The sequence below is a fragment of the Aotus nancymaae genome, unplaced genomic scaffold (genome assembly GCF_030222135.1).
Source record: "Aotus nancymaae isolate 86718 unplaced genomic scaffold, 86718_ANA_hifiasm-v0.15.2.pri h1tg000108l, whole genome shotgun sequence".
NCBI classification, from domain to species: domain Eukaryota; kingdom Metazoa; phylum Chordata; class Mammalia; order Primates; family Aotidae; genus Aotus; species Aotus nancymaae.
The window spans coordinates 32,385,163-32,525,889 of NW_026988523.1; the positions used below are offsets into that span (position 1 = coordinate 32,385,163).

The following is a 140,727-nucleotide window of genomic DNA, read 5'->3' on the forward strand; positions in this document are numbered from 1 at the left end:
TCGTCTCACTTTCCTGCAGGGACTTCCAAGATCTCAGAATGGTTTTAATACGGACTTTTTGCTTGGCTTGAAAAGTGGGAAAAACAAACTCTCCTTACTCACAAGGGGAGAAAAGGTGAAAATGCCACAGCTTTTATCCCAAAGATATAAATTCCTTACTCCAAGAAACAATCTACTTCAAAGAATGCTTGTGGAACGTCTAGGCCAGTCTATACACAGGCTGATCAGGTCCGTGGTGATCTTGGGACTGGTTCTGCTCTTTTTATATTTTTTGAGACTGAGTCTCACTCTGTCACCCAGGCTGGAGTGCAGTGGTGTGATTCTCCTGCCTCAGCCTCCCTAGTAGTGGGATTATAGGCATGCATCACCACACCAAGCTAATTTTTGTGTTTTTAGTAGACACAGGGTTTCACCATGTTGGCCAGGCTGGTCTAAAACTCCTGACCTCAAATGATCCACCCACCTTGGCCTCCCAAAATGCTGAGATTACAGGCATGAATCATTCCGCCTGGCCACTTCTGCTCTTTTACAGTATGCTGGAGACATGCCAGGGAACTCCTTGGTGAGGAATGTTGGGGTACTTTGGAGAGGGAATGTGACAGGGTTAACTTCCTGGAGCTCAGGATGCAGAAGCTCCAAAGCCCATCCTCTGAAAGCTGCCCAGGCCTCACTTCCCTCATTGAGAACTTGGTGTAATCTCTATCCATCCTCTGAAGTCAGATGAACCCTCAATGAGGTGGGCATGGGTGAGGGATCTTATTTTATTTCCACCCATCTCCATCTTTGTCCCCCTCTTCATGGGTGTCTGTGATAGTACAGGGCTCATGTTTGGTTCCTGAGGGGGGCTACTCCTCTTACCTGTTATCATTACGGGCTGAATTGTGTCCTCCCAAAATTCACATGTTAAAGTCCCCAGCCCAGCATTTCAGAAAGTGACTATATTTGGAGACAGGGTATTTAAGGAGGCACTGAAGTTAAAATGAAGTCATCAGGGTGGGCCCTAATCCGATATGGCTGTTGCCCATATACGAAGAGAAAATTGGAACACAGATATGCACAGAGGGAAGACCATGTGAGGACATAAGCAGACGGCTCTCTGTAAGCCAAGGAGAGAGAAACAAAGCCTGCCAACTCTCGATGTAAGACTTCTGGGCTCCAGAATTGTGAGAAAACGAATTTCAGTTGTTTAAGCCACTTTGTGGCCCTTGGTTACGGCAGCCCTGGCAAACTAACACACCTGTCTTCCAGAAGTTTCTAGGTCCAATCTTTCCTCCAACTCTGCCCCTTTCTGTTGTTTCTTCTTAGCGTGAAGAATAGAAACCAGGTTCTAAAGCTATGTCACACACTCATCCAAGTCTCTTGAATAAGGCTGTAAGCTCTTGGATTAGGGTTTTAATTATTATTATTATTTTTTTTTTGAGACGGAGTTTCGCTCCTGTTACCCAGGCTGGAGTGCAATGGCGCGATCTCAGCTCACTGCAACATCCCCCTCCTGGGTTCAGGCAATTCTCCTGCCTCAGCCTCCTGAGTAGCTGGGATTACAGGCACACGCCACCATGCCCAGCTAATTTTTTGTATTTTTAGTAGAGACAGGGTTTCATCATGTTGACCAGGATGGTCTCGATCTCTTGACCTCGTGATCCACCCGCCTCGGCCTCCCAAAGTGCTGGGATTACAGGCGTGAGCCACCACGCTCGGACTGGATTAGGGTTTTAACACTTCTCTGCTCTGATGAAGAGATGGAGCATCCAATTTGCCTTACACCCATGGGACGGTAGGGGGCGACAGAATCAGAGGCAGAAGTTCAGAACTGGCAGTGTATCCTGGAAATTTTACTGGGCTCTAGTGATGAGGATAGGTGAAGAGCAGGAAGCGGAGGTCACCGCAAATCTCCTTCTCTTTCAAGATCTGATGGGAGTCTATCAATACCAAGTAATCAGAGTCAACTGCGTTTTCTTCTACAAAGCATGCAACTGTGTTCTGCCTTCTATGCCGTGCATCGAGTTAACAGAGCAAAACTTATATGTGATTACTGTGTGCCAGGTACTATTTAAAGTGCTTTAATAAATTTAGGTATAGTAAATAATATTTTAATTTCATACTTTATTTTTATTATCTTAAAATTAACACACACATACATACAGTCTAAGCCAAGCTTGTCCCTATAAAATATTTTTTATATTTTATCACACGCACACCCCCCAACAACCCAGTTACTTGACCTTCTTATTTTCCTTACTTTATAGAAACCAAGTTCCAGAGAAGGTAAGTATCTTACCCAAAGTTGAGTTGGAGGCAGGGCACAGTGGCTCATGCCTGTAATCCCAGCACTTTGGGAGGCCAAGGTGGGCAGATCTTTTGAGCCCAGGAGTTGGAGACCAGCCTGGATAACATGGTGAAACCCTACCTCTACAAAAAATACAAAAAAATCATCCAGGTGTGTTTGCATTCAACTATAGTCCCTTCTACTCAGGAGGATGAGGTTGGAGGATCACCTGAGCCTGGGAAGTCGAGGCTGCAGTGAGTCTGGCTGCATCGCTGCACTTCAGCCTGGGTGACAGAGTGAGACATTGTCTCAAAAGAAAGAAAGAAAAAAGTCTAGTTAGGGCTCAAACCCACACGCTGGCTCCCAAGTCTGTGCTCTTCACTGCTGGCTGGGTAGCGTGCCCTGGCTTCCACGTCCAACTTGTATGTTCCCATGTGGCAGGGAGTCTTTCTTGCCCATTTCCATGCCCATCCCTTTAGTCTCTTTTTCCTCTTTCCTTACTTAGCCTTGTTCTTGGTGTTTGGGAGACATTTGAGCTTGATAAATATTTGGTGAATTATTGACCTCTCTTCTCATTTCACAATCGAAAACTAAGGTTCAGGAGCAAGACCTCCAAACATCTTGACTCCTGTAGTTATTGCAAGGACTGACGGGGTCGGGTTCCGCGATGTCTCGGTCTCAAGGAGGCAGGAGATTCCCTGAGTTTTAAGATTCCATCTTCAATATGTCTTGTCTACTTCACATCTCTGACTTTATTCAAGTAACTCTGTGAAGTATGAAGCGTCATTATTATAAGAGGAAGAGGTTAAGGAGGGGGAAGGAAACACACGTTGAATAATCATTTTAGGTATAGAAACTGAGGCTGAGAGAGATTAAATAACTTCCCTAAGACCACAGGCCAGGTATTTAAAAGGAGTCTGACTTCAGATTGGGTTTTCCTACCACACGATCAGGGGGTGTCTCAACAAAAGGCTGAAACTCAGAGAGCCTCGGTCTGGGCTCTAGAAGATTTAGGATTTGTATTTGTACTTAGGCTGTTCAGAAAGTGACCTGGGTGACTTCACTGGACAGCCCTGAATGAAGACCAAAATTTCTCTCAACTCCAAGAGTCCTGGGAGAGCAGGTTTACATCCCTCATCCCTAGTTTCCCCCTTGTCATATGGGACAGGATTGCTGTCCCCTGAGGGAACTGTTCAGCTGGCAAAGGGTCTTCTCTAGATCCACTGAGAGCTACAGCATCTACGGTTTTCTTGAAGGTGCTGAAATTCAGCAAACACGGATTCTGGGCCTGTTACTTTCCAGCTGTGTGACCCAAGGCCAGCTGCATCTCATTCTGGCTCTGGGCCTCAGTTCTCTCATCTGGGGAGAAATCAACCCTGGTCACTGCGTATACAACTGCCCAGCACTCCTTCTAGGGCTTAGGCCTGAAACCTGATGATTATAAGTTCATTTCTTTATCTTAAGAGTCAGTATCTATTAAAACACTGGTATTCCGCAAGCAAAGGCCATGCTTAATTATGAGTAAGTTTCAGATGGTTTACAGAGACTGGATTTTGAATGGACAAGAGAAAAGGTAGAGAGCCTGAGGGAATTGGCCAAAGGTGAGAACCCAGACCTGAGAACACCACCAGGGGACGCTCTGCCTCCTAAAACCACTTCATAGTGTGGCTGATACCAGAAGACCCAGAAACACGGCATTGGCACCCACAGTTTTTTGCTGCAACCATCCAATTCTCCTCTCTGAACCTCAGTTTCCATATCTGTCCATCATTGTCTACCATAGCTGGATTCAACTGGATTCAGCTCACAGCTTGACTAGCTTTGTCTTCCTACCAGAGTTAGTATTAGCATGGACACAGTCCCATCAGAGGAGGCAGAGTTAGTATTAGCAAGGATACATTCCCGTCAGAGGAGGCAGAGTTAGTATTAGCAAGGATACATTCCCGTCAGAGGAGGCAGAGTTAGTATTAGCGTGGATACAGTCCTGTCAGAGGAGGCAGAGTTAATATTAGCACGGATACATTCCCATCAGAGGAGGCAGAGTTAGTATTAGCAAGGATACAGTCCCGTCAGAGGAGGCAGAGTTAGTATTAGCAAGGATACAGTCCCGTCAGAGGAGGCAGAGTTAGTATTAGCAAGGATACATTCCCGTCAGAGGAGGCAGAGTTAGTATTAGCACGGATACAGTCCCGTCAGAGGAGGCAGAGTTAGTATTAGCACGGATACATTCCCATCAGAGGAGGCAGAGTTAGTATTAGCAAGGATACATCCCCGTCAGAGGAGGCAGAGTTAGTATTAGCAAGGATACAGTCCCGTCAGAGGAGGCAGAGTTAGTATTAGCAAGGATACAGTCCCGTCAGAGGAAGCAGACTGAGCTCTGCCTCGCAAGCATTGCCTGCCTCGCTATCCATTCTCCTGGGTGGACCTCTGCCCTCCCTGAGCATCTTGGCAGGGAGTTGGTCTGTCCCTTAGCTCCTAACCTGAAGTTGAGGAGCAGGGCTGAAGGTGGAAACACCAAGGAGGAGAATTGTTTTCCTGTTTACTACGGAGCAGTGAAGAGGGACCTGGTTAATCTTCACGTCTGACCCTGAGCTGTGCCACCCTGGGCATGCTAGTGAAATAACAGACATTTCGCTATCTGTTATTGAGAGGCATCGCGATCCTGATCTGCAAACAAGTGGAATAATATCTATTATTTATTTAGGCAATTACCTCCATTGATATTTGCTTTCCTTTTTATCTTTCTCATATTCTGACTTCCCAAGCTTTGAGTGAGACAGGCAAAAACGCCCAGGAGAGGATAACACATGTTCACACAGCCCTTTACAGCCTAAGGAGCACTTTTATATTCACTGTTTAATTGATGCCCATGGCATCTCTGGGAGAATGTTCATGGCTGGGTAAGTTTCTCTTCCTGTAGTTCCATAGGAACCTGTTTCTCCTTTTATAGCTGGCACTAATGTTAAGTTTTAATGACTGTCTTTCCTAATTAACTCTATATTTCATGAGATCAAGGGTCATGTCTTTGCTCACTGGTGCATTCTCAAAGCCTAGCATATAGCTGCTGCTAAAAAAAAATATTTTGTTTTGATTCCTGAATAGACGAAAAGCCATCATTGTTCCCACTTTATAGATGAGGCAACTGAGGCCTCAAGAAGCGAAGTGACTTTCCCAAGGTCATCTAGCTAATTGATGGGAAAACTGGAATCCTTTCTGGTTCCTAGCTGAGAAGGTTGAAAGGGTGGGCAACGGTGTCTGTGGGAAGTCATCTGCCTCCTGCCAGGTCTTTGGAGTGGGAGGCAACTCCGAAGAGAGAAAAGTATTATGTCATCTGTCAGCACTCGTCACACTGCCTTACAAGTCAACGCCTATGTGTCTGCCTGCCTCACCCCAGCCCTGACCCAGAGTGGGGATGTCCTAAGCTCAGGGCTATGTTTAATTTCCATCTATGTCATCAGGGTCGAGCACGATGCCTGGTATGCTATTGGTACTTACTATGTTTTTGAGGACTGAATAATGGATGGATGGATGAACATCTCCAAATGTCTTCTGTATGTGATGCTGTAGGTGCAAGGTCAGGGTGAAGCTGCTTGAAGCCAGGCTTGTCCTGAGTGGAGGCACTGTGAGGTGTTGTCGATAATGCTGGGTGTTGGCCAAGTTCTCTGGACTGTGAACCCCGGAACATAGGGCCTGTGGGAGGCCTGTGAGACACTTCCACCAGATCCATCTGAGCAAGTGGGCCTGCAGAAGCCATCATGTCTAGCCTCCCCATCTTCCACATGAGGACATGCTGCTCCAGAGAGACAGGGTGATTGCCCAAACCCAGGCACCACCCCACCCAACATTCTGGTTCCTGAGGGCCTGCAGAACCAGCTGGTGAGAAGAGGATGCTCATTCTCCAGTCATCAGAGGAGTCCTACAGGGTCAAGGCAGGGTCACAAATATTAGCCATCAGGTTTATTCTTGCTTTTCTCATGCTCTTTGGGGTAGGACAGTGTTTTCCCTCGGTGCTGTCTTACAGTTGGCACCAGTAATGCCCAGAAGTGTCACTGACACTCAGTTCTCACCTGGGAGGTCTTTCCTGATGCGGGCCTTGCTTTCCTGTGCCCCCCAGAATCACTGACATCACATAAAGCTTCGGGGTTGTGTGAGAGACAGCACCACTCACAGGTTGGCCTTAATTGTTATCGTCATCATTATTTGATTATATTTACATTATCATGAGAGTTATTATTGCACTTTCTGGATCACCACATACTTTGCTATATATGATCTCATTTGTTTGGGTAGCATATTGTTGGCTTCTGTTTTACAGATGAGAACACTGGGGCTCAGAGAAGCAATGTGGTGTGTTCAAGGTTGCAGAGTTAGTGCAGCAGAACTGAGACTCAAGGGCAAATTTCCTTGTCTCTTATTCAGTTTTATTTCACTCTGCTCACTCTGTTCAATGGATTCTTCTTCCACTTTAAACATACAAATGGCTTGCCACTGGTCCTTGAGTCTTACACTCCTAATAGAATGCGTTCACAGCACCCTTATCTCCTAGATCCCAATGAGGAATGTGGAATCTCGGTGACTGAAGCCCAGGACCCTCCTGAGCCTAGTGTTTCTAAGACAGGATCCCTCTATGGTGCTGGGATGGCCTGTGGGAGAAATGCACATGGAAAGCCCCACGAAAAGACAGGGCTGAAATGAGAAAATAGCAAAGGCTTCCAGGACACCTGCTATGTACCACAAAGGATGCCCACAGACCGTGAAGTTTTCTAACTCAAGAGGCTTTCTGCTTAGGTAAATAGCATTTGTGTCCAAGAGTCTCGGGATTGTGAAGAGGTCGCCTCTGTTTTGGGAAGCTGGCTTTAACCTCATGTGTGAGTTGTCCAGATGCTCACAGAGGCTCACCCTGCTCTCTCAGCCAGCTCAGGGGCAGCTGGTTAAAACAGCGGCATGTGGATCAGCTTCCTCCCTCTCTCCCTCCTTCCCATCTTTCACCTCCTCCTTCCCTCCCTTCCTCCCTCTTCCCAAAAATACTTAATGAGAATCTACTATGTTCCAAATATCTTCCGGGTTCCAAGGATTTAATAATAAACCAGAAACCTAAAGAGAGAAACTCCCTCTGGTACATAAAGAGTTTGGTCCAGGGACCAAGCTCTATACCAGAGAAACCCTAAGCACTTGGAATGTCGCAAGTGGGAACTGACAGCGGTTCAGAAGGCTGGCCGCATCCAAAGGGCCTCCACAGAGTGACCCCCTTGGGAGGGCAGTAACTGAACCCTCATGCAGCTGCCTAGGGCAGACGGGGACAGCAGCAGAGGTCAGGGGTCATTTTTTCCCATGAGACCTTCCTGAAGCCTGCTGGGCTTCCCGTCACTCAACCAGGCAATTAGCAGTTGAGAGGACACTCTGTAGGCACTGCAGGCCTCTGTCCTCATGTTACTCCTCCCCAGGCTCCCCTCTGCTCAACTGTGGCCACTGAGGAGGCAGTTCAGACAATGGTGATGGGAAAGGCATGGGGAGAACATGGGACTCAGTGCCTGGAGTTCTGAGCTTCTGGAGCCAGTTTTATCCCCTGGGTGAGGAGGGCGGCCAAATCTCTGACAGACTCCTGGTAACCTGTGAAGTCTAAGAATAACTCAAGCATCACCTGGTGTCACTCAATTTATCTAATAAGGTATCCAGAATTTCTAGTGCTAAAAAGCTCCTGTTAACACACTGATGAGAAGTGACTTCATCACAGTTTCCACCTGCATCAGGCTGAGTCAAGCTCAGAACTTGCTGCACAATGACCAGGCTGGCCTTGTGGGCCTCCTCCCTCCACGACAATGACAACAAGCTCTCAGGCCTTCATTCCTTCATTCTTCACTCAACAAATACTTGCTGAATGCCATGAACTCTGTGCTGAGCCTTGAGGATACACAGGGATGAATAACCCCAGCATCTGTCCACAAGCATCTCTGAGTATTCATGAAATGCAGCCTCTGTGAGATCCCCCAGCATCACGGGGGCGTGCCCGGACACCACTGTGGAGAGGTTCAGAATCCAACAAAGAGGCGACCCTGCTGGGGAGAACAGAGAGTGGCAGACGCCTTGCCAGGGAGACATCCTGTTACGGGAGACAGTGCTGGGGCTGTCTCGGCAGGTTTCCTGGAGGACAGGATCCTGAGAACATGTAGGAGAGGAGGACAAAAGGTGCTCTAAGCAGAGGGTTCATCTGGGCACATCCAGGGATGGTAATCATTCTTTGATGTGGCTGTAGTGTCCGTGTATGCAGGACCACAAGGCTCGGCAGGTCGAAGGTGCCAAATTGTGAAGAATCTAGGTACCATGTGGAGGAACTTGACTTCTTTTTCCTCTGTGGGTAATAGGGAGCCCTTGAAAGTTTAAAACAGGCTCAGACCTACCTTTTAGAAAAAGAAATGGTGAGGGTCTGAGGAGAGGAAACAGTAGGGCTGGGAGGAGGAGCCTGGTGCGTGATTAGATGTGGAGGTCAGGAAGAGGGAGAAGGTGGGATAACTCTCAGCCTTGGGCCTTGGGGACATTTATTGAGGGAATTAAGGAGGCTTCAGAGGAGGCAATGATGATGGGTCCCATTTGCATCAATGACCGTAAACTGTGGAACGTGGCTTATGTCATCAGAGGGGAGGGGTAAAGGAGAGGGAGCTGGGAGGAGGGAGAGAGGTCCTTATGATGGTGGGCATCGAAGGAATGAGAGGACCTGCGGATACTCTGGCAGAGGTGGAGGGCAGAGGATGAGTAGAGGGGAGTATGAAGAGGGGCGAGACTGAATTCCCCGGAGGAGTAACTGCAACCCTATAACAGACATAGCCATATTCCCAGATTGCTCTTTTGGGTTTTGATGAAGAGCCTGGCACAAAGGCAGCAGGAAATTCTTGGCTATTTCATCATTAACCTAGAGACTTCAGGCATGTGTGAAATTGCTCTGACTCCTGTAATGTGACTCAGTCATACTCTGCCCATCAGACACGGGAGTGTGACTGAGCAGGCTCAGAGAAGTCCCGGTGCCTCAGGGAAGGGAGAGCCCAGAGCTGGGCGGGCATGGGTGGGTGGGATTGGGAGAGGGTTGGAAAGAGAAGCTCCAACCTATAACTATAAATTCTGGTTGCTAGGATACGTGGGTGTCTTTCCTCTTCGTTACAAGTGAGATTCACTTTCTGCCCTATTTTTTTAAGTTATCAACAAAATCACCACTACCTGAAGTAGAATGTCTTGTAGGTGGGAAGAGAGAGCTGCATTTGTTGTTCATTTCTCACCTCTGTTCATTTCTTCCTTTCCTTCTTCTCTTTCCCCTTTTCCCTTCTTTCTGTCTATCCTTCCTTCACTCTTTCCTTCTTCACTCGCTTTCTCTCTCTTGCCTATTTATCGAGTCTGGAGCTAACGAAGCCCTAGGTTTATAGAGTTAAATTTCTTTAGGCCTTGGAGCATGGACATAGTCAACTCAGCTTTGAAATCTTGACTGGGAAGATGGCATCTTTGGGTGGAGGGAAACTTTTTTCCCAATTGTGGGTGCATGGCCTGCCTCTGAAGTGCTAATTTTAGTTCAGTAAACGCTGCGTCTTTTCCACACAGGAACCGTGTTTGAGACAACAGAAGGTGAGTGGCTTAGAGCAGAGTAGGACTCACATCCTCAGTCCCTGCTGGGGTCAAGACCTGGGAACCATGAGGCAGCCAAGCAGTAAGGCTGACTCTTGTGTGGGCCTCCATGTCTCCTTCCCTGTGCTTGGCTCCATTCAGCTCATGTTCCCAAGGCATCCAGTATTTTCCTAGCTCCATGCTTTGGGAATTTAATAGAAGGATAACACATAGTTCCGGCTTCTGAGGAGTTCAGGATCTTGAGGGTAAATGATGTCCACATATGGAACAGACAGTACTGTGCAGGATTAAATATCTGAGTGAGCGAGTCGGCCAGTGAGGCTACTGGAGACCAGGTAGGCGGTGGTGGCATGTGAACTGTAGATGAATGGAGAAGAGAGCAAAGGCCATTCTGAGCCACAGGAATAATGGGACTGTGTATAACTCACTTCCTCCTTATGCCTCCAGAGCCAAGCACGGTGCCTGGTGCTTAGCAGAAACCAGACACCTGCAAAATTAAATGAAAGCAACAAATGTCACTTCTGATTCTGTCTATTTAGTACCTCTGTGTTAATTTCAACAGTTTATCATCCAAGTAATGCATATTCATTGCAGAAAATCAGAAAATGTAGGTAAGAAAAGAAAAAGAAATGTGCATGATCCCCTACCCACAAGAATTGCAGTTAACATCTTAATATGGTCAATCCAAGCTTTTTTCCCTATTTACATATATGTAATATATATATGTTATATGTATATATAATATATGTAATATGCACATTATATATGTATATATAATGTATGTAATATCCATGTTATATATGTATATATGTAATATATGTATATATGTATATGTATGTAATATATATGTTGTATATGTATATATAATATATGTAATATACACATCATATATGTATATATGTAATATATGTAATTTGTATGTTACATAGTATATGTAATATATGTTACATTATTTACATATATATGTAATATATAATTATTTATATATTACATATATATGTAAACAATTAGGAAACAAGCTTGGATTGACCATATTATTTACATATATATGTCAATAATTAGGGAAACAAGCTTGGATTGACTATATATAAATACATATAAATGTTTAGAGAGACTTACATAAATTAGTTTTTCATGTTGCTTACACTACTGTAACTTGATGTACACGTTTTTCTTTCTAATTCACTTTGCTTAAGCTTTGGTCCACACCCATCAGCGTCTGCTCATATTGCAGTTCTTGGGGAACGTCTATCTCTGCCACTGGACTGACAGCTCTTAGCAGGCAGTGCTGATAGCTTCCCTGTCTTTGCATCCCCACGGCCTCATCCACGACTAGCTCCTCGCAGGTCATCAGTGTAAGCTGGGAGAACTGAAAACAAGCCCTGCTGAAGACACTCCACTGATGAGAGCAAATGGGCCGATTAAGAAGCTGTGAGGGACAGTCCAGTTCCCTAGTGGAGGGAGGCACGTGGTATACCTGCCACTGGATGGAGGTATCCTTACCCTGGTGTGATGGATGCCTGCTGCCTGCTTCATGTCACCTGTATGCTCAGTCTCCATCCTCTCCAGCTGGGAAAACAAGGTACCTCAGTGTGTGTGTTTCCAGGAGCCTCCTTGGCTATTTTTACTCCCTTTGAGTCCCACGCCCCGGATATTTACCTACTCTCTGAGAAGAGGAATCCTCCTTTCTCTGTTTACTCACTCTGGAGGCTTCCATGGCATCCTCTCCTCCAGGATCCAGCTATGAAGATGCTCTCCATAGAGGAGATAACACTGCAGCTGGCAAGGGCCCCAGGAAACCTGAGCATCCCACGTGCCAGAGATCCACAGCCAGGTTGAGCAGGGCTGGCTCGGGGCCTGGAGACGAGGCTTTCCCAGGAAGTGCACACTCACACCTGGGGCCCCAGGCAGCTCATGAGTCAGTCTCTGATATCCTTGCTTGCACCCATGTCTCTGACATTCATTACTTGAAGGTGGTGTTGCTCAGGAAGGCAGGAAGAAAGGTCTGCAGCTTGAGACCAGACTGTTAGAGGCCCTTCCACTCAGCACTTTGTTCACTTGGGACAGGAAGAAAGCTCCATTTTAAGGCCATATTGCAGTATCTTCTCCAAAGATTTACAGACTGCTTTTGTGTGTTATATTCTAGCCCTTGGGGATTTTGGTCTGTGCACCCCTTTTCTGACAGGATGCACAGACCCTGGGCTAGAAGTCACTGTGATTCAAGAAGCGAGCATGAGATATATAAGGTCCAGAGAACTGTGTTTGAACCCTGATAACTTCTCTTAACATCGTGTGACCTTAGACAAATGTATTGGCCTCTTTAAGCATTGACTTTATCTTTGAATGACAGGGGTAGTAAACCGCTGCTCTACCAAATTGGCTTGTTGTAAAGATTCCAATAAAGGAAGGAATGCAAAACACCTCATAAGTGGTCAAATGTTCGCCAGAGGAGAAGGAATAAGAAGCCCTCATCTTCCTAAGAAGAGGTGCAAGTAGTATCTTAAAAATTCAAACAAGCCCAAAGTGACGGCAAGTTGTCCAGCCTACTCTGGAATTTTTCAAGCTCCAATTCAGGAAATAAGTAGCTGGGAGCTTTAAGTCCGGCGGAAGGCCCCAGGAATGCCCTGGCAACCATCATGATATCTCTGTTTTCACTGATGGTGGAGAGGACGAGACTAATAATGACCAGAATAAGAAAGGCTAAAAATTACTCAGCGCTTCTCACACGCCAGGTTTAGGGCAAAGGGCTTTGCCGGCATTATTCCATGGAGTCTTCATGCAACAGGCATGGCCATGAGCACTGTTATTATCCTCATTTGGTGGCTGAGGAAACAGCTCCGAGGGGTCACATAGCTAGCAAGGGGTAGAGCTGGAACAAGCCAGACAGCACTTTGCGTGTGAAAGTTTTCTCTGTCACCTCCTCACTGAGCTTCCCTTGGCCCGATGTTGTCCTATCAGCTTCAGAGGCATCGAGGATCCTCTTGGTTGGCTTCTATTACTGCTGTAACAAATTACTGCAAATTTCGTAGCTTAAACAACACACAGGTATTACCTTGTAGTTCTGCAGGTCAGATTGGCATAGATCTCACTTGGCTAATATCAGGCTGTTGACAGGGCTGTACTTCTTCTGGAGGCTCTAGGGTAAAATTCATTTCCTTGCCTTTCCCACCTGCTAGAGGCTGCTCACATTCCTTGGCTTCTGGCCCCTTCATTCATTTTCAAAATGCCTCACTCCAGCCTCTGCTTCTGCTGACAAATCTCCCCTCTCTGACACTGACTCTCTTGCCTCCCTCTTACAAGGACCTTCATGGTTAACAGCAAGCCCACCTGCAGAATCCAGGAAAACCTCCCTGCTTCAAGGTCCTTGACTTAATCCCATCTTCAGAGTTCCTTTTGCTGTGTACGGCGATCTATTCACAGGTTCCGGGGATTGGAATGTGGACATCTATGCGCGGGAGGGTGGGCTTTATTCTGTACACTATTCAGACTTTACATCAGGGCAACAGTGAGCAGGGGAAATAAGACAACTAGAAAAATTCCCTTTCCAGTGTTAAACTCCAGAATCAGCCTGTAGTGAGTGAGAGCATCACTGTGCAAAGCCCCTCATGGAGGCAGTTCCCAGGCCACAGTACAGCACAGAGAAACAAAGGGCAGTCAGGGACAAATGTGTTCGGGGCTGGAGGTGTTCAGATGACCTGATAGGCATGTCTAGTTTTGTTCACCGTCAAAACCTGAGGTTGTTATGCAATCTCCTGCTCACCAAGCGCCAGCAGATTATGACGTCATCTTCCAGGAGTTTTCCTACAGGAAGACAGTGTACCTGCCAACATTGATACTCAGATTTCTCTTTGTAAACTGATGTCATCATAGTCTCTTGTGAGTTAGGTGCAGTGAATCAGTGTCCACAGGATTGATCAGCTCAGGAGCATGGGCTAAGGAACTTGGGCATGGACTAAGAAGCTTAGCCATGCTGAGGCTAAGTGTTGGATTTCTGGGCTAAGGAACAGTCATCCAGATAGTGCCACCCTGGGGAGGGTTCTTGGGGGTCTGCCAGCTGGCCTATCCCTGGCTGTGACAGACACTGCCTTCCCAACTCAGGTACTCAATCCCTGGTTATTTATGATCACTTTGCTTTTTGTCAGATGTGCGGATCAGGCTGTGATTCACCATACTTATTACTATTTTGACTTCAACTTCAATAGCCATGTTTTACAAGCAAATTATATAAAATAAATCTTGCTAGAAAAAAATCACAATAAGAAATAAAATACGATTCAAGAGGCAGAGTGCTATGATAGAGAGAGGGCAGAAAGCAGGGTTTGAATTCCAGCTCTGTTCCCAACTCTCCATGTGATCCAGGGAAAACCTCTTTCCATCTCTGAGTCTCAGGTTCCTTTTCTGTAAAACAAGAGGCATGATCTAAATCATCAACTCTCCATCCCAGTGATGCAGCAGAACCACTTGATGGACTTCTGGAGAATGTCAAAGCCTAGATTTTACTGGGGTTGAGAACCCCTGGCTCTGAATGATGGCCAAGGTCCTTTCCACATCTATTCTATCATCCCGTGAAATGTCTAGAATTTGTTTATGAAAATCTGTGTTTGAATTTGTTTTAGGCATCCATCTTGCTTGCTGAATAGTAAATTCAACTGAACAGGGAAATGAAAACTGAGCACGTACTGCCTCCAATGCACTCAATTAGACCCCTTAGGGATTCCTGCACTGAAGACCTTACCATGTGGTCAGACAGGTGGTCATGTGACCAAACAATTATAAGTAAAGGGGGATGGACGTTGCTCCTTTTAGAATTCCCCAAACTGATGTTTTAAATGGGTAATTCCTTTAACTTCTACTGGGCTTCCCTTTCCAGAAATTCAGAGCCTGTGTTCTACCATCTTGCTTACACTTCTCCACCAGGAGGGCAGAGACAGATCTGATGTATAGAGATTCAGTAGCCACAGGCGCCCACCTGCCTCCCAACCCCGTGGTCTTTATCTAGGCCTGCCCTGAGTGCTGGAATTTAGAAGTGACACAGCATCAGTTTTCATTTTTAACATTTATTGGATGCTTACTATATGCCAGAGACTATTACAAGAGTTTAATGTATGTTAACTCATTTAATCTGCAAATGGACCCATGAGATAAACACCACTTCCTTCACCATGTCACAGGAGAGGAAGTGAGGTGGAGAGCCTATGTCACTTGTTCAAGGTCACACCACTGGTAAGTGGGGAGCTGGGATTGAAACTCAGAGACTAGCTCTAGAATGCACACTCCAACCACTTACAGATTCTGTGCCCTTCATGAAATGTTCTTATGGCTACCAAAAATAATGCTTCCAAACAATGAATAGCAGGGGAAATGTTGATGTTAAAATGTTAGGTGAAAAGTTAGCAAAATAAACTCGTCTAAGTACTATGAGAAAGACTATGAAAAATACAAACAAAACTAAACTAACCCCCCCAGAAAAACTATACATATAAAAAAAAATGACTGGAAGGAAAATAGCAAAATATTAAACGTATTTTAGAGAGAGAATTATAGGCGATTTTAAAATTCTTCATTTTTTTGTGGCATTTTAAAATAATGGGCATGCTTTCTTTATATCTCATTCCCTAGTGTCAAGTAAATAGTCTTAACATTTTGCTGTAAGAAAACATCAAGTCTAAGCTCTGGTATCATAAAAAATAGTTTTGGTTTCAAAATGGCAGGTCAGCAATTTGAAATGTAGAATATATTTTCTCATGGAAGTAAGGATATCCATAGTGATTGGTTTTTTCTTTTTTAAATGTACAGTTCTAGGAACTGTGCTAAGAACTTTGTCTGTATTTCTTCATTCAGTGGGTTAAGAATGTTTCCAGCCCCCTTTTCTGGTGATGGTTAACTTGCCCAAGGTTGCACAGGTGAAGAGAGCAAGGGTGGGAACCGACCCTGCACGTCTCTCTCCAGGGTCTGTGTTACAATTGGGCTGACATTTCTCACTGCAGCCCATTTCAACAAGCACGGAGCTAAGGTACTGCCTTTTTCTCCCAGTCTTATTTTCTCTCACTGCAGTTTTCATTGTGAATATGCCATATTTGGGCCACATTTTCCAGCTGAATCAATTTGGGTAACTATCCTGGGGACCCAACATTCCCTCAGAATATTGTTTGCTGAGAAAATAAGCTTTGGATTCCACCATGGGCTTTTAAAACCTATATGCTCCTCCTCTTCACCTCTCCCATCCAAAGATGAGTCTTCTCCTGAGGTCCTTCCCAGGTTAGATGCTTTTCTCATAGGGATGACCAGAACTGGTGCCCCACTCCTGGAAACCTCCAGATGAGTCGAGAGCTTTTGCTCCACCCTCAGTATACACCTGTCTCTGCCACCTCGCCTCGAGCTGGCCAAGGGCACCTTCTTTAACCGAGTAAATAAGCCATTCCTAGACTTCTGCCCTTTTAAAGGCAGTGTTAGTGCTGAATTAGTACTGTTTGTGAGCTCTTCTGGTGCATCAAATTCAGGCAAGGAGAGAAGCCCAACCGCCCACACTATCTGCATCAGATCTGCTTAAATAACATCACATTCTTAGTTCTGGTTACAGCATCATCTAGGAATGAAAAAAAAAAATCTTGTTAGATCATTTGCTTGGGCCTACAATTTTATTTTGGATCTCTATTCTTATTCTAAAAAGGGCCATTAAATTTCCATCTTGGGAATTTGCTTCTTCAGTTTCTATATCAAAGAGAAAACAGACCTTATGTTCATCCCAGAGGTATAGAGTCATACTGGCCCAGCTCAGAAAATAGAAAGCATAGCAGAGCTGCCTGTGAGATAGACAGGTGCCATGTACAATCCACAGAGCTCCCTCACCATCATAGAGGCTTGCAATTCTCAAGGGATCTTCCTGTGGGTTAATACTTGAGATGCTTATGGAGGGAGGAACTGGGTCCCTGGGATGTGAGTGGAGGGAGTCACCCATGCCTTTATGAAAGATGCTTCTAGCATCCCGCACATGGTCGGCACGTCCTGATGCTACGTCAGAAATTGAGTATAAAAGGCAGATGCTTCCAAAAGCACCTCAGTCCCCCTGTCTCCTGAGTGATCTGCTGCAGTGCCTGAACCAGGTAGAGTACTTCTCAGAACCAGGATGAGCTCTTGGTGCTGGTGTTTTGGGCAGAAAGAGCCCCTGGGTGGAGGCTGAGGCCATTCTGGAAGAAAGACAAGGGGAAAAGAGGATTTTGGAAGGGAGGGTTCTTCTGGAAAGGGACGGTGGAAGGTAGGTGAAGGGAATGAGGGCCTGGTGTCTCTCTGAAGTTCCAAGGAATTCATTTGAAAAGGAGTTACTAGGTGGAAATCATTTGTATAGTTCTTATTACTGGCCTTGGGAGACTGGGTTTTAAAAATCCGGTCATCTTTGGCCGGGTGCGGTGGCTCATGCCTGTACCTGTAATCCCAGCACTTTGGGAGGCCGAGGCAGGCAGATTACAGTGTCAGGAGTTCGAGACCAGCCTGGCCAACATGGTGAAACCCTGTCTAAACTAAAGTACAAAAATTAACTGGGCATGGTGGTGTGTAGCTGGGAATAGTCCCAGCTACTCAGGAGGCTGAGGCAGGAGAATCGCTTGAATCTGGAAGGCAGAGGTTGCAGTGAGCTGAGATCGCACCACTGCACTCCAGCCTGGTGACAGAGCGAGTCTCAAAAAAGGAAAAATAAATAAAAATAAAAATCTGGTCATCTTAGAGATAAAGTCTTGTGAAATTATAGCTCAATTTTAAAGTCAAGGAAGTGACCTTGGGCTTGTATTGTTTTTCAGCTTTATTCAGCTCAGCTCCTACAGAGATGTCCTGCCAGCAGAGCCAGCAGCAGTGCCAGCCTCCTCCCAAATGTACCCCTAAATGCCCGCCCAAGTGTACTTCTAAGTGTCCTTCCAAGTGTCCCCCAAAATGCCCTCCCCAGTGCCCAGCCCCATGCCCACCTCCAGTCTCTTCTTGTTGTGGCTCCAGCTCTGGGGGCTGCTGCAGCTCTGGGGGGGGTGGCTGCTGCCTGAGCCACCACAGACCCCACCGGTCCCTCCGACGAAGACCTCAGAGCTCCAGCTGCTGTGGCAGTAGCAGTGGCCAGCGGTCTGGGGGTTCCAGCTGCTGCCACAGCTCCGGGGGCTCCGGCTGCTGCCACAGCTCTGGGGGCTGCTGTTGACCTGGGGCCATGAGGAGCACGGAGGGACAGCACTGACAGAGCCCAGGTGCCAAAGATCTGAGTCAGCCCGAGGCTTCTTTTCTCTCATTTCCCACGGAAGGTCTTCTGAAATGCTTTGAGTTCCCTCCTTTATCCTGCGCATGTTCACGCCACTGTGGGGTTGAGGTCTAGCCTGTGCTATTGTCTGGCCTGGTTTTCCCTCTCAAATATAGTTCTTTGGCAAACTAGGTGTTGAAATTCAGTTACAAAGCTATTTTCTCTGTAACAATAAAGCTTTTTATTCCGGATATCACTGCCTCCTGATTACATTGTTTTGTCTTTCCCACCCCCACCTGCTGCACCAAGCCGTCTTCCCTTCCCTTCTCTTGGGTGCAAGTGAACATTCTACAGACTTGTTTAAAGAAGCACATTTTGGTAGTGAAGTTACTTAGGCCTCTGGAAAAAAATACTTTAAGCTTGAAGGAAAGAGTCAAGTCTGAGACCATCACGCCAGACACAAGATTGGATGAGGATAGCCAGGAATGAGTCTGAAGAGAAGAGAACGGTTGTACTCAGAAGGGTCACATTCTGAGAGGGTTTCCTTCAAGCATGGGTCACGGTTTGAAAAATTGCTTACTCCCTATTCATGGGGAATAAGATTGCCTGAAGTGCTCATCCTGGGCTCCAATACATGGACACTTCTTACTTTTCTGATTATTTTAAGTCCAGGTGTTTCTGTCCGCTGGCTAGAGGGAGAGCTGGGTGGGCAAGACAGTTTCTGGGGGAGTGAGTTTAGGAGGCAGGTATGAAATGTCTGAGCACGTTTTCCCTGCATACTGAAACCCTGGATTCGAGTCTGAGTAAAGAACTGAGAAAAACACCCTCCTCTGCAAAGACTGTCTCTATGTGGTTGGCGTGTGTGTGTTTGTGTTTGTGTGTGTGTTTGTGTGCTTGCGTGTGTGGTTGGTGTGTGTGCCTTTGTGCGTGTGTCTTTGTGTGTGTGGTCGGTGTGTGTGTGTTTATGTGTGTGGTTGGTGTGTGTGTTTGTGTGTGCGGTTGCTGTGTGTGTGTATCTGTGTGTGTGGTTGGTGTGCGTGTGTTTGTGTGTGTGGTTGGTGTGTGTGTCTTTGTGTGTGTGGTTTGTGTGTGTGTATTTGTGTGTGTGTGTTTATGTGTATGTGTTTGTGTGTTTGTATGTGTGTCTTTGTGTGTGTGTGGCTGGTGTGCGTGTCTTTGTGTGTGTGTGTAGTGAGAGGTGGTAAGAGTATGGGGGTTTTGTCACTGTGTTGGGTTTTCCAAGTAACATTTCTTTAGGAATAGGCTGGTTCCTTCAGGATATACTCATAAGGTACCTAGAAAAGATAACTAGGAAAGTTAATTCCAAATTAGCCTTTTATATACAAGATAAACAATTGATGCCTCCTTTGATAAGAGTTAACAATGATACATAAAGTAAGTTAGTTTATGAGATCATAGCATGTCCACAGAATGAGCAGGCACTTGCCCAGATCATCTCCTTATACTGATTCCTACCAAACATTCTTCACTCTTTTTTTTTTTTTTTTTTGAGGCGGCGTTTCGCTGTTGTTACCCAGACTGGAGTGCAATGGATGGTGCGATCTTGGCTCACCGCAACCTCCGCCTCCTGGGTTCAAGCAATTCTCCTGCCTCAGCCTCCCGAGTAGCTGAGATTACAGGCGCGCACCACCATGCCCAGATAATTTTTGTATTTTTAGTAGAGACGGGGTCTCACCTTGTTGACCAGGATGGTCTCGATCCCCTGACCTCGTGATCCACCCGCCTCGGCCTCCCAAAGTGCTGGGATCACTCTTTTTTTTTTTTTTAAAGAACTTTACCCATTTCCACAGAGGAGATCCTGCCTCTGTCTTGTTATTTCATTAGGTCCTTCTCTGCTCTAATATTGACTTCGCTTTTTGGAATGTCTCACCTATACTCACCAACAGGTGCCCTAGGTACTGGGAACCTGTTAATCAGGCTCTAAATCCATGTTAGATGAAACTGGTATCTTTTGTGACTTACCTTTCCTTCCTAATTCCCTCGTGCCGCTCCCTGTTCACTCACCCCTAAACCTGTCTCTCACCCTTAATTCTTGAATTCTTAGTCTTGGACTTTTGAGTATAGCTCACATTCATAGTTGTGGGCAATTGCATTGATTAAGAAGCAGTTCTGAAGTTGACTGCCAAAGTATCCTTCAATTTTTAAAAATTAGTTATTCTAAAACCACTGTTTATCATGCACACTTTGGACCTTTGGAAATAACTTTCTCTTATCTTCCTTCTTTCCCTCCCTCTTTTCTTCTTCCTTTCCCATCTTCTTTCTTTTCTTTTGCAATGGGCAGCGTCCCTAGGGAGAACCTATCTTCAAAGGGAGATCGGTGGTTGGGGGTAGGATAAGAAGCAGACGTCCCACAGGCTGACTTGCCTTTTTGCAATTGGGCCACTGTCCTGCACACATTTTTGTCTTAGTGCTAACCACACTGCATTATGGGGATATGGTAACCTGACTACACTCACAGCTTTTCTAGCTTTATGGTTCCTTAACTTTGCCTATGATTTTCTTCCTGTCTCCAGTGACAGAGAGAAATCACCCCTGGGATTCCTACATATTATCTCTGTTATCATCTTCACTCACTGCATCTTGAAGCATGTGGATGAAACCCAGCAGGCTTATCACATAGCTTGTGGTCTGCCCTGGGGAGCCAAGGACCAAAAGCCAGAGAGATGAGAATCAAGATAACAAACAGGAACGGACGTGTGGGCAAGTGGAGCCGTGTGTGTGTGTGTGTGTGTGTGTGTGTGTATTGTAGACAAGAGCAGAAGGGGTTCCAGACTTCCCTTCCTTTGAGCCCCTACACCTTCTGTTAGCATACACACAGCCTCCCAGCTATGAACAGTGCCCTGTTTGGAAAGTAAACATGCCATAGCAATCCTGGCACCTCTGCGAAGTGACTTAGATGCACACGTGCACCACCTACAGTGCTACCTGAGTGATGAATGTCTCTGGGATGTGACTGTCAGCTGAGCATGTCTGTTGGGAAATGGGCCCCTCCCAAGGGCCCCAACCTGACCCTCTTTTATATAAAAGGTTCTGGCTGGACACTGCTCAATCCATTGCCTAGCAGGAGGCTCATTCCAGTTGGAGAACGTAGTGAGTCTTCCAGTGGAGCCAAGGTCTGGTGAGTCTCCTAGCAGGGTCTTGGGGAGAGGATGGGATGAGTTGAGGGCACAGGGGAGGAGAAAACAGAACAAAGGCAGCAGATAGATGTGGAATGGGTGCGCTGCAAGGCACCTAAGCTTCAAGTGATCCAACCTCTCAAGGCACTAATAAGGACAGAAAGGCAATACAGGAGGTGGCTTTCGCAAGGGTACACAGCAAGTCCGTAGAAGAGCTGTGACTAGAACCCAGGTCTTCTGGCTCCCTGATGGGTTTATTTCTATTAGCACAACTCTTCTTTTCCCATGTGTTTGTGGGGCATGAGACGCATAGGCAAGAGAGGATGATCAGGACATGCTTCTTTAGAACCAGCCGGTGGGGATGCGTGTTGAACTTGGGTGTTTTCTAACTGGTGGGGTGTTTACACAATGCTAGCAACTAGGAAGATATCATCGAAGGTCGGTAGCAAAGTAAAATGAGAGAGACGAGAAAAGCCAAGCGGAGATTTTGGACTGGATCACACAGATAAGTTGCGGCAGTACGCTGTCTATTTTCCACCGTGGAGAACTTGAGCAATCGTCTTCCAGTCAGAGAAAATGGGAAAGTATCGATTATTTGCATAGACTGTGTCCTGCTCTGAGCATGTTTAACTCCCTGGAAGCACCTGCTTGGATTTGTATTTTTTGCATACGCTCTTTCTGGTTGCTTCCCCCACCTCCTTGCCCCAGGCCAGGCTGACTTTTACACTAAACCCAATCTCAAAAGACCAGACAGAGATCCACTGGTGGAAAGAAAAGCCGGCTCGCCTTTAAAAGGCTGTCTTTCTTCCAGGTTCGTCGTGAGGAGCTCCGCGATGTCTTCTCAGCAGAGCGCCGCTTCCGCCAAAGGCTTTTCCAAGGGGTCGTCCCAGGGCCCCGCTCCGTGCCCCGCCCCGGCGCCCACCCCGGCTTCCACCTCCTCCTCCTCCTGCTGCGGCGGCGGCTGCTGCGGCTCCGGCGGCGACTGTTGCGGCTCCAGCTCCACCAGCTGCTGCTGCTTCCCAAGGAGGCGCCGCCGGCAGCGGAGTCGCGGCTGCTGCTGCTGCGGGGGCGGTAGCCAGAGGTCCCAGCGCTCCAACAACCAGGGCTCTGGCTGCTGCTCCGGTTGCTGAGAGGCCCGCAGCGCCGAGCGCTGCGCTAGAGAAACCCGCCCAGCCCTGAGCGGGCCCGCCCGCCGTGGCTCCCACGCGGGGCTGGGCCTCGGAGTTTGCCCCGTAAAGCGAATTGCACTTTGATGTTCAGAAACCCACTCTGTTCTCAGCCACGCAAGACTCCCTGACCCTGATGTGATTTTTCTCCCTGGTGATTTGAGAGCCGTGGGTGGGACACTGGACCCTACTGTCTGCACGGGTTTGCATATAGCAGGTGCTCGGTAAATGTCTACTGGTTCGATTGTCCTTTGAAGATGTCATAATAAAGCTTCTACCTCCTGAGAACACTTTTTCTTATTTGTTCTTCATTCGTTTTTCCCCGCAGTTTGAAAGGCTTGAAATGTTTGTGAAAGGCAGAAAACTGTAATTCATGCCTGAACCAAAAGGTGGCTTTCTGATAGTTAATTATAGTAGCAGCGATCACATATCGACTGTTTCGAGTATTTTAAGGACTTTATGTGACAAAGTCCTTGAGTATTCTAAGGATTTTATGTGCCACCATATGATTCTCATAATGACTTGCTAGTAAAATGCTGTTATACCCATTTTACAGAAGAGAAACTGAGGTTAAGCAACTTACTCAAAGTCACCCTGCCAGTACAGGATGAAGACAGGACATCTGATTCCAGGGCTTCATTGCTCTGCTTGGTCCTTACCAGGGCTTCCCAAGCCTTACCACTGAGGCGCTTGTCCTCCTGACCATCAGGTCCAGGCAGCGGTGTGGCAAAAGTTTGTTTTGGCAACTCTTGGGGGCTTTGGAATCAAGCCAGCTGTCCTATTTTATTTTTTTATTTTTGCCATGAAAGATCATTGACCCACTGCTTTGCTTACTGGGGAGAAAATTTTTCCTAAGATGAGCCTTCCAGGAAACTGGAAGCTGCCCTCTCCAGTTCTCATTTGTGCTCCTGAAGCAGGACAAAGAGTCATGGGTTTTTGGGAGTCTCTGTGGTGCAACGTGTGCTCGGAAACGTGGGGCTCTCATTCTCTAGAAATGGTGGCTGTGACAGTGGCAGTGGAGGGGTCATCTTGCATAGGTCAGAAACCTATCCCTGTGGACACAGATGTTATCCACTCATTTCAGGCACGAGGAAACAGGAGACCAATATCCTCTGCATGATGTCTGCTGGGTTTAGAAGGAAGAGATAATAATGGTGATAATAACAGTAATACTAGTTACCATTTATTTGGCGCTAACTTTATTTCAGGCACAAGGCAAGACATTTTACATATATTATCTCACTTAATCTTCTCAGTAATCTAAAAATATAGACATTCACTTTGCCACGTTTTATACGTGAGGAAATGGGTTTAGACAGTTCCAATGATTTGGCTGGAATCACAGAGGTAGTGAATGTCCATAGCCCCCAGATGGTGAGTGAGGGAGAAGAAACTCAAACCGGAATGTGTGTGACTCCAAAACCATGCCCTCATACTCAAAGAGTCATGCTCTACTGTCTTAGAAATCACCACCACCCAGGGAAGGGACACTCGGGCTGCTGGACACACCCAGGTTCTCAGAAAATTGCAGCTCAGCTTCTTGGTGAGCTGCTGCTCCCTTGGTGACCCAATGAGTGGAGAGCTCTGTCATGGCCTCCACCTGGCAGCTGGCAGCTGAGGGTGTCTGCTCAAAGGTGAGGTCGAAAATGCTCTACTGATTCATCCAGGATGTTTGAAGTTGAGGCCAAATGACTCCCTTCCAGGGAGGCTCTGGAGGGCAGTCCTGCTCTGCCTGGAAGTGGCCCTTCCTTCCGTGTCTGAGATTCTGTGATTTCCAGTGGGAGGTGATTTGTGGAGGCTGTTTACAAACAGATGATATCACCCATGGACCTGCCTCTCCACACCAGTGATGTGTGCTGAAATAGCAAGCCCCCGGGATTGGTGGGCAGCGGGCAGGAAGGAAGAACTGCCTGAATCAGAACAGACACACTGCAAAGCTAATCTGAGGGTGAGGGCTCAACTTGAAGCAGGAAGCCGAAGCCTGAGCTCTGGGAAAGAGAGGTGGTGACTCACAGACAGACACGTGAGTCCAAATGGGAGCACAGGCCCTACACACCAGGCATTTGAGTCTCATGTCAAATGGCTGGCCCTGAGGATGGCAGTACCTCCAGGCCCACCTGCTGCTAAAACCCAGTGGGCCAGCACACATAGACTTTGAGGAGAGACACTGGAGTATTTTAAGATTAGTTTTATTTTAGAACCCGAGAGAGTGACTTTGAATGGTCTAGAGCTCTTTGCTCATGGTCCTGCAAGCTTTTCTGATTTCCAGCAGTAGGTAAAGCTGTATGTGTGGCCCAGGCACTCTCTGTGAGGTGACGGTGGTGGGTGCTGAGCCTGTGCGAAATTTGGCCACGTGAAGACCTACTCAAAGGTCATCACCGGGCACATGTGACAGGCAGAATCGGGTTTCTTATTATCTCTGGAATAAATGGACATTATTGTTAAATATGTTTTATTCATGATGGCTGCAAGAGGTCAGGCCTTGTCCCACGTCACCTCAATGTCAGGTTCAAATGCAGGTCGGGCTGCCTGTGGGCCTATCTGCCTGACTTTATCCACCTGCTGGCCTCTTCCTGTTCATGCCCATTTACAATGGCACAGTCACTTCTTCTGGCAAGAATATTTAACAGCAATGCTGGACAAATCTGTTTTTGAAAGAAAAATCAAGAACTTACTTCTTACAGTCCACGAGGATACCCCCTGCACAAACTATCCTCATTCTGGAAGCTGCTTATTTGGTGTTCCTGACACTCTTATAAGGGAGGCATTTTTTTTTTTTGAGGCAGAATATTGCTCTGTTGCCCATGCTGGAGTGCAGTGGCATGATCTTGGCTCACTGCAACCTCTGCCTCTCTGCCTCAGTCTCCAAGTAGCTGGGATTACAGGTGCATGTCACCATGTTCAGCTAATTTTTGTATTTTTAGTAGAGATGGGGTTTCACTGTGTTGGCCAGGCTAGTCTTGAACTCCTGACCTCATGATCAGACCTCACTTCAGTGTTGAGTTCCTGGGCTCCTGTGATCCTCCTGATTCAGCTATCTGAGTAGCCAGAACTTCAGGTGTGCACCATCTTGTCTGGCTAATTTTCTATCTTTGTTTATTTATTTATTTATTTATTTTGCAGAGACAGGGTCTCACATTGTTTTCCAGGCTGGTCTTGACCTCCTGGCTTCAAGCAACATCCTGCCTCAGCCTCCCAAAATGCCCAATTACAGTCATGAGCCACATGCTTTGGCCATAACGTAACACAAGTCTAAAGAAGCAAACCAGCTGGGCGTGGTGGCTCACGCCTGTAATCCCAGCACTTTGGGAGGCTGAGGCAGGAGGATCAACAGGTCAGGAGTTCAAGACCAGCCTGACCAAAAATGGTGAAACCCTGTTTCTACTAAAAATACAAAAATTAGCTGGGTGTAGTGGCACGTGCCTGTAATCCCAACTACTCAGGAGGCTGAGGCAGAATAATTGCTTGAAACTGAGAGGCAGAGGTGCAGTGAGCCAAGATTACATCACTGCACTTTAGCATGGGTGACAGAGTGAGACCCTGTCTAAAAAAAAAAAAAAAAAAAAAAAACCTTCCATTTCACAATGGAAAGCAAAAAACCCAGGAAATTAAATATAGGAAAACAAATTAGGCAATAAAAAATTAGAGCAATCCAAATATCCAAATGATTTCTGGCCAAATTCACCCCAAATTACCCAGAGGTAAAATTTCAGGGATTTAAGTGCTTTCATTTTTAAAGAAAATAAACTCCTTCCATTAGAGAGTTTTACAAAAACTATCCCTCTTTTAAAGAAACAAAAAGGAAACATCTTAACGTACCCTCTACGTTCATAAGCAAAATCAACAGGTCAAGAGTGTGGATTTTAGAGTTAGTTGTCTTGGGCTCAAGTCCTGGTTTTGTGACCTACTAACTCTGTACTGCTGGGCAAATGACTCAGTTTTCTCATCTGTAAATACGAATAAATATATCTAACTCATAGGGATGAAGTAATTACTTAGGTAAGGTATTTGGCATAGTGGAGAGCACAAAGGAAGAATAAGGAAAAAACAAACCACCCCATCAAATAGTGGGTGAAGGATATGAACAGACAATTCTCAAAAGAAGACATTTATGTGGCCAACAAACATATGAAAAAAAGCTCATCATCACTGATCATTAGAGAAATGTAAATTAAAACCACATTGAGATACCATCTCACGCCAGTTAGAATGGCGATCATTAAAAAGTCAGGAGACAACAGGTGCTGGAGAGGATGTGGAGAAATAGGAATGCTTTTACACTGTTGGTGGGAGTGTAAATTAGTTCAACCATTGTGGAAGACAGTGTGGCGATTCCTCAAGGATCTAGAACTAGAAATACCATTTGACCAAGCAATCCCATCACTGGGCATATACTCAAAGGATTATAAATTATTCTATTATAAAGACACATGCACACATATGTTTATTGCGGCACTGTTCACAATAGCAAAGACTTGGAACTAACGCAAATGTCCATCAAAGATAGACTGGATAAAGAAAATGTGGCACATATAGAACATGGAATACTCTGCAGCCATTATAAAGGATGAGTTCACGTCTTTTGCAGGGACATGGATGTAGCTGGAAACGATGATTCTCAGCAAACTAGCACAGGAACAGAAAATCAAACGCCACCTGTTCTCACTCATAAGTGGGAGTTGATCAGTGAGAACACACGGACACAGGGAGGGGAACATTAAATACCAGGGCCTGTCAGGGGTTGAGGTGCTAGGGAAGTGACAGCACTAGGAGAAATACCTAACGTAAATGACGGGCTGTTGAGGTCAGAAGGGGGTGGGCCTGGGTCCAGTCTGCAGGGCCCCTCCGGGCACTGACCCAAGATGGAGTTGAGGTGGGGGCAGCGCTGGACCCCAGGGCCCCTGCCTGTCTCCTGGGGAGCTGGGTGACCCAGGCAGCCCTGGTGAGGCCGCAGGTGTCTGGGCCCTAGGAAGGCCCCCGGGCTCCCACAGGACGGATGCGGACAGTGAGGCCGAGGAGGCCCTGCTGCACTCAGGACTGTGTCTCCAGCCTGCAGTTTTCCGTGGTTCTCTGGGTCCCCTCTGCAGAGGGGCAAGAGAGCCCACTCTGGATCCTGAGGCGCCGAGCTTCAGGGAGCCCAGAGCTCCCTCCAGGCCGCTTCCTTGGCAGATCTTGAAGCTGAGGTCCAGAGGAAGCAGGGACAGATCCCCGGCGCTCCCTAGGCAAAGGGAGCTGATCTCGGGGCTGTGGTCACAAGGCTCCACTCCTGCCACCTCTAGGGCTCTAGAGCCAGGGAGGATGAGAGACAGGAGGCCTTTAGTTCACCCCTGGGGCTGGACAGAGTGTCAGCCTGTGCCGCAAACCGAGGCGGTTCTGGCCAGGCCGAGCCGTGGCCCCTTTAAGAGGGGGTGGTGCTTTAGCTTGAGGGGAGGGACGCTGCCGGCGTGCGTGCCCTACGGAAGCCGAGACTGCGCTTCCTGCGAGGATCCGGCAGGAGCAGCAGCGTGATCCGAGGGAGAAGAAGCGACGGCGCGGTCCGAGGGAGAAGAAGCGGCGTCACGGCCGGAGGGAGAAGAAGCGGCGGCGGCGCGGCCGGAGGGAGAAGAAGCGGCGGCGGCGCGGCCGGAGGGAGAAGAAGCGGCGGCGGCGCGGTCCGAGGGAGAAGAAGCGGCGGTGCGGCCGGAGAAGTTTCTTCGGAGAAGCCGTGGGGGCTTCCACGTGATAGTAGAGGAGGAGGCAGGTCTCTGCGGTAAGTGGCGGGGACTCGTACCCCACTGGGAACTCTCCAGGCCACCCTGCTCCTTCTCCGCGGCTCCCTGCTTTCCGGTCCTGACTTTTTGTTTTGTTTTGTTTTATTTTGAGACAGAGTTTTGCTCTTGTTACCCAGGCTGGAGTGCAATGGCGCAATCTCGGCTCACCGCAACCTCCCCCTCCTGGGTTCAGGCAATTCTCCTGCCTCAGCCTCCTGAGTAGCTGGGATTACAGGCACGCACCTCCATGCCCAGCTAATTTTTTTGTATTTTTAGTAGAGACGGGGTTTCACCATGTTGCCCAGGTTGGTCTCGATCTCTTGACCTCGTGATCCACCCACCTTGGCCTCCCAAAGTGCTGGGATTACAGGTGTGAGCCACTGTGCCTGGCCTCCCGTCCTGACTTCTTTGTGGGCATTTGGGCCCCAGTCATCCGCGTGGGGGCGGTTGTGGGGTACTGGCCGTGGCAGCGTCCGCAACCCTGCCGAGAAGGCTATGCCCGTGTCTGACCTGCATCCAGCATCTAGGAGTGCACAGGCCCTGAGCCATGGTGAAGCCCGGGATCTGGGTCCCTCCGAGCCCCATGACCCTCTGAACTGGGGTATCCTAATTTTCATTTCCACCTACAGTGTATGAGTCCCCCTTTTCTAAAACCACACCCGCATTTCTACTTTTTTTAAGAGACTGAGTCTGGTTCTGTCGCCTAGGCTGGAGTGCAGTGCCACAATCTCAGTTCACTGCAACCTTCACCTCCTGTGTTCAGGCAATTCTGTCTCAGCCTCCTGAGTAGCTGGGACTACAGACACCCACCATGATGATGCCAGGCTAATATTTGTGTTTTTTTTTTTTTTTTATTATTGCATTTTAGGTTTTGGGGTACATGTGAAAAACATGCAAAGTTGTTGCATAGGTGCATTCATGACAGTGTGATTTGCTGCCTCCCTCCCCCTCACCCATATCTGGCATTTCTCCCCATGCTATCCCTCCCCAACTCCCCACCCCCCGCTGTCCCCCCCACTCCCCCGCAACAGACCCCCGTGTATAGTGCTCCCCTCCCTGTGTCCATGTGTTCTCCTTGTTCAACACCCTCCTATGAGTGAGAACATGTGGTGTTTGGTTTTGTGTTCTTGTGTCAGTTTGCTGAGAATGATGGTTTCCAGGTTCATCCATGTCCCTACAAAGGACGCGAACTCCTCATTTTTTATGGCTGCATAATATTCCATGGTGTATATGTGCCACATTTTTCCTGTCCATTCTATCATCGATGGGCATTTGGGTTGGTTCCAGGTCTTTGCTATTGTAAACTGTGCTGCTATGAACATTCGTGTGCATGTGTCCTTATAGTAGAACGATTTATAATCCTCTGGATATATGCCCAGTAATGGGACTGCTGGGTCAAATGGAATTTCTATTTCTAGGTCCTTGAGGAATCGCCACACTGTTTTCCACAATGGTTGAACTAATTTACACTCCCACCAACAGTGTAAAAGTGTTCCTATTTCTCCACATCCTCTCCAGCATCTATTTTCTCCAGATTTTTTAATGATCGCCATTCTAACTGGTGTGAGATGGTATCTCAATGTAGTTTTGATTTGCATTTCTCTAATGACCAGTGATGATGAGCATTTTTTCATATGCTTGTTGGCCTCTTGTATGTCTTCTTTTGTAAAGTATCTGTTCATATCCTTCGCCCACTTTTGAATGGGCTTGTTTGTTTTTTTCTTGTAAATCTTTTTTAGCTCGTTGTAAATTCTGGATATCAGCCCTTTGTCAGATGGGTAGGCTGCAAAAATTTTTTACCATTCTGTTGGTTGCCGATTCACTCTATTGACTGTTTCTTTTGCTGTGCAGAAGCTGTGGAGTTTGATTAGGTCCCATTTGTCTATTTTGGCTTTTGTTGCTAATGCTTTTGGTGTTTTGGTCATAAAGTCCTTGCCTACGCCTATGTCCTGAATGGTTTTGCCTAGGCTTCCTTCTAGTGATTTTATGGTGTTAGGTCTTATGTTTGGACTTTAATTTTTTTTTTTTCAAGGTAGGAATGTGTTATCTAGAGGTGCTCAACCTTTAGAATCCTTTAGAATCAGCTGGAGAACTTGTTAAAATAGAGGTCTGTGGGCCCCATCCCAAATGTTCTGACTCTGTGTGTTTGAGCTGAGGTTGGGGCCTGAGGATCTGCAACTTCCTGGAATGATGTAACTTCCTGGAATGATGTAACTTCCCAGAATGATGCCAGTGCTGGCATTCCGTTTCCATAGTCACTGTCTTGTTGACATCTATGATCTCAACTGACTCTTCAGAGCTCTTGTTCACTGTCTATTTCAAAACTTGTTAGTGGCTCTACTCTGCTGGAAATTGCTTCAGTGGATTGTGAATACCTTGGAGCAGACTGGTTGTTTTGTAAGATTAATGTAAGCTCCCCATCTGGGAAATCTTGCTTAGCCCATTTCTGCTTACCTCTGACATAGATGCAAACAAATCCCGTCTACTAGAGATCTCTAAGGATGGTGGGTTTACAGGATGTTTTTGTGATTTCAAAATTAAAGGCCAGAAGAGTCATACACTAGATAAATGTCAAAGCTTATAGTAAATGTCAAAATCAAATATACATAATGTTAATAATTCAGTTTTGGGTTAAGAGAGAGAAAAAATTTCCTCAAACTGATCCCAGGTTCTGAATTTTCCAGTGGGAAGGATCCTTGGGGAGGACAGTCAAGCGCAGGGACCAAGATTAGGAGTGAGCCCCTACTGTGTCAGGCACTGGGGATGCCCAGCAAGACCCTCTCTGCTTTCACAGACCATCCAGCTTTGCCTGTACAGCATTTTCAGTTGGGTATTTGAGCTGCGGGAAGGATAGATATCGGCAGCTGTGGAAAACATCAAACGGTGCTTCCACGGGCATCAGGCATTATCCTTCCTGTTAGATGCTGTGGCAAATGGCCTAGCTGAAGACAGATGACTGTTCCCCAACTTCAGTGGGGAGGTTCTAAAAGGTTTTAAGTGGCAAAATGACGTGGGTAAATTTGCCTGTTAGTAAGGTCATGACTGTGTTGTGGCCAGGTGCCTCCCCTGGGTCACTCTTGGCTCTGTTGTGGTTTTTCTTTAGAACCAACCATCTCTAGTGTGTCTTGTCTGGTTTATGTCGTGTTTTGTTTTTCTTTCTCTTTCTTCCTCCTGTCCTGCATCGCTCTCTCCTGGGCCCCGCGCTCTCTTCCTCCTTGATGTCCTTCTCTCTCTGATCCAAAGGTCAGCCAGTAAAAAGCAGTCTCACCTGTCCAGGTAAGAGGGGTGCCACTGTCGGGGGGGACAAAGACCCCCTCCTTTATAAGATACTTGTACCCTCTCATGGTTCCAAACTTAAAAAGTACCAAAGAATATCACGAAAGCCTGCAGTTCCATTCCTGTGCCCTAGCCACCCACTTTCTCTCCTTAGAGACTGTCACGTTATATGTTTCCTTTGTATTTTTCCAGAGAGATTTTAGACATTTTTGCATATGTAAATAAATATTTAAACATATATAAACACATAATTTTATTCTCCCTTTTACTCACTTTTTTAAACTGTCAAAAAAAATTCTACATTTTGTTTATTTCACTCAGTAACATATCATGGAGATCATTCTCTATCGTGTATAAAGAGCCTCTTCATTCTTTTCTGTGACTGAGTTCTGTGTCATTGTATTACTGTACTTTATTTAACCAGTCACTCATTGTGAACATTTAGATTATTTCCAGTATTTTGTCATCACTGGCAGTGCTTCCACGAGTAGCCTTCTGCTTAGTAATTTGCTCTAGGTAGGATAGGAATCGCCCCTTTCTGAGGGGCAGCAACTGTTGATTCAGGAACTTGCAACTTGTACACTCTTCCAAAAAGGAGTGCCACAGCAATTACTGAAATTTCTTCTATTCCTGGGAGGGTCCTAGTTAAAGGAGATCAAGCAGAGAAACCTTTGGTGATCTGTACCGTTTGGAGGTTTGGGGTCTGTCATAGTTTCTAAGCAAGGTGCTTCAGGCTGGCTGAGGGAACGGAGCTGAATATGGGGTTGGAATACTACCACCAAACAGACCAGATTCCTGTTCCCCCATGGTACCCAAAGGATAAATGGAATTTTCAGAGGCTTGGACCATTGCTCTACCCTCTTTTCTAGAAAGTGTGCAAGCTGCCAGTTACCCAGCGGGCTTGTACTCATGCCCACTTACCCTCCTGGAGATCACTGTTACGGAGAGGTGGAACTTTGAGGGACAAAGAGGTGAAGCTAAATGGGGAGCTTGTCCCTGCTGCGCTCATGCAGGCCTCTGTATGTGTTTGACCCACCTCATCCTTCTCTCCAGTCTCCTCCTCCTGTGCAAATCATCACCTAACACTAACTGGCTGTTTGGTTTTTCCTGTCTTTTCCTTGCATTCATTTTCTCTGCTGCTCCGTTCTGTTCCATCAGCCCCATTGCAGCCTGGTAAGACCCAACAAGCTTGTGTACGTGTGCACATCCCCTTCTTGCTATTCTCTCTTTGTCGCCTGACTCCAGGAAGGGTTATTTCCCTTCACAGCTTGCTGGGTATTAAAGAGATCATGCTTGCCCTGCCAGCCCAGGATGCCAGATAGGTGGTGTTGCCAGTGATGTACACATAGCTAATGTCCTGCCAGATTGGGTTACAGGGTGGGGGGGGGAGGGTCTCTCATTATCCAAGACCCAGGGCCCCTTTCGACAGAGCCTTCATCTACTACAAGGATGGTCCCTTCATCTACTACAAGGATGGTCCCTCCCTGCCCAGCTCACTGACGTGCTTTTCTTACTCCTTCTCCAGGTTAAGAAGCCCGTCTCCTCTGGGAGATTCTGCACCTGAGTGCAGGTCCCCTTCCCACCATCGCCAGCCCTCGGATGCCTCTGAAACAACAGGTAACCTCCTTGGGCATTAACACACAGACACAGCCAGGCATGGTGGCACATGCCTATCTTCCCAGCTACTTGGGAGGCCGATGGGAGGATCACTCGAGCCCAAGAGCTCTGGGCTGTAGTGTGCTATGCCAGTCAGATGTCTGTACTAAATTCAGCATCAGTATGATGACCTTCCAGGAGCAGGGGACTATGAGGTTGCCTAAGGAGACATGAACTGGCCCAGGTCAGAAATGGAGCAGGTCAAAACACCTACGCCAATCAGTAGTGGGATCACGCCTATGAATAGCCACTGTACTCCAGACTGGGCAACATAGTGATACTCCATCTGTTTTAAAAAAAATCACATGGCCAGTCATGGTGGCTCACACCTATGATCCCAGCACTTTGGGAGACCAAGGCAGGCAGATCACTTGAGATCAGGAGACCAGCCTGGCCAACATGGTGAAACCCTGTCTCTACTAAAAACACAAAACTTAGCCAGGCGTGGTAGCACTTGCCTGTAGTCCCAGCTACTCAGGAGGCTGAGGCAGGAGAACTGCTTGAACCCAGGAGCAGAGGTTGCAGTGAGCCGAGATCATGCCACTGCACTCCAGCCTGGTGACAGAGCAAGACTCTGTCTCAAAAAAAAAAAAAAAAAAAAAGCACACGAATGCAGAGGTATACACTCATACAAACAGACCTGTGTACTCCAAATGTAAAGCAACTTAGTTTTTATGTTAAGCACATGATGTGTACTAGGTAACTAGGTATTGTATTAATGGGTTATATAGAAATTGCCTCCATACACCAACTGTAGAAGCTAGGTTTTATTATCTTTATTTTGCAAATCAGGAAGCTGAGGCACAGAGGTTAAGAAGTATGTGCAAGTTTACAAGCTTATTGGGGACAGAATCAGGACCTGAAACCAGTTCTGTTTTAACTCTAGAACCCACACTTTAGTCAGTACACGATACAATCACACATACCATACATATGCAAGTGTCTACTATACACTCACAGGAATGGAGACATTTGATAGTCAGAGCCTCTGTTTCTTTTAACTCTGTATTTAAAAAAAAGGGGGGGGGTACAAGTCAAGGAGTAGAGGAAAGGCTTCCTAAAGAAAAAAGCCTGCTTTGAAGTACAAAATACAGAGCCCACTCAGTAGAGGGAGGGATCAGAAGAGAACAAAAACAAGTAGAGGCCAGTGCAGTGGCTCACGCCTGTAATCCCAGCACTTTGGGAGGCCAAGGTGGGAGGATCACTTGGGCTGAGGAGTTTGAGACCAGCCTGGGCAATACGGCAAAACCCTGTCTCTACCAAAAATACAAAAAATTAGCCAGGCATGGTAGCACGCACCTGTGATCTCAACATAGTTAGAACTGATCTCTACAAAAAAAAAAAATTTTTTTTAATTAGCCAGGTGAGATGGCACGCACCTGTAGTCCCATAGCTACTTGGGAGGTTGAGTTGGGAGGATTACTTGAGCCCAGAAGATGGAGTCTGCAATGAGCTGAGATCACGCCTCTGCACTCCAGCTTGGGCTACAAGGCAAGACTATGAGGCTTCCCCAGGCACCCATGGAGTGCCTATTAAAAAAAAAGGAAGGCAGAAGCTGTAAATGGCTTTTACGTTTTTTTTTTTTTTAAGAAATAAAACAGTTATTATCATCTTTAATGATGTGAACCCCCCAGAATATCTTTTTGAGCCCACATGACATGTATCCTTTTTTTTTGTCATGTATCCTTCCCTGGATTTGCCAGGAGACCATTCCTAAGTCACCTTGCATGAGTCATCCAGCTCTCTAAGAAGAGTCAAGCATTGCTGTACCACTTGCTGCATTCATTAGATGTCACTTGATATGTAACTTCTAGGCTCACTTGGGCTTCAATCCTGGGAGGCTCCTTACTGGTAACATTAGTCTGCAGGAGGATGGCTAGACTTGGCCCTGCCTCTTCTTTGCCCTTTCTTTGACCAGTCTCACCCAGACACACCAAAAGGCACAGACATGTACGTGAGGGACAAGCATTTTAGCACCTCAGAGAAAGGTAGTTTCTTATTTGGAATACAAAGTATACAAGTTTTGCCAACCACCGAAGGAGGCATGTCTACAGGTAGTTTCTATAGGTGGGCATGTCTACCTAGTTTCTACAGGTAGTTTCTTATTTGGAATACAAAGTATACAGGTTTTGCCAACCACCGAGGGAGGCATGCGGTAGTGTTCACACAGGAATAGTCTAGGGAATTTGGTTAGTGTGAAAAGGCTTCTTGAAGAAGACACGTAGTGGGGCTTCCCTGGGTTGGTCTTGGCATGTGTACACTAACCTTCCAAAGACACTGTATACTCAGCCTTTCTCTCCACCTTCTAGGTCTTGTTCAACGCTGTGTCATTATCCAAAAGGACCAGCATGGCTTCGGCTTCACAGTCAGTGGGGATCGAAGTTTTCTGGTGCAGTCTGTGCGGCCTGGTAAGTGCTACATCTGTCCAGCCCACAGTGGACAGTTCTTGCAAAGCCACCATGTATGTGACAGTGCCACTGTACTTGGAGAACTTGTGCGTTCCTGTGGGGCATGAAGGAATTGCTCTAGAACTGGCTCTCCATGGGTGCCTGGGGAAGCCTCTTCAATGCAAAGCCCCCAGGCAGAGTTTCTAGAGATTGCACCTCAAGCTTGCTTCCCTGGTTGGGAGGGGAAAAACCAGCAAAGTAGCTGTCAGGTCATCATCAGGCAGATGTCTGATTGCCGTCAAAGGGAGATCCTCATACTGGGTCACAAGATTCTGTGGCAGAATCCAAGGTCCCCTTTCTTCATATTTACCTCCACACTACCTGGCTAAGTACACAGATGGTCACTTTCTACAGAGGTTTATAACCTGAGACAGGCGCAATAGTCCAAATGATTACAGAGCACATTTGCTGATACAATTAACATTAAATAATAAATTACCAACAGATAAATGATATGTGCTGGACATGATATTGGGGGAAATGGTGTTTGGAAGTTTGAGTAGTTTGCGATTTGAGGTGTAGTCATTTTCCTTGTGATCGTTGGGGAAGCCCTCTTTTAAAAAAAAGGATTTCAGAAGTAGTTTGAAAGATGGAAATGAAAAGCAAATCGGCAGAATAGGAATTTGGTGGGAAGGGAGTAAAGAGTGAATGGGCATCATAGCCAAATCCATCAAGTTACCAATTGTGTATAGAAGGGGTGCGAACAGTCAAAACTCTAGCATGTGCCAGCTAGTGGAACCATTGTTAGTGGTCCAGGCTGAGGAGGATAGTCAGAAAGACGGTGGGTGTGGAAGATTCCCTAAAGGGTAGAGAAGTGTCCCTAAAAGGAGTGAACTTCAGTGCAGTAAGTAGCATTGGGCCGGTGCCAGGGAGCATCCTAGGCTTGGCTTAGACGAGAGCACAAGGAAAGGATTGGGAGCAGGTTTCCCGTTAGAGATGTTGCAGAGGAGGAGGGAAAATATACTTGCATTGATTCTGGAGGAAGATTTGGGCTATGTTCACAGGAAAGGTGAAAAAAGAATTCCAAATTTGTGACCAAAATGAGATCTGTGGATCATATAAGGATATAAATAAGCATGGCTTCTTATGTTTGGGAGATTTGTTTTGCATATCCTGAGGTGAAGCTCTAAAAAGATAGTTTTATTCTTTGCTTTTCTTATTTCTCAGGGTTCCTGGACTGGGGTGAGACAGAGTTAGTAGAACTGCCAATACCTTGTACTTCTCCTCTGCAGCCTATCTGGTGCAGAAAATATGGAATCCCCTCCAGGGAAGTGTAGGTTCAGCTCTCCTTTACCTTCTTCCTTCTCTTAGGCTGAGCAGAGTCAGACCCAGAGAAGAAAGAAGGAAAAGATGGCTTACAAGGAGAATATGAGTTTGAGAGACTATGTGTGTGTGAGTGTGTGTGCATGCGTGCATGTGTGCGTGTGTGTGTTGGGGAGGAAAGCAGAAGAGACTTCATTCATTTGGATTGGCCTTGAAGTCACAAGAATAACAAAGCAGTAGTTATCTTTTCCAGATATATATTAGGTTTCTTTAATTCACTGTTTCTGAAAGTATAGTCTGTGTTCTGCCTGAATCAGAATCACCTATGCCCAAGATGATTGAAATCCTTTTTCTTGGGGCTGACCTTGGAAGCACTGAATTGCTTTCTGGCAAGAGGTCCATGAAACACACTTTTAAAAAATTCCTGCAGTGATTCTCATGCTTGCTGAAGTCTGAGAACTTCTGCTCAAGTTCCTTTACTCTGAAGAGTTTAGTTGCTATTTTTTTAATCACTAAGTTATTAGAAGTCACCTCACATGTTTCATACATTCAGGCAAGACAGCTCTGTTCTCTTTAACATTAGTTTCTAAATGAATGTCTAAGCAGGAATTCCAAGCTATTTGCAAGTGTTCTTCCATAAATAGCACACTTTAGATAAGGGTAGTCTTGAGTCCCAGTATTGAAAAGCCAAATTGGAATGCAGTCATCACTGTATTTTTCTTTTCAGAGTAGAAACATTTAGATGGGCTTTGTGGGAGTTTTGTTTTGATCAGAGGAATGCAACTTACAGATTTAATGATCACACTGGGGCAAATGTACAATATGTAATTTTTATGCTTCTCATTAACTTGTTTTGGCTTTAATGTTTTTTGTTCTTCCTGGATGTAAATTAAACTAGGACTATAAGTCATTTAAAACTATCTTGTGAGGCTGGGCATGGTGACACATGCCTGTAATCCCAGGACTTTGGGAGGCTGAGACGGGATGATTGCTTGAGCTCAGAAATCCAAGACCAGCCTGGGCAATACGGTGAAAATATTTGTCTCTACAAAAAATACAAAAATTAGTCAGGTGTGGTGGCACATTCCTGTAGTCCCAGCTACTTCAGAGGCCAAGGTGGGAGGATCACTTGAACCCAAGAAGTCAGGGCTGTGTGAGCCAAACTCACACCACTGCACTCCAGCCTTGGTGACAGAGTGAGACAGTATCTCAAAAAAAAAAAAAAAAAAAAAAACACCAAACAAACGATATTGTGATCAAAACCACTGTAGCCTCCAGTCAGATGACAAGTTGAAAAGGTGAAGAGCATGATCTTTTGAGCACCTCAGTCAGTCACCATCAGAAGCTCTTAATTTGGTTTATTTTAAAGGGAGAAACTGGGCTGATTATGGAGGCTCATGCCTGCAATTCCAGCATTTTGAGAAGCTAAGGCAGGAGGATCACTTGAGCACAGGAGTTCAAGACCAACCTGGGCAACATAGTGAGACCTCATCTCTACAAGAAAAAAATTTTTTTTTTAAAATTAATTAACCAGGCATGGTGGCACACACCTGTAGTCCCATAGCTACTTGGGAGGTTGAGTTGGGAGGATCGCTTGAGAAGACCAAGTCTGCAGTGAGCTGAGATCATGCTTCCGCACTCCAGCTTGGGCTACGGGGCAAGACTCTGTCTGTTTAAAAAAAAAAAAAAAAGGAAGGGAAAAACTGTAAATGGCTTTAGAAAGGTTTTTTTAAAAGCAAAGTTATTATCATTTTTAATGATGTGAACCCCCAGAATATTTTACAAAACCTCTCAGGACTTAGGACAGTCTTGTTTTAAGCCTTTTCTCCATATTTCCCTTAATAATTATTTTAACAATTCTGTTTCATACAGGAAACTCATTTTTCCCCCTGGATAATAAAAAATAACTTGATTTGACCTTGTAACATATCCAGATACATTAGAATGAAGCACACATGCTCTTCCCAGAGCCTGGCCCTGCCTGCCTCCTGCCTTGGCCTGCTATCAGAAGTCTAGCACCTTATCTAGGTGGAAGGAAGAGCAGGAGATGGGACCTTACATAGTTCACTCTAGCTTAAAAGTAGTTGTGTCTCTAAAGTGGAATAGGAAGTGCACCCAGCATTGGAGGTACTTAACACAGAGAAATAGGAGGAAATTTCAGAGGAGAGGTGATCTGACAGGGACCTTGGTGTAGCTTCAGTGGCCTCTGGGAGAGGTTGTTGGGCTCTGCTGACCAGGCCTTCTCCTTACAGGAGGTGCAGCCATGAAGGCCGGTGTGAAGGAGGGCGACCGAATCATCAAAGTGAGTGACCCCAACATGCACTTCCACTCCCAGCTGTGGAGGCAGATGTGCAGGGCACCCTTGGCCTTGCCCCATCCTGCACACTTCCATCTTGATACCAACTGCCAGGCAGCCACTGAGTTAGGGGTGGTCCATGCGAGGGAGCATGGTGGTACAATGTGAGAGAGAGAGCAAGGAAGAAGATAGCTGTGGCCCTTCTTGACTCTGAAGCAACCAAGCTTTGAGAACAAGTTTTATTATTCTCATTTCATAACTGACCAAAATAAGATTAACTTATTTTGGTAGTAACTTGTGGAAGGACCCAAGACTTTGATTCTCAGGTTGATATTCTTTCCTTCATATAATGCCAACCTGGGGTCCTTGCCCATTCTGAACTACTATAACCTGCCCTGGTTGTTCAGGCCTTTCTTTGACAGAATGATGTTCAGAACCAGCCTGGGCAGCATAGTGGGGAAGCATTGAGGAAATCCAGATGCAGAGACTGCTTAGTCCTCTGTGAGGAGGAAGCACACTGGGGCAGTGGACATTCACATGTGTGTGAGACAAATGGTCGGAAAAGTGTATACCAAAACTAAGTGAATGAATGAACAAATTAAGGAATGAAGACGCAGGTCTTATCCCTGAAAATTACAGGCTAGCTGGAGAGACAGAACAAATAGCAGATATGAACAGAACAAATTCATAGTGTGACTTGAGTAAACAAGTGACCAGAGGAGGCTAAAGAGCACTGGAAAATGGCTTCCTGAAGAAGTGGTGCTTTGAACTTGCAGAAGGATGCCCTAGCTTTTCATCACCATTACTCAAATTTGTTTGTCCCTCCAACAGGTCAACGGCACCATGGTGACCAATAGCTCACACCTGGAAGTGGTAAAGCTGATCCAATGTGAGTTGGAGAGAGGTGACAGCTAAAGTAGGGGAGCAGATGGGCTGGGAGGGAGGAAAGGGCAGGCCTGCCATCCCAGGAGGTTTCCTTTGTAGATGTGTGAGGCAGCTGAAGTCGCGTCTTTAATCTTAACATGGAGTGATCCGCTTAAATGACCACAATTCCCTATTATTTCAAGTGGAGACACTATTAGGCTGTCATGAGACGTCTTATGTTTACCCACACCCGTCTTTGCCTCTCCTGTTTAGACCACATCCTACTGAGACCAGGTGTCCCTCAAATACTTTCCAATTCCCTCTCCCATTCATGGACATTCATACTCATTTGTTTTCTAGTTGGCAGGGAAAAGCAACCATAATCTGTTTGTAGCCAGGAAGGCTCAACAAGTTGAGTCTGCCCAAATATTCAAATATAAGCAACAAATGTTGAAGAAAGAATTTAAGAATGTGGGAAGTTTGGGGAGGGCAGAGGGCTGGAATCTGAGTGCCTGGTCTGTGCCATGTGGGCAATATGCCCAGAGTGTGACACTGGCTACTTTAGTGAGATAAAGGGGGAAACAAGGGGCTGCTGAGGCAGCCCGTGGGGTGTGTTCCCAGATATTTATGAGTGGAGTTCTAGCTGAGGTCTGTGCATGAAGGAAGGGCAGGAAGTGGTACTTGGGTCCATGCAGGGCATGAAGGCAGGGATTAAAGAATGGATGGGGCATTAAAAGTGAGGAGAACTTAATCTACAGAATTATAAGCTTAATGACAGGACAAGGGAGAACAGTCCCCCTGACCCCCCCACCACCGTACGTGGACTGTCTGTCCAGAACAGCACTCCTGGAGCAAGTCTCTGTCTCCCTCTAGCTGGTGCCTCTGTCAAACTCACCCTCCTGGACTCTTCACCTTCATCCGTGGGCATCCCTGGACTTCCGCAGGACCCATTCCCAGCAGGAGCTCCCCGAATCACCCCAGCGATCCCCCCACTACCACCTCCTCCACCTCTACCACCTCCTCCACCTCTACCACCTCCACAATGCATCACAGGACCCAGACCTCTGCAGGTAATGATCCTTCCGGTTCTGTTTCCTCTCCCTAATGTCCTGTTGAAGAGCTCCGCATTGGGGAGGAAAGCAGGTTAAATCCATTGGGGCTGTGATAAGCAGAGCAAGACAAAAGACATATGGAAGACGATTGAAAGAGTTCAACAAAAACCAGGGCTGCATAGTAACAGTTGTTCCCTGCCTCAGTGTCCTCCTTCCATGGAAATGCATATGTGGTTTTATCACACAGCAACATTGGGTGTTTCCTAAATGTGTAGAAGACTCTAAGGGCGCTCTCCAAAAGTACTCCTCATCGGAGAGAGGGTGCACACTTCCGGCAGGGACAGAATGCATCTTTTCAAGACTGTTGCCAGCCAGTGTTAACCAGGGTATGGTATAAAGTCAAGGTGTAGGGGAAAGGCTTCCTAGAGAAAAGCCTGCTTCAAGGTGCAAAATACAGAGCCCACTCAGTAGAGGGAGGGATCAGAAAAGGACAAAAACAAGTAGAGGCCAGTGCAGTGGTTCACGCCTGTAATCCCAGCACTTTGGGAGGCCGAGGTGGGAGGATCACTTGGGCTCAGGAGTCTGAGACCAGCCTGGGCAACATGGCAAAACCCTGTGTCTACCAAAAATACAAAAAATTAGCTAGGCATGGTGGCACGCACCTGTGGTCCCAGGTACTCAGGAGGCTGAGGTAGGAGGGTTGTTTGAGCCAGAAGGCAGAGGGTGCAGTGAGTCATGATTGTGCCACTGCACTCTAGCCTGGGTGACAGAGGGAGACCCCATCTCAAAGAAGAAACAAAACAAATAAGTAGAAAGGGAGCTCTAGAAGCAAGGAAGGAATGCCTATGTGAAGAGTTGAAAGAGGACAAGATGCAGACAGGTAGAGGGAACAGGATTTTTCAGTTGGAATGAAGACTAAACCCACAAGTCTTGGGAGACTTTAGGGAGCAACTTGATGCCAAAGGTGATTAGAGCCAAGGTTTCTAGAAGTTCAGGAATAAACTCAAAATAAGATGTGTGTTTACTGCATTCCAGCAAGGTACTGAATAAAACATACTTATGATTCAGGCTCTACTCTCGTAGCTTTCCTTGCCCAAGAATCAGCAGATAGAAGAGAGTTAAGCTATTGAGTTCATCCCTAACTCTTATACTGTCATATTTTCCATCTCTAGGGTCCCAAAGATAAAAAACATGCCACCCAGATCCTCAGAAATATGCTGAGGCGGAAAGGAAAAGGATTACAGGTAAGACCACTGCCAGCGGTAGGCTGGCCATTGCCTGAGTGAAATAATACTTTCTCAGAGCAGCCTGCCAACGTGCACAACTTCATTTACAGGCAATATCCCATCACAGTAAAACCGCAAAAAATGAAACTTCCGGACCACTAAAGAATGACCATTGGCCGGTAGAATTTATTAAAGCGGAACTTTACTAGTAGAATGAATAGGATTCTCCATGTGTAATAGGTTAGGATAGTGAATATGTAGACCAAAAAAAAAGTCAATGGAGTTTTATCTGGGACATTTCCAAGGAAAGGAAGGGAAAGAGAGAAGAAAGGAAGGGGCAGGTGAGTCCTGGGCCAGCCTGATAGAGGTGGGGAGCACTTGGATGAAGGATGAAGAGAGTTTTCAGGCCTAGAAGTGATGTGCACAGAGAACAGTAAGTAGATTAATTTGCTGGAGTAGAATAACCAGATTCCTATTACAGCCATACATGTAAGTGCCGCCGTATACAGAACATGGTTGGCCAGGCGTGATGGCTCACACCTGTAATCCAGCACTTTAGGAGGCTGAGGTGGGCAAATCAGAAGATCAAGAGATCAAGACCATCCTGGCCAACATGGTGAAATCCCGTATCTACTAAAAATACAAAAATTAGCCGGTCGTGGTGGTGCATGCCTGTAGGCCCAGCTACTTGGGAGGCTGAGGCAGGAGAATCACTTGAACCCAGGAGGTGAAGGTTTTAGGGAGCCGAGGTTGCACCACTGCACTCCACCCTGGCAACAGAGTGAGACTCTGTTTCAAAAAAAAAAAAAAATTGTTTTATTTTCTAGGCTATATAGAAATGGAAAAGATTCTGGTTCTTCCCCTCAACATGTTTAAAATCTAATGGAGGAAATTTAAATTACAGTAGGAGAGAGAGTGGGAGGAACAAAGAGCTTACAATAAGAGAACAAAGGAGAGCACAATTAAGTAATAATGGGAAATATGGGGAAGGGCTTCCCAGAGTGGATAATATTTCAGCTGGGCCTTGAAGAGCAGTACTTGAGTAGGCAAAAGAGATGGGGGAGGGAATGCTAGTGAAAAGACAGCATAGGTCAAAGACACAAAGATATAAAAATACATGTATTTATTTCACAAGCACTGAGTTCTTGCTGTATGCTAGGTACTGAGTGTGTGTTGGGGCAGTAGGTGGGAGTAATGTCAGGGGTGGGCGTTGGAATGGTTACAAAGATAAACAAGAAGTGAACCTCTCCTTTAATGAGTTAGTGATTCCATAGGATATGGATGGATGAATGAAGATATACTATATTATGATAAGTGTTGATATTTATTTATTTATTTATTTATTTATTTATTTATTTATTTTTATTGCATTTTAGGTTTTGGGGTACATGTGAAAAACATGCAAGGTTGTTGCATAGGTGCATACGTGGCAGTGTGATTTGCTGCCTTCCTCCCCTTCACCCATATCTGGCATTTCTCCCCATGCTATCCCTCCCCAACTCCCCACCCCCCCGCTGTCCCCCCCACTCCCCCACAACCGACCCCCGTGTATAGTGCTCCCCTCCCTGTGTCCATGTGATCTCCTTGTTCAACACCCTCCTATGAGTGAGAACATGTGGTGTTTGATTTTGTGTTCTTGTGTCAATTTGCTGAGAATGATGGTTTCCAGGTTCATCCATGTCCCTACAAAGGACACGAACTCGTTTTTAATGGCTGCATAATATTCCATGGTGTATATGTGCCACATTTTTCCTGTCCATTCTATCATCGATGGGCATTTGGGTTGGTTCCAGGTCTTTGCTATTGTAAACTGTGCTGCTATGAACATTCGTGTGCATGTGTCCTTATAGTAGAACGATTTATAATCCTTTGGATATATGCCCAGTAATGGGATTGCTGGGTCAAATGGAATTTCTATTTTTAGGTCCTTGAGGAATCGCCACACTGTTTTCCACAATGGTTGAACTAATTTACACTCCCACCAACAGTGTAAAAGTGTTCCTATTTCTCCACATCCTCTCCAGCATCTGTTGTCTCCAGATTTTTTAATGATCGCCATTCTAACTGGTGTGAGATGGTATCTCAATGTAGTTTTGATTTGCATTTCTCTAATGGCCAGTGATGATGAGCATTTTTTCATATGCTTGTTGGCCTCATGTATGTCTTCTTTTGTAAAGTATCTGTTCATATCCTTCGCCCACTTTTGAATGGGTTTGTTTGTTTTTTTCTTGTAAATCTTTTTTAGCTCGTTGTAAATTCTGGATATCAGCCCTTTGTCAGATAGGTAGGCTGCAAAAATTTTTTCCCATTCTGTTGGTTGCCGATTCACTCTATTGACTGTTTCTTTTGCTGTGCAGAAGCTGTGGAGTTTGATTAGGTCCCATTTGTCTATTTTGGCTTTTGTTGCCAATGCTTTTGGTGTTTTGGTCATGAAGTCCTTGCCTACGCCTATGTCCTGAATGGTTTTGCCTAGGTTTCCTTCTAGTGATTTTATGGTGTTAGGTCTTATGTTTAAGTCTTTAATCCATCTGGAATCAATTTTAGTGTAAGGTGTCAGGAAGGGGTCGAGTTTCTGCTTTCTGCATATGGCTAGCCAGTTTTCCCAACACCACTTATTGAACAGGGAATCCTTTCCCCATTGCTTGTTTTTATCAGGTTTGTCAAAGATCGGGTGGTTGTAGATATGTTGTGTCGCCTCCGACGCCTCTGTTCTGTTCCATTGGTCTATATCTCTGTTTTGGTACCAGTACCATGCTGTTTTGATTACTGTAGCCTTGTAGTAGTTTGATGTCTGGTAGTGTGATGCCTCCCGCTTTGTTCTTTTTGCTTAGAATTGACTTGGCTATGCGGGCTCTCTTTTGGTTCCATATGAAGTTTAAGGTGGTTTTTTCCAGTTCTGTGAAGAAGGTCATTGGTAGCTTGATGGGGATAGCATTGAATCTGTATATTACTTTGGGCAGTATGGCCATTTTCACGATATTAATTCTTCCTAACCATGAACATGGAATGTTTCTCCATCTGTTTGTGTCCTCTCTTATTTCGTTGAGTAGTGGTTTGTAGTTCTCCTTGAAGAGGTCCTTTACATTCCTTGTTAGTTGTATTCCTAGGTAATTTATTCTCTTTGTAGCAATTGTGAATGGCAGTTCGTTCTTGATTTGGCTCTCTTTAAGTCTGTTATTGGTGTATAGGAATGCTTGTGATTTTTGCACGTTGATTTTGTATCCTGAGACTTTGCTGAAGTTGCTTATCAGTTTCAGGAGATTTTGGGCTGAGATGATGGGGTCTTCTAGATATACAATCATGTCGTCTGCAAATAGAGACAATTTGACTTCCTCCTTTCCTAATTGAATACCCTTTATTTCTTTTTCTTGCCTGATTGCTCTGGCTAGAACTTCCAGTACTATATTGAATAAGAGTGGTGAGAGAGGGCATCCTTGTCTAGTGCCAGATTTCAAAGGGAATGCTTCCAGTTTTTGCCCGTTCAGTATGATATTGGCTGTCGGTTTGTTGTAAATAGCTTTTATTATTTTGAGATACGTTCCGTCGATACCTAGTTTATTGAGGGTTTTTAGCATAAAGGGCTGTTGAATTTTGTCGAAGGCCTTCTCTGCATCGATTGAGATAATCATGTGGTTTTTGTCTTTGGTTCTGTTTATGTGGTGAATTACATTTATAGACTTGCGTATATTGAACCAGCCTTGCATCCCCGGGATGAATCCTACTTGATCATGGTGGATAAGCTTTTTGATGTGCTGTTGTAATCGGCTTGCCAGTATTTTATTGAAGATTTTTGCATCTATGTTCATCATGGATATTGGCCTGTAGTTTTCTTTTCTTGTTGAGTCTCTGCCAGGTTTTGGTATTAGGATGATGTTGGTCTCATAAAATGATTTGGGAAGGATTCCTTCTTTTTGGATTATTTGGAATAGTTTCAGTAGGAATGGTATCAGTTCCTCTTTGTATGTCTGGTAGAATTCTGCTGTGAACCCATCTGGACCTGGGCTTTTTTTGTGTGGTAGGCTCTTAATTGCTGCCTCGACTTCAGACCTTGTTATTGGTCTATTCAGGGTTTCGACTTCTTCCTGGTTTAGGCTTGGGAGGCGGCAGCTGTCCAGGAATTTATCCATTTCCTCCAGGTTTTCTAGTTTATGTGCATAGAGTTGTTTGTAATAATCTCTGATGATGGTTTGAATTTCTGTGGCATCTGTGGTGATATCCCCTGTGTCATTTTTTATTGCATCTATTTGGTTATTCTCTCTTTTCTTTTTTATTAGTCTGGCTAGTGGTCTGTCTATTTTGTTGATCTTTTCAAAAAACCAGCTCCTGGATTTATTGATTTTTTGAAGGGTTTTTCGTGTCTCTATCTCCTTCAATTCTGCTTTGATCTTAGTTATTTCTTGTCTTCTGCTAGGTTTTGAGTTTTTTTGATCTTGCTCCTCTAGCTCTTTCAATTTTGACGATAGGGTGTCAATTTTAGATCTCTCCTTTCTTCTCATGTGGGCACTTATTGCTATATATTTTCCTCTAGAGACTGCTTTAAATGTGTCCCAGAGATTCTGGTATGTGGTGTCTTCATTCTCGTTGGTTTCGAAGAACGTCTTTATTTCTGCCTTCATTTCAGTGTTTATCCAGTCAACATTCAGGAGAAAGTTGTTCATTTTCCATGAGGCTGTGCGGTTCTGGGTTGGTTTCTGAATTCTGAGTTCTAACTTGATTGCACTGTGGTCTGAGAAACTGTTTGTCATGGTTTCCGTTCTTTTGCATTTGCTGAGGAGTGATTTACTTCCAATTATGTGGTCAATTTTAGAGTAGGTGTGATGTGGTGCTGAGAAGAATGTATATTCTGTGGATTTGGGGTAGAGAGTTCTGTAAATGTCTATTAGGTTTGCTTGTTCCAGGTCTGAGTTCAAGTCCTGGATATCCTTGTTAATTTTCTGTCTCGTTGATCTGTCTAATATTGACAATGGTGTGTTGAAGTCTCCCACTATTATTGTGTGGGAGTCTAAGTCTCTTTGTAAGTCTTTAAGAACTTGCCTTATGTATCTGAGTGCTCCTGTATTAGGTGCATATATATTTAGGATCGTTAGCTCTTCTTGTTGCATTGATCCTTTTACCATTATGTAATGTCCTTCTTTGTCTCTTTTGATCTTTGTTGCTTTAAAGTCTATTTTATCAGAGATGAGAATTGCAACTCCTGCTTTTTTTTGCTGTCCATTTGCTTGGTAAATCTTCCTCCATCCCTTTATTTTGAGCCTTTGTGTATCCTTGCATGCGAGATGGGTTTCCTGGATACAGCACACTGATGGGTTTTGGCTTTTTATCCAATTTGCCAGTCTGTGTCTTTTGATTGGGGAATTTAGTCCGTTTACATTTAGGATTAATATTGTTATGTGTGAATTCGATCCTGTCATTTTGGTGCTAGGTGGCTGTTTTGCCCTTTGGTTGATGCAGATTCTTCATTGTGTTGATGCTCTTTACCTTTTCGTGTGTTTTTGGAGTGGCTGGTACTGGTTGTTCTTTTCTATGTGTAGTGCTTCCTTCAGGAGCTCTTGTAGAGCTGGTCTAGTGGTGATGAACTCTCTGAGTTCTAGCTTGTTCACAAAGGATTTTATTTTTCCTTCACTTATGAAGCTTAGTTTGGCTGGATACGATATTCTGGGTTGAAAGTTCTTTTCCTTAAGGATGTTGAATATCGGCCCCCATTCTCTTCTGGCCTGTAGGGTTTCTGCTGAGAGATCTGCAGTGAGTCTGATGGGCTTCCCTTTGTGGGTAACCCGACCTTTCTCTCTGGCTGCCCTTAGTATTTTCTCCTTCATTTCAACCCTGGTGAATCTGATGATTATGTGTCTTGGGGTTGCTCTTCTAGAGGAATATCTTTGTGGTGTTCTCTGTATTTCCTGAACTTGAATCTTGGCCTGCCTTGTTAGGTTGGGGAAGTTTTCCTGGATAATATCCTGAAGAGTATTTTCCAGCTTGGATTCATTCTCTTCGTCACATTCAGGTACACCTATCAAACGTAGATTAGGTCTTTTCACATAGTCCCATATTTCTTGTTGACTTTGTTCATTCCTTTTTACCCTGTTTTCTCTAATCTTGCCTTCTCGTTTTATTTCATTGAGTTGATCTTCGACCTCTGAAATCCTTTCTTCTGCTTGGTCAATTCGGCTGTTGAAACTTGTGCATGCTTCACGAAGTTCTCGTGTTGTGTTTTTCAGCTCCATCAATTTGCTCATATTCCTCTCTAAGTTGTCCATTCTTGTTAGCATTTCGTCAAGTCTTTTTTCAGGGTTCTTAGTTTCTTTGCATTGGGTTAGAACATGTTCTTTTAGCTCACGGAAGTTTCTTATTATCCACTTTCTGAAAGCTGATTCTGTCATTTCATCACACTCATTCTCCATCCAGTCTTGTTCCCTTGCTGGTGAGGAGTTGTGATCCCTTGTAGGAGGAGAAGTGTTCTGGTTTTGGGTGTTTTCATCCTTTTTGCGCTGGTTTCTTCCCATCTTTGTGGATTTATCCGCCTGTTGACTTTGTAGTTGTTGTCTTTCTGATTTTGGTAATTTTAAGTCTGCTGTGGCAGAACTCATAAACCCCCTGCTCTTCTCCCCAGGTGTTCTGTCCCAGGGAGTTACGGTTTTATGATGTTCCCCTGTGCGGTTGCTGTTTTCCCTGCCCACAAGGTGGCAGCCTAGTCACACTCAGACTGCAGAGGCTTCGCTAAGCTGCTGTGGGCTCCACCCAGCTTCCGTGTGAACTTCTGGGTGTAGTTAGAACTGCTTCCGCTATGTTGGCCCGCCCCTGTAGTGATGGAGTCTCTGTAGTGGCGGGTTGCCTTGGTAGATTGCCCTGGGAACAGCAGGGTGCCTATGGAGAACGCCCCTCCTCCACAGAGCTGGACCGTCCCGGTTTCAGTTGTGTTTGCAGTGGCGCTTTTTTTTTTTTTTTTGCTCGGGAATCTCCTGTCTTCACTCCCTGTTTCAGGTCTTCTTGCTGGGTAAGAGGGGACACCGTCTCATCTGATCTGCCTCCGGAGCCGCTGCGTTGGCTAAAGCCGTGGCTCTGAGATTCGTGGCGCTGGCCTGGCTCCCCGTTTCAGCTCCCCTTGCTGGCTTATAGGGGATTCAGACTCTCTCACTCTGTACAGTGAGCCGTTGCCTCAGGGTGCCGGCCCAGCGGCTGCGCCATTCAAACCAGCGGTGCTGGCAACCCGTGTGGCTGCTCTGCGTGTGAATCTCCTGGTCTGTGGGCAGTAAAAATCAGTCTGGAAATACGGCGTCCACTCACCCTCTGTGCTTTCTCTCGGAGCTGCATTCCCGAGTTCCTCCTAAGCGGCCATCTTGGATCGATCAGTGCTGATATTTATATATTGGCAAATGTCAGGGTAATCAAGCCAGTATGGTACTGGTTCAAGGACAGACCTATAGATCAATGGAATAGAATTCAGATTCTGGAAATTAACCCATACATCTGTGGTCAACTGATTTTCAACACAGGTGCCAAGACAATTCAATGGAGAAAAAATAGTCTTTTGAACAAATGAGGCAGGGACAAATGGATATCCACATACAGTTAATGAACTTGGACCCTTACCTCACACGGTAAACAAAATTTAACTCAAAATGGACAAAGACTTAAATATAAAAGCCAAAAGTATTTTTAAAAACTATAAAACTCTTAGAAAAAATTTTCGATAGCAGTAAATCTTCATGACTTTGGATTGGGCAGTGGTTTCTTAGATGGACACCAAAAGCTAACCAAAAAAAAAAAAAAAAAAAAAAAAGATTAGTTGGATTTCATCAAAATTTAAAACTTTTGGGTGTCAAAGGATGCTATTAAGAAAGTAAAGGTGGGCCGGGCTCGGTGGCTCGAGCCTGTAATCCTAGCACTTTGGGAGGCCTAGGCGGGTAGATCATGAGGTCAAGAGATCGAGACCATCCTGGTCAACGTGGTGAAACCCCATCTCTACTCATACAAAAAATTAGCTGGGCATGGGGGCGCATGCCTGTAATCCCAGCTACTCAGGAGGCTGAGGCAGGAGAATTGCCTGAACCCAGGAGGCGGAGGTTGCAGTGAGCCGAGATCGCGCCATTGCACTCCAGCCTAGGTAACAAGAGCGAAACTCCGTCTAGAAAAGAAAAAAAAAAAAAAAACAACTCAGCTTTCCTTGGACCTTTACTGATCAGCAACCCCCTGCCCTCAAGGGCACTTCCATGGAGCCCTAAGGTTCTGCAAAACCTGATTTGAAAGGCCCTACTCTCAGGGGCAGAGCTAGATCCAGGAGAGACTTCAGGAAGATGGGTTTTGACTCAATGCACACAGCTTGCAAAGAAGCTGGGCTATCTGGCAATGGAGTGGACTGACTTGAGAGCCAGAGAATTGTCCTGTTGTTTTTCAGGCACTGTCAACGGTGTCTAACAACATTAGCATCTAACAACGTTCAGATGTCGTTAGACATCTAAATACTCAACATTCTACCTATATATATTATATTATAATATTATCATATTATATATATATAGTATATATATATACTATATATATTATATTATTTTCAACCTTATACCTAAGTATAAGGTTACTTAATATTTTTCTTTAAGCCAACTCAGTTCTTTAAACTTAAATTCATCTTAAGGAAATCTGTCATTACCTTAAATTAAAACCAACATCACACACTATAAATGCAGAGAAAATGTAACACTAAATGTAAGTTTAGAACCAAGTTTGTTAAATTCTACCTAGAAATATATAGAACAGTGTAGAAGAAAGCTGCCATTTATATTAAAAAGAGGAAAAGGAGCCTCTTTCTTTAGACCGCTCTGAATGAATGTTTAGAAACTGATGGTTATTGCCGCTGAGGAGAGGAATTAGCTGGCTTGAGGGTGAAGTGGTTGGAAGACTTTTTATTTTATATTTACTCCTTTGTGTCCTTTCAATTTAAAACTACATGATGTAAAAAATTACTAAAAAAAAAAAGAGACAAAATTTAAAACAAGCTGAAAAATAAACTCTAGCTCAATTCTATTGCTCGTCAAAGGCTTTAATTAAGCTTGAGGCCAATTCTGCCTTGGTTAAGGTATTATTGCTATGCAGGCACCAGGCCGAATTTTTTTCTGGGTTAATCAAAGGATGGAATGAGAACTGAAAAGAAACTAACTTTCTTACAATATAAGCCAATGTTATTTAATGCCATGTCCACATCACCTAAGATCATTTTGACCCTCAACAAAAATCATCTCACTTAAAATCATCTTGAGTTCTACTTCACACACTGGAAAACATTGGTGTCAGGAGTTATACAGGTGGTATTTTCAAACTGTGGGTTGTCAACAATGAGGTAACGGTTTCCTAGTTTTCTCCTTTTATCATTTTTTGTGTGTGTCATACAAGATGCTCTTGACTAGAAGCAGTTTAGCACCAGCTGTGAAGGGAACTTGGGGCAGGGAGCTGTTCTCTTATTAACCCAGGAAGGGGGATCACATGGGAGCTAAGCTGGAACCAGCTGTGCTGCTGTGCCCTGCCTCCCATCACACTCATCCTTCTGCCTTTCAGAGCGACATCATATTCCGGGATCTGGAGAAACTGAAGTCTCGGCCAGCTCACCTGGGGATTTTTCTACGTTACGTCTTCTCTGAGGCGGACCCCAGTCCACTGGTAAGTCAGAAGCATCTGTCTTGATTGAGTGCCTGCTGTGCTGAACAGAGAGAACCTCTAGCCTCTGTTTCTGCTCCCTAGCTGTTACAAGTCAGATCCATGGGCACAGCCGGGCTCTTGAAGGACAGAGACAAAATAGCCAAGAAGATGTAACCTATGCAGAAGGGACTTTTCACTGTATGACACAGCTAACTCACTACATCAGTTGCCTAGAGAGGAGTAAGAGGGCAAGGCCAGGAAAACTCATTCTTGATCAGTTCAGAACGTCTTCTTGGAGAAGTTGTTGTTCCTAGAGTTTTTTAAATGAAGGTAGACAGAGACTGACTAGGGAGTTGAGACAGTAGCCCTGCGAGAAAACTTGCAGATGGCAAGGCTGAAAGGGTCTTCCGTGCGAAGATGATCACAAGAGGGAAGGTGAGGGCATGGAGGCCAAAGTGCCTGGGGACAGTGCTCAGAGCCAGCAGCCTTCCCAGTTTCCTCCTTCTGCTCAGCTGCTTAGAAAGGAAAGGGAGATGGAGGAGAGGGGTTGGGGCTGTAGTCTTCAGAATAAACTTCTCACCTGGGGCATGGGCTGCTGTTTTGTCTTTCTGGGGATAGCATCAGAAGCCAGAATGAACAGCCATCCACAGGTATTCACTGAACACCTGTGTGCAAGTCCAGGTGCTGGTGACTCGGAAGCATTCCTGAATAAGACAGGGCACACCACAGAGAGAAGTAAAACATGACCCCTTAGGAAACAAGACGTAAACAAGCACAAGACGCAAGTGAAATACACGTGTGGAGAGGATGCGGAGTTGAGGCGTGATCAGTGTTGAAGATGTGCCCGTGGGAAGGGGGTGGGGATTATTTTACCACAGGTTTCGAAATGGTCTGACCCCAGCTTTCTCAACCTCGGCACTCTTTTGAGCTGGAGAATTCTTTTTTTTTTTTTTTTTTTTTTAATTGCATTTTAGGTTTTGGGGTACATGTGAAAAACATGCAAAGTTGTTGCATAGGTGCATTCATGGCAGTGTGATTTTCTGCCTCCCTCCCCCTCACCCATATCTGGCATTTCTCCCCATGCCCTCCCCAACTCCCCCCCCGCTGTCCCCCCCACTCCCCCGCAACAGACCCCCGTGTATAGTGCTCCCCTCCCTGTGTCCATGTGTTCTCCTTGTTCAACACCCTCCCATGAGTGAGAACATGTGGTGTTTGGTTTTGTGTTCTTGTGTCAGTTTGCTGAGAATGATGAACCAGTTTCCAGGTTCATCCATGTCCCTACAAAGGACGCGAACTCCTCATTTTTAATGGCTGCATAATATTCCATGGTGTATATGTGCCACATTTTTCCTGTCCAGTCTATCATCGATGGGCATTTGGGTTGGTTCCAGGTCTTTGCTATTGTAAACTGTGCTGCTATGAACATTCGTGTGCATGTGTCCTTATAGTAGAACGATTTATAATCCTTTGGATATATGCCCAGTAATGGGATTGCTGGGTCAGGAATTTACAACGAGCTAAAAAAGATTTACAAGAGAATTCTTTGTTGTGGTAGACTGTCCTGTGGCTTTAAGGAAATAGAGCTGCGTCGCCGGGCTGTACCCACTAGATGCTGGTAGCACCATACTCGCCCAGTAGTTGTGACAATTAAAAATGTCTCCAGAGGCGGCCAAATGTCCCCTAGAGGGCAAAATTCCTGCTGGGGGAAAACCACTGCTCTAACCCAGTTATCTCTCCTCCTAGCTTTTTTACCTGTGTGCAGAAGTTTATCAGCAGACAAGCCCCAAGGAGTCCCAAAGCTTGGGGAAAGACATCTGGAGTATTTTCCTGGAGACAAATGCGGTGAGGCAGTCATAGATTGGATTATAATTTTATTATATTCTTTGAACTACCCAGAGGCAGAGGGAAATTAAGCAAAACATTCAGACGAAACGGAGACATGTTCTTAAAGAGAAATCTAGGCCGAGAGATTAATATCCCTGGATTCTGTTCCAGCGCCACTCTCAAAAAATCTCGCTGTACCTCTTTTTCCACATAGAATACACATTGTGTCTCTCTGGAATGTTTGGAGGAAGAGATTGTACCAGATTCTCTTTACCCTTCCCTGATTCAGCACCCTGGTTCCCCCCAGCCGTCCCTGCCTTGCCCATCTCTGGGCTGAAGAAACAGAGGTCTAGAGACATCAGATGATCTAGATCAGTAAGGCAAGAGGAGAATCCTGGCTTCTGAAGCTCAGTCCGACTTGCTATTACTACCCGAAGGCAGGAGTCAGAGGTGGGAGGCCTCTGAGTGTCTGGCATAGGCAGCACCCTGTGCACTGGCGCAGAGTTCCCAGGGGTGTGTCAGGGATCCCACGGGCAAGAGCACGTCTGCCTGCAGAGGGCAACTGCCATCCCAGAGTTTCTAACCTGATCAACTAAACTAATTCCAAGGTGACTTTATTCTTCTGGCAGTAAGCTAGTAGGGTTAATGAGGTTGGGGAAAATTGGTTTTTCTTAAGAGTTTTGGCCCAGCGCGGTGGCTCACGCCTGTAATCCCAGCACTTTGGGAGGCCGAGGTGGGTGGATCACAAGATCAGAAGATCAAGACCATCCTGGCTAACATGGTAAAACCCCATCTCTACTAAAAATGCAAAAGAATTAGCTGGGCATGGTGGCACGTGCCTGTAGTCCCAGCTACTCAGGAGGCTGAGGCAGGAGAATCTCTTGAACCTGGGAAGTGGAGATTGCAGTGAGCTGAGATTGCACCACTGTACTCCAGCCTGGGCAAAAGAGTGAGACTCTGTCTCAGAAAAAAAAAAAAGAGTTTTATATTTGCCCCCTTAAATGGGTCTTGAGTAGGGAGGTTAGAGCTGCTGGTTGTTCTCTGTGGGGTGTTCGGAGCCGCTCCAGTACCCAGGTTTCAAGGTCTTGTGTAGCAAAAGCCAGACACCATACTAACTGCAAGGCTGGGTGACACAAGGCTAGCTTTCCCTTGGGAGTCGGAGGGAGGAAAAGTTCACCACATAGCCTAATGAAGGCTTTTCCCTTGCTGCTAAGTCAGCACAGGTCCACTTTTTGGACAACATGCCATTCCATGTACTCTAATGGCCTGGAAATAAGAGTGGAAAAAACTGCATGTGCCGCTCTCAGAATATAGTCCCAGCTCACTCTGTAGCCTCAGACTCCGTTTCCCAAAAACCCTAGCCTAGAATTCAGGTGTGCAGTTGGAGAGTAATGAGAAGGATGGTGGGTGGATGTAGGCAAAAAGGCATGTGGCCAAGCCCTTCTCACCCCGCACACTGTTCATCTCTCGAGTGTGCAGACCTGACCATTCTCCTCCACGCTTCTGTTTTTTAGCCTCTGAGAGTGAAGATCCCTGAGATGTTACAGGCTTTAATTGGTAAGTTGGCTCATTGGTCGGTTAGTCTTTGCTTGGTGCCTTTCTTCTCCTGAGCTCTCAGGAGGCTCCAGTGGACAGAAGGGACATAGTCGCTATCCTTGGGCAACCGTCCTCTAATAGGGGAAAGGACCCATAGGACAGTTGCTCCAGAACACTGCACAGTAGCTAACGGACAGGTGCAAATGGTCCAAATGGACAGACCCTGCCTAGGCGCTCACTCTGCTGTGGGGAGCTTGTCATGGGAAGACAGTGGACTTGGAGTTAGGAGACCTAGGTTCATGTCTGCCACCCTTCCACATGACCTCTCTGGGCCTCCGCTGGCTTATCTGTACAAAGAGGAAATCAGACTTGATCAGGGATTCCTAAGCCAGGTTGATTATCAAGAATCCCTTGGGAAACAAAAAATAGAGAAACTAGGGCCTCACTCCATCCTCCTGCAGAGCTGGAATCTCTGGCATGGTTTTTCTTCTTGTTTTTTTTTTTTTTGGGGGGGGGGGTGTTATTTTTGTTCCTTAACTTATAAAAGTTAAGGAACTGACAGCAGCTAGTCCAGAGTGAGGACCCAGCAGGCTAGATGGTGCCGGGCTCCCTTCTCCTTCTGATTATGAGAAGAAGAATTAAGCAGAGGCAGTCTAAGGTGATGTCAGCCTGAGAAGCTAATCACTAGCAGCTTTTTAGAGGACAGGAATTGGAAGCTGCATTTAGAAAGAGATGATTTGTGGGCACACGTGACAGGGAGGAGAGCTTATGGACCCAGGTAGAGGGTGAACAGAGCTTGCTCAAATGCAGAGTGAGAGTGAAGCGCAGCTCCCAGGAACTTAGCTTAGCCTGGGTGGGGATGGATGCAGGAACTAGAGGAGAGACATATTTCGGTTAATACTGGGGAGCTCAGGTTTCATGGAATGTGAAGTGCTCGCCTTTTTTCGCCTTGTGAGTTGCTTCTGGGGCAGTAGAGGGGAGCAAGCCTCTCAGAGGTCTGCACTTGGATGTCAGAATGGCACTTAGACACATCTGATGAGAGGGGCTCTAATACTTCTCTCAATGGAGCACAGAACATCCAGAAAATATTTTTGTCCTTGCCGTGGACTTTGTATATCAGGATTCCAGTCCTGAATTCAGGAATGATCTGAGAGGTCCAGGCCTCCTCTTCCTTTAGGCTAACAGGGCAGAAAGCCAGCTCTTCCTCCCAGTGTCACAGGGAGCTGAAATGCCTTGAGCTGCTCAGCAGAAGTGACCTTCCCCCACCCCCAGCACCCCAGCCACTGTGCCTTCTCTGGTCTCCCACTACAGACGTGCGCCTGCGGTTCAGCAAGGACGCCCGCGATGTTCTCTGTGAAGCTCAAGAGGCAGCCGTGCCTGAGATCCAGGAGCAGATCCATGACTACAGGTTGGCCCAGGAGCTGCCCTCCCACCACTCTCCTCTCACCTCCACCACTTGGCCCTTGCTCCTTCCCTCTGGGGCCTGCATGTGTCTCTTGTTATGTGTGTTTGCCTCACTCTTTCTGGGTGTCCATCTATTGAGCATCTGTGTATAGTTCTTTCTTTCCCTGTGTTTCTCTGGCTTAGAACGAAGCGCACGCTGGGCCTGGGCAGCCTCTATGGTGAAAACGACCTGTTGGACCTGGATGGCGACCCTCTCCGAGAGCGCCAAGTGGCCGAGAAGCAGCTGGCTGCCCTTGGAGATATTTTGTGAGTCTTTAGCTTCCTCCCTCCCCACTGAACCTGCCAAGCAGGTTGACATATTTTGTGGATCTGTTCTTTCAGTCTCTCGCCTTCTTCCACTTCTTGCCTGATTCTCCTGCCCCTGGAAGATGGGGAGTCATGCCCTCCTGCTGCATTGGTCAGGCTGAGGGCTGCAGGTGTCAAGGGTGTGGCAGAGCCCAGAGCTCCTGATAGTCATTTGGTGGTTATGACAGACCACGGGCCCCACGAATGTGATGAGCTTTCTGCTTCCCCTGCTGGCCCTCTTCCTGACCTCTCTCCCTTCCTGCCTCTAAGATCTTACCTGTCACAGTGAGTGAGGCCAGTGCTGTGCGTTCCCAGCGGATACAGTTCCTTCAGGAGGCAGCTAGAACTGGCTTAGGAGAAATTGAACCATCTTTTACTCATCCACGGCAGAAACCTGAACTAGGCACTTCTGGCACAGCTGCTTTTGTTATGCATTCCTGGCCCCATTTTCTAAAGCGTCATAGGCTCCTGTGATGCAAGCTCCAGTATCGCAGACTTTGTGGGGACACTTCAAGCTTAGAAGCAAGTTTTTGCCTAATACTGCTTCTCACTAAGTAGTTATGTGGCCTTGGTTAAGCCATTCCATACAAATCAGATCCATGGGCACAGTCGGGCACTTGAAGGACAGAGTCAAAATAGCAAAGAGGATGACATGTATGCTGTCTCTGCTAAGGCTGATATTTCAACTCGGCAAATATCATGGAGTTCCTCCTGTGTACCAAACACTTGCGCACTTTTCCCCCACTAACCCTCCTTTCATCTAGGAGCAATCTTACCCTCCTCCTAGTGTCTGACCAGGTGACCAGCCTGTGTCTTTGCAGCCTGAGTCATCTGTTCTTTCTTTCATTCCAGGTCCGAGTATGAGGAAGACAGGAGGTAAGCAAGTCTATGACATGCATCTGCAGCTTTCAAGGTGGAAGGAGTGGGGTTGAGCTACTGTGCTTTCCATTTCTGCCAATCACAGGGCAGTCCCTAGTGTTATAAAACCACTTGGGACCATGGTTCCTGCAAGTCTAGCTCTCAGGGGGAATCATGAGGCCCATGCCCCAGTGTTCAGGGATCGCTGCCTGGGCATGTGGGCCCGCTCCTCATTGGGAAGACACCAAACTGCCATCGCTCCTCACAGTCCCATACCTGGCTGCAGCTTCTCTACCCAGATGAGCCACTTTTTTCCCTTAAATCACCTAAAGTGGTAATGGTAATCATGAAGTCAGCCTGTTAGTGGCATCTGCAGAAGGGAGCTGGGGTGCAGCACAGTTCCTTTCTTGGCACATATTAGAATTTTTTTTTGCAAGCTATATATCCATCTCATGGTTTTTCATTAGCCAAGGTTAAAGTGAGTTTGCACTCCCTGAGCAGACAAACTAATAGGGGAGAGAAAATGGGGTTAGGAGTCTGTTGAAGAGGGAAAAACAGCCAGAGCTGAAGCCTTGCTGCATTGAATGCACAGGGTGGATCATCATCCATTCAGGAAATTGTGGGTACAAATGCATTTTTAAACACAGAGCTCTGGACATTTTCATCTGTGGCAATTGGAAGCCACTTGCCAGCTCCTTTTCCGTCTCTTTTTCTCTGTCCTGGGGATGGGAGGATGGTGACGGCAGTATACCTTGGCAGAGGCTGCTTGGCATTTCTCCTTTGCCCTGGCCTCCCCACCCCTGCACATATGCCTGAGAGTATCAGCTGCCGACCTCAGCCAGTCCTCCAGGTCTGCCTATGACTTGACCAGCCAGGAAATTATTTACTTACATTTTAGGGAATTGGCATGTTCTTCCACTGACCATCATCTGCTCATGGGGAACAGTTCTGCTTAGGGAAAGAATTAAGACTTCTCCTGGGAGTCTTGCCAGCCCAGACTTTGAGCCAGCTTCTGCCTGCTCCCCCATTTAATTATTCTAGACTTCCTTTTGAATACTTTGACCTATAACTACCCCTTCCCCACTCCACTGGGTGGTGGTGAAACACACAGGGAAGATAACTTGAGCTCTCTGATTTAAGACACTGTTCCTCTTTTACAGCGCCCCCATGGACTTCGCCCTCAATACCTACATGAGCCATGCTGGGATCCGTCTTCGAGAGGCACGACCTTCTACCACAGATGAAAAGGCCCGGTCTGCTCCTGCCAAGAACAAGTGGCTACCCTGCTTCCCTAAGACCGAGAAGGTGAGGGCTGCGCGCAGTGGCTCATGCCTGTAATTCTAGCACTTTGGGAGGCCAAGGCTGGTGGATTGCCTGAGCTCAGGAGTTTGAGACCAGCCTGGGTGACATGGTGAAATCTTATCTCTACTAAAACATAAAAATTAGCCCGGCGTGGTGGTGCATGCCTGTAAGCCCACCTACTCGGGAAGCTGAGGGACGAGTATTGCTTGGGGAGATGGAAGTTGCAGTAAGCCAAGAGCACACCACTGCACTCCAGCCTGGGCAACAGAGTGAGACTCTGTCTCAAAAGAAAAAAAAAAGGAAGAGGGTAAGACAGCTGTCCTAGAAAATACCTCCTCTTGGTGCAGTGCGCTGTGCTGAGGTAGATCAGGAAAGCCATCTTGCAGGTCTCTGGCTATATCCCTCCACCTGGATGTGGAGTCAGTGAGAACCCCCAGACTAGAGCAGCTCTCAGTCCCTTCCAAACCCAGGCCAGAGGTGAATGTACTCTTAGGGTACCAGCAAGAGTCAACTCCCCAGTTATTTGCTGAGGGCCAGCCTTGGGGGACAGTGACAGAACTGATTAGCAGCCACACCTGGGTATCGGGACATCCTCCAAACCCCAATGTCTCCTGTCTCAGCAGAGCAGCAATTCCAAGAAAGAAAAGGATGCCTTGGAGGACAAGAAGAGAAACCCCATCCTCAAATACATTGGGAAGCCCAAAAGCTCCTCTCAAAGCAGTGAGTATTTGGGGAGCAACAGCCTTGGGCATTCCTTGGGCAGGGACCTCAGCCCTTTTATATACTGGTATGTTGGCAGAGGGCCTTCCAGTATTTCTGGGAGCCACAGGTTCAAACTGAGACCACAGCCACTTTCTCCCCTTGCCAAATTCAGTGCAGGATCTCTGGGGTTCAGGTAGATGTTTCCAAGCCAAGGAAGCTGCGCCAGTCCCTGGGTCTTAGTCTAGGAACCCAGAACAGTTGTAGTTAGCAAACGGCCATGTGAGAAACATCTCCCCCTGGCAAGGATGGCCCTGTGGACAGTAAATGCCCCCTTCACCTTCTTCCATGGGCCTATTATTTTTCCCAGCACACAGGACTGCAGGAGTACAGATGCAGGCAGGGGATGGTTGAGTCACTATTAGTAGAACTAGTCAGTTTGGGGGCAAGTTTGGGACACAGAGTTTCCTCTAATGCCATCAATAACCTAAAACTCAAGTGATCCTGCCATTGATCTCTTCCCAGCACGGAGAAACTTGTCTGGAAATTGTTGTTGGCCCCTCCCAGTCATTACCTTAAACCCCGCAGCATCAGTGGGAATCTGTGAAGGGCAGTGGGGTGGGCCAGCTGCCCTTTCTGAAACTGCTGCATTGCAGGAGAGGGAAAGGGATTCTTCGAGATCAGCCTTGATTTTTGCCACTACCTTTTCATTTTCTGGCTTGATGTAACTTGTATTTTGATTCTTAAAACATTGATGTGACTTTTAATGGTTTACTTGTGTTTTGGTTATTCTTTTAGCATTTCATATTCCCTTGTCCCTGTGGAAGGTAAAAGGACCATTTTCTTTGGGTTTGTCTTTGCATTAGCATTGAGTTTCCATCTCCCAAATCCTGTCTTTTCTGTTCCTCTTCCCTCCCTTTCTTTCTCCTCTCCATTTCTCTTATGCATTGCTCTTTGTTGCTAAAGCTGCTGTGTGCTGCAAACCCTGTGAGGGGTTGGGGAGGGCACCACCCTCATGCCAGGTACCAGACCTCGTCTCCTAACCCAGAGTTTCAGGGGGCAGTGCCCCTTCTTCTGCAGGGACAGCTCCTTCTGGTAGTTGTGGCCAAGGCTAGACTTCTGGTTCCTCTGGCAGTTTTTTCACAGCTGGAGGCCTTTTCTCTATTATTCAGTCACATCTCCATGGATGAGCATTCCAAAAATCCAGAGTTCTATATAAATGAGAGGAATCCTCACACATTGAAGGGTCTTGCAGTGAAGCAGAGCACCTCAGATTTTGTTTTAAATTTTTTTTGGAGACATATTCTCACTCCTGACCTCAAGTGATCTGCCCACCTTGGCCTCCCAGAGTGCTGGGATTACAGGTGCAAGGCACCACGCCCAGCCAGTGCCTCAGATTTTTGTTTTTAGTTAAAATAATAATAAAAATTCTCATTTTTGAAAGTGGTTTTTTTTTTTAAAGTAAAGTAGGAGTCTCTAACAATTTTTTCTCCTGGGTATTTTTGTTCCTATCATCTACTTAAGCCCTTCAGTGTAGCACCTCCATCTCTCTTGACTTTTAACTACCGGCACCGCGTAACCACGGCAGTGAAAAAAGAATGACCCTTAATGTCTTTTAAAGGACCTCATATCTTCCAGAATCTATGTATTTAAAACATTAATGTGATACATATTAACGCACGAGAAGCTTAGCGCCTACAGTGAAGTGTTCCAGAACGCACCAAGTTCATTTCCTGTTAATAAGGTCCATGTGCATGCACTTGATTCACACTCTCTAGGCTCTACAGTAAAGAGAGAGAGAGAGAGAGAGAGAGAGAGAGAGAGAGAGAGAGAGAGAGAGAGAGAGAGAGAGAGAGCAGTGGGACGCAATCAGGAAATTATTCTGTTACTACAATTTATTTTATGTAAAAGTGACAATGAAAAATATTCAAAATTATTTTAAAAGTTACTAAACTCCTAGACTCTATGCCATTTTAAGCAGTAAAAATAAGGAATTAATGAAAAAAAGTTTATAAAACAATGGGGAAAAAAGAATGGCCTTGAAATCCAGTCCTCAGTTTTGTTTTTTGGGTTTTTTATTTTTCTTTTGGTTTTTTGTTTTTTTTGAGACAGGGTCTTGCAAGCCCTGTCACCCAGGCTGGAGTGCAATGGTGTAATCATAGCTTACTACAGCCTTGAACTCCTCAGCTCAAGCAATCCTCCCACCTCAGCCTTCCAAGTATCTGGGACCACAGGCGTATATCACCACACCTGACTAATTTACTTTTGTTGAGACAGGGTCTCACTATATTGCCCAGCCTGGTCTCAAACTCCTGGGCTCAAGTGATCCTCCTGCCTTGGCCTCCCAAAATGCTGGGATTGTAGGCATGAGGCACCATGTGCCTAATAACTTGGCTCTTTTTAAAAATGCATTTCCTTCTACCTGTTTTTCCCATTACTCTGGGTCATTCGGTTATACCAGATCTCAGGGCTACACCTGTTTCTTGCCACAGGTCAGGTATAACTCTATCTAGAGCACAACTGGGTGTTTTCCAAGTGGCCCATGGGAAAGGGAAGAGGGGACTCAGCCTGTTGGCTTTCCATTATAGGATGTTCCCAGACTCCCACATCACCACCCAGCCAAGGCGGCTCAGGGCTGTGTCTGCTCAGCTGACCCTGGCATCTGCATGGTTTCAAGGCCCAGGTGCACATTCAGGCTGGCACAGGCGAATCTGCTCTTAATCTCCAAAACAAGAGTGATGTTAGTAGCCCTTGTTCCTATAATATGCACACACAGCCACTTACACAGTTTTAGAAAAATATTCCCTAGCCACTTGCCTAAAGGCTGTGGAGCTGTAGACTTTGAAAACAGCAGCTAAATTTTTTTTTTTTTCTGTTCTCTCTGACTTAGAAATTTTCTTATGAAAGTCAGATTTTGAGACAGATTTGTAAGATTGTATATTTATAAGTTTGCCCATGACTTCAGATGTCAGAATCTCTGAAGTCATCGGCAGAACTCTTAGTATGGTTAGGATCAAGGCCCAGACCCTGAGCTGTTGATATTGCCTCCTCATTTCCACTCATCCTTCCCGCTGGTCTCAGGCAGCCAGCATCTCTAGCCCACCCCTGTTCTAGCATCGCTGGGCTGGGCTGAGAACTGAGCTAGTTGACTTGAAGGTGAATTCCTTATCTCTCTTCCCTCCTGCCGAGAGCCATGGAACAATGGGTCTGAATTCTCCAGGGGCTCTAGATGGCACTACCTGTGCCTTTTCACTCTCTCTTCTGCCCTGTCTGTCTGACCAAGAACAGCTCTCTTCTGCCTTAGCTTTGAAAGGGGGCTGGAGTTTGAATGCCAGTGAAGTCTTTCCTCTGTTCCTCCTAGGTCATCTCTCACGGTACTAGAGAGTCTGATTCTGTAGTGATGGAGGCCAGAGAAGGGCAGAAAGGACAGGAAGGAGAGACAGAGAGAAACAGAAATAATGAACTCTAAAATTCATTTAAATTTGAGAAACGCCTGATATATTTTGGCAACATGGTCAAATTACATGTAGATGTGCTTTGGTCTTCCTGGCTATTTTTTTAAACTGTATGTGGCTCGTAGGAAAAACCTAATTGTGACTTTCAAGCAGAAGCATTATTGTAATAATATGAGAGCCAAAAGAACATTTATGGAAAATAGACTTCCAAACCCTCTCATTTTGCACATGAGGAAAGAATAGACCCAGAAAGGTAGCATGACTGCCCAGGGCCACACGGCGAATTCATAGGAGAGCCGGGACCAGGGCGCATCTCCTGACTCTTGGTCTGGTGCTGTCCTCATCCACGCTTGCTCATTGCTCTGTCTGCTGGGATCTGGGGGAGTCAGGGTCTGAGAAGCGATCCCTGAACAGCAAGCCTAGCATCCTTCATTTCCTTTTTGCTTCTAGTCAAACCAGGCAGTGTGAGGCACATCATTCAGCACTTTGAGAACATTCAGCAGCATGACGCCCCAGAACCTGGGACCCGGCGACACTTGATGGGAAGCTTTCCCGAGGACCTGCTGGAGAGTGACAGGTAGCAGTGGCTGGATGGGACTTGCCAGCTGCTCAAAGAGTAGGGCCTGGGTGGGGCTGATGCTAGGGTTTCATTCCAGCTACCTTACCCATCTCCACTAGCCTCTAAGCTCCCTGTACAGAACTTCCTCCCCAGCCCCAGTATCTTCAGGAGACACATTGTTTGCTGGTGAGCAGGCCAGTAGGAGAGCAAGGATATCCCCGACTTCCAGCCCAAGAACGACACGCTTCTAAAATTCCCTTTGGATTTACCACCTGACGACTCAGTAGCCTTCGTCTAAGATCGAGCTAGATATTATAAAGCAGTTAATCAGGAAACCCTCAGTGACAAGGATAAGGAAGACTATAGTGGGGGCAAGAGGAAATCCTGAGAAATAAAGACCCAGCAGGCAAAAGAAAGTCGTTTCCTGTCTGTATGTGAAAAAGAGAGCCAGAGATGAGGTTCTGCTGGGTACTTTAACGACCAGGGATGTAACTATAGGCATCTTGTCCACCTCAGCAAAGAGAGGCCAAGTGGATTGATTACAAATGAATTGTTTTTTCCTTTTAAGAAGGAAAAAGGGATTGAGACACCGGCATCTCTCATATTCTCCTTCCTGGTCAGGTTCTAACTAGAGTCCTTGTCTGGCATGAAAACATATTCTTGGACTTCCTTGCTCTTGATTGTGGCATGACAGCAATCAAGTCATGTCTAAAATCCTACAGCCAACACTTAAAATCAAATGCCTGTAGTCAGAAGTATTCATGCAAATTATTTAAGTCACCCTCAAGGTATAGTCATATGGTCTTATGGGGGGAATAATGCTTGTGTACACTCAAGCCTGAGAGCCATTGAGGTGGAGTACAGGCAGGCATGAAAGCAAGTCAGCACGTAGTAGTCTGGATATTCAAGCCATTTTGCCTTTGATTTTTTTTTTTTTTTTTTTTTTTTTTTGAGACAGGGTCTTGCTCTGTTACCCAGGCTGGAGTACAGTGGTGCAGTTATAGCTCACTGCAGCCTCAAACCCCTGGGCACAAGAGATGCTCCCATCTCAGCCTCCTGAGTAACTAGGGATACAGGCATGCACCTGGCTAATTTTTTTTTTTTTTAGACAGTCTTAAGTTGCCCAGATTGGTCTCAAACTCCCGACCACAGCAGTCTTCCTGCCTCAGCCTCCCAAAGTGCTAGGATCATAGGCATGAGCCAGTGCACCTGGCCTATTTTGCCTTTGAAACAACTAATTGCCAGGCCAGGCACAGTGGCTCACACCTGTAATCCCAGCACTTTGGGAGGCCGAGGTGGGTGGATCACTTGAGGTCAGGAGTTCAAGACCAGCCTGGCCAACATGGTGAAACCCCGTCTCTACTAAAACTACAAAAGAATTAGCCAGGCATGGTGGCAACCACCTATAATCCTAGCTACTCGGGAGGCTGAGGCAAGAGAATCGCTTAAACCCAAGAGGTGGAGGTTGCAGTGAGCCGAGATTACACCACTGCACTCTAGCCTGGGTGACAGAGCAAGACTCCATCTCAAAAAAAAAAAAAAAGAAAGAAATAACTGATCATCAAACCGTGAGTCAAGCTTTCCTGCTTGAGTGCAGGTTACTCCTTCTGTTTATCTGAAGCCTTTTTTCAGCTTAACACTTATTTAAAGATTTTGTTGAAAAAAAAAAAAAAAGATTTTGTTGTCATGAGAATTGACAGATTTACGGGAGGTAAAGGTTAGATTTGTACTAGGGGGAAGATTGAGTTCTAACGTTAATTAATACACAAATTATGTGATTCCTGTGGTAGCACATGTCATAGATACAGCAAATATTTTAAGATTATAAGACATCAGCTGGGCACGGTGGCTCATGCCTGTAATCCCAGCACTTTGGGAGGCCAAGGCGCAAGGCGGGTGGATCACAAGGTCAAGAGATCGAGACCATCCTGGTCAACATGGTGAAACCCCGTCTCTACTAAAAATACAAAAAATTAGCTGGGCATGCTGGTGCATGCCTGTAATCCCAGCTACTCAGGAGGCTGAGGCAGGAGAATTGCCTCAACCCAGGAGACGGAGGTTGTGGTGAGCCGAGATCGCACCATTGCACTCCAGCTTGGGTAACGAGCGTAATTCCATCTCAAAAAAAAAAAAAAAAAGATTATACGACATCAGCATTTTGAGAAAATATCTGAGACCATTTACAAACTTGTATTCTTGGCATTGTTAGGTAAATCTGCCCTAAGACGTTCACTAGGATCCTAAAGCCACTCTAAGCAGAAGCCTTTGGATTTGATGCTTATAAATTCTTTGGCAATCTCAGAAGAAATAGTATTAGCAGTACGGTGGGTGAGAGCTTGTTGTAGATACTCAGCAAGGTTAAGATTCCCCAGTTCTAGAAAGCAGTATCCTAGAAATTTTGGGCCAAAGCTAGATGATACGCCTCACTTCTTGGTGGGAGCATTACTCGCCTCTGGGTGCTTGAAGGAAGGTGCTTAGCTCTGCAGCTCCAGTGACTCTACTGGGTGTTTGTTGTGGTGGTACAGGGACCCATTAGGATGCTGTGAAAAGGGTTCCGAGTTAGTCTGGGTCGGGATTTTCTAACAGAATTCTGGGGGGTGGATTTAGTAGGGGATCAGTGGGCAATGTGTTTTCTGACCCTGCAGATAAACCCATCTCAGGACCCTAGGAGATGAGCTCCATTTTGGATCATCTGGCAGTTTGGCCACGATGAATGGAGACTGAGACATTTAGCTCCTCATTGCAGCAACTTGCTGTGCTGTTAAGAGCTCTGCAGACATTTCCAGGCCTCCTGTGGTCCTAGAAGCAGAGCAGGATGTAGATTACTGATAATATCAGAAAAGAACCAGCCCAGCAGGGCCATGGCATGGGGGTGGGGGACCATCCTGGGGCAGTTAGGGGTCAGAGATGCCAGCTGTCTCGGGCTGATGCATGGCAGGACCCGACACCGCAACACCCAGTCGTCAGCATCTCATCAAACCCCAGAGACACTCAGTGGCCAAGCACAGCCGGCCAAGGAGCGGGTCCTGCCCATCAGTAAAAAGGCCCCTTTAAGCACAAGCCTGTCTGCTCCTGAGAGGTAATGGAATCTTAGAAAGGGTACTGTTAAGAATGGAACTCATCCTCATCACAACTGGAGGGCTAGGAATCCAGCAGCAGACAGAATTTTCTGACAGGCAGCAATTTCTGACAGGCAGCAGATAGAATTTTCTGATAGAAATTTCTGACAGTTGTGGAATATCCTAAAATGAGCTGCCAATATAGTGACTCTGCTTTCCTCTTATGACCTTGTAAAAGAGGTCCGCCTCAAGCAGAGTTGAAGGTGGGAGCTGACTCGTTCCAAAGCAAGGGCAACGTGGACTGGCCACTGGATGGCCCCAGGGGCAGGAAGCTTGGACTCTGTGGTGTCTGATGAGGGACAATGATGTCCACCACCTTCCTGACAGGACCATGGTTTCCCAGGCCTCTGGACACCCTACAAGTCTGATTTCATTTGCCCCAGGTTTCATCTTCCTGTTAGGATCCCTTCCTAACAGCTCCAGAGGAAGATGACTCTGTTCATCCATCAGGCTAGGCTGGGGAGAGGGAAGGAGTTTGTAGAGCAGCAAAAATGGCCTGTCACTGAGAAGCTTCCACTGCCATCCAGGTGCCTTGGCCATGTTTGGCAGGGAGAACCTGCGGCACGGAGGCACCCCTGAGATGGAGCCGCAGGTAAGAGCTGGCCAGGATGTAAGCATGGCCCACTGGCTTCCCAAGTCCCAAAGTCTCTGTCTCTTCTCCCCAGTTCACGCTCAGAGATTCACCTGGGCTGCTCTGAAAGCCTCAAGGGCCGGGAAGAGATGAAACGGTCTCGAAAGGCAGAGAATGTGCCCCGCTGTCGCTCTCGCAGTGACGTTGACATGGATGCTGCCGCAGAGGCTACTCGCCTGCACCAGTCGGCCTCGTCTTCCGTCCCCAGCCTCTCCACCAGGTGGGCAGGGCTACAGTGGCTGCACCCATGGTCATTTTGCGGGGTGGGCAAGGATAGAGGGTTGCTGAGAGTTGACATTCCCTCCACAGGTCTCTTGAGAACCCAACCCCTCCTTTCACTCCCAAAATGGGCCGCAGGTAAGTGATGGGCACGGTGGGGCCTCTGTTTGGTGTCTCCATGTCCCAGCCACACCTAGCTGCTCTCTCACCCGCAAGGGGCTGGTTGGGTGGGTGTCTCCTCTTCTGGGCCCACTGGTTTCCCATGTGCATGATGCAAGCACATTGGGCAGGGGAAGGAGGGCCAAACCCTGTGTGTGAGTTCTTCCTCCTGGGTGAAGCTGAGCTGCCTGTTTTCCCCTAGGAGCATTGAGTCCCCCACCTTGGGGTTCTGCACAGATGCCCTCCTTCCCCACCTCCTAGAGGATGATCTGGGCCTGCTATCTGAGCTGGAGCCAAAGCCTAATGCCCAAAATTGGTGGGATACAGTGGGCAAGGATGTGGTGGCTGGGCTAACCCAGAGGGAGATTGACCGGCAAGAGGTCATCAATGGTGAGAAGGGCCCCACTGCCCACAGCTCTGCTCACACACGGGAACCACTGCCCGCAGCTCTGCTCACACACGTGGGAACCACTGCCCGCAGCTCTGCTCACACACGTGGGAACCACTGCCCGCAGCTCTGCTCACACACGTGGGAACCACTGCCCGCATCTCTGCTCACACATGTGGGAACCACTGCCCGTAGCTCTGCTCACACACGTGGGAATAGGTCCAGAATGCCTAAGACACAAGGGTGGGAAAGAGGCAAATAGGGTGGGGACCCCTGTGGGCTGGAGCAGCTCCACATTGCCTGTTGCTGTAAGGTCCCCCTCAGTTCTGGCCCTTGGGGTGAGAGAAAAGTTGTATGATCTAAAACCAGCACTTCAATTCCCCCAAAGGTAGAGTGGTGGAAGGGCCAGGGCAGGGACTCTAGATACTTGCTGATCTCTTTTCTCCCTGGCTTTCTACCCTCCTTGTCACAACCACCACTCAGAGCTGTTTGTGACTGAAGCTTCCCACCTGCGCACACTTCGTGTCCTGAACCTGATCTTCTACCAGCGAATGAAGAAGGAGAACCCGATACCCAGGGAGGAGCTGGCCCGACTCTTCCCGAACCTGCCTGAACTCATAGGGATTCACAGTAAGGAGCCGGTGCCCCTCCAGACTCCTCCTCTGCTGCCCATCAGCTTCCTGTTCCACTTTGGCCCACCTGCCAGGACCTCCCTGAGTAGATAAACCCCCACCAATCCCTGGTGAGGAAAAGATCTGTGGACAGCCTGAAACCAGCACTGGAGTTCACCCAAAAGTAAAATGGTTTCCAGACCCTCCCCATGGCACTGATGTCAGAGATTCACTTCTTTCTGTCAGAAAGGTTCTGGTAATTGAGCTCAACCCCAGGCATTTCTAGTTGTTCTCTTCTCACCCTAGATTCCTGGTGTAAAGCCATGAAGAAGCTCCGGGAGGAAGGCCCCATCATCAAAGAGATCGGTGACCTCATGCTGGCCCGGGTATAGCTCCAAACTTTTCCCTCTCAGCAAGGAGATTGGGGGAGGCAGGTTCTCATTCCCCAAGGCCAGGGAATTTGGCAAAGGAAGGGATAGGCAGGGGACCGGTCCCAGGCAGGGATGTGATGCCTGGTCCTGTGTCCATTCTGCCTCTTTAGTTCGATGGCCCTGCCCGAGAGGAATTCCAGCAGGTGGCTGCACAGTTCTGTTCCTATCAGTCAATAGCCCTAGAGCTAGTCAGTACCAAGCAGCGCAAGAAGAGCCGATTCCAGCTCTTCATGCAGGTACGTCTCACCCATGCCCCGGCCTTCCTTCATCTCCATCAGCGTCACCAAGGGTCTCCTGAGCTTCTCTCCTCTGGCCACACCCTCCCTCTCTACAGCGACTCCTTCCATCCTTCCGCACAAGCTCCTAATAAGCACTGACTCACTCTAGACAAAGAGATGGCTGTTTGTTGAAAAGGATCCTGGATTAGCAGTCAGAGGCCTGGCTTATCCACCAGCACCTGTGTGCACGGTGGTGGATCTCAGTTTCCTTGTCTATAGAGTGGCAGCAGTATACCTGCCCTTCTGTTTTGACCGTATCCTTTCCTTGGGTTGGTGTCTCCCTGCCACCACCAACCCTTCTCTACACCTTTAAGGAAGAAGCTGCCACTACCATTTCTGAGTGACCCATCTGGGGTTAGGACCTGTTTCTCATGTTCACACCCATCTTGGCCCTGAGGCCGTAAATCAGCTCCCAGCCACGTTGCCATCTCCTCCCCTCTGTGTCTCCTGCTGTCTAGGAGGCTGAGAGCCACCCTCAGTGCTGGTGGCTGCAGCTGAAAGACCTCATCATGTCCGAGATACTGCGGCTCATGAAGTACCCGCTGCTGCTGGAGAGCATCATCAGGCAGACAGAGGGTAGGCCTGGGGAGGGGCTTGCACCACAGGTAGCAGACCTCCTGCCAGACCCTCATTCTGGCACTGCTTTGTGACCTTAGCAAGTCACTGTGCCTTGTGGCCTCTGGTGTCTTCATCCTTGTCCTGTTGTGGGGCATGTCAGAGAAGAAAATGATTATAAATGTCCTTTGGAAAATATAAGGTATTCAACAGCGGGAGGAGTAAGGGCCACTATCAGAGGCCCACCTGTGTGCGGCCTTTGTGTAAATCCAGGGAAAGCATCCGGTGCTTGGCACAGGCTGGCACTCAAGGGCACCTGGGTCCCTCTGGTTGAGTGGGGCTGCACTTTATCCCCATTCATGCCCCCTACAGTGCACAAAAGACACAGCCTATGTGGTAACCCTAGAGGAGCAGGGGGCGAGACTGAACAAGGGGGTCTAGCCTCAGCTTGTCACTCTCCCTGGGGTCCTGGGCATCTTTTACTACCCCCAAATTTCAGACATTGAGATCAGGACAGAGAAGTGTTAGGAACCCCAGCCTGATTTGAACGGGCTTTCTGGAGGCGTTATCGTGACCATTCCCACAGTCTGTCCCCTGCATCTGTAGAGCTGGCTGTGGTAGAGGCAGGAATTCCCAAGAGCTATCAGTGTCTTCAAAGCAGTGGTCTCTCTGAGACCTGGTGATGCTCAGTAAAAGTTACCCTTATCACTTGAGGTCCTCATGTGAGGCAGGAGTGGCTCACCTCTACCCACCCACGCCTGCTGGTTTGAAGCAAGCCAGTTGCCATGGATGCATTCAGGCAGATAACAGCTGACGCTGTGATAGACTTCTCAGGCAGGAGCCCCAACCATCTCCTCTGTCCTGTTTGGTAGGTGGCACCTCTGAGCATGAGAAGCTCTGCCGGGCCCGGGACCAGTGCCGGGAGATTCTCAAGTATGTGAATGAAGCAGTGGAGCAAACAGAGAACCGCCACCGTCTAGAGGGCTACCAGAAACGCTTGGATGCCACTGCCCTGAAGAGGGCCAGCAACCCCCTGGCAGCAGAGTTCCAGGTAGGAGGCAGAGGCTGCAGCACCGTCAACCCCTCACACTTGTTACGCACCCTTAGGAGCAGAGCTCTGGCAGGACTTGGAGAGTCTTAGAGGTAGGAGACACAGACCAGATAGGGTGGCACGATGGAGCCCCAGAAGACACATACCCTGTTACTGTCACCCCGTCCCTAGATGGACAAGGCAGACAGCCCCACCCAGGAAAGAGTAGATGTTGGAACTCAGCCTGAGAGAGCAGGGCACAGGGTAGAACTGGAGGCATGGCCGGGAAAAGCAGTGTGTGGTCATTTTAGGACTGTAGCTGGCACATGGTAGGGGCGGGTGGGAGACCCAAAGTCAGAGCCATCAGTATATCTCCCAGCTGGCACGTGGCACATGACTTCACAGTTACCTTTTTGCTTGTCTTCATCTCCTACAAGAGAGTAAGGGCAAGGACTGTTTCTTATTCACCAATTCCCAGCACCTTAGCACAATGTCTGGCACACAGTAGGTTCTCAAATACTTGAATGAATGAATGAATGAATGAATGAATGAACGAATTTGAATGAATGGTGTTTCCTTAACAGAACCTGGATCTTACAACCAGAAAAATGATTCACGAAGGGCCCCTGACCTGGAGGATCAGCAAGGATAAGACCTTGGGTATGTGCCAGGGCACTGGGACTGAGCAGGAACCTGCAGTGGGTGGGCCTCCCTGGGCCCTTCTCTGTGTGTTTCCCAAGCATTGAAACATGATTGGAGGTGACATCTTGGGGCATGGGAAAGGAGTAACCAGAAAGAGAAATGGGGTCACCAGACTCCCAGGGCTTGGAGGTGACATCTTGGGACATGGGAAAGGAGTAACCAGAAAGAGAAATGGGGTCACCAGACTCCCAGGGCTTCCTAGAGCCTCCAAGAGCCTGAGGCTCCACATTGTGCTCATGAGGGATGAGTGGGACCAGGGAACGCCTCCCCCCTACCATACTCCTCCAGACCTTCACGTGCTGCTGCTGGAGGACCTCCTAGTGCTGCTGCAGAAAAAGAAGAAGCAGCTACGGCTGAAGTGCCACAGCAAGACTGCCGTGGGCTCCTCAGGCAGCAAGCAGACCTTCAGCCCCGTGCTCAAGCTCAATGCCGTGCTCATCCGCTCTGTGGTCACAGGTACCTGGGGAGATGGTCCAGGCTGGCTTCGGGCTCGAGGACTGTGATCTCTATTACTTGTGTCCAGCTGGATGAGGCAAGACCAGTCTGGGGCCTTAATAGGACCTACCTGTCCACCTGTGTTCCTTTCCTCCTGTCCTGACCCAGCCTAAGCAGGAGGACAGAGTAGGGTAGGATGAGGGTTGAGGGGGACCAAGAGGAAACTAGACAGCCGTGGTCAGCGGTCCTCCAGCACCGAGAAGAAACTAGACAGCCTTGCGCAGGCGTGGTCAGCTGTCCTCCAGCACCGAGAGGAAACTAGACAGCCTTGCGCAGGCGTGGTCAACGGTCCTCCGGCACCGAGAGGAAACTAGACAGCCTTGCGCAGGCATGGTCAGCGGTCCTCCGGCACCGAGAGGAAACTAGACAGCCTTGCGCAGGCGTGGTCAACGGTCCTCCGGCACAGTGCTGGTTTGGTTGGGATGTGCACACCGAGGATGGGGTAAGAGTGTCTGAGCAGGACTAGGAAGAATGGGATTAGGCAGGGTGAGTAGGACACAGCTTTCTGCTACAAGAGTGACTTGAGCAGAGCTTGGTTCCAAAAGATGTTAGATGTTAGTACCTACGGTACAGAGCTGGGTCCACTGGACAAAGGCATTTCAGTGAGAAGTGCCATGTGTGTGAGAAAGGGCTCTGGAGCAAGAGTCAGGCAACCAAATTCTGTGGGCTCACTTCCTTCATCTGTGAGATAGGAGTGATTCCTACCCTACCTCTTGGGGGCATCAAAAGGGATGACAGGTATGAAAAAGTTTTATGAACTCCTGGCCAGCCCAGCGGCTCACGCCTGCAAACCCAGCACTTTGGGAGGCCGAGGCAGGCAGATCACTTGAGGTCATGAGTTCAAGACCAGCCTAGCCAACATGGTGAAACCCCATCTCTTCTAAAACAACAAAAATTAACTAGGCGTGGTGGCAGGTGCCTGTAATCCCAGCTACTCCGGAGGCTGAGGCAGGAGAATCACTTGAACCCAGGAGGTGGAGGTTGCAGTGAACCAAGATCTGAACACTGCACTCCAGCCTGGGCGACAGAGCAAGACTCTGTCTCAAGAAAAAACATTTTGTCAGTCCTAAGCACCATACACACGTCAGCCATCACTATTATTAGAGCATGAAAGGAATGGTGGTGGCTGTGAAAGGTGACATTAGGGGTCCTGGAATTTCCTCTGTCCCTTGTGTAAGTGGGTTCCAAGTGGTCCCGATGACCCACCTCTGTCTCATGCTGCACTCTTCATCGTCATTGAGGGTCAGGGCTTTGGGTCCCACTCTGTCACCCTGGCCCAGGCTGCAGTCACACCTGCCGTCCCTAATACAGGCCCTTCTACCTTCCTTTCCTCACGCAGATAAACGGGCCTTCATCATCATCTGCACCTCCAATCTGGTCCCATCTCAGATGTATGAGCTGGTTGCACTGACGCCATCAGACAAGAACACGTGAGACTTGATTGAGGGGTCATCCATAACTGTGGTCCCCTTGGGACCAGGGTGGTGTGTATGAGGACGGTGGACAGCAAGGCCAGGGCTGGGCCCCAGAGCAGTCCCTGGACAGGGAGTTGGGAAGGGAAGTGGGAGGTAGGACAGAAGAAGAGAAGCTGGGAGGGGTCATAACCCCTGACCTGGTCACCAGGCCCGCCTCTGGGAGAATGAGCTCCTGGCTGTCTTCCAGCCGCAGCCACTGCTGCTGCTTCTCTGCTTCCTGCCCTACTCCGTTCACCATCAGGCGAATTAGATTCATGCATCCTTCTCGGGCGTTTGCCTCCCACCCAGCCCGTGTTTTCTGACAGCAGCCGCCAGAGGTGGCGTGGTACAGTGGAAGGAGGCGGGTCGAGTCAACCCGTTTCCCATCTCCAGGGTTTTCATTTGTAAAATGTGGCTAATGCTCTCTGTTAGAGAATTACTTTAGAGAGAAAACAGAATGCTTTGCACAGAGCGTAACAGAGGGTTGGTGTCTAGGATTTGGTCGCTGCAAGTAGTATAACCCCAAGGGAGCAGCCAGGGAGGACTGTACGGGGAGGTGGGAACCTGCCAGGCAGGGGGTCCTTAGGGCCTGAAGAAGGACCTAGAAGCCCTGAAGCAGTCAGCTCAGCACGGGGGTGGTGTGTGCCGTGGTCTTGCTCTCACTACAGTCCTCTCTGTTCCTACCGAGCAACAGATGGATGGAGCTCTTAGAAGAGGCCGTGTGGCATGCCACCAGGCACCCCAGAGCTGCCCCAATGCCTGTCCATCCTCCACCCTCAGGGCCCCAGGAGCCAGCCCACCAGGGATCTACACCCAGCAGGTGCAGCGCTTAGCCCTCCAGACCCCGCACTCTCTCCACTCCAAACCGCCTGTTTCCTGCTGCTTCTCAGTTCTTCACCCCAGGGGTGGACAGCCACAACAGGGAAATGCTAGCAGGGAGCAGACAGCTCCAAGTGCTAGCAGATGGAAGAACATGCCCCCTGTCCCTGCTTCCTGTCCCTGTCTGCTCCCCCACAGCCTGCCACCTGGCTGTAATAGAGCCTGAGTCTGAAGTAGGGTGATGGGGGTGTAGAGCAGGGGACCAGAGAAGCTCAGCCAGCATCCCCCGTCACCGGGTTGCCATGCAAACCAGCCAGGTGAGGAGGCCCCACACCGTCCTCAGATCCTACTCCATCGCCCATTCTAACACAGGAGTCCATGATGGAATCTCATGACATCTCACCCTGGGTTGGTTTCCTCCTTCAGGGTAGAACTGGATGACTCAGACATGTTCCATGGTGAACCTGAACCTGGGGAGCTGCCTGGAGGTAAGGGCCCTGAACTGTGGAGTGGGAGCCAGCACAGGTTGGGTGTGAGTGTGGGGGTGATGGGAGAGGCCATCAGGGCCCAGGGTGTGAGTTTTTGATGAAGAGTATAGAAGAAACAGGGTGGGAGAAAGAGTCTGGAGGAGGAAGGAGAGCAGACTGAATAGACTTAGGCAAGTGTGAACTCACCTGACCAGAGATTCCCACCCAGCCTCTCTGGGTGATGGCATCAGCCGTGTAGGAAGAGGAGCAGCCTGACGGGGTCCCCTGCATCCTCCAGCCAGGGATTACTGCTGGGGAGAGAGATGCGTGCCGCAGCTACAGGAATGGGAAACATGGGGGGCCGGGGCACTCAAAAGGCTTCACATGCACTTACCGTGATGGGATTGGTAGAGGGGATGGCGTTCTCATTGAGAGCTTGTGTGTGGAGTAACCTGGGGTCTTAGGTTTCAGGAGAAATTTCAGGCTTCCTGGCTGGGTCCCTGTTGTTTCCTTCTGCTTAGAATGCTTTTCCTCCTAACGCCGCACCTCCTTCGCGTCTGTTCCTGTGTCCCCTTCACGCAATCTGTTTAACGCCAGCACTGCCCAGCCCTCACGCCCTACTCTGTTGTTTTCTTCTTTCCCGTGGAAGTTAGCGCCTTCTAACAGACTGCATAACTGACTGAAGTGTCTATTTTTGTGTGTCCCTCCACTAGAATGTATGCTCAGCATGGGCAGGGATCTTTTTGTTTTGCTTACTGTTGTATGCTTAGAGCCTGGGACAGTGCCGGCCAAAGGAAGTGTCCAGTGACAATGGTAGAATGACTCGGTGTTCCCAGCCCCTTGGCTCCAAAGCTGCACACGGGCTCTCCCATACGTGCCCTCTCCCTTTCCCTGCCTGGCAGTCTTCTCATCCAAAGCAGGTACTGGGCCCGAGCAGAGGGTCCAAGGGAAGCACCCGGTCCTGTTGGAGGACCCTAAGCAGGAAGGCAGTGCGGAGGAGGAGGAACTGGGTGTCCTGCCTTGCCCTTCCACATCCCTGGATGGAGAGAACCGGGGCGTCAGGACAAGGAACCCCATCCACCTGGCCTTCCCAGACCCTCTGTTCATGGAAGGCCTCACTGATTCTGCTCTGGAAGATGGTGAGTGCCTCAAGGCCCTGGCGTCAGCCTCTGGTCCCCAGTCGCACAGCCTATGTAAACTGACAGGCGCCTGCACCCTCCGCCTTCCCAAAGGCTCTCCCTGGTGTGCTTGAGGAGAGGTGGATGCGGCGACAAATGTCATTGCCCAGCCAACCCCCACCAGCTAGTTGGCCAGAGCCCTCCAGCTCTACCTGTGCCTGAGGTCACCACCTTGGGTGGGGTCGGTGATGCAACACAACGATCCTTCTGACGTGGTGTGCAGTCCCGTGCTGGGAAGACATCACCCTGTTTCACCTCCAGTGGAGAACCTGCGATGCCTGGTCCTGTGGATCCTGCTGCCAGGTCTCAGCATGGAAACTCAGGATGCCCGGGAGCCCGAGGACGACGTGCCACCCACACCTTCTGTCATCAGCGTCACCTCTCACCCCCGGGACCCAGGCTCCCCAGGGCAAGCCCTCCCTGGGGGTGAAGGGGACAACACCCAGCTTCCAGGGCCGAAGGGGGAACGGCCAGAGCAGGAGGACGTGGCTCTCCGTTCTCCGGAAGATCTACCCCCAAGGACCAGAAATTCTGGGATATGGGAGTCTCCAGAACTGGATGCAAATCCGGCTGAAGAGGCTTCAAGCACAGAGGCAGCAGGAGGTTACAAAGTTGTGAGAAAAGGTAAAATAAATGGGCATGTCCAGTGCGGGGGAAGCACCCTTGCTAGGTGAGATAAGTCTTCGGGACAGCTGCTTCCTTCCCTGTATTCCCCCTGGGTGTCGTGTGAGCAGAGACCTACACTGGGTCCTGGAAGAAGGGGACACGCCGATATCAGGCAGGCTTTGGAGGTGGACAGTGGAGATTCAGAGCTTAGCTCTGCCGCTTAATATCTGCGTGGCTTTAGAGAAAATTGTGAATCATCGCTCAACTTCATTTTGTAACACATAAGGACATTTCTTTCTGCCTGGCACAAACCATCTACCAGAACCGGTCTCTGTTAGCGCTCCTCACTGCGCTTCTGGTCCCGGGGAAAAGAGCCGCCCTTCCCAGGAGCCTCAGCCCCGGACAGACAGGGCAGGGGCACGCAGCCCCTCACGCCAGGCGACAGCGCCGCGGGCAACAGAGGTGGCAGCTGGGACTAGAGGGTGTGGAGGACGAGGCTGGGAAGACACCTGGCGAGTGAGGGGTCTGGGGAGTGAGCAAGGTGACAGGAAGGCAGCCAAGGTTGGGGAGCACCACGGGCGGCCTTGAGACAAGAAAAGCGGAGACAAGCCCGCAGGGAGGCAGACAGGTTTGCCTGGCCCAAGCAGTGAGCCCAAGGAGGAAGGTCCCCACCCCGGGAAGAGTGGGCTAGTCTGAGAGGGTGGCAAGAAAGACAGAACAAAGCCTGGGGCATGCACGGGGTGGGGTTCCACGCTGGGGGTCTCGCGGCAGGGGCTTCCTGCCCTCCCCTGGGGCTCCGCTCTGCCTCCCTTCCAGTAGCATTTTTCATTCCATCTGCCCGAGGCCTGCCTGTCTCCTGGGTTTCTGGGAACTGACCTTCCTTCTCTCTCTCGGTGAATTGGTGGAAACTTCTCCGCGCTGCCCGGGATGTCATCGTGTATGATCTTGTGTTCACCTTGTTCTTCCCGTTTTCTCCTCCCCTGCCCCCACCTCCTGCCCTCTCTCCTTCCTGCTCGCTCTCCCTTCCCTTTCCTTGTCTTTTGGTCTCTCCTCTTCCTGGTGGTGGTGGTGTCGGTGCAGCTGAGGTGGCAGGCAGCAAGGTTGTCCCTGCACTACCAGAGAGTGGCCAGTCAGAGCCTGAGCCGCCTGAAGTGGAAAGCGGAACAAAGGCTACGGGTAATAACTTTCTCCTCGGAGCCAAAGACAGGCCAGGACTGGCGTGTGGGACCTGAGGGCAGAGCCGGACCCCTGCCCGTGGTCACACACACACACCCACCAGCTCCCTCAGCTGCCCAGAAAGGGGAGGAGGAAGATGTGGACCTAAGGACGTGGATGGTCCCTGTGCTGTCCGTCCAGCCTTAAGAAGCCACCTGTCCAGGCTCCCGTTTAGAGCAGCAGGGATAAACACCAGCGTGCAGTTGTGAGAGGGGCAGGGAAGCCTGGCCTGGTGCCAGGAGCCCAGTGTCCTTCACCTGATGTTCGAGCAGCTGCTTCCCCACCCCAGACGCCACTCCAGTGTCACTGTGGAAAGCAGCTGAAAGGGCCTCCCAGGTTCCACAGTGGTTCTCTGAGCTTCCTGCCTGTCAGGAACCCTCCAAATCTTTCCTCCAGCTGTCTCTGACACCCCTCGGTTGGGTCGAGGGACCTCCAGAGGCTCGTGGCATGGGTGGCAGAGGAGCAGGGCAGGGCTGCAGTTCATCCAGAGCTGGAGTCAGGCAGGGTGAGAGGGCTGCTGCCTGCTCCTTTTAGAAGAAGAGCCTGAAACCAGCCCCTGATCTGTTTACTCAAGGAGGGGGAGCCACTCCCATTTCCCCAAACAAAACACTGCAGCCCGACACTTCTCCCTTGAGTTCACTGCTCAGCATCTCCCCCAGGTTGGGGCCAGACTGAGCAACGTACCGTCTAGAAAGGCTGGGGACCAGGGCTTTTAGGGGGCTGGCAGACAGTGAGCAAGGCCCATGTGCTCAGACTTCACATGGAGAGGGCTGCCTGGCCTGCACTATCAAGCAGCTGGGGAACCCCACGGGAGCGGGGGGATAGCTCCAACTTCTCTGTTTGCCTCCTGATCACTTTTCTCTTCTTGTGGGGACAGGGAACTGCTTTTATGTCAGCATGCCAGCAGGACCTCTGGACTCAAGCACCGACCTTTCAGGGGCACCCACGAGCCCCCCTCAGCCTGCCAGCCTCCCTGCAGGGCAGATAGAGCCTCAGCCTCAGCTGCAGGGAGGCAATGGAGATCCAAGACGCTCTCCCCAAAGCTTCAGGGATGTGGGCATGATCTTCCATACCATCGAGCAGCTCACCATCAAGCTCAACAGGCTCAAGGTGAGGGAAACAGGGCTTGTCCCTGCAAGACTCCAGTCCATCACCCCAAAACCATTCCCTATGAGCCCTAGATCCTGTCCTGGCCCAGGGATCTTCCCCCAGCTCACCCAACCACCCTTAAATCACACCCCCTTCCCCAAGGCCCAGCACAGATCAGAGTGTGACCCCTTCCCCAGGGGCCTTAGCAATAGAAGGACTTGAGCAGACAATCCCCCGCCAACTCTTCCAGGACATGGTGCTGGCCCACAGAGAGCTGCCCAAGTCCCTTGGGGGAGAGTCGTCTGGTGGCAGCATGCCTGTGGGCAGTTTCCACACAGAAGCAGCAGCAGCTCGATGGACAGATGGCTCCCTCTCACCTCCCACTAAGGAGCCCCTGGCTTCTGACTCCGGGAACAGCCATGAACTGGGACCCTGCCCTGAGGATGGTGAGTGAAGCCAGGTCCCTCTCAGTACCTGCCGTCAGGGAGAGGTCCCCCAATTTGTGAGGACACATTGCCAAGCAGTAAGAGATGGTGGTTCTGAGAGTCTGGTTTCCCCTTGAGTGAAACGAATTCATTCCCTCAGCTTCAGAGAGGGACCCCACAGACGCTTCCCTGCAAAATGGGGAGCTTAGAATTGAGCCCTCTTATTCCTTGTGCTATGGAGGTAACAAACCAGGAGGAGCCTGGTGTCACATCTGAGACTTTTTTCCTTTTTTTAATTATTTTCATTATTTGTGTGTGTGTGTGTGTGTGTTTATATATATTATATTTGAGATACGGGCTTGCAGGTGCACACCGCAGTGCTGGCCTAAGACTCGTGCTTATTAAATGGCGCAGAACCATACTGGGTGGGCCAGGCTATGTTGTAACTCAGGAAGACTTGGCACATAGCCTTGATTTTTGCCACTACCTTTTCATTTTCTGGCTTGATGTAACTTGTATTTTGATTCTTAAAACATTGATGTGACTTTTAATGGTTTACTTCTGTTTTGGTTTTTCTTTTAGCATTTCATATTCCCTTGTCCCTGTGGAAGGTAAAAGGACCATTTTCTTTGGGTTTGTCTTTGCATTAGCATTGAGTTTCCATCTCCCAAATCCTGTCTTTTCTGTTCCTCTTCCCTCCCTTTCTTTCTCCTCTCCATTTCTCTTATGCATTGCTCTTTGTTGCTAAAGCTGCTGTGTGCTGCAAACCCTGTGAGGGGTTGGGGAGGGCACCACCCTCATGCCAGGTACCAGACCTCGTCTCCTAACCCAGAGTTTCAGGGGGCAGTGCCCCTTCTTCTGCAGGGACAGCTCCTTCTGGTAGTTGTGGCCAAGGCTAGACTTCTGGTTCCTCTGGCAGTTTTTTCACAGCTGGAGGCCTTTTCTCTATTATTCAGTCACATCTCCATGGATGAGCATTCCAAAAATCCAGAGTTCTATATAAATGAGAGGAATCCTCACACATTGAAGGGTCTTGCAGTGAAGCAGAGCACCTCAGATTTTGTTTTAAATTTTTTTTGGAGACATATTCTCACTCCTGACCTCAAGTGATCTGCCCACCTTGGCCTCCCAGAGTGCTGGGATTACAGGTGCAAGGCACCACGCCCAGCCAGTGCCTCAGATTTTTGTTTTTAGTTAAAATAATAATAAAAATTCTCATTTTTGAAAGTGGTTTTTTTTTTTAAAGTAAAGTAGGAGTCTCTAACAATTTTTTCTCCTGGGTATTTTTGTTCCTATCATCTACTTAAGCCCTTCAGTGTAGCACCTCCATCTCTCTTGACTTTTAACTACCGGCACCGCGTAACCACGGCAGTGAAAAAAGAATGACCCTTAATGTCTTTTAAAGGACCTCATATCTTCCAGAATCTATGTATTTAAAACATTAATGTGATACATATTAACGCACGAGAAGCTTAGCGCCTACAGTGAAGTGTTCCAGAACGCACCAAGTTCATTTCCTGTTAATAAGGTCCATGTGCATGCACTTGATTCACACTCTCTAGGCTCTACAGTAAAGAGAGAGAGAGAGAGAGAGAGAGAGAGAGAGAGAGAGAGAGGCGGGGGGAGCAGTGGGACGCAATCAGGAAATTATTCTGTTACTACAATTTATTTTATGTAAAAGTGACAATGAAAAATATTCAAAATTATTTTAAAAGTTACTAAACTCCTAGACTCTATGCCATTTTAAGCAGTAAAAATAAGGAATTAATGAAAAAAAAGTTTATAAAACAATGGGGAAAAAAGAATGGCCTTGAAATCCAGTCCTCAGTTTTGTTTTTTGGGTTTTTTATTTTTCTTTTGGTTTTTTGTTTTTTTTGAGACAGGGTCTTGCAAGCGCTGTCACCCAGGCTGGAGTGCAATGGTGTAATCATAGCTTACTACAGCCTTGAACTCCTCAGCTCAAGCAATCCTCCCACCTCAGCCTTCCAAGTATCTGGGACCACAGGCGTATATCACCACACCTGACTAATTTACTTTTGTTGAGACAGGGTCTCACTATATTGCCCAGCCTGGTCTCAAACTCCTGGGCTCAAGTGATCCTCCTGCCTTGGCCTCCCAAAATGCTGGGATTGTAGGCATGAGGCACCATGTGCCTAATAACTTGGCTCTTTTTAAAAATGCATTTCCTTCTACCTGTTTTTCCCATTACTCTGGGTCATTCGGTTATACCAGATCTCAGGGCTACACCTGTTTCTTGCCACAGGTCAGGTATAACTCTATCTAGAGCACAACTGAGTGTTTTCCAAGTGGCCCATGGGAAAGGGAAGAGGGGACTCAGCCTGTTGGCTTTCCATTATAGGATGTTCCCAGACTCCCACATCACCACCCAGCCAAGGCGGCTCAGGGCTGTGTCTGCTCAGCTGACCCTGGCATCTGCATGGTTTCAAGACCCAGGTGCACATTCAGGCTGGCACAGGCGAATCTGCTCTTAATCTCCAAAACAAGAGTGATGTTAGTAGCCCTTGTTCCTATAATATGCACACACAGCCACTTACACAGTTTTAGAAAAATATTCCCTAGTCACTTGCCTAAAGGCTGTGGAGCTGTAGACTTTGAAAACAGCAGCTAAATTTTTTTTTTTTTTTCTGTTCTCTCTGACTTAGAAATTTTCTTATGAAAGTCAGATTTTGAGACAGATTTGTAAGATTGTATATTTATAAGTTTGCCCATGACTTCAGATGTCAGAATCTCTGAAGTCATCGGCAGAACTCTTAGTATGGTTAGGATCAAGGCCCAGACCCTGAGCTGTTGATATTGCCTCCTCATTTCCACTCATCCTTCCCGCTGGTCTCAGGCAGCCAGCATCTCTAGCCCACCCCTGTTCTAGCATCGCTGGGCTGGGCTGAGAACTGAGCTAGTTGACTTGAAGGTGAATTCCTTATCTCTCTTCCCTCCTGCCGAGAGCCATGGAACAGTGGGTCTGATTTCTCCAGGGACTCTAGATGGCACTACCTGTGCCTTTTCACTCTCTCTTCTGCCCTGTCTGTCTGAACAAGAACAGCTCTCTTCTGCCTTAGCTTTGAAAGGGGGCTGGAGTTTGAATGCCAGTGAAGTCTTTCCTCTGTTCCTCCTAGGTCATCTCTCACGGTACTAGAGAGTCTGATTCTGTAGTGATGGAGGCCAGAGAAGGGCAGAAAGGACAGGAAGGAGAGACAGAGAGAAACAGAAATAATGAACTCTAAAATTCATTTAAATTTGAGAAACGCCTGATATATTTTGGCAACATGGTCAAATTACATGTAGATGTGCTTTGGTCTTCCTGGCTATTTTTTTAAACTGTATGTGGCTCGTAGGAAAAACCTAATTGTGACTTTCAAGCAGAAGCATTATTGTAATAATATGAGAGCCAAAAGAACATTTATGGAAAATAGACTTCCAAACCCTCTCATTTTGCACATGAGGAAAGAATAGACCCAGAAAGGTAGCATGACTGCCCAGGGCCACACGGCGAATTCATAGGAGAGCCGGGACCAGGGCGCATCTCCTGACTCTTGGTCTGGTGCTGTCCTCATCCACGCTTGCTCATTGCTCTGTCTGCTGGGATCTGGGGGAGTCAGGGTCTGAGAAGCGATCCCTGAACAGCAAGCCTAGCATCCTTCATTTCCTTTTTGCTTCTAGTCAAACCAGGCAGTGTGAGGCACATCATTCAGCACTTTGAGAACATTCAGCAGCATGACGCCCCAGAACCTGGGACCCGGCGACACTTGATGGGAAGCTTTCCCGAGGACCTGCTGGAGAGTGACAGGTAGCAGTGGCTGGATGGGACTTGCCAGCTGCTCAAAGAGTAGGGCCTGGGTGGGGCTGATGCTAGGGTTTCATTCCAGCTACCTTACCCATCTCCACTAGCCTCTAAGCTCCCTGTACAGAACTTCCTCCCCAGCCCCAGTATCTTCAGGAGACACATTGTTTGCTGGTGAGCAGGCCAGTAGGAGAGCAAGAATATCCCCGACTTCCAGCCCAAGAACGACACGCTTCTAAAATTCCCTTTGGATTTACCACCTGACGACTCAGTAGCCTTCGTCTAAGATCCAGCTAGATATTATAAAGCAGTTAATCAGGAAACCCTCAGTGACAAGGATAAGGAAGACTATAGTGGGGGCAAGAGGAAATCCTGAGAAATAAAGACCCAGCAGGCAAAAGAAAGTCGTTTCCTGTCTGTATGTGAAAAAGAGAGCCAGAGATGAGGTTCTGCTGGGTACTTTAACGACCAGGGATGTAACTATAGGCATCATGTCCACCTCAGCAAAGAGAGGCCAAGTGGATTGATTACAAATGAATTGTTTTTTCCTTTTAAGAAGGAAAAAGGGATTGAGACACTGGCATCTCTCATATTCTCCTTCCTGGTCAGGTTCTAACTAGAGTCCTTGTCTGGCATGAAAACATATTCTTGGACTTCCTTGCTCTTGACTGTAGCATGACAACAATCAAGTCATGTCTAAAATCCTACAGCCAACACTTAAAATCAAATGCCTGTAGTCAGAAGTATTCATGCAAATTATTTAAGTCACCCTCAAGGTATAGTCATATGGTCTTATAGGGGGGAATAATGCTTGTGTACACTCAAGCCTGAGAGCCATTGAGGTGGAGTACAGGCAGGCATGAAAGCAAGTCAGCACGTAGTAGTCTGGATATTCAAGCCATTTTGCCTTTGATTTTTTTTTTTTTTTTTTGAGACAGGGTCTTGCTCTGTTACCCAGGCTGGAGTACAGTGGTACAGTTATAGCTCACTGCAGCCTCAAACCCCTGGGCACAAGAGATGCTCCCATCTCAGCCTCCTGAGTAACTAGGGATACAGGCATGCACCTGGCTAATTTTTTTTTTTTTTAGACAGTCTTAAGTTGCCCAGATTGGTCTCAAACTCCCGACCACAGCAGTCTTCCTGCCTGAGCCTCCCAAAGTGCTAGGATCATAGGCATGAGCCAGTGCACCTGGCCTATTTTGCCTTTGAAACAACTAATTGCCAGGCCAGGCACAGTGGCTCACACCTGTAATCCCAGCACTTTGGGAGGCCGAGGTGGGTGGATCACTTGAGGTCAGGAGTTCAAGACCAGCCTGGCCAACATGGTGAAACCCCGTCTCTACTAAAACTACAAAAGAATTAGCCAGGCATGGTGGCAACCGCCTATAATCCTAGCTACTCGGGAGACTGAGGCAAGAGAATCGCTTAAACCCAAGAGGTGGAGGTTGCAGTGAGCCGAGATTGCACCACTGCACTCCAGCCTGGGTGACAGAGCAAGACTCCATCTCAAAAAAAAAAAAAAGAAAGAAATAACTGATCATCAAACCGTGAGTCAAGCTTTCCTGCTTGAGTGCAGGTTACTCCTTCTGTTTATCTGAAGCCTTTTTTCAGCTTAACACTTATTTAAAGATTTTGTTGAAAAAAAAAAAAAAAGATTTTGTTAATTAATACACAAGTTATGTGATTCCTGTGGTAGGGGACCAGAGAAGCTCAGCCAGCAGCCCCCCTCACTGGGTTGCCATGCAAACCAGCCAGGTGAGGAGGCCCCACACCGTCCTCAGATCCTACTCCATCGCCCATTCTAACACAGGAGTCCATGATGGAATCTCATGACATCTCACCCTGGGTTGGTTTCCTCCTTCAGGGTAGAACTGGATGACTCAGACGTGTTCCATGGTGAACCTGAACCTGGGGAGCTGCCTGGAGGTAAGGGCCCTGAACTGTGCAGTGGGAGCCAGCACAGGTTGGGTGTGAGTGTGGGGGTGATGGGAGAGGCCATCAGGGCCCAGGGTGTGAGTTTTTGATGAAGAGTATAGAAGAAACAGGGTGGGAGAAAGAGTCTGGAGGAGGAAGGAGAGCAGACTGAATAGACTTAGGCAAGTGTGAACTCACCTGACCAGAGATTCCCACCCAGCCTCTCTGGGTGATGGCATCAGCCGTGTAGGAAGAGGAGCAGCCTGACGGGGTCCCCTGCATCCTCCAGCCAGGGATTACTGCTGGGGAGAGAGATGCGTGCCGCAGCTACAGGAATGGGAAACATGGGGGGCCGGGGCGCTCAAAAGGCTTCACATGCACTTACCGTGATGGGATTGGTAGAGGGGACGGCGTTCTCATTGAGAGCTTGTGTGTGGAGTAACCTGGGGTCTTAGGTTTCAGGAGAAATTTCAGGCTTCCTGGCTGGGTCCCTGTTGTTTCCTTCTGCTTAGAATGCTTTTCCTCCTAACGCCGCACCTCCTTCGCGTCTGTTCCTGTGTCCCCTTCACGCAATCTGTTTAACGCCAGCACTGCCCAGCCCTCACGCCCTACTCTGTTGTTTTCTTCTTTCCCGTGGAAGTTAGCGCCTTCTAACAGACTGCATAACTGACTGAAGTGTCTATTTTTGTGTGTCCCTCCACTAGAATGTATGCTTAGCATGGGCAGGGATCTTTTTGTTTTGCTTACTGTTGTATGCTTAGAGCCTGGGACAGTGCCGGCCAAAGGAAGTGTCCAGTGACAATGGTAGAATGACTCGGTGTTCCCAGCCCCTTGGCTCCAAAGCTGCACACGGGCTCTCCCATACGTGCCCTCTCCCTTTCCCTGCCTGGCAGTCTTCTCATCCAAAGCAGGTACTGGGCCCGAGCAGAGGGTCCAAGGGAAGCACCCGGTCCTGTTGGAGGACCCTAAGCAGGAAGGCAGTGCGGAGGAGGAGGAACTGGGTGTCCTGCCTTGCCCTTCCACATCCCTGGATGGAGAGAACCGGGGCGTCAGGACAAGGAACCCCATCCACCTGGCCTTCCCAGACCCTCTGTTCATGGAAGGCCTCACTGATTCTGCTCTGGAAGATGGTGAGTGCCTCAAGGCCCTGGCGTCAGCCTCTGGTCCCCAGTCGCACAGCCTATGTAAACTGACAGGCGCCTGCACCCTCCACCTTCCCAAAGGCTCTCCCTGGTGTGCTTGAGGAGAGGTGGATGCGGCGACAAATGTCATTGCCCAGCCAACCCCCACCAGCTAGTTGGCCAGAGCCCTCCAGCTCTACCTGTGCCTGAGGTCACCACCTTGGGTGGGGTCGGTGATGCAACACAACGATCCTTCTGACGTGGTGTGCAGTCCCGTGCTGGGAAGACATCACCCTGTTTCACCTCCAGTGGAGAACCTGCGACGCCTGGTCCTGTGGATCCTGCTGCCAGGTCTCAGCATGGAAACTCAGGATGCCCGGGAGCCCGAGGACGACGTGACACCCACACCTTCTGTCATCAGCGTCACCTCTCACCCCCGGGACCCAGGCTCCCCAGGGCAAGCCCTCCCTGGGGGTGAAGGGGACAACACCCAGCTTCCAGGGCCGAAGGGGGAACGGCCAGAGCAGGAGGACGTGGCTCTCCGTTCTCCGGAAGATCTACCCCCAAGGACCAGAAATTCTGGGATATGGGAGTCTCCAGAACTGGATGCGAATCCGGCTGAAGAGGCTTCAAGCACAGAGGCAGCAGGAGGTTACAAAGTTGTGAGAAAAGGTAAAATAAATGGGCATGTCCAGTGCGGGGGAAGCACCCTTGCTAGGTGAGATAAGTCTTCGGGACAGCTGCTTCCTTCCCTGTATTCCCCCTGGGTGTCGTGTGAGCAGAGACCTACACTGGGTCCTGGAAGAAGGGGACACGCCGATATCAGGCAGGCTTTGGAGGTGGACAGTGGAGATTCAGAGCTTAGCTCTGCCGCTTAATATCTGCGTGGCTTTAGAGAAAATTGTGAATCATCGCTCAACTTCATTTTGTAACACATAAGGACATTTCTTTCTGCCTGGCACAAACCAACTACCAGAACCGGTCTCTGTTAGCGCTCCTCACTGCGCTTCTGGTCCCGGGGAAAAGAGCCACCCTTCCCAGGAGCCTCAGCCCCGGACAGACAGGGCAGGGGCACGCAGCCCCTCACGCCAGGCAACAGCGCCACGGGCAACAGAGGTGGCAGCTGGGACTAGAGGGTGTGGAGGACGAGGCTGGGAAGACACCTGGCGAGTGAGGGGTCTGGGGAGTGAGCAAGGTGACAGGAAGGCAGCCAAGGTTGGGGAGCACCACGGGCGGCCTTGAGACAAGAAAAGCGGAGACAAGCCCGCAGGGAGGCAGACAGGTTTGCCTGGCCCAAGCAGTGAGCCCAAAGAGGAAGGTCCCCACCCCGGGAAGAGTGGGCTAGTCTGAGAGGGTGGCAAGAAAGACAGAACAAAGCCTGGGGCATGCACGGGGTGGGGTTCCACGCTGGGGGTCTCGCGGCAGGGGCTTCCTGCCCTCCCCTGGGGCTCCGCTCTGCCTCCCTTCCAGTAGCATTTTTCATTCCATCTGCCCGAGGCCTGCCTGTCTCCTGGGTTTCTGGGAACTGACCTTCCTTCTCTCTCTCGGTGAATTGGTGGAAACTTCTCCGCGCTGCCCGGGATGTCATCGTGTATGATCTTGTGTTCACCTTGTTCTTCCCGTTTTCTCCTCCCCTGCCCCCACCTCCTGCCCTCTCTCCTTCCTGCTCGCTCTCCCTTCCCTTTCCTTGTCTTTCGGTCTCTCCTCTTCCTGGTGGTGGTGGTGTCGGTGCAGCTGAGGTGGCAGGCAGCAAGGTTGTCCCTGCACTACCAGAGAGTGGCCAGTCAGAGCCTGAGCCGCCTGAAGTGGAAAGCGGAACAAAGGCTACGGGTAATAACTTTCTCCTCGGAGCCAAAGACAGGCCAGGACTGGCGTGTGGGACCTGAGGGCAGAGCCGGACCCCTGCCCGTGGTCACACACACACACCCACCAGCTCCCTCAGCTGCCCAGAAAGGGGAGGAGGAAGATGTGGACCTAAGGACGTGGATGGTCCCTGTGCTGTCCGTCCAGCCTTAAGAAGCCACCTGTCCAGGCTCCCGTTTAGAGCAGCAGGGATAAACACCAGCGTGCAGTTGTGAGAGGGGCAGGGAAGCCTGGCCTGGTGCCAGGAGCCCAGTGTCCTTCACCTGATGTTCGAGCAGCTGCTTCCCCACCCCAGACGCCACTCCAGTGTCACTGTGGAAAGCAGCTGAAAGGGCCTCCCAGGTTCCACAGTGGTTCTCTGAGCTTCCTGCCTGTCAGGAACCCTCCAAATCTTTCCTCCAGCTGTCTCTGACACCCCTCGGTTGGGTCGAGGGACCTCCAGAGGCTCGTGGCATGGGTGGCAGAGGAGCAGGGCAGGGCTGCAGTTCATCCAGAGCTGGAGTCAGGCAGGGTGAGAGGGCTGCTGCCTGCTCCTTTTAGAAGAAGAGCCTGAAACCAGCCCCTGATCTGTTTACTCAAGGAGGGGGAGCCACTCCCATTTCCCCAAACAAAACACTGCAGCCCGACACTTCTCCCTTGAGTTCACTGCTCAGCATCTCCCCCAGGTTGGGGCCAGACTGAGCAACGTACCGTCTAGAAAGGCTGGGGACCAGGGCTTTTAGGGGGCTGGCAGACAGTGAGCAAGGCCCATGTGCTCAGACTTCACATGGAGAGGGCTGCCTGGCCTGCACTATCAAGCAGCTGGGGAACCCCACGGGAGCGGGGGGATAGCTCCAACTTCTCTGTTTGCCTCCTGATCACTTTTCTCTTCTTGTGGGGACAGGGAACTGCTTTTATGTCAGCATGCCAGCAGGACCTCTGGACTCAAGCACCGACCTTTCAGGGGCACCCACGAGCCCCCCTCAGCCTGCCAGCCTCCCTGCAGGGCAGATAGAGCCTCAGCCTCAGCTGCAGGGAGGCAATGGAGATCCAAGACGCTCTCCCCAAAGCTTCAGGGATGTGGGCATGATCTTCCATACCATCGAGCAGCTCACCATCAAGCTCAACAGGCTCAAGGTGAGGGAAACAGGGCTTGTCCCTGCAAGACTCCAGTCCATCACCCCAAAACCATTCCCTATGAGCCCTAGATCCTGTCCTGGCCCAGGGATCTTCCCCCAGCTCACCCAACCACCCTTAAATCACACCCCCTTCCCCAAGGCCCAGCACAGATCAGAGTGTGACCCCTTCCCCAGGGGCCTTAGCAATAGAAGGACTTGAGCAGACAATCCCCCACCAACTCTTCCAGGACATGGTGCTGGCCCACAGAGAGCTGCCCAAGTCCCTTGGGGGAGAGTCGTCTGGTGGCAGCATGCCTGTGGGCAGTTTCCACACAGAAGCAGCAGCAGCTCGATGGACAGATGGCTCCCTCTCACCTCCCACTAAGGAGCCCCTGGCTTCTGACTCCGGGAACAGCCATGAACTGGGACCCTGCCCTGAGGATGGTGAGTGAAGCCAGGTCCCTCTCAGTACCTGCCGTCAGGGAGAGGTCCCCCAATTTGTGAGGACACATTGCCAAGCAGTAAGAGATGGTGGTTCTGAGAGTCTGGTTTCCCCTTGAGTGAAACGAATTCATTCCCTCAGCTTCAGAGAGGGACCCCACAGACGCTTCCCTGCAAAATGGGGAGCTTAGAATTGAGCCCTCTTATTCCTTGTGCTATGGAGGTAACAAACCAGGAGGAGCCTGGTGTCACATCTGAGACTTTTTTCCTTTTTTTAATTATTTTCATTATTTGTGTGTGTGTGTGTGTGTGTTTATATATATTATATTTGAGATACGGGCTTGCAGGTGCACACCGCAGTGCTGGCCTAAGACTCGTGCTTATTAAATGGCGCAGAACCATACTGGGTGGGCCAGGCTATGTTGTAACTCAGGAAGACTTGGCACATAGCCTTGATTTTTGCCACTACCTTTTCATTTTCTGGCTTGATGTAACTTGTATTTTGATTCTTAAAACATTGATGTGACTTTTAATGGTTTACTTCTGTTTTGGTTTTTCTTTTAGCATTTCATATTCCCTTGTCCCTGTGGAAGGTAAAAGGACCATTTTCTTTGGGTTTGTCTTTGCATTAGCATTGAGTTTCCATCTCCCAAATCCTGTCTTTTCTGTTCCTCTTCCCTCCCTTTCTTTCTCCTCTCCATTTCTCTTATGCATTGCTCTTTGTTGCTAAAGCTGCTGTGTGCTGCAAACCCTGTGAGGGGTTGGGGAGGGCACCACCCTCATGCCAGGTACCAGACCTTGTCTCCTAACCCAGAGTTTCAGGGGGCAGTGCCCCTTCTTCTGCAGGGACAGCTCCTTCTGGTAGTTGTGGCCAAGGCTAGACTTCTGGTTCCTCTGGCAGTTTTTTCACAGCTGGAGGCCTTTTCTCTATTATTCAGTCACATCTCCATGGATGAGCATTCCAAAAATCCAGAGTTCTATATAAATGAGAGGAATCCTCACACATTGAAGGGTCTTGCAGTGAAGCAGAGCACCTCAGATTTTGTTTTAAATTTTTTTTGGAGACATATTCTCACTCCTGACCTCAAGTGATCTGCCCACCTTGGCCTCCCAGAGTGCTGGGATTACAGGTGCAAGGCACCACGCCCAGCCAGTGCCTCAGATTTTTGTTTTTAGTTAAAATAATAATAAAAATTCTCATTTTTGAAAGTGGTTTTTTTTTTTAAAGTAAAGTAGGAGTCTCTAACAATTTTTTCTCCTGGGTATTTTTGTTCCTATCATCTACTTAAGCCCTTCAGTGTAGCACCTCCATCTCTCTTGACTTTTAACTACCGGCACCGCGTAACCACGGCAGTGAAAAAAGAATGACCCTTAATGTCTTTTAAAGGACCTCATATCTTCCAGAATCTATGTATTTAAAACATTAATGTGATACATATTAACGCACGAGAAGCTTAGCGCCTACAGTGAAGTGTTCCAGAACGCACCAAGTTCATTTCCTGTTAATAAGGTCCATGTGCATGCACTTGATTCACACTCTCTAGGCTCTACAGTAAAGAGAGAGAGAGAGAGAGAGAGAGAGACAGAGAGAGAGAGGGGGGGGGGAGCAGTGGGACGCAATCAGGAAATTATTCTGTTACTACAATTTATTTTATGTAAAAGTGACAATGAAAAATATTCAAAATTATTTTAAAAGTTACTAAACTCCTAGACTCTATGCCATTTTAAGCAGTAAAAATAAGGAATTAATGAAAAAAAGTTTATAAAACAATGGGGAAAAAAGAATGGCCTTGAAATCCAGTCCTCAGTTTTGTTTTTTGGGTTTTTTATTTTTCTTTTGGTTTTTTGTTTTTTTTGAGACAGGGTCTTGCAAGCCCTGTCACCCAGGCTGGAGTGCAATGGTGTAATCATAGCTTACTACAGCCTTGAACTCCTCAGCTCAAGCAATCCTCCCACCTCAGCCTTCCAAGTATCTGGGACCACAGGCGTATATCACCACACCTGACTAATTTACTTTTGTTGAGACAGGGTCTCACTATATTGCCCAGCCTGGTCTCAAATTCCTGGGCTCAAGTGATCCTCCTGCCTTGGCCTCCCAAAATGCTGGGATTGTAGGCATGAGGCACCATGTGCCTAATAACTTGGCTCTTTTTAAAAATGCATTTCCTTCTACCTGTTTTTCCCATTACTCTGGGTCATTCGGTTATACCAGATCTCAGGGCTACACCTGTTTCTTGCCACAGGTCAGGTATAACTCTATCTAGAGCACAACTGAGTGTTTTCCAAGTGGCCCATGGGAAAGGGAAGAGGGGACTCAGCCTGTTGGCTTTCCATTATAGGATGTTCCCAGACTCCCACATCACCACCCAGCCAAGGCGGCTCAGGGCTGTGTCTGCTCAGCTGACCCTGGCATCTGCATGGTTTCAAGACCCAGGTGCACATTCAGGCTGGCACAGGCGAATCTGCTCTTAATCTCCAAAACAAGAGTGATGTTAGTAGCCCTTGTTCCTATAATATGCACACACAGCCACTTACACAGTTTTAGAAAAATATTCCCTAGTCACTTGCCTAAAGGCTGTGGAGCTGTAGACTTTGAAAACAGCAGCTAAATTTTTTTTTTTTTTTCTGTTCTCTCTGACTTAGAAATTTTCTTATGAAAGTCAGATTTTGAGACAGATTTGTAAGATTGTATATTTATAAGTTTGCCCATGACTTCAGATGTCAGAATCTCTGAAGTCATCGGCAGAACTCTTAGTATGGTTAGGATCAAGGCCCAGACCCTGAGCTGTTGCTATTGCCTCCTCATTTCCACTCATCCTTCCCGCTGGTCTCAGACAGCCAGCATCTCTAGCCCACCCCTGTTCTAGCATCGCTGGGCTGGGCTGAGAACTGAGCTAGTTGACTTGAAGGTGAATTCCTTATCTCTCTTCCCTCCTGCCGAGAGCCATGGAACAATGGGTCTGATTTCTCCAGGGGCTCTAGATGGCACTACCTGTGCCTTTTCACTCTCTCTTCTGCCCTGTCTGTCTGAACAAGAACAGCTCTCTTCTGCCTTAGCTTTGAAAGGGGGCTGGAGTTTGAATGCCAGTGAAGTCTTTCCTCTGTTCCTCCTAGGTCATCTCTCACGGTACTAGAGAGTCTGATTCTGTAGTGATGGAGGCCAGAGAAGGGCAGAAAGGACAGGAAGGAGAGACAGAGAGAAACAGAAATAATGAACTCTAAAATTCATTTAAATTTGAGAAACACCTGATATATTTTGGCAACATGGTCAAATTACATGTAGATGTGCTTTGGTCTTCCTGGCTATTTTTTTAAACTGTATGTGGCTCGTAGGAAAAACCTAATTGTGACTTTCAAGCAGAAGCATTATTGTAATAATATGAGAGCCAAAAGAACATTTATGGAAAATAGACTTCCAAACCCTCTCATTTTGCACATGAGGAAAGAATAGACCCAGAAAGGTAGCATGACTGCCCAGGGCCACACGGCGAATTCATAGGAGAGCCGGGACCAGGGCGCATCTCCTGACTCTTGGTCTGGTGCTGTCCTCATCCACGCTTGCTCATTGCTCTGTCTGCTGGGATCTGGGGGAGTCAGGGTCTGAGAAGCGATCCCTGAACAGCAAGCCTAGCATCCTTCATTTCCTTTTTGCTTCTAGTCAAACCAGGCAGTGTGAGGCACATCATTCAGCACTTTGAGAACATTCAGCAGCATGACGCCCCAGAACCTGGGACCCGGCGACACTTGATGGGAAGCTTTCCCGAGGACCTGCTGGAGAGTGACAGGTAGCAGTGGCTGGATGGGACTTGCCAGCTGCTCAAAGAGTAGGGCCTGGGTGGGGCTGATGCTAGGGTTTCATTCCAGCTACCTTACCCATCTCCACTAGCCTCTAAGCTCCCTGTACAGAACTTCCTCCCCAGCCCCAGTATCTTCAGGAGACACATTGTTTGCTGGTGAGCAGGCCAGTAGGAGAGCAAGAATATCCCCGACTTCCAGCCCAAGAACGACACGCTTCTAAAATTCCCTTTGGATTTACCACCTGACGACTCAGTAGCCTTCGTCTAAGATCCAGCTAGATATTATAAAGCAGTTAATCAGGAAACCCTCAGTGACAAGGATAAGGAAGACTATAGTGGGGGCAAGAGGAAATCCTGAGAAATAAAGACCCAGCAGGCAAAAGAAAGTCGTTTCCTGTCTGTATGTGAAAAAGAGAGCCAGAGATGAGGTTCTGCTGGGTACTTTAACGACCAGGGATGTAACTATAGGCATCATGTCCACCTCAGCAAAGAGAGGCCAAGTGGATTGATTACAAATGAATTGTTTTTTCCTTTTAAGAAGGAAAAAGGGATTGAGACACTGGCATCTCTCATATTCTCCTTCCTGGTCAGGTTCTAACTAGAGTCCTTGTCTGGCATGAAAACATATTCTTGGACTTCCTTGCTCTTGACTGTAGCATGACAACAATCAAGTCATGTCTAAAATCCTACAGCCAACACTTAAAATCAAATGCCTGTAGTCAGAAGTATTCATGCAAATTATTTAAGTCACCCTCAAGGTATAGTCATATGGTCTTATAGGGGGGAATAATGCTTGTGTACACTCAAGCCTGAGAGCCATTGAGGTGGAGTACAGGCAGGCATGAAAGCAAGTCAGCACGTAGTAGTCTGGATATTCAAGCCATTTTGCCTTTGATTTTTTTTTTTTTTTTTTGAGACAGGGTCTTGCTCTGTTACCCAGGCTGGAGTACAGTGGTACAGTTATAGCTCACTGCAGCCTCAAACCCCTGGGCACAAGAGATGCTCCCATCTCAGCCTCCTGAGTAACTAGGGATACAGGCATGCACCTGGCTAATTTTTTTTTTTTTTAGACAGTCTTAAGTTGCCCAGATTGGTCTCAAACTCCCGACCACAGCAGTCTTCCTGCCTGAGCCTCCCAAAGTGCTAGGATCATAGGCATGAGCCAGTGCACCTGGCCTATTTTGCCTTTGAAACAACTAATTGCCAGGCCAGGCACAGTGGCTCACACCTGTAATCCCAGCACTTTGGGAGGCCGAGGTGGGTGGATCACTTGAGGTCAGGAGTTCAAGACCAGCCTGGCCAACATGGTGAAACCCCGTCTCTACTAAAACTACAAAAGAATTAGCCAGGCATGGTGGCAACCGCCTATAATCCTAGCTACTCGGGAGACTGAGGCAAGAGAATCGCTTAAACCCAAGAGGTGGAGGTTGCAGTGAGCCGAGATTGCACCACTGCACTCCAGCCTGGGTGACAGAGCAAGACTCCATCTCAAAAAAAAAAAAAAGAAAGAAATAACTGATCATCAAACCGTGAGTCAAGCTTTCCTGCTTGAGTGCAGGTTACTCCTTCTGTTTATCTGAAGCCTTTTTTCAGCTTAACACTTATTTAAAGATTTTGTTGAAAAAAAAAAAAAAAGATTTTGTTAATTAATACACAAGTTATGTGATTCCTGTGGTAGGGGACCAGAGAAGCTCAGCCAGCAGCCCCCCTCACTGGGTTGCCATGCAAACCAGCCAGGTGAGGAGGCCCCACACCGTCCTCAGATCCTACTCCATCGCCCATTCTAACACAGGAGTCCATGATGGAATCTCATGACATCTCACCCTGGGTTGGTTTCCTCCTTCAGGGTAGAACTGGATGACTCAGACGTGTTCCATGGTGAACCTGAACCTGGGGAGCTGCCTGGAGGTAAGGGCCCTGAACTGTGCAGTGGGAGCCAGCACAGGTTGGGTGTGAGTGTGGGGGTGATGGGAGAGGCCATCAGGGCCCAGGGTGTGAGTTTTTGATGAAGAGTATAGAAGAAACAGGGTGGGAGAAAGAGTCTGGAGGAGGAAGGAGAGCAGACTGAATAGACTTAGGCAAGTGTGAACTCACCTGACCAGAGATTCCCACCCAGCCTCTCTGGGTGATGGCATCAGCCGTGTAGGAAGAGGAGCAGCCTGACGGGGTCCCCTGCATCCTCCAGCCAGGGATTACTGCTGGGGAGAGAGATGCGTGCCGCAGCTACAGGAATGGGAAACATGGGGGGCCGGGGCGCTCAAAAGGCTTCACATGCACTTACCGTGATGGGATTGGTAGAGGGGACGGCGTTCTCATTGAGAGCTTGTGTGTGGAGTAACCTGGGGTCTTAGGTTTCAGGAGAAATTTCAGGCTTCCTGGCTGGGTCCCTGTTGTTTCCTTCTGCTTAGAATGCTTTTCCTCCTAACGCCGCACCTCCTTCGCGTCTGTTCCTGTGTCCCCTTCACGCAATCTGTTTAACGCCAGCACTGCCCAGCCCTCACGCCCTACTCTGTTGTTTTCTTCTTTCCCGTGGAAGTTAGCGCCTTCTAACAGACTGCATAACTGACTGAAGTGTCTATTTTTGTGTGTCCCTCCACTAGAATGTATGCTCAGCATGGGCAGGGATCTTTTTGTTTTGCTTACTGTTGTATGCTTAGAGCCTGGGACAGTGCCGGCCAAAGGAAGTGTCCAGTGACAATGGTAGAATGACTCGGTGTTCCAGCCCCTTGGCTCCAAAGCTGCACACGGGCTCTCTCATACGTGCCCTCTCCCTTTCCCTGCCTGGCAGTCTTCTCATCCAAAGCAGGTACTGGGCCCGAGCAGAGGGTCCAAGGGAAGCACCCGGTCCTGTTGGAGGACCCTAAGCAGGAAGGCAGTGCGGAGGAGGAGGAACTGGGTGTCCTGCCTTGCCCTTCCACATCCCTGGATGGAGAGAACCGGGGCGTCAGGACAAGGAACCCCATCCACCTGGCCTTCCCAGACCCTCTGTTCATGGAAGGCCTCACTGATTCTGCTCTGGAAGATGGTGAGTGCCTCAAGGCCCTGGCGTCAGCCTCTGGTCCCCAGTCGCACAGCCTATGTAAACTGACAGGCGCCTGCACCCTCCACCTTCCCAAAGGCTCTCCCTGGTGTGCTTGAGGAGAGGTGGATGCGGCGACAAATGTCATTGCCCAGCCAACCCCCACCAGCTAGTTGGCCAGAGCCCTCCAGCTCTACCTGTGCCTGAGGTCACCACCTTGGGTGGGGTCGGTGATGCAACACAACGATCCTTCTGACGTGGTGTGCAGTCCCGTGCTGGGAAGACATCACCCTGTTTCACCTCCAGTGGAGAACCTGCGACGCCTGGTCCTGTGGATCCTGCTGCCAGGTCTCAGCATGGAAACTCAGGATGCCCGGGAGCCCGAGGACGACGTGACACCCACACCTTCTGTCATCAGCGTCACCTCTCACCCCCGGGACCCAGGCTCCCCAGGGCAAGCCCTCCCTGGGGGTGAAGGGGACAACACCCAGCTTCCAGGGCCGAAGGGGGAACGGCCAGAGCAGGAGGACGTGGCTCTCCGTTCTCCGGAAGATCTACCCCCAAGGACCAGAAATTCTGGGATATGGGAGTCTCCAGAACTGGATGGGAATCCGACTGAAGAGGCTTCAAGCACAGAGGCAGCAGGAGGTTACAAAGTTGTGAGAAAAGGTAAAATAAATGGGCATGTCCAGTACGGGGGAAGCACCCTTGCTAGGTGAGATAAGTCTTCGGGACAGCTGCTTCCTTCCCTGTATTCCCCCTGGGTGTCGTGTGAGCAGAGACCTACACTGGGTCCTGGAAGAAGGGGACACGCCGATATCAGGCAGGCTTTGGAGGTGGACAGTGGAGATTCAGAGCTTAGCTCTGCCGCTTAATATCTGCGTGGCTTTAGAGAAAATTGTGAATCATCGCTCAACTTCATTTTGTAACACATAAGGACATTTCTTTCTGCCTGGCACAAACCAACTACCAGAACCGGTCTCTGTTAGCGCTCCTCACTGCGCTTCTGGTCCCGGGGAAAAGAGCTGCCCTTCCCAGGAGCCTCAGCCCCGGACAGACAGGGCAGGGGCACGCAGCCCCTCACGCCAGGCGACAGCGCCGCGGGCAACAGAGGTGGCAGCTGGGACTAGAGGGTGTGGAGGACGAGGCTGGGAAGACACCTGGCGAGTGAGGGGTCTGGGGAGTGAGCAAGGTGACAGGAAGGCAGTCAAGGTTGGGGAGCACCACGGGCGGCCTTGAGACAAGAAAAGCGGAGACAAGCCCGCAGGGAGGCAGACAGGTTTGCCTGGCCCAAGCAGTGAGCCCAAGGAGGAAGGTCCCCACCCCGGGAAGAGTGGGCTAGTCTGAGAGGGTGGCAAGAAAGACAGAACAAAGCCTGGGGCATGCACGGGGTGGGGTTCCACGCTGGGGGTCTCGCGGCAGGGGCTTCCTGCCCTCCCCTGGGGCTCCGCTCTGCCTCCCTTCCAGTAGCATTTTTCATTCCATCTGCCCGAGGCCTGCCTGTCTCCTGGGTTTCTGGGAACTGACCTTCCTTCTCTCTCTCGGTGAATTGGTGGAAACTTCTCCGCGCTGCCCGGGATGTCATCGTGTATGATCTTGTGTTCACCTTGTTCTTCCCGTTTTCTCCTCCCCTGCCCCCACCTCCTGCCCTCTCTCCTTCCTGCTCGCTCTCCCTTCCCTTTCCTTGTCTTTCGGTCTCTCCTCTTCCTGGTGGTGGTGGTGTCGGTGCAGCTGAGGTGGCAGGCAGCAAGGTTGTCCCTGCACTACCAGAGAGTGGCCAGTCAGAGCCTGAGCCGCCTGAAGTGGAAAGCGGAACAAAGGCTACGGGTAATAACTTTCTCCTCGGAGCCAAAGACAGGCCAGGACTGGCGTGTGGGACCTGAGGGCAGAGCCGGACCCCTGCCCGTGGTCACACACACACACCCACCAGCTCCCTCAGCTGCCCAGAAAGGGGAGGAGGAAGATGTGGACCTAAGGACGTGGATGGTCCCTGTGCTGTCCGTCCAGCCTTAAGAAGCCACCTGTCCAGGCTCCCGTTTAGAGCAGCAGGGATAAACACCAGCGTGCAGTTGTGAGAGGGGCAGGGAAGCCTGGCCTGGTGCCAGGAGCCCAGTGTCCTTCACCTGATGTTCGAGCAGCTGCTTCCCCACCCCAGACGCCACTCCAGTGTCACTGTGGAAAGCAGCTGAAAGGGCCTCCCAGGTTCCACAGTGGTTCTCTGAGCTTCCTGCCTGTCAGGAACCCTCCAAATCTTTCCTCCAGCTGTCTCTGACACCCCTCGGTTGGGTCGAGGGACCTCCAGAGGCTCGTGGCATGGGTGGCAGAGGAGCAGGGCAGGGCTGCAGTTCATCCAGAGCTGGAGTCAGGCAGGGTGAGAGGGCTGCTGCCTGCTCCTTTTAGAAGAAGAGCCTGAAACCAGCCCCTGATCTGTTTACTCAAGGAGGGGGAGCCACTCCCATTTCCCCAAACAAAACACTGCAGCCCGACACTTCTCCCTTGAGTTCACTGCTCAGCATCTCCCCCAGGTTGGGGCCAGACTGAGCAACGTACCGTCTAGAAAGGCTGGGGACCAGGGCTTTTAGGGGGCTGGCAGACAGTGAGCAAGGCCCATGTGCTCAGACTTCACATGGAGAGGGCTGCCTGGCCTGCACTATCAAGCAGCTGGGGAACCCCACGGGAGCGGGGGGATAGCTCCAACTTCTCTGTTTGCCTCCTGATCACTTTTCTCTTCTTGTGGGGACAGGGAACTGCTTTTATGTCAGCATGCCAGCAGGACCTCTGGACTCAAGCACCGACCTTTCAGGGGCACCCACGAGCCCCCCTCAGCCTGCCAGCCTCCCTGCAGGGCAGATAGAGCCTCAGCCTCAGCTGCAGGGAGGCAATGGAGATCCAAGACGCTCTCCCCAAAGCTTCAGGGATGTGGGCATGATCTTCCATACCATCGAGCAGCTCACCATCAAGCTCAACAGGCTCAAGGTGAGGGAAACAGGGCTTGTCCCTGCAAGACTCCAGTCCATCACCCCAAAACCATTCCCTATGAGCCCTAGATCCTGTCCTGGCCCAGGGATCTTCCCCCAGCTCACCCAACCACCCTTAAATCACACCCCCTTCCCCAAGGCCCAGCACAGATCAGAGTGTGACCCCTTCCCCAGGGGCCTTAGCAATAGAAGGACTTGAGCAGACAATCCCCCGCCAACTCTTCCAGGACATGGTGCTGGCCCACAGAGAGCTGCCCAAGTCCCTTGGGGGAGAGTCGTCTGGTGGCAGCATGCCTGTGGGCAGTTTCCACACAGAAGCAGCAGCAGCTCGATGGACAGATGGCTCCCTCTCACCTCCCACTAAGGAGCCCCTGGCTTCTGACTCCGGGAACAGCCATGAACTGGGACCCTGCCCTGAGGATGGTGAGTGAAGCCAGGTCCCTCTCAGTACCTGCCGTCAGGGAGAGGTCCCCCAATTTGTGAGGACACATTGCCAAGCAGTAAGAGATGGTGGTTCTGAGAGTCTGGTTTCCCCTTGAGTGAAACGAATTCATTCCCTCAGCTTCAGAGAGGGACCCCACAGACGCTTCCCTGCAAAATGGGGAGCTTAGAATTGAGCCCTCTTATTCCTTGTGCTATGGAGGTAACAAACCAGGAGGTGCCTGGTGTCACATCTGAGACTTTTTTCCTTTTTTTAATTATTTTCATTATTTGTGTGTGTGTGTGTGTGTGTGTGTATGTGTGTGTTTATATATATTATATTTGAGATACGGGCTTGCAGGTGCACACCGCAGTGCTGGCCTAAGACTCGTGCTTATTAAATGGCGCAGAACCATACTGGGTGGGCCAGGCTATGTTGTAACTCAGGAAGACTTGGCACATACCTACTTGACGTAAGGGCTTTCGGGGCTGATGCAAGTGGAGTTCGGTAGATAGCCCTTTTTCAAGCCCTACAAGAAACTAGGGTTTCTGGAGGAGAGGGAAGGTGCTGAAGGAGCTCCTCTCATGAGCCTGAACACTTTCTAGACAAAACGTGGAAGCGGTGGCCTCAGGCTGGCCAGTTCCTCACCTTCATCCTCCTCCCGCAGGCTCTGACACCCCCTGGAAGAGAGCGCAGCAGATGCAGCCACATCACCAGGACCATAACCGTGCAAACCACCAAATCCCTTGCATCCCCACTCCTTCAGGGACTGGCCTGAGCCCGGACCCAGGGTGGGGGAATCCTAACTCTCCTCACTGTGAAGGAGGCAGTTGGGGAAACTCGGATCCAGCCAAGGCCTTGTGGGAGACCAGCATGTTGCTTGGTCTGCCCAGATCAGTGTCAAGTTTCAGTGTCTAGTTTCAGTGTCTTTTCCCTCCCTTAGCCCAACCCTCTAAGGCCTGGTGTCTCCTAAGGATGCTGACTGCATCTGAAAGGCCCCCAATCACCACGGCTGCCCTCACCCCATACACGTGCGTACGCGTGCACGCCTGGACGTGCGCTGCCCTCAGACATGCAAGTGACAGAAGGAGACTTCTGTGTAAATGCACTTTCTTCCTCCCCTCTTTCTCCACAAGACCCCAGGCGGAGGTGGGTGCCTCCCCTCCCCGTTGTCACTTTGGTCCTATAAACATGCATTTATTGTATGTGCATCTTTGCTGTTGTAAATAACTTTGACCTTTTTTGTTCCTGTTCCTGGAGCGCTGGAGACAGTTACGGAAGGAGCTGCTAAGGGAAGAGGGGGTTCACTTGTATCTCCTAGTTAACCTGCATGGGGCTGGAGACCACATTCCAGGAGGGGCTGGGATGAGAGGTACCAGGCAAGCCTGGAATCCCAGGGGTATGCCCTTTGCCTCCATTCCTCCCGGCAGCTTACCTCCAACTCTGGGAAGATGCTGCGCTTCTCTCTGCTCCCGATCTTGATCCCTTTTATCCTGCTTGGCTTCTGCTCAGGGATGGTTATCTCTGGGGCCAGAAGAGGAGCCAGAATGCACAGTGCACATTTCTGATACCACCCAGGCTCCCTCCCCAGAGAGAACAGGCTAGGTGAGGCAAAGACACCCCCCAACCATGGGTTTGGGTGCAGTAGAAATGGCTGGAGGGGGCCAGGCGTCGTAGCTCACAACACCAGCAATTTGGGAGGCCAAAGTGGGAGGATCACCTGAGGTCAGGAGTTCTCAACCAGCCTGGCCAATATAGTGAAACCCCTTCTCTACTAAAAATACAGAAGTTAGTAGGGCATGGTGGTGCATGCCTGTAATCCCAGCTACTGGCTAGGCTGGGACAGGAGAATTGCTTGAACCCAGGAGGCGGAGATTGCAGTGAGCTGAGATCGCATCTGTGCACTCCAGCCTGGGCGACAGAGTGAGACTCCATCTCAAAAAAAAGAAGAAAAAGAAAAAAGAAATGGCTGGAGGGGGACCCCAGCTAGGTGGGTGGGTTCTTTGAAGACGGAGCCACAGAGCTCCAGCTCCGACGAAGGGGATGTGGAGAGCAGTGGCTCAGGACATCCGGGCCGGATGAGGCTCCCCACGTCATCCCACTGTGAGAAGGAAATCAGGCCCAGAGAGACATGGTGAGGTGAGCTCCAAGCAGGCGCGCTCAGGCCCAGAACAGCCTCCTGCACCCTGCCCAGCACTCTTTCCTCCTCCATGTGGGAAGGTGCTGCCCAGGGGCGCCCGCACTTACTCCCCTTGCCTGCCTTTGTGGCGTCTTCTTTCTTAGGGGTTCCTTGTGCGGGCAACTGCCCAGCCCCTGACTTCTCCTCTTTCTTGGTCAATTCCCGTGGAGAATGTGAGAAGAGAAGTGCAAGTCCCACCTCTGGAGGGGATGAGCAGTGGTGAGGGAAGGAGAGGGGTTAGGACCGGAGGCTCTAGGGGGAATTCAAAGGCCCATGTGGCCTTCTTCCCTCTACCGCCTCTGCACGTGATGGAAGTCCCCTCCGCTGTCCATCCAGCACCCAGGCTCTGTCCCATTGCACACCTACCCATGATTTCTCCTTTTTCTTGCCCAGGCCCTTAGGGGTTTTCATTGCCTGCGTCTTGTCTGTCTTGTCCACCAATGCGCTGTTGCTGATCCCTACCATCTGACTCTTCTCACAGTCTGTTTTGGAGTCCCCGTGTCTCGAGGAGGAGGGCTGTGCTCACAAATGGGAAGGGAGGGAGGAAGAAGCCAGAGCCCCCTCCTCAATGGGGGCATGAAAGGTAGCTGCACCCGTACTTGGGGAGCAGTGGAGCTGACAGCACCTCCCACCCACCTCCCTGCCTAAATGCTACAATAATTTGTAATGGACTCCTCTGGGGTGAGATGCTTTGGAGAAGAAATAGAAATAGCAGAGGGACCTGGGTGGGGGTGAGACAAAGGGTGAGGCAGGACCTCAGACTGTCATACTGGGGGGAAAATAGCAGCTAACTTTTATTGAGCTAAGTGCCAGGTGCTATTTTAAATGAATTGCAGGAATTAAGTCATTAAATCCTCTCAACAGTCATGAAATAGGTACAGTCATCCCCACTTACAGATGAAGAAACTGAAGCAAGGAGAAGTTAAATAACAGGCCGGGCACAGTGGCTTATGCCTGTAATCCCAACACTTTGGGAGGCCAAGAGGGGCCGGATCACTTGAGACCAGGAGTTCGAGACCAGCCTGGTCAACACAGCGAAACCCCGTCTCTATTAAAAAATACAAAAATTAGCCAGGCCTGGTGGCACACACCTGTAATCCCAGCTACTCAGGTGGTTGAGGCAGGCGAATAGCTTGAACCCTGGAGGCGGAGGTTGCAGTGAGCCGAGATTGTGCCACTGCACTCCAGCCTGGGCAACAGAGCCAGACTCCATCTCAAGAGAAAAAAAAAAGTTTAGTTATCCCAAATATCCTGCACATAATGAAATAAAGCAAAATATTCTACCATTAAAAGAAGAAGTTTAGTAACATGCCCAAGGTCACAAGCTAGGATATGGATGAACTGGACTTCAGGTCCAGATGGTCTAAATCTAGTGTCCTGTCTCTCAACCAATACACTCAACTGCCCATAGGGTGGTTCTGCAATTAGAGCCCGCCCAGCAGCGGCTTGGCAAACGTTTATGCAGAAGTCGGAGGGAAAAAGTCATGACAGAGGATGGAGATTTAACCGGATGTCCAGTTTGCCGAAAAGCAGCGGACTTCGGAAGTGGGCTCGAGGGTTAGAGGGCCTGGGCCCTGGGGATTCCTCACCGATCGCGAGCGTTCCTGCGTCCCTTTCTCCAGCAGGAGGCGCCGGCGCTCCACCACCTCAGTGTGCGTCAGCTCGAAGGGTCGCAGGACCTGCGGAAGGCGGGTGCCCCGAGGTCGGACGCCAGCGAAGTCAGGGTCGGCTCCCCCGGCCAGTCCTCGTCCCGGACCCACCTGATCGGCACACCCACCTCCGCCAGCTTCAGGGCGCCCTTGTCCTGGATGCGGTTGTGGGCCAGGGACAGCCAGAGCAGGGAACAGTTAAGCCGGAGGCCCTAAGGGGTGGTCAGGGAGGCGTGAGCCGCCCGAGCCGCACCTGCTCCCAGCGGGTCTCTCCCCGCTGCGCACTCACGTCCGCGATGTGGTTGAAGCCCAGGTTGAGCGAGACGAGGGTCCGGTTGCAGCTGCGCAGCGTGGACAGCGCCTGGCCCAGGAGTTGCGCCCCGCGGTCATCGATGTTGTTGTTGCGCAGAGACAAGCGCGCGATCCTGGGCAGCCGGAGGGAGAATGTGGGTCGCTGGAAACTCGGTGCAGGGCGTCCGCCGGAATTTAGGACTCTTGACGGCTTGAGGAGCCGTCTGGTCTGAGGATGTAGGGGCAGGAATCGAGGGCCCTTGCCGAGATGGTAGGGGGACAAGGACGGCTGGGGACTAAAAATGGCTTGGGATTTCAAGGCAGCCCCAGAGGAAGGGGTGAGGGCCGGGAGTCTCACATGCTGTCCATCATGTCTTCCTATGGCTCCTTTTGTTCAGAGAATTATGAAGCAAACAAACGGGCCGTTTTTCCTATCACTCGGCATCCAATGTCAATGCAGATACAGGAAAACTAAATCAAAACTACCCTGCGCAAAGGAAGATAATGGTGACACATGGCAGCCACTGGGCCTTGGTACTCTGAAATCCAACTGGGCAGGCATTGTGAAGCCACACTCTTCCCATTCCAATATACCAGAAGTGGCAGAAGTTCCTTTTAAGGTGTTGATTCTGTTCTCTGGAAAGAACTCCTTTTAACTTTGCTATGCATTTTTTTGCCATAGGTAGAATTATCCCTTTTTTATACTGTTCTCTATAATCAAACCTGAAGTGTGTACTGTGGACTATGCCCTTCTTGGTTAGGTAACTTTGCAATTCACTTTTCTTTTTAAAATTTTTTGTTATTTTTTTCTTTTCTATAGTTTCCACTTTTATTTCAGATTCAGGAGTTGACATGGTTTGGTTATGTGCTCCCACCCAATCTCATGTGAGACTGTCATCCTCAATGTTGGAGGAGGGCCTGGTGGAGGTGACTGGATCATGGGGGCAGACTTCCCCCTTGCTGTTCTCATGATAGTGAGTGAGTTCTCACAGGATCTTGTTGGTTAAGAGTGTGTAGCACTTCCACCTTCGCTCTCGTCCTGCTCTGTCACGTGAAGATGTGCCTGCTTCCTTTTTGCCTTCTGCCATAATTGTAAGTTTCCTGAGGCCTTCCCAGCCATGCTTCCTGTACAGCCTATGGAACTGTGAGTCAATGAAACCTCTTTTCTTTCTAAATTACCCAGTCTCAGATAGTTCTTTATGGCAATGCAAGAATGGACTAATACAGGGGTATACACTTGTAGGTGTGTTACAAGGGTGTATTGTGTGATGCTGAGGCTTGAATATGAATAAGCCCATCACCCAGATAGTGAGCATAGAACCCAACAGGTAGTTTTTCCACCCTTAACCCCTTCAATTTCTTCCCTCGTCTATTAGTCCCCTGTGTCTATTGTTGCCATCTTTATGTCCATGAGTATCCAATGTTCAGCTCTCATTTGCAAGTGAGAGCGTGTGATATGTAGCTTTCTGTTCTCACATTAATTTGCTTAGGATAGTGGCCTCCAACTCCATCCACATTACTGCAAAGAACATGATTTCATTCTTTTTTATGGCTGTGGAACATTCCACGGTGTATATGTACCACATTTTCTTTATCCAATTCACTGTTGATGGGCACCTAGGTTGATTCCATGACTTTGCTATTGTAAATAGTACAGCAATAAACATACAAGTGGATGTGTCTTTTTGTTAGAATAATCTATATTCTTTTGTATATATACCCTGTAATGAGATTGCTGGGTGAAATGGTACCTCCATTTTAAGTTCCTTGAAAAATCTCCAAACTGCTTTCCACAGTGGCTGAACTAATTTACATTCTCATCAATAGTGTATAAAATTTCTCTCTTCTCCACAGTCTTGCTAGCAACTGTTGTTTTTTTACTATTTAAATAATAGCCATTCTAACTGGTGTGAGATGGTATCTCATTGTGGTCCTGATTTACATTTCTGTGGTGATTAGTGATGTTGAACATTATTTCATGTTTTTTGGTCACTTCTGTATCTTCTTTTGAGAAGTGTCTGTTCATGTTTTTTGCCCACTTCTTAATGTGATTATTCGGTTTTCACTTGTAGTGTTGTTTGAGTTCCTTATGGATAATATCCTCAGGATATTAGACCTTTGTCAGATGATTTTTTTTTTTTTGAGAGTGCAGTGGTGTGATTTGACCTCCCATTGGCTCACTGCAACCTCTGCCTCCCAGGTTCCACCTCCTGGGTTCAAGCAATTCTCTGCCTCAGCCTCCCGAATAGCTGGGATTAAAGATGCCCACAACCACACCAGGGTAATTTTTGTATTTTTGGTAGAGAGAGGGTTTCACCATCTTGGCCAGGCTGGTCTTGAACTCCTGACTTCATGATCTGCCTGCCTTGGCTTCCCAAAGTGCTTGGATTACAGAGGTGAGCCACCACACCTGGCCCTTTGTCAGATGATTTACAGATATCTTCTCCCACTTAGCAGGTTGTCTGTTTGCTCTGTTGATAGGTTCTTTTGCTGTGAAGAGGCTGTTTCATTTACCTGGGTCCTACTTGTCAATTTTTAGTTTTGTTACAATTGTTAAGAAATTGGGCGCGGTGGCTCACGCCTATAATCCCAGCACTTTGGGAGGCCAAGGAGGGTGGATCACGAGGTCAAAAGATCAAGATCATCCCGGTCAACATGATGAAACCCCGTCTCTACTAAAAATACAAAAAATTAGCTGGGCATGGTGGCGTGTGCCTGTAATCCCAGCTACTCAGGAGGCTGAGGCAGGAGAATTGTCTGAACCCAGGAGGCGGAGGTTGCGGTGAGCCGAGATCGCGCCATTGCACTCCAGCCTGGGTAACAAGAGCAAAACTCCGTCTCAAAAAAAAGAAAAGAAAAGAAAAGAAAAGAAATTGGTCATAAACTCTTTCCCAAGACCAGTGTCTAGAATGGTGTTTCCTAGGTTTTTTCTAGGATTCTTATATTTTGAGGACTTACATTTAAATCTTTAATCCATCTTGAGTTAATTTTTCAGATGGTGAAAGATAGAGGTTCAGTTTCATTCTTCTGCACATGGCTAGCCAGTTATCCCAGCACCGTTTATTTAATAGAGAGTTATTTCCCCATTGCTCATTTTTGTTGATGTTGTCAACAATTAGATGGCTGTAGGTGTGCAGCTTTATTTCTGGGTTCTCTATTCTGTTTCATTCATCTCTGTGTCTGTTTTTGTAACAGTACCATCCTGTTTTGGTTACTATAGCTTTATAGAATAGCTTAAAAGCAAGTAATGTGATTCCTTGTTCTTTTTGTTTAGGATTGCTTTAGCTATTTGAATTCTCTTTTGGTTTCATATGAATTTTAGAATAGGTGTTTCTAATTCTGTGAAAAATAGCATTCATAGTTTGAAAGGAATGATGTTGAATCTGTTGATTGCTTTGGGCAGTATGGCCATTTAACAATGTACAAAATCAGTAACATTTGTATACATCAGTGATGTTCAAGCTGAGAGTCAAATCAAAAACAGAATCCCATTTACAATGGCCACACACACACACACAAAAATAACTAGGAATACATATAATCAAGGAGGTGAAAGGAAGAATATAAAACATCTCTACAGGGAGAACTGTAAAACACTGCTGAAAGAAATCATAGATAACACAAACAAATGAAAAAATTTCATGTTCATGGACTGGAAGAATGCAGTTCACTTTCTAACCAAGTGTCCTTTAAGGCTCTTGAAAAGCTGTTTTGCTTCATTTCATTTTATTTTCAGATCCTGCTTGTGGTTACTTTGGAAACATGATTCCTCAAAAATTTAGTGGATTTCTAATCTGTTTGCTTCTAGCCAGTTCTATATGCTAGTAACTATACTCACATTTCTTTCACAGATGAAATTCTTGTACTTCCTTTTTCCATGTCTTCTTCCTTTACCGTGGCTCCTTTGACATTATTTGGAAAAATAAACTCAGGTGGGATGACATCAAAACTTAATCTAATCTTACCTGCAAACCTGGGTTTTGATGGACTTTTGTCTCTCAAAATCACTCTGGATTTTATCTCTTCAGATTTTTGGTTTCCTTCTATTCTCTTGCATTTATGTTTACAAAAGAGCCCATTTTCTTTGTTTTTAAAATACCTTTATTGACACAGAATTTACATACTACAAAATTCACCCTTTTGAAGTGTATATTCAATAGTCCTTCATACATTCACAGTTCATGCAATTATCAACACTATCTAATTTCAGAACCCTTTAATCACTCCTCCAAATAACTCCATACTGATGAGTTGTTAATCCTCATTCCCCTGCCCCTAGACCCCTAGAAACCACTACTCTACATTCCGTTTCTAGAAATTTGCCTATTCTTGACATTTCATATAAATAGCATTAAACAATATGTGGTCCTTTGTATTTGACTTCTTTAACTTAGCATAATATTTTATTTTATTCATTTATTTATTTTTTATTTTTATTTTTGTTTTACTTTAAGTGCATACTATATCTGGCATTTCTCCCCATGTTAACCCTCCCCACCCTCCCCACCCCCTCTCTCCCTTCCCTGGCTGCCCCTCCAACTGCCCCCAGTGTGTGATGCTCCTCTCCCTGAGTCCACATGTTATCATTGTTCAACACCCACCTATGAGTGAGAACCTGTGCTGCTTGGTTTTCTATTCTTGTGTCAGTTTGCTAAGAATGATGGTTTCCAGATTCATCCAAGTCCCTACAAAGGTCACAAACTCATCGTCTTTTATGGCTGTGTAGTATTCCATGGTGTATATGTGCCACATATTCCCTGTCCAGTCTATCATTGATGGACATTTGGGTTGGTTCCAAGTCTTTGCTATTGTAAACAGTGCTGCAATGAACATTCGTGTGCATGTGTCCTTATAGTAGAATGATTTATAATCATTTGTATATATACCCAGTAATGGGATTGCTGGGTCAAATGGAATTTCTATTTCTAGGTCCTTGAGGAATCACCACACTGTCTTCCACAACGGTTGAACTAATTTACACTCCCACCAACAGTGTAAAAGTGTTCCTATTTCTCCACATCCTCTCTAGCATCTGTTGTCTCCAGATTTTTTAATGATCGCCATTCTAACTGGCGTGAGATGGTATCTCAGTGTAGTTCTGATTTGCATTTCTCTAATGACCAGTGACGATGAGCATTTTTTCATATGTTTGTTGGCCTCATGTATGTCTTCTTTTGTAAAGTGTCTGTTCATATCCTTTGCCCACTTTTGAATGGACTTGTTTGTTTTTTCTTGTAAATCTGTTTTAGTTCTTTGTAGATTCTGGATATCAGCCCTTTGTCAGATGGGTAGATTGCAAAAATTTTTTCCCATTCTATTGGTTGCCAATTCACTCTAATGACTGTTTCTTTTGCTGTGCAGAAGCTGTGGAGTTTGATTAGGTCCCATTTGTCTATTTTGGCTTTTGTTGCCAATGCTTTTGGTGTTTTGGTCATGAAGTCCTTGCCTATGCCTATGTCCTGAATGGTTTTGCCTAGATATTCTTCTGGGTTTTTATGCTGTTAGGTCTTATGTTTAAGTCTTTAATCCATCTGGAGTTAATTTTAGTGTAAGGTGTCAGGAAGGGGTCCAGTTTCTGCTTTCTGCACATGGCTAGCCAGTTTTCCCAACACCATTTATTAAACAGGGAATCCTTTCCCCATTGCTTTTGTCAGGTTTGTCAAAGATCAGATGGTTGTAGATGTATGGTGTTGCCTCCGAGGCCTCTGTTCTGTTCCATTGGTTTATATCTCTGTTTCGGTAACAGTGCCATGCTGTTTTGATTACCGTAGACTTGTAGTATAGTTTGAAGTCCGATGGTGTGATGCCTCCAGCTTTGTTCCTTTTGCTTAGAATTGGCTTGGCTATGCGGGCTCTCTTTTGGTTCCATATGAAGTTTAAGGTGGTTTTTTCCAGTTCTGTGAAGAAGGTCATTGGTAGCTTGATGGGGATAGCGTTGAATCTGTAAATTACTTCGGGCAGTATGGCCATTTTCACAATATCGATTCTCATTTACTCTTTTCCCATACTGGGGAGTCTCTCTTGGCTCCCAGCCTATCATCGGCAAGCAGGCTGCCTAATTTCTTTCTTCTTCCTTTCTTTGTTTTAGTATTTCTTATCATTTTCCTGCTGAATTCCAGTGTCTGCTCTGGATCATCTATTTGAAGTATCATTATCTACTCTCTATTTTGGTTATTCTTAGTAATGGAAGTAAGTATAATATACCTTAAGTTAGCCACCTTGAAGCCTCCCTCTTTTAGCACTTTGACTATATCATTTCGGTCTCTCCTGGCCTGCATGGTTTTTGGTGAAAAATCTGCTAATAGTCAAATTATGGGGATTTCCTTATATGTGACTTGATGCTTTTCTCTTCTTGCTTTTAGGATTCTCTCTGTGTCTTTGACTTTTGCAGTTTGGTTATTATATGATTTGGAGAGGACAGCTCTGGTTTGAATCAGTTGGGGAATCTTGAAATTCCTGGGTCTGATGTCCATATATCTCTCAAGACTTGGGAAGTTTTCAGCTATTGTTTTGCTAAATAAGCGTTTTGTGCCATTCACTATCTCTTCATCCCCTGGAATTTTTATAATGTGAATATTTGTTCACTTAATGGTGTCCCATAAGTCCCATAGACTTTCTTCACTCTTTTCTAATTTTTTTCCTTTAACTGGAAAAAAATTAAAATGATGCTTTCAAAAAACTTACCTTCAAGTTCTGAAATTCCTTCATCTGCTTGATTTAGTCTGTTGGATGTCCTACATTTCTGTGCTCCGCATGGGTTTCACCACTTCTGTGCTTTATCCCAGTGCTCTCCTTTAGACACTGTAATCCAAATGTAGTTGGTTATTTGTTGTTTTGGTTTGTTTTTGTGAGGGTGGTGGGAGAACTGGGCATCTCTAGTCATCCATCTTGCTGATATCATTGTTCTCTTGTTAATTTTATTTCTAAATGTTTTATTGTTTTTGGTTCTATTGTAAAAACTGTAAATGTAAAGCCCAAAACTATGGGGGAAAAAAAAACCCTAGAAGGAAATCTAGGCAATACCATTCAGGATATAGTCTTCAGCAAAGATTTCATGACAAAAACATCAAAAGCAATTGCAACAAAAGAAAAAATGGACAAATTAGATCTAATTAAACTAAGGAGCTTCTGCACAGCAAAAGAAACTCATTAGAGTGAACAGACAACCTAAAGAATGGGAGAAAATTTTTGCTGTCTATCTATCTGACAAAGATCTAATAGCCAGAATCTGCAAGAAACTTAAAGAAATTTACAAGAAAAAACAAACAACTCCATTAAAAGTGGGCAAAGGACATCAACAGACAGTTGCCAAAAGAAGACATTTATACAGCCAACAAACATAAAAAAAGCAGCACAGATGCAGAACCCACAGATACAGAGAGCTGACCTAAGAAATTCTTACACACACACACACACACACACACAAACACACACACTTAGAACTTAGAGACAAATTCAGCGAGATTACAGGATACAAGATCAATATGCAAAAATCAATTGTATTTCTATGCACAAATAAAACAATTTTTTTAGTTTAGACATGTTAAGTACACTGATATTATTATGCGATGTATCTCTAGAACATTTTTATCTTGCAAAAGTAAAACTCAATGCACACGAAACAACTGCCCATTTTCTCCTTTGCTCATTGTAGTTTTGATTTGAATTTCTCTGATGCTGTACTGCTGCTAATAGACTACTATAAAATGAGTAGTAATGATGTGTCAGCTGAATTCCTGATACTAATTCCATTTTATGCCTAAGATAAATTTGTGATATAAATATTATTTTCCACAGTTTGCAATAAAGAGATTAAAATTCTGATTGAATTGTTCCTCAAATCAATCAAAAACTAATTAAGGAAAAATAAAGGGGTTTAAAATGATATGAAAATAATCGTTGATATGGCCCAAAATTCAGATAACAATAATTGTGAGATCCTGCCTATGGATGAAAGAAAGATGGAAAGAAATCCAAATAATTGTATAATATTGCTAATAAAGCAGATTCAAAATGAAGCAAAAGATTCATTCACAAATATATATGCAAAGATGATTTATTCAGGGAGTGAAAGAAAAGTGACAATTGCACAGGTGGGAGAAGCTCATGCCCAGGTGACAGACAGACACAGAAAACATCAACAGAATTCTCTGATGGTTCCCAGGGAGAGAGCTGCTGCTCTTTCTTCCAAAGCTGTGAGAGCTGGCACAGCTGAGGACTTCCTTTTCTCAGCTCCACCTGGACAGTGGCAGTATGGCAGCCTCAAAAAGGAAACATTTTGCTGTCAGGGATCATCACAGGCAGATCACAGGCAAAGGGGAAAGAAGCTCCCTGTGTAAGCACGGTAGGCTTTGATAAGAAGATGCAGGTGAAGCTGTGGAACAAGATGAGCCAATTATCCTCATCATTTCATGATCCTGATGAATCCCGAAGCTGTTACTTGCTCTTGGGTGGATACTTCTGCTGGCAGGGGGGAGAAGGTGGCACAGGAGGACTTTTCTGCTGGCACTGCTGAGGTGGGCAGGGCTCTGGACACTTTGGTGGTGGGCAGGGCTCAGGGCACTTCGGGGGTGGACATGGCTCTGGGCACTTTGGCATGGGGCACATAGGAGGTGGCTGGCAGGGCTGCTTACACTGCTGCTGTTGGTAAGACATCCTGCTGGAGTCTCAGAATCTGAAAGAAATGATATGACAGTGTTCACAGGAAGGGGTTCCTATAGAGAGAGAAGCCAAAGCTTATGTAACACCATGGGATATTATTTCTCCAGTCTCCAAAAATTTATTTAAAGTCTTATCTGCCTTTTAATGACTCCCTCATTTCTCTCTTCCACTTTAGCAAATTAATTGCTTCATTGGCCCTGGGAAATCCTGTGTTTTCTCATACAATTTTTCCAAAGAAAGTATCTCTGCAGTAATGAACCAAGCATGTTATCTCTGTGAAAATTACACCTTCAGGAAAGGCAGTGACACGTTCAGATACCATGGGCAATCTCACACGCCGTTTCTACCACCATTATCTGTTGTAAAGTTCCAGTGGGTTGACTTGAGCACAGAACAAAGGGCTGTTTGGGATGGATTGCAGGCTCTTCCGCCTATTAAGTCACAAACATTTGAAAAGAACACCAAGAAAACATGAGGAAAAAAATACTTTGTTCTTTCTTCTTCTCCAAATCAAAGCTTTCCTATTCATTTCTCTGTCCTTATAGACACCTAAGTGTATACAAGAAACAAGCTAAAATAGCATATCATTGTACTCTAATTCTAAATTTCCATCTACTAAGTAGCATCAAACCCATGGTCACAGAATTGGATCAACCAAACTTGCTGATAACCGATTAAATTCAACATTTCAGGGCACAAAGAACAGAGGAACTCAAGGAAGCAGACTCACTAGGTTCTCCAAAGCAGATCGATGCTCGGGTACCAGGAGTTTAGGAGTCTCACAGCAGGGAATATCTTTATAGGGCCTGCTACCCCACCCACTGGGAAGTGGAACTGCCTAAAACTGGGCTGGTCCAGCAATGTCCCAACTAAAATGCAAATGTATCCTTAGCTGGCATGACAGGGATTCTCAAACTGGGAAATATCCTGTTCTGGGATCTCCCCACTGAGTTAAGTGCTCCTGACTCACAGAGGACCTGCCTTAGCTCTCAGTTTCAGTGACTTACGTTAGAGAGAAAATTGGGGGATTCTCTAACTGCTTGTCAAGGGCGCTCTTGATTAGGAGCAGTTATCCCTTCCTATCTTAACTCCCCTGAATCCTAAAACTTCCCACCCTGATCCACTTTAGCTGAATGCCGTATTGCTGTACGTGAACCCAATTCTGCGTCTACTTTCCTTGTACAATTGGCCAATGTGCTAGAAGGAAGGAGAGACCTAACAAAGGCCTGAACTGGGCCTGGCATTTTCTTTGCTAAGTTCCATAATGACAGGCAGGTCACATCAACTCCCTGGGATTACACACAGGGGAGAAAAATGCTTACCTCTGGGTTTGCAAGCTGATCACATGTGCTATCCGCTGACCCTGTTCAAGACAGAAATTTACCACCTTTCTGTCATAAAAACCCAGATTTTTACCTATATTCCTTTCCTCTTTGAAGCTGTCTTCTACACCACAAGTGCCTCCTGGGAGGCACTTGCATCCCAGGACAGATTCCAGAGTGAGATCTAGTCTCCCCAGCACATTTGCTACTTGCTGCCATCAAAGATGTGAACTACAGCCTTTTTATTTATAAAAGGTAGTGGAGAGAAGGAAACTGAAGTTACAAGCATTCACTCAAAATCTATGCATGGAACCATGTCTATATGGTTCCCTGTGAAAATCCTATAGAGAACAAGATGCATAGACTCACATTATCATATGTAAATAGTTAGAAGTAGGTTTGCAGAGTGAGGAAAGTCGGAGCGCTTGAAGTCTGAAATCAGGGGGAAAATACAAATGAAGGGTAGTCTAATATGTATTATTTCTATTTCCAAACAGGTTTTAGATGTTTCTCAGTGCTTTTTAATTTGTTTGCATGTTCTTCTTTTGTCTTTTCCATAAACCTTCCAGTCCCACAAATTGCTAGATTATCAACTCACACCCCAATGTATACCTCTCACCTGTCTATTTTGGTACATACTGTTCACTCAACACATATGTTGTCAATGCATTTAGTGCATTTAGAAACAAATTTTCAAAATTGTTCTTTCACGTGTTTCTTAAACTCTTCCTGCAATCAGTGAGGCTTTCTAAATATTGTATATTTAACCTTTAAAGTGATGTTACTGGAGCTTCCTTATCTGGACCATTAATCAGGAAGCTTTCCAAGAAAAGTGGTTTTATAAGTGAATAAGAAGAGAGGAGAATGAGGACGAGGAAAGACTCAGAATCACTGGAGAAGTCAACAGCTGTGCTCCAGAAAAGGCAGGCGTGCTGAATCCACCCAGCATCACATCCCTCAGTTAAGCAGGTTAGGTTCCCAGAACAGCTGTTGATCCTGTCAGTAAGGAAGGGCTTGGCCAAGATCATCACCAGCCAGAACATTACAAAAATAGAGCCATTATGTCAGCACCATGAAGCCAGGTGTTTACAAATGATGTTCTCACAAAATGCTTCCTATAGACTATTGTACGTGGCAAGCATTTCACTGGGCCAAGTAAAGGTCCCTTATGCAATAGGTCCCCTACTACCACCCGAGAGCCTCACATCACATCTAAAACATAAATCCATAGAGAAATGTCTGATGTCTGCCATGCAAAATTGAAGAATTTGCTGCCAAATGAGATCACTGTGTGACATAATACAATTGGGTCACACCCTGAGACTCCCCTTCTGAGGACACCCCACTCAAACATGCTGCTTATCACGGCAGTGCAGGCACCAGAGTGGCAGCAGCCCTAGTGCACCCAGGATCTCAACCAGGGTCACTTTACGAGTTGAGGTGGTGAACTTGAAACTCACAGTTCCACACAGATGAGCTACATGAAGAACAGCCACCACATGAAGAGAGGCAGCTAACAGGCACAGTTTCCCCAAGTTAAGGCATCCAGGCCCTCAGACAGGGAGCCCAGCATATTTCACACACACGCACACACACACACCCACCAGGAGCCTTATTTATCTATCATCTATCTTCATGTCTAAAGAGCTTAGCTTTATATTCCTTAAGAGTCTGATAGCATTAGGTTCGTTCCTATTACTTCTACTTCCTAATTTTCTAGGGGATCATTAAGTATGAATTATGAGTACCTAAAAATGACAGGAAAGAACAAAAACTTTTATTTGGTCTAATACTTGATTTAACATGTTATCTCACATTTTACTATGACACTTTCCACTAAACAAAGCAGTGCTGGAAAATGAAGATTTAAAATTAAATATGTTTTAAAAATTAAGAAACAAGAATCATGGTAAAATATTCTTTTTATGTTCCAAGAAATGGTAACTGTGAGTCCCCACACATATCTGCCTTCTGCTTTCATCTCTGAATGGAAGGCTTAGTCTCCATTGTCTTTCCATAATTTGATGAATCAGGTAGAATATGGGAGAACTCTGAAGATAATTAAGAAGGATATTTTGGAAGATTACTTATCATTTTAAAACATTCAAATTCTACTAAAAACTTATGTAAGCCATGATGATATTTTCATTAGCATATATTTATTTAATGTTAGGCAATATATAAAACAACATATTAAATGTGATTATATTTGACTGGTATAATTAGAGATGATGTTTATTTTCTTGTTTTACTTTTCAAAATATTCTCCAAATGTTACCTTTATTGAGTAAGTAATCTTAAAATTCTACTTTGAAAAGCCATCAACAGACAAGCCTGTCTATTGCTTAATTAGTGAGATAACAGTCTTCCTTCTTTTCAGTATTTTTGGCCAGACACTAAAGGTGGGGCTGGATGTAAGTAGTTTTTTTTATTGTTATGGCTCCACATTTGATCACATCCCTTCTAAAATCTGTCTTGAAGAAAACTCCAACAATAATCCCCATCCTCATAGCATTGACATATACACGCAGAAGCCACAGACACCCCACAGCCATATGTATCTATGAAACAATTCACCAGAATTGGGAGATCATACCATAGTAAAAAGAAATCAGGAATGAGTTTCTCCACTAACCAAGAGCCAGGTGGATAGAAAGCATAAATTGGCCATAATATGATGAAATTGGAAGAAATGGATAATTAGTAGGACAGGCAGTAAGGATACTAGAACATAGTGATAATATAGTACCTGCCACTAAACTGTCATGAGAAAACAATTAAATCAGAGACTGCATATAAGGTACTTAGTACAGGCTACAGATAGTACTCAAAATACTAACGTAACACGTTGTTAATAAAAGAGATAGAAGCAAAATATTGAGTTCGTTTATGGTTCAGAAAGTTATTTGCTTCAACTTTAAGACTTTTTATATTATCTTTATTTTAACTGTGTGCCACAGTTTTTAGGAGAAAGCAAATGCAAATATATGATTTGAATGAAGTGTGCAGAAACAGTAAGATGGGGTGATTTTGACACTTATCCTATGTGATGAAAATGAGAGTTAATCTAAGCAGAAATTTACAGCAAAGGATAGAAACCAGATACTTCAATTGTTCCTTGTTGTTTGGACTCTCTAAGACTTTCCTCTGAATTCAGTTTATATAAGAAAATAAGTCTAAATACAATAAATAGCAATATGTCAATTTGTTCATGTGTACAATAAATAGTATTTATATACATTTAGCATTCTATGTGAAAAATATATATAAAGTTACCTCCAATTTAGTTTGCTGTTGGTGTGGTTAGCTGTGTAGGACAATTGAAAACTGCTCATTTAAATATCACATTCCTTCTGGTGGGAAATAACCTAAATTTTAGGATAAATCCTTATAAGAAACTGACTAGCTCATTAGCACTAACCTTCCCAAAGTGAATAGACCCTATATATTCTACTTTTATTTTCTGTATATATTAGATCAGTGTATTTAAGAGCATAATTTCAAGAGCTATTAGTAATATAAAGTACTCCTGTATGCTCAGTGTCAATGAGATTAAGAAGGATAAGTGGTAAATGATGGAATGAATCAGATACTTCTCCTTGTAAAAATCTTTTCAAGATAGTGAATGTGCATAAGTTATGGTCTCCCTCCAAAAAAGTCAAAAAGGAAAACAAAGAAACACAGACAAAATTGTGAAAAAATTTGGAGAGGAAAAAACTGTTTGAACTCTAACATATAAGACAAGAGATCCGAATTCTACTGGAAGTATTAGAAAGGTTACATAAACCAGAAACGTTATGAGAAAAGTGAAAACCAATTCACAATCTTAAAGAGATAAACATAATTTTATGCTATGATTCAGCAAAAGCACATTCAAAAATTGATCTAACAAATTTCAAGCTGCATTCAAATGATTATAGCAGCTTTATTCATAATCTCCAAGATCTGTCATCTACCAAGATGCCCTTTAATAATTACATTGATAAACTGTGGTGCATCACATCCAAGCAAGCACTGGAATACTATGCAGTGATAACATGGAATGACCTATCAAGACTCATGAAGACATGGCTGAATTTTAAATGCAAATTGATAAGTTAAAAAAAAAAGTCAGTCTCAAAGACTATAACCTGTATGGTTCCATTTATACAAATTCTGAAAAGTGTAAAATTACACATACAAAAAGCACAACAAACTCCCAGTTAAATGAATTCAATGACACCCACACTGAAATACATTATAATTAAACTATCAAAAGAGAGACTATTGAAAGCAGCAAGAGGGAAGTGAATCATCATATCTAAGGGATCCTTAACAAATAGTTGACCAAATTCTTACCAAAAGTCTCAGCAAGAGGGAAGTGAATCATCATATCTAAGGGATCCTTAACAAATAGTTGACCAAATTCTTACCAAAAGTCTTTAGGATCAGGAGGCAGTGGGATGATATATTGAAAATAAAGAAAACCTAGAATTCTTTCAACCTAGAATTCTACAGCTGGAAAAATTGTCCTTAAAAATGAGGGCAAAATTATGACATTCTTGGAAATCAAAGCTTAAGGCAGTTCATTGCCCCTAGATTTTCTGTATGAGAAGTGATAAAGAGAGCCTCTGACAGTCAAAAAATGCTAGAGAGAAACTTGAAACTGTATGAGAATACAAAAATCTCTGATAAATGTACACAGGTACATAAAAGACAGCATTATTGTAATTTTATCTTGTAACTCCATTTTTTGTTTTCTACAAGATTTAGATTGCAAATGTATACAAAATAATTGCAAATCCATGTTAATGAACACGCAATGTGTAAAGATGTAATTTGTGAACTAAACATAAAAAGAAGATAGGATTGTACAACTTCTCTCTCTCTCTTTTTTTTTTTTTTCTTTGAGACAGAGTCTCACTCCATCACGCAGGCTGGAATGCAGTGGCATGATCTTGGCTCACTGCAACCCTGCTTCCTGGTTTCAAGTAATTCTCGTGCCTCAGAAATTACAGGCAGACGCGTGCCACCACACCCAGCTAATTTTTGTATTTTTAGTAGAGACAGGGTTTCACCATGTCAGCCAGGCTGGGTATAAGTCAACTTTTCAATGCGATTGGAGTTAAATGGTTGTTAATTCAAATTAGATTAATATAACTTTAGGATAGTATGTATAATCCCCATTGAAACCACAAAAAAATATTTTTGAGTACACGCAAAAGATAAAACGCAATAAATTAGTTTTACCACCAAAAAATCAAATAAACAGAAATCAGACTGTATTGAAAGACAAACAATATACAGAAAACAGTAAATCCAGAAAGACCAGAGGTGGATACACTAACATTAGACACAATTAACTTTGAGAACTGTTATAAAAGACTACAAAGGACATGTATATTGTTAAAGAGATTTATTCATCAGGAAATTATAGAAGTTATAAACATACATTTACTAAACATCAGAACTCCAAAATATACAAAGATAAAGTGAGAGAAATTAAAAGAAGAAATTGATAGGTGTATAATAAATGCTAAAAACTCGAATACTTCACTCTCAAAAATGGCTAAAATAACAGGATTTAAAAAAAATAGAGGACTTAAATATATAAGCCAATTGGACCAAACAGACAAATATAGAACACTCCACCCAAAAGGAGCAGAATACACCTTAAAGTTTTCTCAAGAGAACATGGAAGAACACTCTCCAGGATAGACCACATATTAGGCTAGAAAACAAGTTAATATATTTTCAAAGACTAAAATCATACAAAGTACTTTCCCAATCACAATAGAATAAAACTGAAAACTTATACAAATGGGATCTAATTAAACTTAAGAGCTTCTGTACAGCAACAGAAACAATCATTAGAGTGAACCAGCAACCAACAGAATGGGAAAAAAGATTTTTGCAAGCTACCCATCTGACAAAGGGCTAATATCCAGAATATACAAAGAACTAAAACAAATTTACAAGAAAAAAACAAAAAACCCATCAAAAAGTGGATGAAGGATATGAACAGACACTTTTCAAAGGAAGACAATTATGCAGCCAACAACTATATGAAAAAATGCTCATCATCACTGGTCATTAGAGAAATGCAAATCAAAACCACATTGAAATACCATCCCATGCCAGTTAGAATGGCGATCATTAAAAAATCTAGAGACAACAGATGCTGGATAGGATGTGGAGAAATCGGAAAGCTTTTACACTGTTGGGAGTGTAAATTAGTTCAACCATTGTGGAAGACAGTGTGGCGATTCCTCATGGATCTAGAAATAGAAATTCCATTTGACTCAGCAATCCCATTACTAGGTATATACCCAAAGGATTATAAAACATTCTAACATAAAGACACATGCAGACATATGTTCATTGTGGCACTGTACAATAGCAAAGACTTAGAACCAACCCAAATGCCCATCAACGATAGACTGGATAAAGGAAATGTGGTGCATACACACCATGGAATACTATGCAGCCATAAAATAGGATGAGTTCATGTCCTTTGCAGGGACATGGATGAAGCTGGAAACCATCATTCTCAGCAAACTGACAGAAGAACAGAAAAACCAAACACCGCATGTTCTCACTCATAAGTAGGTATTAAACAATGAGAACACCCGGACACAGGGAGGGGAACATCATACACTGAGGCCTCTTGCGGGGTGGGGAGCTAGGGGAGAAATAGCAGGAGGTGGGGGGAATAGGAAGGGATAACATTAGGAGAAATACCTAATGTGGGTCACATGGGGATGGATGCAGCAAACCACCATGGCGTGTGTATACCTACGTAACAATTCTGCACAATCTGCACGTGTACCCCAGAATTTAAAGTATAATTTAAAAAAAGAAAAAAACCTGTAATCTAATTAAAACTGAAAATTTCACAGATTTGTGGAAATTAAACAATAAATTCTTTTTTTGTTGTTTTGAGATGGAGTTTCACTCTTTTATTGCCCAGGCTGGAGTGCAAAGGCATGATCTCAGCTCACCACAACTTCTGACTCCTGGGTTCAAGCAATTCTCCTGCCTCAGCCTCCCGAATATCTTAGGTTACAGCATGTGCCACCATGCCCAGCTAATTTTGTATTTTTTGTAGACACTAGGTTTCTCCAGGCTGATCAGCCTGGTCTCAAACTCCCGACCTCAGGTGATCCATCTGTCTCAGCCTCCCAAAGTGCTAGAATTACAGGCATGAGCCACTGCACCCAGAGAACAACAAATTCTTAAACAACCAACAGATCAAAAAAGAAATCACAGAGAAAATTAGAAATTGCTTGAGACTACTGACAACAAAACACACGATACCAAAATTTACGGGTTGCAGCAAAAGCAGTGCTAACAGGGAAATTTATAGCCATAACCACACACATTTTTAATGAAAAAAACAATTCTCAGACCAATAACCTCATAATACAACTTAGGAAGCTACAAAAGATAAAATACACTAAGCCCCAAAAAAGCAAATATGAGCCTAGAGATACTAACAAAATACAAACAGTAGAGAAAAATCAATAAAATTGTTACTTCTTTGAAAAAGTAAATAAAATTGACAAATCTTTAGACAGATTAACCAGAGAAAAATACAATATAACACTCAAATAGCTAAAATCAAAAAGAAAGTGGGGACATTACTACTGATTTTACAGAAATGAAAAAATTTGAAGAGGAAACTATGAACAATTCTGTCAGTTTATCAGATAACCCAGTTTAAATGAACGAATTCTTAGATATATACTATCTACCAAACCAAATCATGATGAAATAGAAAATCTGAATAGATATATAGTAAGTAAAGAAACTGAGTCACTAATTTAAAATCTCACAAGAAAAAAAAAAGTGTTGAACCAGAAGGATTTACTGAAGATGTATATACCAATCCTTCTCAAAATCTTTCAGAAAGGGAAACGGAAAATACAGAATACTCCCTCTCTTGTTCCATGAGGCCCGCCATTATACTGATAGAAAAACCAGGCAAAGACACTACAAGGAATGAAAACTACAGACCAATATTCCTCATGAATATTGATGCAGAAAAAGCCTCAGAAACATTTACCATACCAGATAATTCCTGTGGCTCGGGGCAAGATGGCCAACAGGACGCAGCCAGGTGGAACAGCTGCCACTGAGGGACTGAGATGCCAGGTGCACGTCTAACAGATACTCAGAGGGAAGGTACTGAAAGTGAACAAAGGGAAGACCCAGAAGCTAGGCTGAAAAGAGAGAAAGTTAGGAACCCTGCACAGGGACACTACACACCAGGACTCGTTCCTGGCCTCCAGTGACTTCAGGGGAACCGCTGAGTTGAACTGGCAGGAAGCTACCCACTCTCGCCGTGGGCCTCTGGAATCCAGGCAGGAGACCTCCTCAACCACCAGGGAGACTCCAGTTGGAAGGGAGAGCTGCTTAGAGAAGTGACAGGGCAGCACGCCAGCTGACGTGGACCCCAAAGGGTTTGGTGGGGAAGTATCTGCAGTGGAGCCGGGCCAGGGATGGCCATCTCCCTAAGCTCAACTTTCTCTCATCGAAGACTTTAGCTCTCGGGGAACCACTGGACCTGAACTCTACAGGGCAATCTTGCCCTTGAGATGGGGCCAGTCTGACCTGAGCACTCCCTGGTCAGCTGGCCTCTCTTGGGGTGTCAGTCTGGCTGTACCTGCTTGCAGGGAAAACACTGGTGCCCTTGGGACCCACATCATAGCCTCTGTGCTGGCAGATCACAGCTGACAAGTGGAGAACCGCAATGGGACAGCTGCCCACAATCACCCACTAGCCCATCTGCTTGCTCCACACACTGCAGCTTCCCCTGGGTTCAGAGCAACACGCCATGTCACTTTGCCAGCATGTGTGTGCATGAGTGGGTTTTGCTTTCCTCTCCGCAGCAGTACATGTGAGTGTGTGCATCCCTCTCTGCCACTGCTGCAGTGAGAGTACAGTCAGCCCCCTTCTCCCTGGTGATGGCCATTGCTGTCTTGGAGCCAGCCAGCCCCACCCCTGCCAGTGTACTGCCCATGCCAGCATGTACCCTTGTGCCAACACTACCATGGGAGTGAAACTAGGCACTGAAAACAGTGGAAACTTCTGCACCACAAAAAAGAACAACTTCCCACTGCACACAGAGAAAGCACACAGATCTGCACCCACTAGCACCCCACCCAAATACCAATAATACAAGTGTGACCACACACACAGTCACCAGCAGGGACCCCCTACAGCCCCAAGCTACATTGCCTTCACAGAGGCAGATACCCTAGCACCTGCTAGAATCCTGCCCCAGTCTACGAGTATGCAGCCTGCCATGCTGCCACTGCTCCTGGCACATACAAAACAATAATGGACCCCGCTGGCACCATCCTGCTAAACACTTCGGCTGACACCACCCATCACAGTGCAGTGGCTAGGGGTCAGCGAGCACATCAGCCTCCAAAGCACAGTGGATTCCTAACCTGGGGGAGCCAAAGAACAAAGTCAAGCCTGATACAGTCCCCCCAGAGTTACAGCATGCAGGCCAGGAGTTGGGACCTGAGTGTTGGGACCCTAAAATCTTTCAGAAATGAAGTCAGTTGTCTGGATTGACCTTACACCACAATCAAAAGCTCAAGGTTATCAAATGAGATTAAAAAAAATAAAACCCATCCAAACATTGCCAACTTCAAAGACTGAAAAAACATAAGACACAAAGATAAGAAAGAAGCAATGCAAGAACTCTGAAAACTCAAAACGCCAGAGTGCCGTCTTTCTTCCAAAGGATCACACGACCTCCCCGGCAAGCGTTCTGAACTGGGCTGAGATGGATGAAATGGTAGAAATTAGATTCAAAATATGGATAGGAAGGAAGATCAATAAGATGCAGGAGTATTCTGAAACCCAATCCAAGAAGGCTAAGAGTCACAATAAAACAACACAAGAGATGACAGACAAAATACCCAGTTCAGAAGGCAATTGCTCAAAGACCTTAAAGCAGAACTACCATTCCAACCAGCAATCCCATTACGTGGCATATACCCAAAGGAATATAAACCATTCTATATTACAAAGACACATGCATGTGTTATGTTCATTGCAGCACTATTCATAATAGCAAAGACATGGAATCAAACTCAGTGCCCATCAATGATAGCCTAGACAAAGAAAATATGGTACACGTGTACATATACACCATGGAATACTATGCAGCCATAGAAAGGAAGGCGATCATGTCCTTTACAGGTACATAGATGAAGCTGGAGACCATTATCCTTAGCAAACTAATGCAGGAACAGAAATTCAAATACCACATGTTCTCACTTATAAATGTGAATTAAATGATAGGAAAACACGGACACCTCGAGGAGAACAGCAGACACTGGCGCCCACCACAGGCAATGGAGAGGATCGGGAAAAATCACTAATGGGCGCTATAATTAAACCCCGTGACACGAGTTTACCTATATAACAAACCTGCACATGACCCCTGAACTTAAGAGTTAAAAAGATTATGCTGGAGAAGATGCAAAGAAAAAAGAAGACTTGTATACTCTTGGTGGGAATGTAAATTAGCACAACTGCTATGCAAGACAGTACAAAGATTTCTCCAGAAACTAAAAAACTACCATTCAATCCAGCGATCCAATTACTATGTATCTATTCAAAGGAAAAGAAATCAGTACGTCAAAGGGATGCCTGAACTCCTGAGGTTCTTGCAGTACTATTCACAATAGAAAAGCTGTGTAACCTAAGTGTCCATTAATGAATAAATGCATAAAGAAAATACGCATATATGCACAATGAAATACCATTCCATTGCAATAAAAAGAATAAAACCTTGTCATTGGCAGCAACACAGATGGAACTAGAGGTCATTATTCTAAGTAAATAAATCAAGCAGAGAAAGACAAATATTGCATGTTTTCACTCGTATGTGGGAACTACAAAAGTTCATCTATAAAGGTAGAGAGTTAATGATAGATGCCAGAGGCAGGGAAGGGTGTTCAGGGGGATAGAGAATGAAGAAATACTGGTTAATAAGTAAAAACATACAGATACATAAAAAGAGTAAGTTTTAATATTTTTTTGTATCGGATTACTTTATTTAACTGTTTTACAACTTGTCCAGTGTTACATGTAAATTTTCAGTGTTGCAAAGAAAAAAATCCTCAGTTCTGGGACAAAGGATCTCTCAGCAAAGCAATTCCTTTTACTCCCTGCAGAAAGGGGACCCCTGTTAGCAATCGTGCCATAAGAGTACAAGGTTTTAATATTTGATAGCAGAGTAAGGTGACTACAATATACAAAAATGTGTTGTATACTTCAAAATAGCTAGAAGAGAGGAATGAAAACGTTCCCAACAAAGAGGAAAGATAAATACTCCAGGAGATGAATGCTGTAAATTTCCTAATATCCTGACTTGATCATTAACACAGTCTATTCATGTAAAAAATACTACACGTATGCAGTAAATGTGTACAAATATTACTAATCAATACAGATAACATTAGAGAGTCTTGTTAGTTCCTACATTAGTTACATTCAAGCCATGCTCTTGTTGGTACATATACAGAGGTGTTGTGGCCGGGAGTGATGATGATGGAGGTGGTGGTGATGGTGATGGTGAAAACAATGATGATATATTGCTGTGAATAGACCTCTATCAAATGATGCCTAATTATATGTCAGGCAATGTACCAATCAAATATCAGATAGTAATCCTATTTTATGCCTTAGACTAGTTTGTGATGTAAATGTTATTTTGCTCACTTTGCATTAAAGAGATTGACATTGAGAGAAGTTCAATAATATGTTCCTCAAATCAATCAAACGCTAATGAAGGAAAATAAAAGGGGTTTAAAATGGTAAAGAAATAATCTGTGGTATGTCCTCAATTGTGAGATCCTACTGTGAATCATAGGAACATGGAAATAAGCCCAAACGATTGTATAAGATTGCTAATAAAGCAGATTTGAAGAGAACCAAAAGATCCATTCACAAATATATATGCATAGATACTTTATTCAGGGAGTGAAAGAAAAGTGACAATTGCACAGGTGGGAGAAGCTCATGCCCAGGTGACAGACAGACACAGAAAACATCAACAGAATTCTCTGATGGTTCCCAGGGAGAGAGCTGCTGCTCTTTCTTCCGAAGCTCTGGGAGCTGAAACAGCTGAGGACTTCCTTTGCTCAGTCTCTACCTGGACAGGATGGCAGCCTCAGAAAGAAAACCTTTTGCTGTCAGGGATCATCACAGGCAGATCACAGGCTAAGGGGAAAGAGGCTCCCTGTGCATCCATGGAAGGCTTTGATGAGAAGATGCAGGTGGAGCTGCAGAACTAGGTGGGCCAATTATCCTCATCCTTTCATGGGCCTGACAAATCCTGAAGCTGTTACTTGCTCTTGGGTGGACACTTTGGCTGGCAGGGTGGGGAAGGTGGCACAGGAGGACATTTCTGCTGGCACTGCTGAGGTGGGCAGGGCTCTGGACGCTTTGGTGGTGGGCAGGGCTCAGGACACTTCGGGGGTGGACATGGCTCTGGGCACTTTGGCGTGGGGCACACAGGAGGTGGCTGGCAGGGCTGCTTACACTGCTGCTGTTGGTAAGACATCCTGCTGGAGTCTCAGAACCTGAAAGAAATGATATGACAGTGTTCATGGGAAGGGACTCCTCCAGAGAGAGAAGCCAAAGCTTATTTGTAATACCGTAGCATATTATTTCTCCAATTTCCAAAAATTTATTTAAACCCTTAGCTCCCTTTACATGACTATCTTCCATTTTCCACTTTAGCAAGTTGCTTCATCAGACCTGGGAAATCCTGCCTTTTCTCATACGATTTTTCCAAAGAAAAATCTCTGTAATAAAAAATTAATCATGTGATTCCACAGTCACAAGTGCAGACACCTCAGGCAATCGCACAAGCTATTCCTATCATCATTATCTGTTGTAAAGTACCAGTGGATTGACTTGGGAACAGAGCAAAGAGCTGTTCAGGAAGAATTCCAGGCCCTCACACCTGCTAAGATACAAAACTTTGAAACGGATGCCAGAAAAACATGGAAAAGAGAAAAATACCTCATCCTTTTCTCTTCTTCTAATAAACCTTTCCTATTAACATCTCTGTCCATATGGACCTATAACTCTGCATTTTTCAAAAAGCAATCTAAAACATTGTATCATATTATCTAACCCTGTGGTTCCATCCCCTAAGTACCATCAAACCAATGATCATAGTTTTGGATCCTCCAAACTTGCCGTATTCAGATTAAATTCAACATTACAGGGCACAAAAAACAGAGGAACTCAAGGAAGCAGACTCACCAGGTTCTCCAAGGCAGATCGGTGCTCGGGTGCCAGGAGTTTAGGAGTCGTGCAGCAGGGAACCTTTTTATAGGGCTTGCTACCCCACCCAGCAGGAAGTGGAACTGCCTAAAACTGGGCTGGTCCAGCAATGTCCCAACTAAAATGCAAATTTACCCATAACTGGCATGACAGGGATTTTCAAACTAGGAAATATCCTGTTCTGGGATCTCCCCACTGGATTGAGTGCTCCGAACTCATGGAGGCCCTGCCTTAGATCTCAGTTTCAGTGACTTATAGCAAAGAGGGAATTGGGGGATTCTTTAACTGGTGGTCAAGGGCTCTCTTTCTTGATTGGGGGCAATGAATCCTCCCGTCTTACTCCCTCCCTAAATCATAAAACTTCCTGCCCTGATCCACTTCAGCTGAATGCCATATCGTTGTACATGAACCCATCTCCACCTCCACTTCCTAGTACAATTTGCCAATGTGCTAGAAGGAAGGAGAGACCTAACAACGGCCTGAATTCTGGCCCCAGACATTTTTTGCTGAGTTGTATGACCACAGACACATCAAGTCTCCTCCATAGGATTATAAATAGAGGAGCATCATACTTACCTCTGGGTTGGAGGCACTGACCACACTGTGTCATCTGTTTCCCTGTTCAAGCCTGAAATTTTCTGCTCCGCCTCTGCCTTTCTCTCACAGAACTCCAGATTTTACCTATATCCCTTTTCTCTTTGAAGTTGTCTTCTACACCCCTCATAGAGGTACTTGTGTCCCAGGACATATACCAGAGTGAGATCTAGTCTCCCCAGTATGTTTGCTACTGCTGCCATCAAGGATGTGTACTACAGCCTTTTTATTTATAAAAACACACTCTTAGTCACCACATTAGGGAAACGGAGGGAAGGGAACCAAAGTTACAAGCATTCACTTAACATCTATGTGCTGAACCATGCCTCTATGTTTCCCTGTGAACATCCTATAGAGAACAAGAAGCAAAGACTCTCAGTATCTTACTGTAAATAATTAGAAGAAGGTTTGCAAAGTAGAGAAGGACAGAGCACCTAAAGTCTGAAATCTAGGGGGAAATATAAACTAAACGTGATCCTATATGTTTGCTCTCTCTATCTCACTTTCCTAACAAGTTTTAATCCTTGAAAGACAGTCATTTTTATTTGTTTGTATGTTCTTCCTTTGTCTTTTCGAAAAGCCCTCCAGCCCCATAACTTGCTAGATTATCAACTCACAGCTCAATGTCTACCTCTCGTCTGTCCATTTCAGTACACATTGTTCACTCAACACATATGTTGTCAATGTGAATGTCTTTCACATCTTCTTAAAATTCTTTCAACGGTCAATGGGGCTACTACACATTGTATATTAAACATTTAAAATAATGTTGCTGGAGCATCCTTATCTGGGCCAATAATAAGGAAGCTTTCCAAGAATGTGGTTTTATAATTGGAGAAGAAGAAGGAAGAGGAAGACAAGGAAAAAGAGGAAGAGGAGTGACTCAGATCCTTTGGAGCACTCACCAGCTATGCTCCACATAGAGCAGGAACACTGAATCAACCCAGCATCACATCCCTCAGTTAAGCAGGCTAGGTTTCCAGAACTGCAAGTGCTCCAGTCTCTAAGGAAGGGCTTTTGGCCAAGATCGCCACTGGCCTGTCACTACAGGAACAGAGCCAACACATCAACACCTTGAGGCCAGGTGTTTACAAACAGTGTTCTCACCAAATGCTTCCTACAAACTATTACACATGTCAAGCACAGTGGGTGAAGTAAAGGGACGTCTCTCAGTAGGTCCCCAACTATTCCCCAGATCCTCGCATCACATCTAAAACAAAAATTCTTAGAGAAATGTCTGATTTCTCCCACACAGAATTGGAGAATTTGCTGCCAAATGAGATCACCGTGAGAGATAATACAGTTTGGGTCATGCCCTTCTGAGGACTTCCCTTCTGAGGACACCCCACTCAAATAGGCTGCTTATCACAACAGTGCAGTCACCAGAGTGGCAGCAGCCCTAGGGCCCCCAGCATCTCAGACAGGCCCGCTTTATAAGTTGAGGTGGTGAACTTGAAACTCAGAGTTCCTCACAGAAGAGCTACATGAAAAGCAGCTGCAACATGAAGAAGGGCAGCTAACAGTCGGCTTCCCCAAGTTAGGACACCCAGGCCCTGAGACATAGAGCAAGGCACGCGTGCGTGCACAGACACACACACCACACACATACACACCACACACACACAACACACACACATGCACACATACACAGACACACACATACACACCACACACACAACACACGCACACATGCACACATACACAGACACTCATACACACCACACACACACAGACACACACACCCTGCACACACATGCAGACACATACACACACAGACACACACACACCCCACACACATGCACACACACACATACACACCACACACACAGACACACACACACCCTGCACACACACGCAGACACACACACAGACACACACACCCCACACACATGCACACACACACGCACACATACACAGACACACACTCACCACACACACAGACACATGCCACACACACATCCTGCACACACACACCCTGCACCCACACACACAGATATACACACACACCCCACACATACACACCACACACACAACACATACACACACATGCACACATACAGACACACACATACACACCACACACACAGACACACACCCTGCACACACATGCAGACACATACACACACAGACACACACACACCCCACTCACACATGCACACATACACAGACACACACATACACATCACACAAACACACGCACACATGCACACATACACAGACACTCATACACACCACACACACAGACACACATACCCTGCACACACACGCAGACACACACACAGACACACACACACAACACATACACACACATGCACACATACACAGACACACATACACACCACACACACCCTGCACACACACGCAGACACATACACACAGACACACACACACCCCACACACACATGCACACACACCACACAGACACACACACACATACACAGACACACACATACCACACACAGACACACACCACACACAACACACACACATATGCACACATACACAGACACACACATACACAACACACACACAGACACACACACAGACACACACAGACACACACACACCCTGCACACACATGCAGACACATACACACAGACACACACACCCCACACACACATGCACACATACACACACACAGACACACACAGAGACACACACACAGACACACACCCCACACACGCACACATACACAGACACACACATACACACCACACACACACACATGCACACATACACAGACACACACATACACACCACACACACAGACACATGCACACAGACACACACACACAGACACACATACACACCATGGGTCTTTATCTATCTAACATCTATCTGCATGTCTAAAGAGCTTAGCATTATGTTCTCTAAGAGTCTGATCACCTTAAGTTCATTCCTATTACTTCTACTCCATAATTTTCTAGGGGATCGTTAAGTATGAAGGAACAGACACTTCATTTTTTTGCATTTCACAAAGTATATTTGAATGTTATAGGTTATATATTCACTCATTTGTGTGTGTGTGTTTATAATGCTATGAAATTTACATCACATCCGTAGCTTTGGCTGACAGCCACGACAATCGAGATGCATAACTGTTCCATTCCCACAAGGCTCCTCTGTTCCCCACTTAAAGCCATAACCACCCCTCGTTTCCCAGATGCTTACCTCTAGTAAATACTACTCTTTTTTTCCATCTCTAGGATTTTATTATTTTAAGAATATTTGAGTGCATCTATACATCATGTAATCTTTTGAGAATTGCTGTTTTTTTCACATAACATAATTTCCTGGTGGTCCATTCACTTTGTGCAAAGCTTTTTAATGTTGTCTAATTATGGTAAAATATTCTTGATGTGCTCGTAGAAATGGTAACGCCAACTCCCATGCATATCTGCCTTCTGCTTGTATTTCTTTATGAAAGCTTAGTCTCCATTATCCTTCCATGCTGAATCTGATAAATTACAGCACGTGCATATGGTAGAATTCTGAAGATCATTAAGGTGGATGTTTTGAAAGATTATTTGATATAATTTAAAACATTCAAATTGTGCTAAAACCATATATAAAGCATGACAACATTTTCATCAACATTTATTAAAAGATAGAAAACACACGAAACAGTATATGAAATCTGATTACATATGGCTGGTGAAAGTAGAGATGATGTTTATTCTCTTGTTTTACTTTTCAAAATATTCTCCAAATATTACTTGTTACTGACTAAGGAATCTTAAAATTCTACTTTGAAAAGCTGACAAGACAAATGCCTGTCCATTCCTCAGTTCGTGAAATAATGGTGTTTTTTCCTTTTCAGCATTTTTGGTCAGACACTAAAGGGGGACTGGATGTAATTACCACTTTTTATTGTTATAGCTTTACATTTGATCACATCCCTTATAAAATCTCTCTTGAAGAAAACCCCAATAATAATCCTTGTCCTCACAGCACTGACATACGTACACAAGACACAGACACCCAATAGCCATATGTATCTATGAAACAGTTCACCAGGCTGGGCGCGGTGGCTCACGCCTGTAATCCCAGCACTTTTGGAGACCGAAGCGGGTGGATCACGAGGTCAGGAGTTTAAGACCAGCCTGGCCAAGATGGTGAAACCCTGTCTCTTTTAAAAATACAAAAATTAGTCAGGTGTAGTGGTGGGTGCCTGTAATCCCAGCTACTCGAGAGGCTGAGGCAGAGAATTCCTTGAACTCAGGAGATGGAGGTTGCAGTGAGCCAAGATCATGCCACTGCACTCCAGCCTGGGTGACAGAGTGAGACTCCATGTCAAAAGGAAAAAAAAATAGTTCGTCAAAATTGGCAGATCATACTAGGGTAAAAAAAAAACAGGAATGAGTTTGTCTACTATCCAAGAGCCAGCTGGATAGAAATCATAAAATTGGCCATAATTTGATGAAATTTGAAGAAGTTTATTATTATTAGAGAGGTGATAAAAATAATAGAACCTAGTGATAATAATGGTACCTACCACTAAATTGTCATGAGAAAAACTTTAAATCAGAAACTGCATACGAAGTACTTAGCACATGCTACAGAGAGTATTCAAAATACTAAAGAAACACATGGCTAACCAAAGAGATAGATGCAAAATATCGAGTTCGAGTTGTTCATGGTGAGAAGGTTATTTGCCTCACCTTTAAAATCTTTTATTTTATCTTTATTTTAAGTGTGTGCCAGGAATTTTTAGGACAAATCAAATGCAAATATATGATTTGAGTGAAGTGTGCAGAAATAATAAGATGGGCTGATCCTGACGTTTATTCTTATGTGATGAAAATGAGAGTTAATCTAAGCAGAAATTTAGATCAGTGCCTAGTTGTTCGTGCTTTCTAAGACTTTCCTCTGAATTCAGTTAATACAAGAAAATAAATCTAAATACAAGAAATAGCAATATGTGGATTTGTTCATTTGTAAAATATTAGCACATATAGATATTCAGTATTCTATGTGAAAAAATATATATAATGTTACCTCCAGTTTAGTTTGCTGTTAATGTGGTTAGCTGTTTAGAACAATGAAAAAATTGCTCATTTAAATATCACATTTCTTCCCTAAATTGTAGGCTATATCCTTATAAGAAACTGAACACCTCATTTGTACTAACCTTCCCAAAATGAATAGACTTTGTAAATTCTACTTCTGTTTTCTCTATATGTTAGATCAGAATACTGAGGAGCATAATTTCAAGAGCTATGAGTAACGTAAAGTACTCCTGTATGCTGAGTGTTAATGAGATTAAGAAGGACGTATGGTAAATGATGGAAGGAATCAGATACTTCTTCTTGTAAGAATCTTTTCAGGATAGTGAATGTGCATAGGCTGTGGGTTCACTCCAACAAAGTCAAAAAGGAAAACAAAGAAACACAGACAAAATTGTGAAAAATTGTGAAGAGAAAAAACTGTTTGAGTAGGGTGACTACAGTTCACAACAACATATTGTATTTTTCAAAATAGCTAGAAGAGAGGAATTTAAATGTTTCCAACAAAGAGAGAAATGATCAATGCTCAAGGTGATGAACGTCCTAAATTTCCTAATGTCCTGAATTTATCATTACACATATGATACATGTAATAAAATATCACATGTACCCCAAAAGTGTTCATAAGTATTATGAATCAATAAAAAGTAACAAAAGAGAGTCTTCTTATTTTCTATATTAGTTACATCCAAGCCACTCTCTTGCTGGAACAACTATAGGAGGTGATGATGATGATGACGGCAGTGGTAATAGTGGAAACAATGATAATATGTTGCTGCAAATAAACCTCTATTAAATGACAGGTAATTATGTGTCAGGCATTGGGCCAGCAAAATTTCACATAGTAATTCAATGTTATGCCTTACACTAGTTTATTAAGTAAATGTTATTTTGCTCACTTTGCAGTAAAGAGGTAGACATTCAGAGAGTTGAATAATATGTTCCTCAAATCAATCAAACACTATTAAGGAAAATAAAAGGGGTTTAAAATAATACAGAAATAATCTTTGGTATGACCCAAATTGTGATATGCTGCTTGTGGATGAAAGAAAGATGGAAATAAACCCAAATGATTATATAATACTGCTAATAAAGCATTTGAAAAGAAACAAAAGATCCATTCACAAATATATATGCATAGATACTTTATTCAGGGAGTGAAAGAAAAGTGACAATTGCACAGGTGGGAGAAGCTCATGCCCAGGTGACAGACAGACACAGAACACATTAACAGAATCCTCTGATGGTTCCCAGGGAGAGAGCTGCTGCTCTTTCTTCCAAAGCTCTGGGAGCTGGAAAGCTGAGGACTTCCTTTTCTGTCTCCACCTGGACGGTGGCGGTATGACAGCCTCAGAAAGAAAACCTTTTGCTGTCAGGGATCATCACAGGCAGATCACAGGCTAAGGGGAAAGAGGCTCCCTGTGCATCCATGGAAGGCTTTGATGAGAAGATGCAGGTGGAGCTGCAGAACTAGGTGGGCCAATTATCCTCATCCTTTCATGGGCCTGATGAATCCTGAAGCTGTTACTTGCTCTTGGGTGGACACTTTGGCTGGCAGGGTGGGGAAGGTGGCACAGGAGGACATTTCTGCTGGCACTGCTGAGGTGGGCAGGGCTCTGGATGCTTTGGCGTGGGGCACACAGGAGGTGGCTGGCAGGGCTGCTTACACTGCTGCTGTTGGTAAGACATCCTGCTGGAGCCTCAGAATCTGAAAGAAATGATGTGACCCTGTTCATGGGAAGGGACTCCTCCAGAGAGAGAAGCCAAAGCTTATGTAATACCATGGGATATTATTTCTCCAATCTGCAAGAAATTATTTAAACTCTTAATTTCCTTTTCAAGACGCCCTGGTTTCTCTCTTCCAATTTAGCAAATTGCTTCATTGTCCCTGGGAAATCTTGTGTTTTCTCACACAATTTTTCCAAAGAAAAATCTCTGTGGTAAAGAACCAATCATGTTATTTCTATGAAAATAACATCTTCAAGAAAGACAGTCACAAGTTCAGATACCCATGACAATCTCACAAGCTATTTCTATCATCATTATCTGTTGTAAAATCCCAATGGATTCACTTGGAAACAGAGCAAAGGGTTGTTTGTGAAGGATTGCAGTCTCTCACACCTACTACGACATAAACCTTTGAAAAAGACACCAGAAAAGCAGAGCAAAAAGAAAAATACTTTGTTCTTTTTTTTCCTTCCAATCAAAGCTTTCCACTTAACTTCTCTGTCCATATGAACACCTAACTGTACCAAAAGAAAGTTGAAATAGCACACCATTGTGCTCTAACCCAAATTTTCATCCACTAAGTAGCATCAAATCAACATTCATAGGACTGGATCAACCAATCTTGCTGTATTCAGATTAAACTCAACATTTCAGGGCACACAGAACAGAGGAACTCAAGGAAGCCGACTCACCAGGTTCTCCAAAGCAGATCGGTGCTCGGGAGTTTAGGAGTCCTGCAGCAGAGGATCTCTTTATAGGGCCTGCTGCCCCACCCAAGACAGATTCCAGAATGAGATCCAGTCTCCCCAGCACATTTGATACTTGTCCCCGTCAAAGATGTATACTATTGTCTTTTTATTTATAAAAATGTTCTCTTGGACACCACATTAAGGAAATGGAGAGACGTGAACCAAAATTACAAGCATTCATTCAAAATCTATGGATTTGAACCATACCTATAGGGTTCCCTGTAAACATCCTATAGAGAACAAGCTGCATAGACTCACATTATCATATGTAAATAATTAGAAGTAGGTCTGCAGAGTGGAGGTGGTCAGAGCCCTTAAAGTGTGAAATCTGGGGAGAAATACGAGCTAAGTATAATTGAGTATGTGTTCTTCCTATTTCCAAACAGGTTTTAGGTGGTTCTCAGTGTTTTTACATTTGTTTGCATGTTCTTTCTTTGACTTTTCCATAAGCCCCCTAGTCCCACAACCTGCTAGACTATCAAGTCACATTCCAATGTACACTTTGCATCTGTCCATTTTGGTACACATTGTTCACTCAACGTATATATTGTCAATGCGTGCAGTGATTCTTCTTTCATTTCTTTTGTAAATTCTTCCTGCAATCAATGAGGTTTTCTAGACATGATATATTAAACATTTAAGGTGTTATTGCTAGAGCTTCCTTATCTGGACCAATAATCAGGAAGCTTTCCAAGAATGTGGTTTATAATTGGAGAAGAAAAAAGGAGAATGAGGAAGAGGAAGAGGAAAGACTCAAAATCATTGGAGCAGTCACCAGCTGTGCTCCAGGAAGAGCAGGAGTGCTGAATCGACCCAGCATCACATCCCTCAGTTAAGCAGGTTAGGTTCCCAGAACTGCCATTGCTTCTGTCAGTAACGAAGAGCTTTGGGGCAAGATCACTACTGACCAGGATGCTACAGAAATAAAGACATCACATCAGGACCTTGAGGCCAGATGTTTACAAAAGGTGTTCTCACCAAATGATCCCCATAGACTATTACACATGCTAAGCACTTCAGAGGGCAAAGTAAAGGGCCTTTACTCAATATTCACCTACTCTACTACTCCCCAATAGCCTGACATCACATCTAAAACACAAATCCTTAGAGAAATGTCTGACTTCTGCCATGTACAATTGGAGAATTTGCTGCTAAATGAGATGACTGTGTGAGATAACACAGTTTGGGTCATACCCTGAGATTCCCCTTCTGATTCTGAAGACACCCCACTCAAAGAGGCTGCTTATCACAGTAGTGCAGGCACCAGAGTGGCAGCAGCCCTAGTGCCCCCAGCATCTCAGACAGGGTCATTTTACAAGTTGAGGTGATGAACTTGAAATTCAGAGTTCTTCACAGACCAGCTACATGAAGAATGGCCACAACATGAAGAGGGTCAGCCAATAGTCACAGCTTCCCCAAGTTAAGACATCCAGGCCTGAGACATGGAGAGAGGCATACTTCACACACACACACACACACACACACGTGCACACACACACCATGGGTATCTATCTATCTATCTATCATCTCTCCACATATCTAAATAGATTAGCTTTATGCTCTTTCAGTCTGATAGCCTTAGGTTCATTTCTCCTACTTTTACTCCATAATTTTCTAGGGTATTATTAAGTATAAATCATTGCTACATAAAAATGACAGGAAAGAAAAAACTTTTGAACTTTTGTGTTATTCTTGATTCAGCAATGAATAAGGAAGAGAGATACAAGAAAGGCCAAAAGTGGATGCATCTGGAAGTTTTGCCCACCAAGTATCCCTGGGGATAGTCATTTAGTCCAAAATCTCTAATCCAATGCTGGGTGGGCAGAAGCTCAAGAGAGCAGTCTGAAGAGGGGAGGGGAGAAGGAAGTAAGTGGCTTTGTTATTTTACAATAACTTGGATACCAAATACAATCATCCCTCAGTATCCATGGGAGATTGGTTCCAAAACCCTCCCATAGATACCAAAATCCACAGATGCTCAAGTACCTTACATAAAATCAGATAATGTTTGTATATATCCTATATACATCCTCTGGTATACTTCAAATCATCTCTAGATTACTTATAATACCTAATACAATTCCTAAGCATCATTTCATTTCTGTGGAGTGGGTTCAACATAGAACTTTACACACTGCAAATTCAAGTTTGCTTTTCGAAGTTTTGTGGAATTTTTTTTTCTGAATACGTTTGACCCACAGTTGGTTGAATCCACAAATGTGAAAAACGTGGAACCCACAGATATGGAGTACTGGCTGTATGTTTAAGGAACCTAAAACTTCCCTCAGGCTAGAGATGGAAAGTGGCAGAATAACTTCTACACGCTTCTCACCTCTCCCTGTTGAAAACTTTTGGGAAATTCTTTTTGTTTTCATCCTTTAAGTTGATCCAAGATAGAAGTAACTTAGGTCCTCTGAGAACAGGAGCAACTAGAAGAAGATGATGAATGAGATGGTTCTACCTGGCAGGAGATAGACTCCCATTGAGTCTGAAAATCAGATCCAGAACGTTTGTACCCAGGCAGCTTTCAAGGTAGGATTTAGAAAAAAAAACATGGAAAGATGGATGGATGGATCAATTGATTGATCAAAATATAGGGAGATTCTAAATATTGACAGATATTGAACTAGTACAATAAAAAGGATATTTTAAGTAAAAAACATAAAAGAGGAATCCTACTGCAGAACATGAAACTGAAACCCAGAGTAGATCACTGACTTCATAACAACTCTGCCACACTTAGATTATGACAAACTCAGCATGTGTTCTGGTGGGGAAGTGGCAGAAATAACAAAAAGCCTAAGACAAGATAATACATAACAGAGTCCTGAAAGTGTAGCTTTGGAGGGAAATCAGAGTTCTACAACAGGTGATAAGCAACGTCTTCTTTCAGTTCTGCTGATGTGTCTTTGTGATTGTGCATAAAACCTTCTTTGAAGATGAGAAACTAAAATCTCACTTTGAGGGCCTCTGTGACTGTGAGGCGCAGGCTTCATGGCCCCACCAATAGCAATGACAGACTTGGAGTCAACTCAGAATTACCTTTCTTGTACTGTGGTGGAATCAGGCTGAACCTCTGGCCGTAAACTTCACAGGCACCAATTCTGCTTTTTAATCAAGGCTCAGCTGTTTGGATGGTGCAGTTAATGCTCTTACTCACCCAAGCCTTCTCTTTCCCGTAAGGCATCCCCAGTGCCTCGCATGACATAATTTTTAGCTCCTTTCCTGCCTGGTCTCTTTCCTTGCACCTACATACTGGGTGGGTTGATAGGGCAGGTCCAGAGAATCATTCCTAACCTGTGTCTGGGCAGAGATTTTCCATGGACAGCCTTGAGGAGAACTGGTTTTCTGCCCTGCCTTGTACCAGGGAGGCTCCTGCACCTGTAATTTTCTTCCTGGTTATGGTAGAGGCGAATGAAAGGTGTTTAGTCATTGAGGATGAAAAAGATTTGAGTGTTTATGAGCCTCTCCTACATGAGTATTTAACTTAATCACTTGGGCTTTTGTTGTTTGAGAAAGAACCTCATATGAAAACCTGGTTTCTACAAGCCTTTTTGTTGTTGTTGTCATGTCTCTTGGTCCCAAGGAAGTGTTCCTAATATCAGCAGCAACAAAAAAATTACTACCCCTTCTTCTCTTTTCCTTAATATGTAAGCTCTGACCCTGCACCCTCAAATAAGCAGAATTGGGCCTCTGGAAAGCAGAGGACCATCCAACAAGGTAGAAGCAACACATTTCACAGTCTCCAGACCACTGGGACGAAGATCCCCAAGAATAAATACGTATTTCATTCATCACTCATTCCCATATTAGCCCACAGTATCAAGATCTGGAAGATCAAAGATGGGTTTTGAATCTAAGAAAAGAACAGTCCTACTCAGAACTCTCTTGGGATAACTGATACCATCCAAACAAAGACAGAAAATATCTTGATGTGCTCAACACTGTAAGAAATTGAGTATCACAGAATGTGAGGGCAGTTAAAGAACTACTGTAAAAATCCACTTGACCACTTCGGAATAGTTTTTAGGGAAAAAAAATCCACGTGAAAACTGACAAAGGTCTATAAAAGGAACATAATTTGGGAATGGAGAAGAGGGGCAAAGATCCAAAACCATGCCATAAATAATCAAAATTGACCCCAATACAATCTATTTGATTTCACTACCACCATCATAGAGGTCTCAAAATATATATGAGATATATGGATCCTAATAACCTTGACATGCCATACTGCAGTTAATGATGTGAAGAGATAAACACGAGAGCCTCTGTTTTGGAAAGAAAAAATATATATCTAAAGTAGGTAGGGTAAATTTGACAATTACAGTAAGTTATTTTTATATGTTTACTGTATTGGTACCATGTAAATTTGATTCACATCTGTTTAATGATTAGAGATTAGGAAGTAAAATTTGTTACTCTGCTAGATGCTGGATATAAAATGGAGGATAACTCAGAAAATATTTGTATCCTCTGACCTTATATTCCTATGGAAGATATAAGACAAAATATGTAAACTTACAAGTAAATAATATCAAATGATAATAAAGGTTTTGGGATCTTACCTGTTCCATTGTCATTGGGACCAAAAGTCATGTGTGCCCTTCACCACAATAATATAGTAATGTTTTTAAGAAGATTCAACAACAACAAAAACACATCCTATTTAATTGTGTAATGCTTGCTATTAATGGTATGGCAATTGTCTTAATACATTCGCCTAATATTTGCTACCCCAAGTTTTATAAAATATTAGAACCTGAGCATAAACGGTTCCCTGATCCCATGAGAGGGAGAAACGCTATGTTCTAATCACCTTCTTGTTGCTGTGAGTAGTGTCTCAGTCAAAGAAGAATATGTTTTACTTTAATATCTCAAAATATTACTAAGAGAGAAGAATGTTTTATATAACACAGTTGTCAACATCTACCAAAAAGAATGAACTCTTCCACCAACTGGTGAAGCACCATCAGTTCTGGAAACATTCAGTTCCACAGAATGACCCCCTAGACCAAAGGCTCAATGCAATGCCCATAGCTTTATTTATTTCCAGCAAGCAGTCTGGGAATTGCTTGTGTCTCGATAGAACTTTCACTG

General features: G+C 46.3%; 9 protein-coding genes across 15 annotated transcripts; 5 read left to right on the plus strand and 4 right to left on the minus strand.

Annotated features, from left to right (window-relative positions):
• Positions 1 to 16,933: 16,933 nt before the first annotated feature.
• On the plus strand, positions 16,934 to 18,337 carry LCE5A (late cornified envelope 5A). Its single transcript, XM_012442885.2, has 2 exons — positions 16,934 to 17,129; positions 17,668 to 18,337. The coding sequence occupies exon 2, from the start codon at positions 17,694 to 17,696 to the stop codon at positions 18,048 to 18,050; it is 357 nt and encodes a 118-aa protein (XP_012298308.2). The 5' UTR covers positions 16,934 to 17,129; positions 17,668 to 17,693; the 3' UTR covers positions 18,051 to 18,337.
• Positions 18,338 to 21,154: 2,817 nt separating this feature from the next.
• CRCT1 (cysteine rich C-terminal 1) lies at positions 21,155 to 22,677 on the plus strand. The gene is made up of 2 exons (XM_012442884.3): positions 21,155 to 21,225; positions 22,035 to 22,677. Exon 2 carries the CDS (start codon positions 22,057 to 22,059, stop codon positions 22,351 to 22,353), a length of 297 nt encoding a protein of 98 aa, XP_012298307.1. The 5' UTR covers positions 21,155 to 21,225; positions 22,035 to 22,056; the 3' UTR covers positions 22,354 to 22,677.
• A 12,718-nt stretch (positions 22,678 to 35,395) lies between these two features.
• On the plus strand, positions 35,396 to 83,466 carry LOC110567596 (rho guanine nucleotide exchange factor 11-like). Its single transcript, XM_064370548.1, is given in 36 exon segments — positions 35,396 to 35,479; positions 39,034 to 39,083; positions 39,909 to 39,966; positions 40,815 to 41,011; positions 42,166 to 42,237; positions 51,766 to 51,867; positions 53,590 to 53,688; positions 55,185 to 55,227; positions 56,518 to 56,614; positions 56,794 to 56,916; positions 57,808 to 57,831; positions 58,974 to 59,118; positions 59,739 to 59,835; positions 60,613 to 60,627; positions 60,630 to 60,641; positions 63,720 to 63,846; positions 67,613 to 67,798; positions 67,888 to 67,935; positions 68,159 to 68,346; positions 68,828 to 68,974; positions 69,262 to 69,341; positions 69,497 to 69,622; positions 70,123 to 70,240; positions 71,092 to 71,270; positions 71,834 to 71,909; positions 72,240 to 72,407; positions 73,786 to 73,876; positions 74,595 to 74,720; positions 75,146 to 75,207; positions 76,107 to 76,325; positions 76,626 to 76,988; positions 78,051 to 78,146; positions 79,063 to 79,295; positions 79,525 to 79,720; positions 80,282 to 80,310; positions 83,378 to 83,466. Coding segments are annotated over 35 exon segments (3,999 nt in total). The 5' UTR covers positions 35,396 to 35,479; positions 39,034 to 39,044; the 3' UTR covers positions 83,396 to 83,466.
• LOC135272269 (rho guanine nucleotide exchange factor 11-like) lies at positions 82,749 to 93,681 on the plus strand. 4 transcript variants are annotated; one of them, XM_064370552.1, is made up of 9 exons: positions 82,749 to 83,504; positions 85,363 to 85,424; positions 86,306 to 86,542; positions 86,843 to 87,205; positions 88,268 to 88,363; positions 89,280 to 89,512; positions 89,742 to 89,937; positions 90,499 to 90,527; positions 93,593 to 93,681. In XM_064370552.1, the coding sequence occupies exons 1-9, from the start codon at positions 83,467 to 83,469 to the stop codon at positions 93,608 to 93,610; spliced, it is 1,272 nt and encodes a 423-aa protein (XP_064226622.1). In that variant the 5' UTR covers positions 82,749 to 83,466; the 3' UTR covers positions 93,611 to 93,681. The 4 variants fall into 4 exon arrangements, with proteins under 4 accessions (XP_064226622.1, XP_064226623.1, XP_064226624.1 ...); XM_064370553.1 differs by having other exon boundaries at positions 82,750 to 83,504; positions 86,321 to 86,542; XM_064370554.1 differs by having other exon boundaries at positions 82,750 to 83,504; positions 86,324 to 86,542.
• On the plus strand, positions 93,636 to 101,618 carry LOC135272268 (rho guanine nucleotide exchange factor 11-like). Of its 3 annotated transcripts, none has more exons than XM_064370549.1 (8): positions 93,636 to 93,719; positions 95,578 to 95,639; positions 96,535 to 96,756; positions 97,057 to 97,419; positions 98,482 to 98,577; positions 99,494 to 99,726; positions 99,956 to 100,151; positions 100,817 to 101,611. In XM_064370549.1, exons 1-8 carry the CDS (start codon positions 93,682 to 93,684, stop codon positions 101,065 to 101,067), a joined length of 1,461 nt encoding a protein of 486 aa, XP_064226619.1. In that variant the 5' UTR covers positions 93,636 to 93,681; the 3' UTR covers positions 101,068 to 101,611. The 3 variants fall into 3 exon arrangements, with proteins under 3 accessions (XP_064226619.1, XP_064226620.1, XP_064226621.1); XM_064370550.1 differs by having other exon boundaries at positions 96,538 to 96,756; positions 100,817 to 101,609; XM_064370551.1 differs by lacking the exon at positions 98,482 to 98,577 and having other exon boundaries at positions 100,817 to 101,618.
• LOC135272236 (leucine-rich repeat-containing protein 71-like) lies at positions 101,102 to 104,640 on the minus strand. Its single transcript, XM_064370456.1, has 8 exons — positions 104,627 to 104,640; positions 104,267 to 104,402; positions 104,106 to 104,189; positions 103,918 to 104,007; positions 102,697 to 102,844; positions 102,397 to 102,492; positions 101,585 to 101,673; positions 101,102 to 101,137 (listed from the first exon to the last, which is right to left on the minus strand). The coding sequence occupies exons 1-8, from the start codon at positions 104,638 to 104,640 to the stop codon at positions 101,102 to 101,104; spliced, it is 693 nt and encodes a 230-aa protein (XP_064226526.1).
• Positions 104,641 to 112,704: 8,064 nt separating this feature from the next.
• LOC135272320 (small proline-rich protein 2A) lies at positions 112,705 to 113,133 on the minus strand. Its single transcript, XM_064370813.1, has one exon. It carries the CDS (start codon positions 112,921 to 112,923, stop codon positions 112,705 to 112,707), a length of 219 nt encoding a protein of 72 aa, XP_064226883.1. The 5' UTR covers positions 112,924 to 113,133.
• A 13,076-nt stretch (positions 113,134 to 126,209) lies between these two features.
• Positions 126,210 to 127,572, minus strand: LOC105710588 (small proline-rich protein 2E). Of its 2 annotated transcripts, none has more exons than XM_012442970.3 (2): positions 127,530 to 127,572; positions 126,210 to 126,838 (listed from the first exon to the last, which is right to left on the minus strand). In XM_012442970.3, the coding sequence occupies exon 2, from the start codon at positions 126,817 to 126,819 to the stop codon at positions 126,601 to 126,603; it is 219 nt and encodes a 72-aa protein (XP_012298393.1). In that variant the 5' UTR covers positions 126,820 to 126,838; positions 127,530 to 127,572; the 3' UTR covers positions 126,210 to 126,600. The 2 variants fall into 2 exon arrangements, with proteins under 2 accessions (XP_012298393.1, XP_012298394.1); XM_012442971.3 differs by having other exon boundaries at positions 127,526 to 127,572.
• Positions 127,573 to 134,674: 7,102 nt separating this feature from the next.
• On the minus strand, positions 134,675 to 134,839 carry LOC110567184 (small proline-rich protein 2E-like). The gene has a single exon (XM_021665889.2). The coding sequence runs from the start codon at positions 134,837 to 134,839 to the stop codon at positions 134,675 to 134,677; it is 165 nt and encodes a 54-aa protein (XP_021521564.2).
• Positions 134,840 to 140,727: the final 5,888 nt, after the last annotated feature.

Bases quoted from the DNA above. Each gene is read 5' to 3' on its own strand.
- LCE5A (XM_012442885.2), top strand. From the start codon at position 17,694: ATGTCCTGCCAGCAGAGCCAGCAGCAGTGCCAGCCTCCTCCCAAATGT.
- CRCT1 (XM_012442884.3), top strand. From the start codon at position 22,057: ATGTCTTCTCAGCAGAGCGCCGCTTCCGCCAAAGGCTTTTCCAAGGGG.
- LOC135272269 (XM_064370552.1), top strand. From the start codon at position 83,467: ATGGGAAGCTTTCCCGAGGACCTGCTGGAGAGTGACAG. The intron at 88,364-89,279 runs GTAATAACTTTC...TTGTGGGGACAG, and splicing joins AAGCGGAACAAAGGCTACGG to GGAACTGCTTTTATGTCAGC. The intron at 89,938-90,498 runs GTGAGTGAAGCC...TTTTTCTTTTAG, and splicing joins GGGACCCTGCCCTGAGGATG to CATTTCATATTCCCTTGTCC.
- LOC135272268 (XM_064370549.1), top strand. From the start codon at position 93,682: ATGGGAAGCTTTCCCGAGGACCTGCTGGAGAGTGACAG. The intron at 93,720-95,577 runs GTAGCAGTGGCT...TTCCTCCTTCAG, and splicing joins GACCTGCTGGAGAGTGACAG to GGTAGAACTGGATGACTCAG. The intron at 100,152-100,816 runs GTGAGTGAAGCC...CTCCTCCCGCAG, and splicing joins GGGACCCTGCCCTGAGGATG to GCTCTGACACCCCCTGGAAG.
- LOC135272236 (XM_064370456.1), bottom strand. The intron at 101,674-102,396 runs GTAAGTGCGGGC...TTCTGGCCCCAG, and splicing joins CACAAAGGCAGGCAAGGGGA to AGATAACCATCCCTGAGCAG. The intron at 101,138-101,584 runs GTAAGCTGCCGG...GGGGCCTTTCAG, and splicing joins GCATCTTCCCAGAGTTGGAG to ATGCAGTCAGCATCCTTAGG.
- LOC135272320 (XM_064370813.1), bottom strand. From the start codon at position 112,923: ATGTCTTACCAACAGCAGCAGTGTAAGCAGCCCTGCCAGCCACCTCCT.
- LOC105710588 (XM_012442970.3), bottom strand. From the start codon at position 126,819: ATGTCTTACCAACAGCAGCAGTGTAAGCAGCCCTGCCAGCCACCTCCT.
- LOC110567184 (XM_021665889.2), bottom strand. From the start codon at position 134,839: ATGTCTTACCAACAGCAGCAGTGTAAGCAGCCCTGCCAGCCACCTCCT.